The sequence below is a fragment of the Homo sapiens genome, chromosome 5 (genome assembly GCF_000001405.40).
Source record: "Homo sapiens chromosome 5, GRCh38.p14 Primary Assembly".
NCBI lineage: Eukaryota > Metazoa > Chordata > Mammalia > Primates > Hominidae > Homo > Homo sapiens.
Window position 1 is genome coordinate 170203336 of NC_000005.10, and position 141178 is coordinate 170344513.

Genomic DNA, 141178 nt, shown 5'->3' on the forward strand with positions numbered 1-141178 from the left:
ATATCTTCTTTTTTTTGGTCTCCTCTGACAAGGTATCATGTCTCTGAAATATGAACACATAGCCTTAAAAATGAATAACAAATGAATAGCAAATGTTGCTCCAATGGTTACTAAACCCATTATCACCCTGTATTTGTCTTTTGGGTTAATCTTGGCAGTTATGGAAAAAGAAATAAGCATAGATGAGAAATAAATGTATACCTCTATAGTAGCAAAAATTATAAATAAGGATAATATCTAATATTGATAAAGATGATTTTACGTTAAGAATCAGACCGAAAATTTTCTATCGTACTCATTATGGAGGAAATGGAATAAAATGAGTAATGGCTGGGTGTGGTGGCTCACACCTGTAATTTCAGCACTTTGGGAGGCCGAGGTGGGCAGATCACCTGAGGTCAGGAGTTCGAGACCAGCCTGGCCAACATGGTGAAACTCCATCTGTACTAAAAATACAAAAGTTAGCCAGCCGTGATGGCAGGCGCCTGTAATCCCAGCTACTCGGAAGTCTGAGGCAGGAGAATCACTTAAACCTGGGAGGCGGAGGTTGCGTGCCACCACACTCCAGCGTGGGTGACAGAGAGTGACTCCGTCTCAATAAATAAATAAAGTAAGTAAGTAATAATTTTGTGTAGATGAAATAACAAAAATTAAAGGTAATGATAACCCATAGCATTGTGGAGGTGCATTCTTTCAGTGCTCATGGCAAGTGAATAAATAAGAGCTTCTGGGATGGCAACTGGTGATATGTCTTAGGAACTGTAAAAATGTTCACAGTATTCAGCATGCTGGTAATATTTCCTAGAATTAGCCTAAGTAATTCATCCGAAAAAAAGCAAACAGTTAAATACATGAAAATGTGCATGCTAGTATTCTTTACATTCTTTAAAAATCTGGAAAATAGCCTAAATGTCCAAAAATAGGACAAAAGTAAATTATGGCATAGACAGTTGATGAGGTATTAAAATAACAACTACAGTGAATATGCTTGTTATGGACTGAGTTATGTCCCCCTCAAAATTCATATATGGAAGTCCTGATCCTCACTGTGACTGTATCTGGAGTAAGGAAGTAATTAAGTTTACATGAGTCTATGGAGTGGAGCCCTGATTCCATAAGATCCATGACCATATAAGAAGAGACACCGGACAGCTTGTACTCTCTCTTTCTCTCTTCGCCACGTGAGGACACAGCAGGCAGGCGGCCATATGAAAGCCGGGAAGAGCTTTCACATGTCCTGCCTCACAAGAAATTGAATTGATTTAGGTCTTCCCAGCCTCCAGAACTGTGAGAAAATACATTTCTGTTGTTTAAGCCACCCAGCCTGTGATATATTGTTATGGAAGCCCAAGCAGACTAATAGAATGCTCTTATGCTTAAATGTTAGGTGGAAAATAAAGAGTCTTAACACAAAATGGTATTAGTGATATGCTTACAACAATAGTAGGAAATGGAAATTCAGGTTTCCTGACTTGCCGTTTTCACGATATGAATGTCAGGTATAGTGACTGCCTAAAGAGTGATAAAAGTTCTCAGGCTCACCATCATTGGCTGAGTCAAGTGCCAGGCACCGTGGTAAGTACTTTATGCACACTGTCTCAGCTAATGGGCCCGAACATCCTAAGGAGTAGGTATGTCACCATTTTAGACCCTCTGAACCCTGGACACAGAGAGGGTTGTCATTGGCTCCAAGTTCCTCAGCAAACAGTTAACTAAGCCCAGGTTGGAACTGGGACTTGTCTGAGTCCAAAGCCCAAAATCTTCAATTCTATAAAAGTACGATATTTCTAACAAGTAAACAGTTTTTCTTCACAGCAGAAAAATAAACCAGATAGAAATGTCTATTGCAGTTTGCATTTTTCCCAAGATGCCCACCCAATTTTCTAATCTTTACTCAATGTCCCACGCACTGTTCTTATGTATGAGGGCAGTAACCTTATTTTCTGGTGAAGCATCTTTAGAAAGGCATCACTGATGGTTCTCTGCCTTGGGACATCAGCTGGCTTTTCCGCAACCACAGGAAATTTAGAAGTCATTTTCAACAGAGCAAGTGCTGTCACTGCCATCATCAAGCATTCTGACTTTCTCAGGGTGACCTCCTTAACAAATGGCCTGTCCCACCGTCAGACCACAGTGCCTCCTAAGTGGGTTCCAAAAGGCTGACTTCTGTGGCTGACAGCTCCTGATAATTCCAAAAATCACAGAATGATCTTTGGAAGGCTTCCCCCACCCCACCAGAAATCCAGCGTTGTATAAACTCTCCCACAGCGTATAAGGCTCCAGAATAATCTCGTCTTTAACTCTCTAGCTTCAGCTCTGGCTGCTCCCACCCCACCCGCAATTCAGAGTGGACTACATTTCTTATATTTCTCTGAAAGTGTCTCATATTATCTCACTTTTGGGGTAAGTAATTTTTCCTATTCCCAGAATGCCCCTTGCTCTAACTGGGTTTTTCCTGCTAAACTCTGGTGTATCCCTTTTTGTCCCAACCTAGATGCCACTTCCTCCAGGATGCCTTCGCTGAATTTTAAGCCACTTCCTCCAGGAAGCATTCACTGAGTCCTAAGCTAAGTTAGAAAGCCAATGGGCTTTCCAGTCACCGAGGTGTTAGCTTTGTCTGGGATTTTCTTAATCTCCTTATAATGGCACATCGCTCTCCCTTATAAGCTCTTTGTAGTCCACCAAGCAGGAATGATATCTTATTTCCCCACTTTTTTCATGAGTGAATAAAGGAAAGAGCACCAAGGAATAATCTTAAGCTGAATTTCTGTGCTGGCTTCTGCAACACATACACTGAAATTAAACTGAATTTCCCCTTGAAAGCACAACGAATGAGAGTTTTGAGCTGAGCTCATGAGTCTGTAATGTGAGAGGCAGTTTAGAAAACTAATTCAGATCCCAGTCAAACAGACCTAGTTTCAAATCCAAGAACTGCAACTCTCTGTGACTTTAAGCAAGTGACCTAGCCTCTCTATGCTTCAGTTTCCACGTCTGTAAAATACAGCTAAGCTTTATTTATTTCCTAAGCTGTTTCATAGTGTTATTTGGAGGATCAAACAACATTAGACACATGGAGCTCTTAGCACTGTCACTGGCCCTGGTAAACACTGGATAAATGTTTACCATAATGATTAGGATTTGTTATGCTATTGTAATTATTAAAGCCATATTTTAAAAAGCAAAAGAAACGTAGATGTTCAGAGGGCTGCTGCCATAGAAACCTGGCTAAACACACAAAGTGTAATTGGCTCTTCAGCCAGATGTTGCGTGTACCACAGCATCTGGGGGTCCTCAAACAGAATCTACCTCTACAAATAAGATTTTTGTTTCCTTTGTCAAGATCAAACCTGATAAGGGAAAAAAATAAAGCATATCATTTCGAATTCCTGGTTCCCTAGCATTCAGAATATGACAGGTGTGTTTTGCTAAGTCTGGTGGGAAACATTGAGTGAGACAAGGTAATTCTTGGGTCTTGAAATTAACTTTTTGCGGGTCCCAGTTACGTTTGGTACTGTGGGCATCAATGTCGCAGTGGGAGAGGCCCAGGGATGCAGAGGTAATGTGGCGTAGTGGTCAGGTACACAGATTTCAGACCCCAGAGCCACAACTGACTAGTCGTACCACCTTGGCAAATTACTTTACCTCTATATGCCTCCGTTTCGTCACCTGTAAAATGGGACTAAAGGGTAGATACTCTGAGTATCTACCTCAGAGGTTTTACAAGAGAATTAAGTGAGTTAGCGTTTGCAAAATGAGTAGAAGAGAAAACTATGTTAAGTGTTTGTGAAATAAAGTAAATATTGGAACTGTGAGGCCAACTCAAACAAGAGAGAAAAATTATCGATTGTCACTTCGGAGCCTTGGGGATCATCGATGTATGTATTTATTTCTGTATTTTTGTTTCAAAAGTATCTGTTCAGAAGGGCAAGAAGGAGGCAGAAAGAAAATCCTTTTTATTCTGCCTGTGTCGTCGGCAATTCCTGTGGGGAAGAAATCAATGAGAATTTGATAAACAGTTTGCAACCCTCTCTGACAAATCTCAAAAATTGATTCCACTAAGATTCCTTGACTTTCAACTCCTCTATAAAAAAAGACAAAAATAAACCCAGGCTTTTCTCTAAGGTAGAAGGTGAAATTGTATTATTTCCAGCAACAATGATACTTTTTACAAAGGTAGACCGGTTACATTTGGGCCAAAGCTACTTGATTTTATGAGAAGTTGTTCATATGCAGAATATGGTAGCAGCACTCAAAAGTAACAGCAACAAGTACCATGCATTTACATGATGCTTTAAAGATTTCAAAACTTATGTGTATATCTTAGTTGCCTCCCACATATGTGCCATCCCTCTTGTATTGCAGAATAAAAAGCAAGTGGCCTAGAATTAGGTAACTTACATCATTCTGCACAAGCTTCTATTCATAAGCAAGTGATTTCGTGTTCCCGGGCTTCAGTTTCCCTGTCTATAGAACAGACAAGGTAGGGGTAGTATTCCCCCCCATTCTGGTGTATTGTAAGTATTCAGTGAGCTAACTATGTAAAGCCCCTCACATGGCGAGTGGCACATATTTTTAGTATTATTGCCTCACACGATAGATTCTAAAGATTAGGTTATGAGACTAGAGTGTGAAAACTAAGTTATATGAAAGTGCTTTGAAAATATCACATTGAAGGAATTTATTTTAAATGGGATTCACATGTTGAGGAACGATTGTTCAATTTTTACATATGATAATGATAATAAGGTTCTCTTTTTAAAACAGGCCTTTTCAGATTGCAGCCTCTAAATGCCATTAACCACTAAAATGAACCAAGGCTGCCTGGGAAAAATAGCGAATTCCAGGTCTAGAGCAGGAAATGTGCCATCTTGTCACGCCAGACAGCAAAGGAACCATCAAGGCCACCGGGTCTGTGACAAAAGGACTCAGAAGACAGCCTGGAGAGACTCCTACTGACCAAAAATAGGACAATGTGAGCCTTAATAAAGATAATAATTGCAAAGAATTGAAAAATAACAACTATGCTCAAATCCATGAGTATAAATGATAGTAAAATAAAGGGAAAAATCAAGCATTTATTCTGCTCTTTCCATATAAACTGCTCCTCTGCATAATCAAACAGTTAAATAGGAGATGTTGCTTTGTATGAGAGGATTCCAGCTAATAAATGCAGAGGGAATAGTAGAATATCACCATCTTGTACACAGCTAATGAATTAATGGATCGAGTCAATGATCATCTATGTCTGTTCATGTCACCATAGAGAGACAGTTGGTGCCTATGAAGTAGACTTTCTCTTCAAAAGAACAAAATACAGACTCTTGTCAAGCTTCTAGATCTAATTGTCAAATTACAGAAAATGCAAGAAACAAAGGATTATGTCAAACACCACCACACAGATACAGGGAGAAAAATTAGGAATCTGTGGCCAGGCATGGTACACACACCTGTAGACCCAGTTACTCAGGAGACTGAGGTGGGAGGATTGCTTGAGCCCAGGAATTTGAGGTTGCGATGAACCGTGGTACTGCACTCCAGCTTGGGTAGCAGAGTGAGACCCTGTCGCAAAAAAAAAAAAAAAAAAAAAAAAAAAAGAATCTATAAGACATTTGTCTAGTACAAGACATTTGTCTAGTACAAGACATTTGACTCAGTTTCTTCAATTACAAAAAATTGAAAGAGAAAAAGAAAGGAAGAAATTTATAGATTAAAAGAGATAAAAATATATCAAACATTCAAAATATATGTACCTTATTTGGATACCAGTTGAAGCAATCTGGTTTTTGTTTTTTTGAGAAAAAAGACAGGGAAATTTGAATGCTGACTGGATATTTAATATTAAAGAAATTACTCTTTATTTTTTAAAGTGAAAATGGTATTGGTTTTTAAATTTTTAATTCAGGTGAAATTCACAAAACTTAAAATTAACCATTTAAAAATAAACAATTCTGTGGCATTTAGTACATTCAAAATGGCATGCAACCACCACCTCTATCTAGTTTTAAAACATTTTCATCACCTTAAAAGAAAACCTTAAAGTGCAATGTACACTACTTGGGCAACAGGTGCATTAAAAGCTCAGAATTTACCACTATATAATTAATCCATGTCACAAAGAAAATGCTTGTACCCCAAAAGCTATTGAATTTTTTTAAAAAAGAAAACCCCACACCCTTTAAGCAGTTGATCCCTATTCCCCTCCCTACTTCCCCTGGCAAGCGCCAATCTGCATTCCATCTCTATGGATTTACCTATTTTGAATATTTCATCTGTGTGGATCATACAACATATGACCTTTGTGCCTGGTTTCTTTCACTTAGCATGTGTATGAGATTTATCCATGTTGTAGCATGTATCAGTACTTCACTTTTCTTCATGACTGAACATTCCATTGTATGTGTGTGCCACAATTAGTTTATCCGTTCATTTGTTGATGGACATATGGCTTGCTCCAATCTTTTAGCTATTGTGAATAATGCTGTTATGAATATGAGTATGTGTGTATATGTACTTGAGTACCTATTTTCCATTGTTTCGGATATATACCTGGATGTAGAATTGCTCAGTAATTCTACATTTAACTAAGAAACCACCAAACTGCTTTCATCCGCAGCTGTTCCATTTTCCATTCCCATCAGCAGTGTACAAAGATTTTCATTTTTCTTATTGTAACCATCCTGGAGTGTGTGAGGTGGTACCTCATTGTGGTTTTGATTTGCATTTCCCTAATGACTAATGATGTTGAGCATCTTTTCATGTATTTGTTGGCCATTTTTGTATCTTCTTTGGATAAATGTTTATTCAAGTCCTTTGCCCATTCTTAAAATTGGATTGTTTGTCTTTTTATTATTGAATTGCAAGAGTTCTTTATGTATTCTACATGCAAGACTCATTAGATATAGGATTTGCCAATATTGTCTCCCATTCTATAAGTTGTCTTTTCACATTCTTGAAGATATTTGATGCACAAACATTTTTAATTTCTCAATTTATTTATTTTCCTTTTTGCTCATACTTTTGATGTCATATCTATAAGTCATTGCCAAAGCCAAGGTCATGGAGATTTGCCCATATGTTTTCTTCCATTTAATAGTATTAGCTCTTATTTTTGTGTCATTAATCCATTTTGAGTTAATTTTTTTGTATATGGTGTGAGGTTGGGGTCCAATTTTATTATTTTGCAAGTGAATTATTTAATTTTCAGAGTCTTTATATTCTAAGGAAACATAAGGATATTTACAAACTGAAATGTCTAGAATTTGTTTCAAAATAATCTATGAAAGAGAAGAATTGAATATAGATAAAATAGAATTGCCCATAAAGTGATCATTGTTGAAGTCAGATAATGAGTAGATGGAGGATCATTTCAGTAGTCTGTATAGCTCTCTATACATTTAAAATTTTTCCTATTAATGATAATAATAAGAGCTTTATAAATAAGAGCTTTATATTTTAGAGAGATTAATTGAAATATTTACAGATGAAAATATATAATGTCTGAAATTTGTTTCAAAATAATTTTGTTGAGGGAATTGGGGAAGGTATAAATGAAAGAAGATTGGTAATGAGTTGATAGTTATTGAAGCTATACGATGGTATATGTAGGTCATCATACTGATCTTTCTAATTTGAGTATATTTGAAAGTTTTTGATAATAAAGCTTTTTAAATGTAATACATAATTAACTGCTAAGATTTTATTTGGTAAGAATGAGAATCTTTCCAAATGAAAGCAAGAGGAGACAAGCTACAGAACAGTATTGGCAGCTGATGTTTATTGTTCTCAATAGCCAACCAACATCACCACTGAATAAAAGGAATACGGTAGGTGAGCATGTTTGAGGAATTCTTCTGGAAGAGGAAAGCAGGTGACATTTGAATGGGCCTTGAAGGATGAGCATACGTTTTTGTCAAGATAGGAGAGGAAGGGTGGTTTAGTTACAGGTTGTGGAGAGGTGAAAAGGTTACAATATTTGAGAGGAATGAGAAGCTGAGTGTAAGAGGAGTCCAGGCAATTAGGCAATGAAAATTAGAGGTAGTCTTTGATTCTCATGCTAAGGATGGATTTTCAAGTAAGCCAGAATTACAAGAAAATTGATGGTCCATAGGCTGATGTAGTCTTTGGCCTGTTAGTGTGTGTGTTTTAATTGACCCAACACTAAAAGAAAAAAAAATGCAGGAGACTTTACTTTGAAATCTGAATGTCTAAATTTCTTGAAAAATTAGAAAATACAGCAACATAGAGCCTGCATCTCCCATGCAACAGTTGACCCAAGCTGAAAGGTGGTGTCCATCTTTAAATGGGCTGGGTCTCCTTTAGTTCATCCAGCTCTCCCAGCCTCTATCCCATGCCCCACAGCAGGTCCAGTAATGGGGCTATTAATCACCATTGTTTAGCTGGAGGGTTTTTTGTCATAGTAAAGGAATGTTTACCTGCAACTCTATCAACAGTGAGAAAATGAAATGTAGACACAGAAGTCTGAGTGTCTCAATAAAATATTTGAGAGAGCACATTCCTCTGTGGCAGTAAAGACAGCTCTATTTCCATCTGTTTAACATACAGAGTGTATCAGTATGGGACAAATACAACTTAAGATGTCAAGGTAACAACGAAAACAGCAATAATAATAATAACACCAAACTAACTAGTACCTACTGAGCACCTGCATGCATAAAATGCTCTTCTACTGCTTTTCAGGTATTGCATCATTACCTCCTTATGAAGACACTCTATCCCCATTTTACAAAGAAGGGAACTGGCCCAAGGTCATATTGTTATTATACTCCCAGCCAGGAGGCTATGATTCAAGGCAGTCAGACTCCAGAGCTCTAGACCACCATGCCAAACAATGACAAGAACATTATGACTGATAATCCTACAAGGTTTGTTCATAAATAGGAGGTAAAAGGCATTCCACCCATTGAAGGCAGTGGCATTGTGTTACTCCTTTTTATATTGAAGATTCCTCCCCAGTATCTAGCATAGTGCCTTTTATATAGTAGGTATCCAATAAATACACGTTTAATCAATTAGTTGACTAGGTGTTGTTATCTGATCCCCTTAGAGTTTTCTTTCTTCAGGGTAAACAGCTCTTGAACATGTAACATACCTCACTTCTCAGAGCTAACTCCAAGGCACCCAGGGCTAGAACTAGGGGGAGGCAAGAGAGACATCCAGGTTGCAGCATGTGAAAAGGATAGTAGGTCTCAGGTGCCCAACCTGCACTTGCAGGATCCCAAGAGTGAGGTCCTTCTTATATTTTGCACCCTGGGTACCTCTCTTGCTTTACCCTAATCCCTGCCCAGTAAGGCATCTCTCTTTTTCATCTTCCTGTACTCGTACTCCAGATGTGATCAAACCAGAGTGGACTATGGGAAGGGCTGCCATCATCCATGCACTGAACACTATACTCCTGTTAATTCTGCCTAGGGTTTCACTTCTAGCTTACTAGCAACTCCCCTCTCCACCTTAGGCCTGTCTGTCAAGCTGATTCCTTAAGACTGGGAGCAGGACTTCATATTTAATCTTTCTCTTGTTTCTTTCAACAATAACTGAAATTGAGTATCATCTTTTTTAAGGTCCTTATTGATTATTCAGCATAGTAGTTATTTTCCTAATCCTCGTTTTCATTCATTTATTAATTCATCAATGCCCATTCCCTGAGAACCTGTTCTGAGGCTTAGCGTACAGAAATGAATGACTTGGTCTCTGTCCTTGAGGATCTGTGGCATGGTCCAGTGTAAGAGACAGGCCAGTAAACAGTTGACAATTGCACAAGGGACTGAGTGTAGAGAAAAATGTCTGTACTGAGGGCATAGAGGGGCACTTAAACTAGACCAGAGGACCAGGGAGGGCTTCTGGAGGAGGTGTCAAGGATGTTGACATCAGAGAGGGATGACCAGATATTGTGCATCATTAGACTTGATAAATGAGCTCCTATGTCTGTCTCTAAGTTATTAATAATCATAGGGACAGGGCCAAGGCTAAGCCTTGTAGCAACCAGGAAAACATTCCCACCTGAGAAAGAAAGTCACCCTGATGAAGAGCAGATGTGCTCTAGAAAGCTGCTGCTAGCTTATAGGGGGTCTTTGTGAATTTTTTTTTCATTTTTCTTCATTTATTTAGTTGAGCCATTCAATTCATACAGATTGGAAAACAATTTCCACAGGAAGATCAACTGCTATTTTTTTTATTATACTTTAAGTTTTAGGGTATATGTGCACCATGTGCAGGTAAGTTACATGTGTATACATGTGCCATGCTGGTGTGCTGCACCCATTAACTCATCATTTAGCATTAGGTATATCTCCTAATGCTATCCCTCCCCCCTCCCCCCACCCCACAACAGTCCCCAGAGTGTGATGTTCCCCTTCCTGTGTCCATGCGTTCTCATTGTTCAATTCCCACCTATGAGTGAGAACATGCGGTGTTTGGTTTTTTGTCCTTGCGATAGTTTACTGAGAATGATGATTTCCAATTTCATCCATGTCCCTACAAAGGACATGAACTCATCATATTTTATGGCTGCATAGTATTCCATGGTGTATATGTGCCACATTTTTTTAATCCAGTCTATCGTTGTTGGACATTTGGATTGGTTCCAAGTCTTTGCTATTGTGAACAGTGCCGCAACAAACATACATGTGCATGTGTCTTTATAGCAGCATGATTTATAGTCCTTTGGGTATGTGTCCAGTAATGGGATGGCTGTGTCAAATGGTATTTCTAGTTCTAGATCTCTGAGGAATCGCCACACTGACTTCCACAATGGTTGAACTAGTTTACAGTCCCGCCAACAGTGTAAAAGTATTCCTATTTCTCCATATCCTCTCCAGCACCTGTTGTTTCCTGACTTTTTAAGGATTGCCATTCTAACTGCTATGAGATGGTATGTCATTGTGGTTTTGATTTGCATTTCTCTGATGGCCAGTGATGGTGAGCATTTTTTCATGTGTTTTTTGGCTGCATAAATGTCTTCTTTTGAGAAGTGTCTGTTCATATCCTTTGCCCACTTTTGGATGGGGTTGTTTTTTTCTTGTAAATTTGTTTGAGTTCATTGTAGATTCTGGATATTAGCCCTTTGTCAGATGAGTAGGTTGTGAAAATGTTCTCCCATTTTGTAGGTTGCCTGTTCACTCTGATGGTAGTGTCTTTTGCTGTGCAGAAGCTCTTTAGTTTAATTAGATCCCATTTGTCAATTCTGACTTTTGTTGCCATTGCTTTTGGTGTTTTAGACATGAAGTCCTTGCTCATGCCTGTGTCCTGAATGGTGATGCCTAGGTTTTCTTCTAGGGTTTTTATGGTTTTAGGTCTAACATTTAAGTCTTTAATCCATCTTGAATTAATTTTTGTTTAAGGTGTAAGGAAGGTATCCAGTTTCAGCTTTCTACATATGGCTAGCCAGTTTTCCCAGCACCATTTATTAAATAGGGAATCCTTTCCCCATTGCTTGTTTTTCTCAGGTTTGTCAAAGATCAGATAGTTGTAGATATGCGGCGTTATTTCTGAGGGCTCTGTTCTGTTCCATTGATCTATATCTCTGTTTTGGTACCAGTACCATGCTGTTTTGGTTACTGTAGCCTTATAGTATAGTTTGAAGTCAGGTAGCGTGATGCCTCCAGCTTTGTTCTTTTGGCTTAGGATTGACTTGGTGATGTGGGCTCTTTTTTGGTTCCATATGAACTTTAAAGTAGTTTTTTCCAATTCTGTGAAGAAAGTCATTGGTAGCTTGATGGGGATGGCATTGAATCTATAAATTACCTTGGGCAGTATGGCCATTTTCACGATATTGATTCTTCCTACCCATGAGCATGGAATGTTCTTCCATTTCTTTGTATCCTCTTTTATTTCATTGAGCAGTGGTTTGCAGTTCTCCTTGAAGAGGTCCTTCACATCCCTTGTAAGTTGGATTCCTAGGTATTTTATTCTCTTTGAAGCAATTGTGAATGGGAGTTCACTCATGATTTGGCTCTCTGTTTGTCTGTTATTGGTGTATAAGAATGCTTGTGATTTTTGTACATTGATTTTGTATCCTGAGACTTTGCTGAAGTTGCTTATCAGCTTAAGGAGATTTTGGGCTGAGACAATGGGGCTTTCTAGATATACAATCATGTCGTCTGCAAACAGGGACAATTTGACTTCCTCTTTCCCTAATTGAATACCCTTTATTTCCTTCTCCTGCCTAATTGCCCTGGCCAGAACTTCCAACACTATGTTGAATAGGAGTGGTGAGAGAGGGCATCCCTGTCTTGTGCCAGTTTTCAAAGGGAATGCTTCCAGTTTTTGCCCATTCACACAATAATAATGGGAGACTTTAACACCCCGCTGTCAACATTAGACAGATCAACGAGACAGAAAGTTAACAAGGATACCCAGGAATTGAACTCAGCTCTGCACCAAGCGGACCTAATAGACATCTACAGAACTCTCCACCCCAAATCCACAGAATATACATTTTTTTCAGTACCACACCACACCTATTCCAAAATTGACCACATAGTTGGAAGTAAAGCTCTCCTCAGCAAATGTAAAAGAACAGAAATTATAACAAACTGTCTCTCAGACCACAGTGCAATCAAACTAGAACTCAGGATTAAGAAACTCACTCAAAACCGCTCAACTACATGGAAACTGAACAACCTGCTCCTGAATGACTACTGTGCATTTTTTAATGCACCTGTGGGCAGAGGAATTAGAAAAAGACAGCCCGAAGCAGCCTCAGCACTCCTCCTCCTCTCCTTCCTCCCTCCCCCTCAGTACAGCTTGGTGAGAGAAGCCGAATTCAAATGCAGTCAAAGGGTCCCTTGAGATATTAGGGTTCTATTTCTTTGCTTCTCTCCTTTCATCCATAAATATGGACGACTTCCCTTTATGCTGGTAATGCAAGAGAGCGCAAGTGACTAGCCCACAGTCCAAAAACCAGCCAAAGACAAAAAGAATATTCAGGGTTCCAAACTGTGGAGTGTCAGTCAATAGATTTCTGTTCAGTACTTACACAGTTCCTGCCACAAGAAACTTATTGCCCTTTTAGCTTCCAAGTGAACTGAGCTCTCAAATGCTGCATCAGAGCTGCTGGGAGCTGCTGCAAGTTGGCTGCCTCTTTATTAAGGAAACAGCATCCCCTGCTGTCACTCCTGACTACATACAGATTTGCTTTATATATTATCTGAGCTGTGTCAAGATTGGATTGACACCCCTTCACTATACCTCTGGAAAGAAGTCCACCCTGGCCACTGTTCATTGTTTTGTTTGTTCAATTTATTTGAAATGAAATTGGTGTTTAGAATTTGGGGATACCATCTGATACATTATCATTATTACTGATAATAACAATTAGCAATTAGCAAACCAGGTATTGTGCCAAGCACTTATATGCATTATTTTATTCAAATCTCTCAACAATAAAAATTATCATATCCATTTTATGGATTAAGAAACTGGAAACATTGATCCCTTGGCACAATTACTTTTATTGAATAAGGTAATATTTACTCACACAACACACTTGTACTGAGCACCTGCTGCATATCAGGCTCTAGAGGCACAAGGATGAATGAGGCATTGCCTTTGTCTTTGTAAAGTCATAACAGAGAAAGGAGGGAGAACAAGAGGAGAAAAAAACTAATGTTGATTAGACATCTAGTCTGTGGCACTATGCCTGGTGTTTATAATTGGGCAATTTCATCTCATTCTCCAACAATCCTGGGAGGTACGTTTTTATATATCCATCTTACAGGTGAGAAAAACTAAGGCTCAGAGGGTTCAAATGACTTGCCTAAGGTGACACAGCTGGTTGGTAGAGCAACTGGAATTTAAACTCAGCTCTCCTTGATAGCAAAGCCACACTTTTTGAGAAGATATATTGGAAGAAATTATTGAAAAAAAAAGGTTTATTGAGGCCCCAGAGGGGTCAAGAAGATGAAATAAGCAACTCGATATAGAGGCAGTCAGGTAATTCACTAAAACAGTTGCTGATTTTGGGTTTTGTCATTTATTCATTTCCTCAGTCATCAAAGGAGCCTAAAACATGTTTGTTGAGCATGTACTATGAGTTAGATATGGAAACCAGGGAGATGGTAATGCCCAAGATAGTATAATGACACCTGTCTTCATGAAGCCTATAATCAGGAGGATAAGGGGGTCCAGCATTCGACAGTGGGACTCCCAGCAACCTCTCAGATTGGGCCCAAGTGCTGAGAACAAAGGTATAGCAGGGTGCTACAGGAGTGCAAGCAGTGCCTTAAGTCAGATGAGGGTGTGTTTGGAGGACCTGGCCGAGCAAGTTGCATTTGAGCTGCCCTAGAAGGCTGGGGAGCACCAAGGAGCACTTTCTCTCTAAACAGAGAAAGGATGGAAGAGCTGCCCAGTAGAAGAGGTAGCAGGCATGAATGTTCAAGTCAGGGAGCCGTTGGGAGCGGGGACGTTGTGCAAAGGAGACATGGGGAGGAAAGTGAAGCTGGGCAGTAGTTGGGGGCAATCAAGCAAAGCTAAGAATATGGAACTTTAACCTTGGAGCAGCATTTCATAAACGAGCTGTGGGGAGCACAAACTCTGCTTTTCAAAAATGGATGCATAATATTTGTACATATTGACATGGGATATGTGATATTTTGTTACATGCATAGAATGTGCAGTGATCAAACCAGAGTGTCTAGGATATCTGTCACCACAAGCATTTATCATTTCTATGTGTTGGGAACAATCCAAGTCCTCTCTTCCAGCTACTTTCAAGCGTGCAATACATTGCTGTTAACTATAGTCACCCTACTCTACTGTCAAATGTTATAGCTTATTCCTTCTATCTAACTGTATGTTTCTACCCAGTAACCAACCCCCGACTTACACCCAAATCCTTCCCGGGATAGTTCTCTGATAACCGTTTTTCTATTCTGTACCGCCCTGAGATCAGCTTTTTAAGCTCTTACATATGAGTGAGAACATGCGATATTTGTCTTTTTGTGCCTGGCTTATTTCACTTAACGTAATAACCTCCACTTCCATCCATTTTGTTGCAATGATTTCATTCTTTTTTATGGCAAAATAGTATTCCATTGGAAAAATATACTATATTTTCTGTATCCAATTGTCTGTTGATGGACACTTATGTTGATTTCATGTCTTTGCTACTGTGAATAAGTATTGCGATAAACAGGGGGGTGCAGTATCCCTTTGATATACTGATTTTTGTATAACAATAATATACAAAATTTTTATTTTGTTTCTCTGTCCCCAAACATACCAACAGTTTTGTAAAATAAATAAAATGTGAATTAGTATAAAAATAAACAGAACACGAAATAATAGCACAAATTTATGATTACTAGATTCCACTGTCATAAAATCACTCTGTCAAATTGCTGTTACTGTACTTCTTTCATTGTGGAGAGGGTTTGCAAACTGGCACCTGCCAAGGACCACACTTTGAGGAGCAAGTATTTGAGAACCTCAGTGAGACACCGACTGTATCTGTGTCTGGAAGAATAAGAATAAGTGGCATTCAGCCAGGAGACAAGGGGAAAAGAGCAGGCAAGGAAAGCATTGAAGGCAAAAGCAGAGCCACATGAAGCAAGCTGGTGTATTTGGGGACTGGCAGATGGCTGGCTGGGTAGGCTGGAGAGGTGTGAGAGAGAGGCTGGCAAGCAGGCAGTGTCTTGGAGGGCTTTTTCAGCTATGATGAAGAGCTGAGCAGTAAGAACTGTACCAAGCAGGCCCTAAATGTCAAAAGTACCTGCCAGGATCATTGCTCTCTTGTGAGTGTTATGAAAGCAGCCAGGGGCTGTTCTACCTGCAAAAACTGCTCTGTTTTGCCCATCTGATTGCCAACCTCAGCACACCTATTCCAAAAAAGAAAAAAGAGAGAGAAGAAAGAGAAAGAGAGAGAAAGGAAGGGAAGAGAAGAAAGTGGGAGGAGATGGGAGGGGAGGGCACACCAAATAAACAGAGCCCAGAGCTCCTCCTGAATAGCCTTTGACACATTATTTGGATGAACCCATGGGTGGGTTTTTGTTTCTTTTTATCAGGCAAATGGAAGTTTCACTCAGTTCCTCAAAAAGTGCCCAGGCAGGTAGAGAGCATCCATCTGCGATGGGTTCCCCTTCCTGGAAGCCACAGCACCATCCAGCCCCACAGTAGGTGGATGCAAATTCTTGGCTGAAATGAATGTGAGCTCAGCAAGATGATCACCGTGGTCCTGACCATCATCATTGTTGCAGTGGAAATTATCCAGGAAAAATCCAGAAAAAGAAATAGCATCCAGGGCCTAAGGGTGTGGAGTTGAAATATAACCTTTACTCTCACCCTGAAAAGAGCTTTGGAAGGGACTGTTCAGTTGAGGCAGCCACCAACTGAGCCACCAACTCAGTTGCAATGAGTCATTTTACAGGCTTTGCAGTAAATTGTCACAGCTGGGCTGTGAATGTGGTCATCCGGACTTTAGATAATCAACCAGTGAGCTTCTAGATCCTCTTGAAGCTCACATTCTGGAGGACAGAAAGGCAATAAAAAGCAAATATATAATAAATGAAACACTTCCTGATTGTGGTAAGTATCAGGAAGAAAATAAATGGGGTGATGAATCAGGGAATACTGGAGGAGTGACTCAGTCACTGTCCCAGCAGAAAAGAGAGGGCACGCTCAAATTGGGTAATTTATTAAAGAGACAATTTACCATGGTGTGGGCAAGACTGGATAAAGGAGAAAGTTATGAGGAAGCCCCTCCCCCCACCCCAAGGCTAAAAACAGTAGGGCACCATTGCTCTCTCTAGGCCTGAAAGGGGCACAGGGAGAAAGCAGTGCCCAGAAGATGTAACAAGAGGACATTGGAGGGCTGTTCGACAGGAGCCACAGCCATCAGCAGGGATGGAGTAGGAGTAACAAATGGGACCAAACATTAGAGATGTCATTCTTCCCCCGGGGTACCCACCAGATGCTGCACTTCCAGTGTGGATTTCTCTGCATACACAGCTTGACAAAGCCAGGTTAGGGAGACGAGATGGCCCAGCTCACAGTAGAAGTGGTTGAAGATTCCACTATCATCTCACATTAAACAGACACTCTTCAAGTGCAGTTGCTTTTGCAGACACCCCTGGGACTCAGATGAATGCAAAGGGGCCATTTGCATACCAGAACAGCTTAGCACAGATGAATTCTCTTCCATCTTCCTTGTCAGGCTGCAGGGAGGTATGCTCTAGACCTTGAGAAATGACCTTGGGCAAGCCATTTAATATTTTCAGGCCTCAGTTTCCTCATCTGTAAAAAGAGAGCATTAGGCTTAGTGATTTCTAGGTACAAAATTATGCTGTGTAGAGGAAGAAGCACTTTGAAGCAGGGGGAGGTGAGTTCAAATCCTCTATACCTCAGCTGGCTGGCCAACCCTGGGAGCACCACATCTCTGGGTCTTAGCTCCCCTACCTACCAATGTAAGTGATAACGTCTATCCAGACCAATCACAGCATTTAGACAATGCATGTTAAATCCCTTGTATTTTGTGCAACGAGTCAGAGCTCCACACATGTCTATCCATTTGCTGCAAGGCAATGTAACATAAAGGTCAAGAGAACAGGCTCTGAGTGAAGTACACAGCATGGGTTTGAAACCAACTGCCTCTACCACTTTCTAGTCAGGGACCTTGGGCAAGTCACTTAATACCTCTAAGCCCCCACTGTTTCATCTGTAAAACCAAGGAGAAATGCTGGCTGAATCCACAAGGTTGTTGCCAGAATCAAATTAAATAATACATATTGAGCACTTAGAACATCTTCCTTCAGTTACGATATTCTGCAGCTGTAATATAACATTACAAAGAGCTTTCCAGAATGTTCTCTGATTTTTTTAGTTCTTTTAATGCAACAAAGTTACCTGGGATTGGTTAAATATGGTGTTGCCAGAATTTTCACTATAATGGCATTGCACCCAGAAGCACCTAGCCTAACCTTGCTTTGCCCTGGGTGGCCAGCATCCAAGACGGCAGACTGTGAGAGCGGCTGAGGAAGAGCACCAGAAGGAAAGATCTGCGCAATCAAAGGCATACTGACCCCAACTCTCTGCATCCCAATATATTGCCCTAACTGCTTTTTTAGCCCCCTAGTGTGACTTGGTGTGAAGCACAAGCAATTCAAGTGATTAAGAAGGGAGTTACTAATTTAAATGAATAGCTTTGGCAAAATGAGCTCCTCGAAGAGCTCTGAGGGAGATAATGGGGCCTTGTGTTTGGAGGCTAGAGTCAGGATGGTTGTTTATGGCGCTCTAGGGCCAAGTATTGCTATAGCAACAAACGACTTAGCAACTGTATTGAACAGACTGTTTCTTTGAAAGAGTTTACATAATAGGGATTACTCGAGTTCTTTCTGGGAAGGATAACATTAGTACTTTTTTCTCCCCTTTTCTTAAACCTAAGAACATTTGGACGCAAAATCCTTTTTCAAAAGCTGTACAACAAAAGGGGGGAAATGACTGAAGGTTTTGAAATAAAATGTTAGCAGTTACATTCCTTGAGTGGAGAGATTACCAGTAATGTTTTTGTTTTTCTTTTTGAGTGCTTTTCTGAGACTTCCATGATGGTTTTGGTTTTGTAACTAGGATTAATTTCCATTAAAAGAAACAAATTGACCAGCCTGGGCAACATGGGAAGACCTCATCTCTATAAAAATTTTAAAACTAAAAAAATTAGCTGGGCTTGGTGGTGCGCACCTGTGGTCCCAGTTACTCGGGAGGCTGAGGTGGGAGGATCACTTGAACCCAGGAGGCTGAGACTTCAGTGGGCCATGATGACTCCACTGCACTCCAGTCTGGGTGTGAGTGAGACCCCATCGCAAAAATATATAATAATAATAATAATAATAATAATAATAAATTGACTATGATAAAATATAAGCCTGGAAATGTTAAGAGGGTGCTTGTGACCCAACAAGGATGGGGCCTGGCCTTGGTGGAGGAATGGCCCTTGGGGGACTTGCAATACTGTGGCGGGCTCCTGGCATTTGCTGGCTTTGTGCTGGCTTTGACTATGGGAAAGCACCCCAAAGGTTAATGAGTGGCCTGGCCAGTTGGCACCTGGCTGACGTGAGAATTTGAATCCTGCTGCCCTTGGGATGGGGGAAGGGAGGGAGCCCCACCACTGCCCACTCTCCCATTTCACCCCCACTTGACCCTGCAGCACCTATGGAGCCACTAGGGAAATCAACATCCTGTTAGTTTGTGACAAGTGGGCCTAGGATAATGGAAAAGAACAGGCAGCAGTTAATACATGACATGAGGGTTTGCCCAGAGAGCTCATGGCTTTGGAAGAAAATAAGAGTTGAGAGACAGCCAGGATATCTATCTTTACATTGTGAATTTAGTAATTCATGAAGATCTTAAGACGCATTTCTCTAAAATGCTTTTTCCAGTGATCATTATAATTGTTTTGTGGTTGGGAATTGAGGGAGCAAGGGAATTTCAGGGGGAAAATAATCTAAGCAAAACTTTCAGCATGTATTTCTTGAGTTCCTTCCGAATACAATGTATTGATTTGAAGGAATTAATTCACAGTTGTGCAATCATAATATGACAAACTATGTTCATAAACAACATAGTACATATAATGGTTAAAAGCCACAGGTTTGGGATCAGACTTGCATCTGAAGCCAGTACTGCAATAGCCAGCTGTGTGATCTTCAGCCACTTGCTCGAGCTTATAGAAATAGGCAGTGCAGCTGGGATTTGAACCCATGCGTATATTATCCCAGAGGCCTGGATCCCTAAGTCAAACAGTTTTGGAATGGAAAGATTTGTGGCTTTCTGGGGTGTCCACAGTCTCCTCTCCTCCATCTATGTGATCTGTCTTGCACCAACTGCAGTTCTAGCCGGAGAGTGTTCTGCCTGCTGTCTCGTGCACCTGAGAACCTAGGCTTAGGGACACTTTTTGTGTTTAGGCTCTCCCATCTGTCTCCATTTCTAATTTTGTCAGAGCCATGAATTAAGCTGGAAACAGATCCAATTTATTAGTTCCATTCCTGCTCCATGATTGTGCCCAGAGGCTCGTAGACACACACTGTAAATCACAAAGAATAATAATAATAATAATAATAATAAAGAGCTCTCTGTTGAAAGCTGCCTTAGGGGACATCTGTCAGCTTGTTGAGGACCCCCAGAGAGCCAACTTCCTCTTTCCTCCTTCCAGAATAAACCACAAGAAGAGGAGTCAGTAAGTGAGGGAAACTTTAAGGTCAAGTGGAGACAAATTCCCAGCCCCATCCACTTTCTTGGCTAGCCATAAGCATTCTTATCCTTCTTTTCTACAAAAACAGGAAATTTATATATTAATGTGCCAAGCCCTTTGCACAGATCAAATGCAATCCTCCCAACAGCCCTATTAACTAAATACAGCTACTCAAATTATCCTCATTTTATGCATGAGGACACTGAAGAGTTACAGAGGATAAGTAACTCGAGGATGCACACCTCATTAATTGAGGAGCTAGGATTTAGATCCAGAGCCTCATGATTCTAAAGCCTGTTTTTTGTTTGTTTGTTTGTTTGTTTTGTTTTGGCCACACTAGGTTTCTAGAAACTTCCAGTTCCTTCTTAAAAGTCCTTTTTGGGCATTCCGGCCTAAATCCCAAAACTGTGGTCTGGGTACAAGAGAGAATTAGGCCAGTGAGAAAAATTTAAACCACCCTGCCCTCTAAATGTCTGTCTTCTTTCGGAGACTGGTGAAAGTTTCTCAATCACTCAGCAAGTAATCTCATTGTGAGCCAGGCACGGAACTAAGCACTTGCAGAACAGAGGCAAACTAGACACAACTGCAGGCCTCAACAAGCTCGGTCTAGTGGGAGAGGCAGATTGGAAAACAAACATGGCAAACCATTCGAGGTAGTCTCAAGAATGGAGGGGATAGATAACAAGATGTAGGGAGAGGAGTTTCTAAGCAAATGTCCTATGCAACCCTAGAAACAATATGGAGGAATAGAAGGCTGTGAGAGGAAAATAAGATCTCAGGGCCCCAAATTCACTGTGCCAAAGGGAAAGGGCTCATCCTGGAATCTGAGTCATGAACAAAACAAAAACAAAAACAAAAAACAAAAGCAAAAACAAAAAACAAAAAGACCTGCCTTTGCTTTTGTTTCTAAACTGATAGCTACAGATAGAAGGTTGCATGTCTCCACAGAAGGCCTTCCTCACCCTGACAATGTAAATCAACAGCTTATCTTCATGGGTATGGGACAAGAGGAGACTAGAAATTGTCCCCACTCCCCATCCCAAGACAAATGTGCATTTGATTGACTGCTTCCTCTACTCCATGTTTACTTTATCTTATGTAAAGTGCAGATTTACTGAGCATGAGACAAACATATAATTGACTATTTCCTCTACCCCCTCCTTTTCACTACAACGTGTGGAATGTGACCATATCCTCCCTTTATTTTCTCTTTCCCCTTTCTCATCCTACCCATTTTCCCCTTTAAATATCAAAGCCCTCAAAATTCTCTTTGGAAGAAATAGGGCCACAGATCCGACTGTGGCTTGTGTCTCTTTTTCCCCATTGTGTTCTCAACCTTGGCAAAATAAACCTCTGAACTGATTGAGATCTGTCTCAGATACTTTTTGGTTTATAAGGCATAAGGCCCAGCCATTTCCCAGCTGAGTAATCTGGAGTCCAACCCTGAGTCTTTCTGAGTCTCAATTTCCTCAGGCATACAATGGGAATATGAATTGTTTCCAAGGCTCTCACAATTAAATGAGATCATATAGGCCATGCTTAGCATCCCATTCTTCCATCACCAGGTGTCACCTATCACGGAGTCTGTGCTGATTCTACTTCTAAACATTTCTGTAATGTCATTTCCATCTCTTCTGCCAACATGTTAAACAAGGCCCCATCATCTTCCCCATGGATGACTGCAATACACTCCCAACTGGACTTCTCATATCTATTCTTTCCTCCTGTCCAATCTGTTCTCCATTGTGAAGCCAGGATCACCTTTTTAAACTCCAATTATGAGCATACCACCCACTACCTCCCATTCGTCACCTGCTTAACACCCTTCAGTGGCTTCCTACAGGCATCAGGAGAGAGAATGTAACCCTCTGCATAGCATGGTTGGCCCCTGCTCCCTCTCCAGCCTCATCTCACCCTGGGTTCCCCCTCACTCCCTGCATCCCCGCCTTGCTGACATTCTTTCAAGCTCTCCCATCTGCCAGGATGCCTCCTGACATGAGGGCCTGAAATATGCTGTTCCCTCTGCCTATCATGCTCGTTTCTCCTTCTCATCTCAGCCCAAATGTTCCCTTTCCAGGGAAGCCCTCCCTGAAAGCTGCCCCAGCCGTGTCACCGTCCCCACTGGGACATCCTTCCTTCCTTGATAGCTTCTAATTGAATCCTCACTTAATATGCATTTGTGTGATGTGTGGATTCCAGTCTGTCTCCTTCACCAGACCATGAGCTCCATGGCTCACCCCTACATGCCTCAAACTTAGCATGGTGTCTGATACACAACAGATGCTCAAGAAAGGTTTGTTGTATGAATATTAAATGCATGGCACTTGGGAAGTTTATAAAATTGTGACTTCCTTTTCCCTTGTCTAGGGCTTCTTATATATGAAAGTTAAAAAAAAGTGTGTTTTTGTTTGGTGGTTGTTTTAATGAAACATTATTTGTCAAAGTCTCCAACAGTGCAGATCCCTAAGATTTCCCTTTCTGCAAAAGATGGCCAGCAGAGGGCCCCATAGGAGCAATTACTGAAGTCAGGTCAGCGAAAACAGCAGCTGCTGAAAGATAGCCGATCCTGTGCCCAAATCTCTGGCAGTCCTTGAGCAGCTTGGAGAGAACATCACCATCATGGAACCCTGGCCCACTATGTCCAAAAACTGTTTGATCTGGCCTCAAGAAACAGGAGTTCATAAGGCAGGAGATCAGAGCCCTGCGTAGACGGTTTTAATGCAAATCCCTGCTTGTTTCTTGAGTTGCCAGTTTCACGCTTAAGAATTTGTAGTCAAGAGCTCGCACAGTTGGGTAGAATCACGCATGAGTGTTAGGGGAGATTTGCTTTCTTTGGGGGCCACTTTTCGTTTTCCAGTCAGTAGTTTTATTTCCATTTTAATTTTCCGAGCATCTGGCCCCCAGCAACAGCCTGTGGTTTGGAATTCATGGCTCTGTTGTGTGTTTACGCACTACACTTGCTTGTAATTGACAAATTTAAATTCTGGTCATATTTCATTTATTACCCAGACCCAGGGAAAAATCCTAGGCGAAAACCTAATTACAGCAAAAGTGCCACAAGGTAATTGCTGTGAAAGAACTCCTGCAGCAGCAGGGCTGAATATTTCATCCACCCATAAAATGATTATGCTGACAAGATTCTGAAAAATAATAAAATCTGTTTAATAAAAAAGAAGCAAAATATCAGTGTTTTTACACACAAAGTATTAAAACATTCTTCATTTTGGACAGATCCTAAGTCATTTGATTTTTATTCAAATGATGATCCACAGCTGAGATAGTTCTTTTATCAGAAACCGGGGTTGGGTAATCCCTCCCACATGAGGCTGTGTGGAAGCTTCCAGGCCTGCAATGGCCTTCTGGAACAGTACTGAATCGGCTTGCCACTGCTCTATTGGATCTCTGGTCTGTGCCACAGAATCAGAAAGCAGATGGAATGAAAGGAGAATGCCTTTAGTTTAGACTGCTGTCACTCCCCCACATTCTCCCTGGCCACCATGGGGGCTGTCTGTCCTTCTCTCAGAGGACCTAGAAGGCATGCAGGTGTGACTTCTGCCCTCAGAGCTTTGTTGAGTCCATCAGGGCATCTGGGGGTAATTTGCATCTGGGTGTCTCCAACTGTCCAGGATACCACTATAGCAGGGACCACTGCATTCATTCAGCTACTGAACAAGGTTGTATGGAGCATTTACCATGTGCCAGGAATTGTGTTAGACACAGCGTTGATAACAGTGAACTAGACCCTTGGTTCCTGCCCTTGACAGGAACTATATTACAGTGAAAGAGACAGGTCAAAACCAAAACAAAAAGTAAACAGAAACATAAATAAAGCATAACAAATTATATCAAGTACTGCATGGAAACACAGAAGGGGCTGGGAGAGAGGATGGGGCGATATCAGAGTAAGGCCTCTCTGAACCCTAAAGCAAAACAAGGAGCCAACATGGCAAGCTCAGAAGGAAACAGGTTCCAAACAACCGCTGGCCTGTGCCAGGCCTGAGAGGAGAGTGAGGGGAAGGGAGACTGGAGCTGTGGGGCCTTACGGACCAGGGTCAGGAGTGTAGTGTTTATTCCATTAAGGGAAACCCCTGGGAGGCTTTAAAGCAGGGGAAAGACACAATTCCATTTACATTTTAAAAAGCTCATCCCACTAGAGGCTGGAGCATATACAGTGGCTCTTAGGGACAAAGATGGTAGGTGGTGGGAGCAGACAGGAAGGACATTATTGTAACACAGGGCAGGACCAGGGCAGTGGGAGTAGAGGCAGGAGTACAGGGGGTTTTTGAGTATGGAAATTTACATATAAAAACATAAATATTTTACAAATCATCTAACATCTCAGATGTTAGCATTAGACTTTCCATTATGGTTGCAAGTGAAACTAGAGATCAAAAAATAAAATACAGCCAGGTGTGGTGGCTCACGCCTGTAATCCTAGCACTTTGGGAGGCTGAGGCAGGAGAATCACCTGAGGTCAGGAGTTTGAGACCAGCCTGGCCAACATGGTGAAACCCTGTCTCTACTAAAAATACAAAACTTAGGTGGGCGTGGTGGAGCATGCCTGTAATGCCAGCTACTCAGGAGGCTGAGGCAGAATTGCTTGAACACAGGAGGCTGAGGTTGCAGTGAGCCGAGATTGCACCACTGCACGCCAGCCTGGGCAACAGAGCAAGACTCTGTCTCAAATAAATAAATAAATAAATATAAAAATAAAACAAATTACTAGGAAATAGAAGAAACAAAGACCTAAATTAGAAAGAACTTGAAGCTGGGATGCCCATCTCCTTCTTCTCACTTTAGAGAATATAGACATTGAGTCTTCGTATCCTCGTAAGCTGCCAGCCAGTGTTTCTCAAACATGATCCAAAGACTTCCTAGGTTAAAATAGAAGGAGTCGGGAGGGCAGGGGATTACAAATGCAGATTCAGGGAGCCTCACCTTAGATTCACTAAAGCTGAGTCTTTGAGGTGGGCCCCAGAATCTGCATTTTCACAAGCTCCCTAAGTTGTGCACTGCAGAGTCTGAGACGCTGTGCTTTAAAGTGATTGATGTATCATGCTGAGAAATCACCTGACAGGGGTTAAAATTATGACTAGGCTAAATAAATAATCACGAAGAAATAAATCTCATTATCATTAATGTTAATAATCCTTGTAAACATTTTCGTAGATACGCTTCCAAATTTGCTCTTATGCACATATGCATTCTTTTTTTTCATAACAAAACGTGAGTACACCCTTATATTCTATAGGAATTGACTTCATGAACACAATACGTCTTTTGATAAAGACGCTCATTCTTCATTGCCTGGATGCTGATGAGGGCACAGTGTGGGGGTGTGGGGCAATGCCCAGAGGGAAATGACATCCACCAGGATCTATGTCTTTAATAATCAGAGGAGGTATTGTGGGGGAATGGATGCCTGACATGAGAGAATTAGAAACATATTTTATTTTGGAACAGACAGGTATTCTCTGATTGGTGGATCTCTGGAAATTAACACAAATTGTGTCATGAATATGCCTTGCCGGATGAAGGCATCTTCTAAAAAGCCAAGCACAAAGAGTTTTCAGACAAAAAGGCATAGCAAGCAACTGTCAAAACACAGTGCCATGTTGAATATTGTCAGCTTCCTTCCATCTGCTGTCTCAAAAACCTAGCTTCTCTCTTGCATTCCAGGGATGCTGACGGAGGAGGAGAGCCAGATTCTGGCACAGTAAGTTTATCTGTTTTATTATTTTGGACATCACGGTGGAAAACTTCAACATTCTCTTGGCTTTCGTATCTACTGAATCTACAAGGTTTCACACTGTTTGCTTTTCTTTCTTCAGGGTTGAAGTGTTTTGGGTAGAGAGTTGCCAGATTATCAAATAAAAATACAGGATTTCCCATTAAATTTGAATCTCAGATCAACAACGAATACATTTTGAGTATAAGTGGGGGCCATATAACATTCAGGACATACTTATACTAAAAAAAAAATCTGTTGTTTCTCTGGAACTCAAATTTAACTGGGTGTCCTATATTACATCTCATGACCCTGTTCAGAGGGAAATATTGATACAGAACTGTAATTTCTTAATTAGAAGTGAAAATGCTTCAGTTAACGTAGGAGCAATATGGATGTTCATTAATAACATCCTTCTATATTTCAGAAGTGTTTCTCCTAAAGAAAAAAAAATGACTCTGGATAATGTAACATCAGCTACTCGAAGAAGACAGTGGGCAGACACTGAAGCTTTTAGTTCACACCAGGGTAGCAGAAGTCAGCTTGCTTCTTGCTTCCTTTAAGTGATTGGCTTTGGTGAACGCAATAGTTGTTCGGGTACACAGGAATCTGCTTAATCTTTCAAATGCTGGTCATGCTCCCCAGGTAATGATCCAACACATGCTTATGTTGCTGCCTCCCAAATTAGTGCACACAGGGTTGTACAAAGTCAGGTTCAGGAGGGAGTTGATGCTCCAGCAGGGAGCTGGTCCCTAGACACAGAGGCCAGCACTCTTAATTGATAATGAACAGACAGGAGGAAAATGGGAACCCTGAGATCTAGTGGAAGAAGTAAGATAATTTACTCAATTTGTTTTCCTGGAAATGAAGACTTTATGTCAAGAATCTGTAATAAAATTAGCCGAGGTGCACACACTCAACTCCATAAAACGCTTGATCACCTTGCTGGTCTGCAGCACCTTTTTCTATTTATGGGAGCATTTACCAGTTTTTAAATCCCTTTTGTTTGATTAACATTAGAATCAACAACTGCAATCTGTGTTGGGTTCCAGTAAAGTGTTGTATTTTCACACTTATTAAAGAAGATAGATTTTGTTTTAGGGCCTTAGCTGTAAGTCTCTAACCCTGAGTAGCAAACCATGCTTTTAAACTTTCATTTTATTAGGGAAAAAAAAACACAAAGAGACAAAATCTATAGTTATTTAAGTAGAGAAAACAGTGCAATAAGTAGTCATCACTGCTCCAAGACAGTTTTATAGAGAGAAATGCATTACTAAACCTATCTTTTTCTGAGTTTTTAATCTCTTTTATTCCTCTTAGAACACTTATTTAAAAGGAACACAAAGTTGATTTTTCTTTGTGAATAACTAATGGCTTAATGATGATCTATTCCAAATAGCAGTAGTTTTGATATATTCATAAGAAGCAGTCAGCATTTTGGATGGATCCAAGGCCTTTAGATTCTGCCAAAAATCCTGTGGATTGCAATTCACAGGTAGTAGAGCTATGATAGCTCCTGCAAACAATTGAGGAACCCAAAAATGAGTTCAGTGTGCTTGGGACAATAGGACACTCCAGCCTACCAACCCCAGTGCCCATCATCACTTGATTTTCAGGATTCTCAGTCTTAATGCTATCTCCACCCACCTACTTCTCCTAAGCACCTTATTTACTCCTGTAGTTATCCACAGGGAGTTTCTAAAAGTGAAGAAGTTTTTACTTCTTCATCATCAAAATAAGTGAGGAGGAGAAAGGATACATCCTGTAAGCTTTCTGTCAAGATAGTCTTATTCTGAAGTTAAGACCCTCCTCCTTTTATTTTCTTCCTTCTGTTTTGATTTTAAATTATCCTTGCTTTTATAATACAATGAAGCCAGTTCTTTTTGCTTGGTTTTATACATTAATGTCCTAATTTAGAAATAAATGTTGCTTACCCTATGTTGGTCTCCCCGTATTTGTATTCCTCTTTTAACTCTTTCAGTCATTCTAATTATATCAAGAAGAAAGTCTTGGTTTGTGCTAGACTGTCTTTAACACTTCTCTAACACTTAATAAGAACCCATTTTAACAAAAAAGATCAGGCTGCAGAAAACACTGCAACTGGTTGCGAGCGTATATACATGATTAAAATATGCCTTATTTTCACTGTCTTTATTTTTCCAATGACTTTATGAGTTTTGTTTGTTTGTTTTGGGATGGAGTCTCACTCTGTCACCTGGACTAGAGTGCAGTGGTGCGATCTCGGCTCACTGCAACCTCTGCCTCCCGGGTTCAAGCGATTCTCCTGCCTCAGCCTCCTGAGTAGGTGAGGTTACAGGTGGCCACCACTACGTCCAGCTAATTTTTTGTATTTTTAGTAGAGACGAGGTTTCACCATGTTGGCCAGGCTGGTCTCGAACTCCTGACCTCGTGATTCACCCACCTCAGCCTCCCAAAGTGCTGGGATTACAGGCGAGCCACCGTGCCTGGCCTGACTTTACGTTTTATTCTATTTAACACTGGTGATATAAAGATTTTTAAGTAGACTTAAATTTTAAAAATAAGTAGATTTAAAATATGAAGGCAATAATATAGCTTCGTATTTTACAAAGCTGGTTATCATTAAAAACTTCTTCACCTTTAGAAACTCCCTGTAGTTAACCACAGGAGACAATAAGGTGTTTAGGAGAAGATAATAATAATATGAGTGCCATAAGCACAGAATCTTAACAGTGGCCCAGCAATTAGTACAATTTAGGAACTACTGGTTTAGCCCATCCCTCTCAATAGAAAACAGATAAGGAAACAGAGACTCAGAATAAGGAAGATATTCTTTTCTAAGATCATACAGCTGGTTATCATTAAGCTCTGTTCTCCTCTGTCCCTCCTCATCTAGGTAATTGCATTCGACAACAAATTCTGCAGTGTTAAAGTGAAGGAAATTGGATATAAAATACCCAACAATTGTGATGTGGGCTTTCAGGAAGGTGATGGTTCAAGAGGCTGGTGTGTACTATAGGGGAGGCATAGACGCAAAGACTTGTTGTATAGCACCTTGTGCTGAAAGCCTAAACTCCTCAATTTCTCAGGGCACCAAGAAAAATCTTTGGGCCTGCCTCAAAGGTTGCAGTGGCAGAGATTCCTCTGGAGTCAAGCAAAAGACGGCTCGAATCCCAGCTTCTCAGCTTGGCAAAAAACCATTTTCCATGTCTCAACTCATCTCTTTATTCATGCTACTCTTTACTATTATCATTCCTATAAAATGTTATAGGAAAAATAATAGCTAACAGTTATGGAGCACTTGGTATCTGCCAAGCACCTCTGATGAATTATCTCACTTAACCCTCAAACTAACACTGGAAGGCAGTTATTATCGTTCCATACGATAGGTGAGGACATCTGCACTCTGAATAGTTAATCGCTTATCTGCATCTATACAACTAAGCAGGTGATAGAATAGGATTCAAACCCAAGTGGCTTCATTCCAGAGTCTGCACTTAACGCTACCGCTATCCTGTGCGACTCAAATGCAGATAAGGGTTGCAAAAGCCTGGCACACTGGGGGTAAGGAATGTCAGTGCTTTTTCCGCCAACGTGGCCGCGCGAGTCAGTTGTAACCCGGCATCCAGAACCTTCTCCGTAGGGGCCTTGCCTGGGACTACAACTCCCAGGATGCCGCAGGCGGAGAAGCTGGCCAATCAGGGGGCGCGGCTTCGCCTTCACCGTCGGCTCCCTGCTCCTGTCAGAACCTCGGTGACGGTTGGCCAGGTGGGTAGTGACGGCTGCTCGGTCTTGAAGGATCCTAATCTGGTTTGGGAGGGTGAAGACCGCTGAAATTTCCAGGCTGCCCGAGGCTCCACCTTCCACCACCCAACGGGTGGGCGGTGGGCCGGGCTGGCCTCGGAGCCTCTCCCTGGGTGTCGGTTGGGCCGAGAAGGGGACGGTTGGCTGGGTGGGCCTGGCGGCTGGTGGCTGTCCGTAGGCCGGGGTCACTCTGAGGGCATTTTACATTACCCTAATCCTGTCCACTTGGCAAGAAACTTAGTAAGCCCCAAAGGTTCATTCCAAATCCTGTCTGGGAGGGCGAGGACTGTGGAAACTTCCAGATGCCTCAGGCTCCATCTTTAGCTGTTGAGCGGGTGGTTGGGCCGCTCATGGCCCCAAAGATCTGGGGGGTCTTCATGGGCAGTTGGGTCGCTGAGGGCCCTAAAGATCTGGGGCTCCTCCCAGGTGTCAGTTGGGCCAAGGAGGAGGCTGGGCTTTCAGAGTAGAACCTGCGGTGCTAACGATGGCTCTGCAGGGCTGCGGGCTGAGGGCCTGGGCGGCGTCCTGTGGCCCGGAGATGGCGCTCTAGTGGTATCAGGCCTTGAGTCAGCGACATCCTGGCTTCTGACCCCCCATTCCTATGGCCCCTACAGTCTGGTCTCCGCTTCCCCACTCCCGGTGAATTGCTGTTGGAGCAGCCTCTCCTTTCTGGGTAGTGGCCTGGCCGAGCTCCCCGGGGAGGGCTTGACCCAGACCTGTCCTGCCTCCAGTCCAGTCCCAGCTACATTGTTGTGTAGCACCCCACTGTGCCCTCACCCCACCCACGCGCTGGGTGCTCGAGGGCCTAGGAGAACCAGAGTGGAGAGAGGCCACTGTCTTGGGCTCTAAAATCATTTAGTTTCTACTTTACTATTTTTAAAAAACTTTTGCCTTGTTTTTGAAGTTCTTTAATTCCACCACTCCACCCCTTGTTAAAATATCATCTTTCTTTTTCCCTGCAACTTGACTCTTGGTTTGGCATGCCCAAGGAAGGCAGCTGACATCCTGGAGAATGGGGTCTTGGGGGTAGATGCAAAGCGCATTTTATTAATGTCTGGGAAACAAAATTAGTTTTTTTACAGTGGCTCTGAAATGAGAGAAATTGCAGAAATTCTCCCTGCTCAGGAAAAGGTAGAGGCAAGGATTGACTTAAAGGTTAGTTTGTTTTCATTATTTTGGACAAGCAGCTTGACCCATGACTGCCCACCTTTCACACTGCTGGAGTTGTGTATGCTAATTGAGATGGAGTTTTTCAAGTCATTTTGAGAGACTGAACAGCTTAAGACTAGTTTCTAGTGAACCACCTCTCTGTATATTTGTATCTGACACAATTGGTTAAATACAGGTACTGTATAACATAGGAATGCGTTGATTTATACATTTCAGTTAACCAAAATTAAAATGTCTGTTACTCTAACTCCCAAAACCAAACCAGCCATTTGCCATACTCTTAGTGGATTATAATTGAATTATCCTCTTAATGAATTAGAATAAAATTCTTTTTTGAGTTTCACTGTGTACTTAAATCATATGTGGGCCCTGTTATTCAAGAATAAGTTAGAAAAAGACATGGACTTACATAAACAAAATTAGAGAAGATCTTAACACAAACGCTAAATTGTAAGGTAGTTTATAAGGGCTGAGGCTTTCTGAAAAGGGGACATCTTCATTTCCATTGTAAGCCCTATCTTGTGGATATGGTTTGATTGAGGAAGGAACCTCATCCTACAAATTCCAGTTGGAGTTTTTAGTTGGAAAAATATTACATAACACATTAATGCCTTTTGATGTTAGAATTCTAACCATTTATAAAGATTTGTTTCATAATTATTTCTGAAATAACAGATTTATAGAAATACTGAAAATGTAAGTATTTTAAAAGTACACATAAATACTGATTTATACATTGTTTCTGTTTTTCTTTTAAAATCAGATGGGTAAGAAGCGTGTTACTGATCATAAGCTAAATGTGGACAAAGTAATTAAAAATATTAACACAATTTCTTCGGAGTTGAAGAAGATAAAAGGTAAGTATTGAATCACTAAAATGTTTGCATGTCATTGTTATAAAATAAATGATAGAGCCAGTTTGTGTTTCTGCTGGGGTATAAGTAAATTTTGCCCACTAATTAGGATTTCTCTATTTCTTAACAAATGTTTTCAGTGTAAGTGAACTAGATCTCTAAAGATGAATTATGTTCGACTTTGGAGTTAGCAGACCTGAATTCCCATCCCTGACATTAATAAGCTTATCAGGTTGTCTAACCTCTGTAAATTTTACTTCCCTTCCTTCCCTTCAACACACCATTCAAGACTATGTCACATTCAGCAAAATTCATTGTCTTTATAAATTCTTACTAAGCCCCTAAGGTCCATTCCAAATTAAAAAGTATAAATTAGATTCTGTGACTTAAAGCTTCTTCATTTTAAACAGATTCATATAGTAGGATTAGACCTTATAGGTCATGATGTTTAGTCGCTCACCTCACAGACATATTCAGTTATTTTATCCCAAGAAAATTTCTGTGATTGAATATTTCTAGGGATAATCTATCCCTGACCAAACATTTCTTATGCTGGGGAACTTCCTGTCTCACTAGTCAATCCATTCTATTTTAAACAATTCCTTCTCACCAGCTAGCTGAAATCTGTTCCCCTATTGCTTTCACCTAAGAGTCCTATTTCTAACCATGAAAACTACACTGAATATGTAGTTATTCTTTTTAAAACAACTCTTGGGTATTTAAAGATAACCTGTGTCAGTTATGAGGCCTACATCTATAAGTAACAAAAAAACCAACTTAACTTATACAATAAGGAAAAACAAGAAGATCCAAGGTAGCAGAGCCCTAAAGTTAATTCAGAGGTTTAAAGATTTTGTCAGGGACCAGGCTCTTTCCATCTTTCTGCTCTGTCATGTTCACTCTCTTTATTACCCCTCATGATCATTACCTTCAGAGGTGCTCATATATAGACAGTCTCTTTTTATAAGTCTCCTCCCAGATCCCTCCAGCACAGTTCCCTTTCATTGGCCAGATTTGCATCACATGCTGATGCTTACAGCAGCCACAGCTAAGGGGACTGGGACTGCCAAGACCAGTTTGGACCACTCAGAACTTACTACAGGAGCTGGGGAAAGGAACACCTCAAACAAAATCAAGCTGTGACTCCAAGAAGAAGAGGGCATGGCCGTTCGTTAGGCACCAAATAATGAGTGCCTAATATGCTTTTTCCATGTGTTCTCCCTAGGACAGCATTTCCTGGACTTTGATCTGTGAACCCTGCTGTTTCAAGCAATGTTAATAGATGGTGTACAGTAGAACAGAGTCAATGTTCTTATGGCCAAATAAGTTTGGAAAGTGCTTTATGCTACATATTTCACAAATTTACAGTACATATTAAGAAATCTGACTACCTTTAATTCATCATTTCTCAAAACCAGCTTCAACACCACAGTGAAGATTCTCCTTCTAAAATGCGAATCTGCAGAAAACCCTCATTGGCTCACCATTGTCCTCAGGATAAAGTCTAAACATCTTAGAATGGACTATATGACCTGCTCAGATCATTCCCCTCCTTTCCCCTCTAGTCTCTTACTCTGTTCTTACTGCATGTTCTATGCTCCAGCTGTACTGAACTATTTGCATATCTCCACAAGTGCTTTTCTGTATCTGTTTCAACACATACTTGTCTGTCTGAAATCCCATTGCTATACCCTACCTCCAACACACCAGGTTAACTGCTAGTAGTCAAGGTCTCTTACAATGGAAAACTTTTTTTGAGCCAGCATGTTATCCTTTCTGCCTTTTGCTATCACCTGTTATACTATTTTATAATTGCATATTTCCTTACTTTTCTTATCCCTGCTCAACTGTAAGCTCCTTATGGGTATTTCTAGTACTTAACACGGTGCCTTGATTGATTCGATTCTTAAAAAATTTTTATTAAATGAATAAATGGTTCTGGATGCTTGAACTCATTTAAAACAGTTAAGAAGCTTTAGATTCCCCCCAAACTTGATTATCTAATTGTTCTAGTTTGGAGAATATTCTTTCATAAAATAAAATGTAATAACTATGTGATAGATGTTTTCTTGAGACATTGTATGGGTAGGTCAGGCAGTTAGACTCTGAGGGACCTGTAGAGCTACGCTAGGAAGGTAGACTTCTGGTAAATGTAGAGGATTAAATGAACACTCTGTGCACCCTCACTTCCTCCCCTAAATAGTAATGTCAGCAGCCAACCTTTACAGAATTTACCATAATCCAGGACTCTTCTAAGAGCTCTGCATAAATGAACTCTCTTCATCATAATCCTATGAGGTAGGAACTATTGCCATTGGCATTTACAGATGTGTAAATAGAGAGATTTAACTTTTTCAAGGTCAAGCAACTAGTCAGTGGTACACCTGAGATTTAAATTTAAGTGATTTTTAAAGAGACAAAAATCCACAAGTAAAGAGATTCCAAGAAGAGATAACAAAACAAAAGGCAAATGGAGAAGCAAATAGACAAGTCTGAACCCCAAAGCCCAAAAATCTGAACCCTAAGCTGGCTGGGTAAAGCCAAAAATAGCCCCTACGACTCAATTCATGGTGGCACCAGGATCTTCTGGAAGTAGGGGTGAAATTTGGATAATAGGAAGACTAGTTAAATATATAAGAATTGTAGATCCCTGAGGTCTCTTCTGCCCTCTGCATAGCTGGGCAGCTATCCCTTCACTGTGACAAAAGACTTGAGGTTAAAACAAGGATATTTGCCCTGGAACCACTAGTCATAGGTTGAGGGAAAGTAGTATACTGTAAAGAAGGACACTGAAACAAAGTTTACTTACAAAATTACAAGACCCCCAGTTTTTTTTCCTTCACTGGGCTACCAAAATACTGGCAGCCAGATTTATACCCACCAAGTAGATTTTTCTCTCAGGAATCTGACCAGCCTAAGATAAAAGATCTAAAGATACTAATAGCAGAGGTTCTCCCAACAAAATAACCCAGCCAGAACACCCCACATTATTGAGTACCACAGGTGCAGAACTTCCAATTGTCTTTTTAGTGTCACAGTCTTAAATATGGGCAACTAAGGCACAACAGATACTTGAGGGACAAATCTAATATTAAAAAGCAGAGAAAAAATCAACAGATTCAATGAGGAAGAAACAAATAATGAGGGGAGATGAAAATTTCAAGAAATTATTAATATTCAGAGAGAAGAGAAGATACTGTATCCATGAAAAAGGAACTACATACTATAAAAAATATTCAGAGAACAAGAAGGAGCTCTTGGAAATTAAAAATGTGACCATAGACATGAAAAACTCGATAGAAGGGTTGAAAGGTAAAATGAAGAAATTCCTCTAGAGTGTAAACAAAACAAAAGAGATGGAAAGTGTTGGTGATGGGGAGGAAAAGGATTAGGTAAGTGAAGGAAGTCCAACATCCAACAAATAAGAGTGTTAGAAAGAGAGAACATACACAAGGAATGAAGGGCAATTCATTAAAGAAATAAAGAAAACTTCCTAGAGTTGAAGGGCATTTGTTTCTACAATGAAAGAGTCCACCACAGTGCATGAAAATAGGCTCATACCAAGGCAGAATGTTGTGAAATTTCAGTCTACTGAGAGAACAAAAAGATCTGTAAAGCTTCTGAAAACAAAACAATCATATGAAAGTTCTCATATGACTCCAGCTTCACTGGAACCTAGAAGACAATGCAGCAGTGCCTTTGGAAATCTGAAAAAAATATGATTTCCAACCTAGATTTCTATAGCTAGTCAACCTAATTAAGGATTAGTGTAGATAAATTTTCAGACATATAATTTTATTCCCTCTGGAAGTTACTGAGCCTATATGTCACCAAACAAGGGAACAGATCAAAAAGAGAGACACAGGAATCTGGGGAAAAGGGCACTCCACAGAATGGAGGGATAAAAGGAGTCTCTAGGATATTAGTGAAGGGAGTTCCCAAGATACCAGCTGTACAGCAGTGCTAGTAAGCAATCAGTTCAGATTGGAGCAAATCAGAAGGCTCCAGGAGAGGAGAGACGTTTAACAATAGAATAGCTAAGGTGTTGAATAACCCAAGAGCAAATTTACTCAATTGGGGGACATTTAGGATATATTTCTGATAATGCAGCAATGCAAAAACCCAATTATTACCTCTGGTGGGTTGCGTGCAGGAAGGAAAATGTCATATGACAAGACTCAGCTATGAAGAATATTTGTATAATTAACATTTAAACATTAGATAATTGAGCTAAGCAAAAATTTTTCCTGAAGTATATTGGGAGAGAAGAGGGTGTGTGAAAGAGCTGTATCTTAATCTTCTGTGTCAGAGGCAGGTAACACTGAAAATTGAAAAAAAAAAAATCAAATCTCAAAAAATTTAAAGTTACAGAGGTAAACACCACCCCACCACTCCCCACAATAAAAATACTCAAAACAGACACACTGAAATGACCAAAGCAACAAAAACAAAGTGAGCTATAAAAAAAAAAAATTAAAATGGTTGCCTCTGGGAGATTGGAACTGCAGTTTTTTTGTAACATGCCTTAGACTTATCTGATTCTTGGTACTATATGCATGTATAACATAGATAAAAATAAGTTAAAACCATATAAATCAAATTTGTATAAATCAAGTTGCAGTTTAGTGATATAGCCGAGAAGTTGGGCTAAAGAGCACCCTTTTAGTAAGTTTTTATGTCATGCTTATTTTGTAATAACATAAATCTTATTTTTTTTTTAATTATACTTTAAGTTTTAGGGTACATGTGCACATTGTGCAGGTTAGTTACATATGTATACATGTGCCATGCTGGTGCGCTGCACCCACTAACTCGTCATCTAGCATTATGTGTATCTCCCAATGCTATCCCTCCCCCGTCCCCCCACCCCACCACAGTTCCCAGAGTGTGATATTCCCCTTCCTGTGTCCATGTGATCTCATTGTTCAATTCCCACCTATAAGTGAGAATATGCGGTGTTTGGTTTTTTGTTCTTGCGATAGTTTACTGAGAATGATGATTTCCAATTTCATCCATGTCCCTACAAAGGACATGAACTCATCATTTTTTATGGCTGCATAGTATTCCATGGTGTATATGTGCCACATTTTCTTAATCCAGTCTATCACTGTTGGACATTTGGGTTGGTTCCAAGTCTTTGCTATTGTGAATAATGCCGCAGTAAACATACGTGTGCATGTGTCTTTATAGCAGCATGATTTATAGTCCTTTGGGTATATACCCAGTAATGGGATGGCTGGGTCAAATGGTATTTCTAGTTCTAGATCCCTGAGGAATCGCCACACTGACTTCCACAATGGTTGAACTAGTTTACAGTCCCACCAACAGTGTAAAAGTGTTCCTATTTCTCCACATCCTCTCCAGCACCTGTTGTTTCCTGACTTTTTAATGATTGCCTTTCTAACTGGTGTGAGATGGTATCTCATTGTGGTTTTGATTTGCATTTCTCTGATGGCCAGTGATGATGAGCATTTTTTCATGTGTTTTTGGCTGCATAAATGTCTTCTTTTGAGAAGTGTCTGTTCATGTCCTTCGCCCACTTTTTGATGGGGTTGTTTGTTTTTTTCTTGTAAATTTGTTTGAGTTCACTGTAGATTCTGGATATTAGCCCTTTGTCAGATGAGTAGGTTGTGAAAATTTTCTCCCATTTTGTAGGTTGCCTGTTCACTCTGATGGTAGTTTCTTTTGCTGTGCAGAAGCTCTTTAGTTTAATTAGATCCCATTTGTCAATTTTGTCTTTTGTTGCCATTGCTTTTGGTGTTTTGGACGTGAAGTCCTTGCCCATGCCTATGTCCTGAATGGTAATGCCTAGGTTTTCTTCTAGGGTTTTTATGGTTTTAGGTCTAACGCTTAAGTCTTTAATCCATCTTGAATTGATTTTTGTATAAGGTGTAAGGAAGGGATCCAGTTTCAGCTTTCTACATATGGCTAGCCAGTTTTCCCAGCACCATTTATTAAATAGGGAATCCTTTCCCCATTGCTTGTTTTTCTCAGGTTTGTCAAAGATCAGATAGTTGTAGATATGCGGCGTTATTTCTGAGGGCTCTGTTCTGTTCCATTGATCTATATCTCTGTTTTGGTACCAGTACCATGCTGTTTTGGTTAGTGTAGCCTTGTAGTATAGTTTGAAGTCAGGTAGTGTGATGCCTCCAGCTTTGTTCTTTTGGCTTAGGATTGCCTTGGTGATGCGGGCTCTTTTTTTGGTTCCATATGAACTTTAAAGTAGTTTTTTCCAATTCTGTGAAGAAAGTCATTGGTAGCTTGATGGGGATGGCATTGAATCTATAAATTACCTTGGGCAGTATGGCCATTTTCACGATATTGATTCTTCCTACCCATGAGCATGAAATGTTCTTCCATTTCTTTGTATCCTCTTTTATTTCCTTGAGCAGTGGTTTGTAGTTCTCCTTGAAGAGGTCCTTCACATCCCTTGTAAGTTGGATCCCTAGGTATTTTATTCTCTTTGAAGCAATTGTGAATGGGAGTTCACTCATGATTTGGCTCTCTGTTTGTCTGTTATTGGTGTATAAGAATGCTTGTGATTTTCGTACATTGATTTTGTATCCTGAGACTTTGCTGAAGTTGCTTATCAGCTTAAGGAGATTTTGGGCTGAGACGATGGGGTTTTCTAGATATACAATCATGTCATCTGCAAACAGGGACAATTTGACTTCCTCTTTTCCTAATTGAATACCCTTTATTTCCTTCTCCTGCCTAATTGCCCTGGCCAGAACTTCCAACACTATGTTGAATAGGACTGGTGAGAGAGGGCATCCCTGTCTTGTGCCAGTTTTCAATGGGAATGCTTCCAGTTTTTGCCCATTCAGTATGATATTGGCTGTGGGTTTGTCATAGATAGCTCTTATTATTTTGAATTACATCCCATCAATACCTAATTTATTGAGAGTTTTTAGCATGAAGGGTTGTTGAATTTTGTCAAAGGCTTTTTCTGCATCTATTGAGATAATCATGTGGTTTTTGTCTTTGGCTCTGTTTATATGCTGGATTACATTTATTGATTTGCATATATTGAACCAGCCTTGCATCCCAGGGATGAAGCCCACTTGATCATGGTGGATAAGCTTTTTGATATGCTGCTGGATTCGTTTTGCCAGTATTTTATTGAGGATTTTTGCATCAATGTTCATCAAGGATATTGGTCTAAAATTCTCTTTTTTGGTTGTGTCTCTGCCAGGCTTTGGTATCAGAATGATGCTGGCCTCATAAAATGAGTTAGGGAGGATTCCCTCTTTTTCTATTGATTGGAATAGTTTCAGAAGGAATGGTACCAGTTCCTCCTTGTACCTCTGGTAGAATTCGGCTGTGAATCCATCTGGTCCTGGACTCTTTTTGGTTGGTAAACTATTGATTATTGCCCCAATTTCAGCTCCTGTTATTGGTCTATTCAGAGATTCAACTTCTTCCTGGTTTAGTCTTGGGAGAGTGTATGTGTCGAGGAATTTATCCATTTCTTCTAGATTTTCTAGTTTATTTGCGTAGAGGTGTTTGTAGTATTCTCTGATGGTAGTTTGTATTTCTGTGGGATCGGTGGTGATATCCCCTTTATCATTTTTTATTGTGTCTATTGGATTCTTCTCTCTTTTTTTCTTTATTAGTCTTGCTAGCGGTCTATCAATTTTGTTGATCCTTTCAAAAAACCAGCTCCTGGATTCATTAATTTTTGAAGGGTTTTTTGTGTCTCTATTTCCTTCAGTTCTGCTCTGATTTTAGTTATTTCTTGCCTTCTGCTAGCTTTTGAACATGTTTGCTCTTGCTTTTCTAGTTCTTTTAATTGTGATGTTAGGGTGTCAATTTTGGATCTTTCCTGCTTTCTCTTGTGGGCATTTAGTGCTATAAATTTCCCTCTACACACTGCTTTGAATGCGTCCCAGAGATTCTGGTATGTTGTGTCTTTGTTCTCGTTGGTTTCAAAGAACATCTTTATTTCTGCCTTCATTTCGTTATGTATCCAGTAGTCATTCAGGAGCAGGTTGTTCAGTTTCCATGTAGTTGAGTGGTTTTGAGTGAGATTCTTAATCCTGAGTTCTAGTTTGATTGCACTGTGGTCTGAGAGATAGTTTGTTATAATCTCTGTTCTTTTACATTTGCTGAGGAGAGCTTTACTTCCAAGTATATGGTCAATTTTGGAATAGGTGTGGTGTGGTGCTGAAAAAAATGTATATTCTGTTGATTTGGGGTGGAGAGTTCTGTAGATGTCTATTAGGTCCGCTTGGTGCAGAGCTGAGTTCAATTCCTGGGTATCCTTGTTGACTTTCTGTCTCATTGATCTGTCTAATATTGACAGTGGGGTGTTAAAGTCTCCCATTATTAATGTGTGGGAGTCTAAGTCTCTTTGTAGGTCACTCAGGACTTGCTTTATGAATCTGGGTGCTCCTGTATTGGGTGCATATATATTTAGGATAGTTAGCTCTTCTTGTTGAATACATCCCTTTACCATTATGTAATGGCCTTCTTTGTCTCTTTTGATCTTTGTTGGTTTAAAGTCTGTTTTATCAGAGACTAGGATCGCAACCCCTGCCTTTTTTTGTTTTCCATTTGCTTGGTAGATCTTCCTCCATCCTTTTATTTTGAGCCTATGTGTGTCTCTGCACGTGAGATGGGTTTCCTGAATACAGCACACTGATGGGTCTTGACTCTTTATCCAATTTGCCAGACTGTGTCTTTTAATTGGAGCATTTAGTCCATTTACATTTAAAGTTAATATTGTTATGTGTGAATTTGATCCTGTCATTATGATGTTAGCTGGTGATTTTGCTCATTAGTTGATGCAGTTTCTTCCTAGTCTCGATGGTCTTTACATTTTGGCATGATTTTGCAGCGGCTGGTACCAGTTGTTCCTTTCCATGTTTAGCACTTCCTTCAGGAGCTCTTTTAGGGCAGGCCTGGTGGTGACAAAATCTCTCAGCATTTGCTTGTCTGTAAAGTATTTTATTTCTCCTTCACTTATGAAGCTTAGTTTGGCTGGATATGAAATTCTGGGTTGAAGATCCTTTTCTTTAAGAATGTTGAATATTGGCCCCCACTCTCTTCTGGCTTGTAGGGTTTCTGCCAAGAGATCCGCTGTTAGTCTGATGGGCTTCCCTTTGAGGGTAACCCGACCTTTCTCTCTGGCTGCCCTTAACATTTTTTCCTTCATTTCAACTTTGGTGAATCTGACAATTATGTGTCTTGGAGTTGCTCTTCTCGAGGAGTATCTTTGTGGCGTTCTCTGTATTTCCTGAATCTGAACATTGGCCTGCCTTGCTAGATTGGGGAAGTTCTCCTGGATAGTATCCTGCAGAGTGTTTTCCAACTTGGTTCCATTCTCCCCATCACTTTCAGGTACACCAATCAGACGTAGATTTGGTCTTTTCACATAGTCCCATATTTCTTGGAGGCTTTGCTCATTTCTTTTTATTCTTTTTTCTCTAAACTTCCCTTCTCGCTTCATTTCATTCATTTCATCTGCCATTGCTGATACCCTTTCTTCCAGTTGATCTCATCGGCTCCTGAGACTTCTGCATTCTTCACGTAGTTCTCGAGCCTTGGTTTTCAGCTCCATCAGCTCCTTTAAGCACTTCTCTGTATTGGTTATTCTAGTTATACATTCTTCTAAATTTTTTTCAAAGTTTTCAACTTCTTTGCCTTTGGTTTGAATGTCCTCCCGTTAGCTCAGAGTAATTTGATCGTCTGAAGCCTTCTTCTCTCAGCTCGTCAAAGTCATTCTCCATCCAGCTTTGTTCTGTTGCTGGTGAGGAACTGTGTTCCTTTGGAGGAGGAGAGGCGCTCTGCGTTTTAGAGTTTCCAGTTTTTCTGTTCTGTTTTTTCCCCATCTTTGTGGTTTTATCTACTTTTGGTCTTTGATGATGGTGATGTACAGATGGGTTTTTGGTGTGGATGTCCTTTCTGTTTGTTAGTTTTCCTTCTGACACACAGGACCCTCAGCTGCAGGTCTGTTAGAATACCCTGCCGTGTGAGGTGTCAGTGTGCCCCTGCTGGGGGGTGCCTCCCAGTTAGCCGGGTCAGGGGTCAGGGACCCACTTGAGGAGGCAGTCTGCCCGTTCTCAGATCTCCAGCTGCGTGCTGGGAGAACCACTGCTCTCTTCAAAGCTGTCAGACAGGGACATTTAAGTCTGCAGAGGTTACTGCTGTCTTTTTGTTTGTCTGTGCCCTGCCCCCAGAGGTGGAGCCTACAGAGGCAGGCAGGCCTCTTTGAGCTGTGGTGGGCTCCACCCAGTTCGAGCTTCCCAGCTGCTTTGTTTACCTAATCAAGCCTGGGCAATGGTGGGCGCCCCTCCCCCAGCCTCGCTGCTGCCTTGCAGTTTGATCTCAGACTGCTGTGCTAGCAATCAGCGAGACTCCGTGGGCGTAGGACCTTCCAAGCCAGGTGCGGGATATAATCTCGTGGTGCGCCGTTTTTTAAGCCGGTCTGAAAAGCGCAATATTCAGGTGGGAGTGACCCGATTTTCCAGGTGCGTCCGTCACCCCTTTCTTTGACTCGGAAAGGGAACTCCCTGACCCCTTGCACTTCCCAAGTGAGGCAATGCCTCGCCCTGCTTCGGCTCGCACACCGTGCGCGCACCCACTGACCTGCGCCCACTGTCTGGCACTCCCTAGTGAGATGAACCCGGTACCTCAGATGGAAATGCAGAAATCACCTGTCTTCTGCGTCGCTCACGCTGGGAGCTGTAGACCGGAGCTGTTCCTATTCAGCCATCTTGGCTCCTCGAGAGCATAAATCTTATTTTAAGTCAGAATGGGACACACTTAAGTTGTGGTTTGATCACTAATCACTTGGAAATTAGGAATTAGGAAGAAATAGCTACTTAAAGCAATAATAGTTTTTTATGACATATGTGCTACAATATAATATCTCCTGTTTTGTTTTGCACAGAGCTCTCCCAGTTATTGCTTTGTGACCTTATCCTACATTTTAATCATCCCATCAAGACTGAGAACTTAGCAGAAGCAGAAAGAAACAACCCCCTCTTTGAAGAGTCTAAAATATCAGATGTATCCCTTGTTTCTAACAGTTTTTCTATCTGATTTCTTATTTGTTATGAGTTTCTGTTTTATTGTTGAACTAACAAATATTTGGGAGAGTTGAGTTTACTAATTTGTATATATATAATTTAAAACAAAATAAAAATAATGTAAACAAGCAGTTCATGTTCTTGAAGGCTGTTTAATGTTTTGAAGAATGGCTTAACTTACGTCACTAATGGCAAGTGTATGACATAGGAAATTGGCCATGGGTCACTGCTTATCCTTTAGCTTATGCTTGAATTTGGCTCAGGTTGAAAGAGAGCTACTAAATTATTAATTGATGGAATGAGTTTTTATTAATCAGAACTCTCCTGGTAGTGAACGCCAAGCACAACTCAACCAGCTGAAGCATTTATTGAGTCATGTGACTTGGAAGCACATAGTTGGAATAGATTTCAGGGATCCCACTAATTTGTCCATACTTTTACTGTGTTTTTGTGTGTTGGCCTCGTTGTCTTCTATTGTAGACTGGTTCTTCCAGATAATTGGTAAATGGGAGTAGTTGCAGGGCAGCAGGCAGCTCCAAGTGTACAGCATTGCCTTTGGGGACCCCAGATAAAAGAGAGATCTTGTCTCAGGCTTCATGTTTAACATTCCAGAGAGTGACCCTGATTGACCCAGCTTTAGTAAGATGTTTATCACTGAGCAGGGTTCTGAGCAACTGTGACTGATGCACCTGGGGTCATATAGAAGGTCTGTGGCCAAAAGAGGCAAGGCCCAGCCAAAAGGAGTTGTCGGTGCTTGAACAGAGAGAGAATGCTAGTCATGAAAACATTAGCTTCCCAACATTGATTTCAGTCATAGCCATGGAACAGAACATCTTAATCCTGATGGCACTTTCCACTAATAGACTTAAAATGAGCTTTGGTTTGTTTTATAAACATGATTCGCTACCAAATAGTTGCTTTGAAATCTATCAGGTCCTTCATTTTAGATATTTTTGAATTGTAAAGATAGAATACGGCAAAGCAAGACAAGTGGAGCTTACTCGATACTAGAACCTATGGTGTATGCTATCCTTACTACCTTGTACCTAGCTCACTTGTTTAACACAGAAGAGCCACTAAGTAAATACTTGCTGAATAGCCCGTTGTGTAGACGTGTAAATGAATGCAGGGTTTTCAGCCTTAAACTCCCAAGTTTTGGACCCTAAACTGAGAACTTCTGGTTGTTAAGGATGAGATTTTGTGAAACACCATTTTTATCATCAGTTAAAAGTCTCTACCTTCTGCATACTCCTTATTTTAACATATCATCAGTTTTAAAATGGTGACTTCTTAGATTCCTTCCAATACCCCTTTTATTAGCTCATGAAAATGAAGCTGCAAGATACTCTTTTCCATTTCGAAAACTTGTAGATTAAGCAGAGACGCCAAAAATTGTTGCTAATAAAAGTTGTGCAATAACAACCAAGGTCCCAAAGGGAAAAACTTGAAGAACAACTGATTGTCACTATTTGGCTGAATACCAGTTTTTTAATCTGGCTGAATGCCTATATTTTTTGTTAAGTGATATTTGTAAACTGGAGGAAAGAGTTTAATTACCTCAAAGCACTTATACAGCCTGTTTGGGAAGGATGAGGAGAAGGGACTTTATGGCAGAGCTGTCAGGGGGATAACAAGAGACAGAAGAGCCATATCTAATAGGAAAGTCTGATCACATTTAATCTAAAGTGTTGCTCCCTCGTCTTCCCAGGAAGCCTTTGGTAAAATCTATATCCCTGGACAATGCTTTTGGGGTTGGGAGAAGGTTGGTGGGGGGCTGTGATGGTTGGTGTGGGTGTGGAGATGTGAAGAAATGCCAACTTAACCCCAGATGTGTTCATTAAACCTAGACCCACGATACACCAAAGTCTCATCCCTAAATTTAAAATGTTTTCTTTTGGTATTTGTAGTTTAAATTTTCTTTAAGACAAAAATATAACAGTATGGACTAAAAGTCAATAAAGTTGTTTTAGGAAACCAAAAAAGTAAAGCAAAAGACTATTTTAATCCCAGAAGTTATCTCAACATGCATTTGTCTTTTCATAAAAAAATTACGTAAAAATGCCCCCAGGAAAAAATACTAAATAAGAGTGAAATTATATTTTTGAAGCCTCTTAAATTATTGCTGCTGAGAAAACGAGGTTTAGTGATTTTCAAATTACATGTATAAAACTAATGAATGCCTCTGACTGACAGAGGTTTGGCTGTAAAAAACAAATCAGTTTTATGTGACACCAATAACTATTACTGTTTCAGTGTTTTAAAACTTGCCCCAAATTGTTTCTGTAGCTGTGTAAACTACTGTATTTTGAAATGGGCATTAAATAATCTTTTAAAAAATGAATTATTACAGTGCACTACTAGACTTCAAGTGTGAACATGACTCATGCACTTTACAAACATTGAAGAAGAATAAATAAATTATGGGATAGTTGACAGTCTTCATTTCAAACACTGTTTTTAAAGGAAAGGATAAAACCCTTGTGTTCATGGGGAGGGGTTCAGTTCAGTCCTAAGTGTTTGTCCATTGACCAAGGCTGATTGATCTCGTGTTGGCAACAGAGGCAGGAGGACGGTTCATTTGCTCGGCTATAACTTGCTATGGGTACCCTGCAGCATGCGTTAATGTGCACTGGTATCTGGAACCTCGGTTTTTCCCATCAATGAGCAGAAGTGGCATTTTCCTGAAGTAGTCAATAATATCTGACACAGACAGAAAGTCCTGAAAGAGTCAAGATAGGGAGATGAGTCAACATTGGAATGAAAAGCAGGAACTTCACTTTCAGTTTTTTTATCTGCATAATATATGCTGCCTCTTCAAGTGATGAGGATTGTGGGGGGAAAAAATGTAAATGTGGCAATTAGTTTAATGATTTCTGCTATAGAACTTTGAAAAAATTCCTCATAAACATCCAACAAACCATAGATAAAGATAAAATATGGGCCGGGTGCAGTAATTCACCCCTGTAATCCCAGCACTTTGGGAGGCTAAGGCCGGTGGATCACCTGAGGTCAGGAGTTTGAGACCAGCTTGACCAACATGGTGAAACCCTGTCTCTACTAGAAAATAGAAAAATATTAGCTGGGCGTGCTGGTGTGCGCCTGTAATCCCAGCTGCTTGGGAGGCTGAGGCAGGAGAATTGCTTGAACCTGGGAGGCAGAGGTTGCAGTGAGCCGAGATTGCGCCATTGCCGCACTCCAGCCTGGGTAACAAGAAGGAAACTCCATCTCAAAAAAAAATAGATAAAATATGTGCATGCGTGTGTATATATATATATATATATCTACATATCTATATATATATATATGTAATTTGAAATGCATATATTTTTAACTTCATATGAAGGGGTCATTTAAATAGTCACTATTACAATATTCTTGCCTCGGGTTGCTCTGTTTTTGGTTTTGGTTTTGGTTTCTGCATCTCTATTTCACCCCCAGTCATTAATAGTGTTAGGAAACATAAGGACTCAGGAGGTCAGACACGGTTCATGGTGTCTAGAGGTGGGATCTGCAGCATGGCACAGGAGTTCCTTCATGATCTCTCTGCTGTGTCCTCACTGCCACCTTCACACTCATAAAGGCTCAGCAACCAATATTTGCAGCCATAGCCTGGATCGCCCCAGCCTTGATTGCTTGCTAGAGAGGGAAAAGCCTAACTCATTTTTCTAGATGTGGGTCACAACTCACCTAGGAACCCTAACAGGATAATGCACTTCCTTTAAGACTAATCTGCTAGGTGCCTCCCTCCATGGGAGCTGCAATGAGTGGTTGGTCTGCACTTGTGTGTTTCCACACTGGACCAAGATAAATCTTGAAGGGCAAATACCTCTGCTCCTATAGGGTCTGTGCAGCTCTATCCACTGCCAACCAGCGATTCAAACATTTGATCACAAGCATGCATTTTTTTTCTATTCATTAACATTATCATAACAGAAGTATGTGAAGCAGAAGTTATGGGTAAGCTGTTTCTCATTCTGGACATGTTTGATTCAGCTGGTCCTCCTCTTGGAACTTTGAACTTAGAGTATGTTTGGGGCGTTACCTTCAGTTGTTAGTTTCCTTTGCGAAAAACTAGCCCTGAGGGTTTCTTTCCATCCGTTCTGATTAGCACTCAAAAAGTGACTGGCATGAGAATCTAAACCTTGGCCTAACAGAGAATTTCTTTGGCGATCTGGCCATCCTCACAGAGCCAAACCTCCATTTTGTTAAGAAATGAGCCAAGTATTTGAATAATCACCCCAGCAAATATTCTAATTTTTCCCCTTTTCCAGGTGGTGTCAACTTAAAATGCAGCCTACGTTAAAATTATGCCACAGAGGTGAATAATAGTGGGAACTTTCCTTTGACACCATCTAAATAGATTTTTTTAAGTTAACATAGTTTTTCTTGATTTTGAAAATTATACATGTGATTATTTGAAAGAAAAGATATACAAGAAAGAATCCTATGGCAGAAGTAACCATTGTAAAGATTTTGCTTTATTTCTCTTCCAATAAATGAAGGGCTTCACTCATGTGATTTAATCCTAAATTTGCCATACAGCACGGACTCTCAAAGATCGCTCCATGAAGGCATGCAGAGTGGCATAAATAAAGACTTTGGGAAAATGTCGAAATTTGAAATCCTTACCTCTTTCCCTCGGAGTCCAGTTCCCAACAAGTAAACTTGACTTTCCTTCTGATAACGGATCTGGATGTTGTAAACTTTATCTTTGTACAACACCATGAGGACATATGGATTGGTTGTTGTTTTTTTAGAGCTGTCTCTGACCAGAAATGTGCCATCCTAAAAAGACAAATTCCTGTTATTATGGGAGCAGTAAAAGTCAATATTTTTGTTGCTTGTAAGAGTAGTAGACAAGCCTCTAGGGATCTGACAAACATGTCAGTTGCACTTTGCAGCTTCTTGAGTGCAAAACCTGTCATTCAACGAACATTCAGTTCTCCAAACAGCTACATATCCCATGTGTCATGAGTTATTTTGTTATTAAGAAAGGCAACAGAGATTGTATCAAAGAAATTTCCAAGTCAATCTCGTTAAAGCCTCCTGATAAAAACGGAATCTTTTGTTCAGTAATAAATAATGGGTGGTTGAGTGGATAAAAGGCCAGGAGAAATAAAATACTTTATTGGTTAACTCAAGATATATCTTCCTAGTATTCCTGTGAGTTAATTCCCTAAACTTTCTTTTCCACATCCAAAGTCAGAAAACATCCACATGCCATGAAATTCACCCTTCTTAAAACCCTGTGATCTCTAGATAGTCTTTCCTTCATCAGACCCTTGAGCAAAATTGAATGCAGATGTTCTCTTTTCTTTTCTTTTTTCTGATATTTGCTAAACTACTGTTTTGATTGTCCTGTACTTTAAATTTCCATTCAATAAATTATTGCTACATAATATTAATACTGTAAAGATCTAATATTAAAATAGAATTAATTGGTAAGGACTCCTTTAAACTACTCCCTTCTCCTCATACCAAATCAGGATAGCTTTAAATAGCCATGAGTTGGCAATAATGACTTTCCTTTGTTCCTTTTATTGCAAGTTAATTGAGCCTGTCAGAACATCTCTGCTAAACAAACATACTTCTGGACCAGTGATTCACAGTCTTGGCTTCAAATTAGAATTACCTGGGAAGTTTGAAGACTCCCAGAGCTGACACAGCACCCCCAGAATAATTAGAATCTCAAGGTGAGACCCAGGAATCGGGATTTTTCAAAAGTTCTCCGGGTGATCTAAATGTGCAACTACTACTGAGAACTACTGGTGTGGAGTTTAAGTGTGAAAGATGAAAGATTTTTGCTTTCCCATTTCTGATAAATAAATCTAAGGTAAAGTTTCGGCACTGGCTACGGGAAATATGTTTAAGACTTTATGATATTAAAGGACTAGCTAGAAACGTCTAGGGCAAAAAGCAAAAAGTTGCTGCCATCTCTTTAATATTGGTCCTTTCACATCAACATGGATGGCACGTCTGTGTTAAGAGGAAGATAGAACTGGTACGATGTTGGAACTTTGAAAGAGAGTCTCCTTCTGACACCATGTGATTCCTATGACAAGACAGACTCTTTCATTAATAAAATCTCCTAAGATGCTGCCAACCAAATGACTGCCTTGAGATTCTTCTGCCAGCCTAATGATTCCCGAGCCTAGGAATCCCTGCTATGGGTGCTGGTAGTTGTGAAGCTGGCACTAATGGGTCTCCTAGGTATTACAGAAAGCAACAGCACCTAGCAGAATTCCTAGCCTGTAATTGGTACTCAGGACAGGTCAGTTCCCTTCTCTGCCATTAATATTTACAACTATGTTAAAATAAACTATAGCACAATACCTGGTTTATCTTTCTAAGAGCAGCTTCTGCCTCTGGTCGGGTAATATAAGAAACGTACCACTCTTCATTTAATGAATTCTGAAAATGTAAATTTTTAGAAACTGAATAAATTTTACAGTTACAGATGTAAGTGAAAAGAAAAGCCTCTGAGTAATCATTTCCATAAATCAACACCTCAATTCCAGGAGGTCTGAAACATTTGTTTTCTTAATTTGCATTCAGAGTCATTTAGCTGGGGCTAAATAGAAGATATTTTGTGCGAACTGCTTTTTATCATGACACTGGTTGCAAAAATGCCTGTGAATAAGAGTTCCTTACAGTATGGAACCTCTTCAGGAAAGATACAGATACAATAATTTCTTCAGTTTAGCATAATAACCTGCTTGATTAAAAAAATGGGTTATTGAGCAGTTAAGTGACGAATCAAGGTCATAAACATAAAAAACAGGATTATTTTTCTTGCTGTTTAATGCAAAACACATGTTTGCCATTGAAAGCGTCTGAAAGAACGCCAAGGGAAAAGAACATATTGTTCATCTGGATCTTCTCCTTTAACTTTTTTTTCAAATAAATAAAATAAAACAAAGGGAAGATAAAAGTACAGAAGAACATTCAATGGGAGTTTCTGGTGATTCTTTTACCAGGGAAAAGGCAAACAAACAAAAATAAAAACATGCTCTCTTACCTCTTCCTCCGCGGGGGATGGGGGCCGAGGTTTGTTTGGAAGTGGCAAGGGGAAGTTTCTGCCTTCGGCTCTGATAGGTGGTCTGTTGCTAGGGCCTTCAAAAGTATAGAATTCTGACAGTTAATTTACTGTAAGCTATTGTTTGCTGCTATCAAAACACAAAACACATTCCCCCCACTCCCCCAAAAAAATACCCTTGCGATTGGTCCTATAGTTCGCATTTTAAGAAACAAGGGCTTCAAAAATAATTTTCATCTGTTTGAAACCATGGGGGCTGCTCAGGCATTATTCTGTAATCATGCCAGTAAAACTTTGAGAAGAGAACCTCAACTTTGAGTGATTTTTCTAAATGTGCATGTTACATAATATAAAGTGACTAGATCCCTTTATAAAAAAATTCGCAATTGTTTTAATGAATGTGAACGTCAAAATGAATGCTCAAGAGACAAATTTTTCATAGATTCTTATAATATCATCATAGGCAGAATGGATTCCCAACAGCTGATGTAGGGACAATGCAATGATGAAGATAATTATGTTCTTAATGTTTCCACAAAAAGAAATGTAAGTGACCCAAGAGAAGACAAAATTACCTTGAGAATATTGCTAGCTTTTAGAATCAAAGTTGGCTACCCGCTGTTCTAACTAAACAGGTAGACTGTTCAACTCACATAGAAGGCACTACAGATCAGGAAGTTTTTACTGGGCAACTATTAATTACCCAGTGCTTGTGCCTCATCTTCTCTAAAACTCTTTTTTCTCATTTACAGTTCCTTGAAACTTTAGGAGAATGTTTCCTAATCTCAGGAAAGGTTTAGTTGTGTTTATTGCAGTTGCCCAGGGTATTTTCTATGTGCCAGGCTGTGGTTAAAAACAGAAAAATTCTGTGAGTCAAATGTTCTCTTAATTATTTAACCATCATTCATTCATACCTTCAACAAATATTTATTCAGCACAACTCTGTCCAGATCTTGAGTAAGGTATCGTGTGTACATTTTTTTTAATCCTCACAGCAACATTACAAGGTAGGTATTGTCTTCATTTTGCATATGGGGAAATACAGGCTCAGAGGCTAAGCAAATCATGCGCTATCAGTGGCAAAGCCAAAACTTAAACCTGTGGTTACCAAATGCTACTGTGCATGAGTCAGAATCCCTGGGCGACTTGCGAGCACCTGGGGCTCAGAAATCTGCATGTTAGCAAGTACTTCCGGTGGTTCTACACCACGGATTGTCACTACGTCTACCTTGTTACACCACTGAGGAGAGGAGAGTCACCTGTAAGGGCTAAAGCCTCCTGAGCCGCATCATCAAGATTATTTATGATGGTCCTTCCCTGTTTTTAAACAAGTCTCCTGAGCCACATCAACAGGATTGTTTAAGATGCTCCTTCCCTGTTTCTAAACAAGCTGGCCCTGAGCTGCCAGTGCCTTCCTTCTCCAAGTTCCCAGTGCCTAGACAGATCTTCCCCATCCCCATTTTTTTTGCAGTCCAACACTTGCACTTTTATAATGCTTGTTGAATGAATGAAACCTAACAATACAGGAGAGTAACAGAACCAAGGCCCGCATTGCATGGCCATTCTACAGTTAAGAAATGATTCTCTTTCTGCCTCTGCACCTGCAGGCCAGCATCATAGAGTTCTAAGTTACAACAGAGAAGCACATACACTTTTTTATTGCAGTCACCTACCACCCTTAATATCTAGACTCTCAAGGGAGTCATGACAGGTTTTTGGGCAATGCACAGCACAAACTTTATCCTTCTGATGTTGGAACAACCAGTAGAACCAGTAGAGAAGACCGAGGACCAGGTGTCCTGGCAGTCTTAGGGGAAAAGAGATCAATTTGGATCAAGCTAATGTTCCAAAAATAATTAACTATTTGCATTAATAAGCCCCATCACAGACTCATAAAACTGGAGATCTGTGGAACTTGCTTTGGAAAATAATGCTGTGATGTGTCTGGGACTCAGATGGCTACAGAGGCAAGGAGGTAACACAAATGTGTGTTTGCAAAACACAGAGAATTTTGGGGATTGTGGAAAATTAGGGGTTGGGCGAGAAACTGTGAAAACCATGTGGTGAACGTGGACACCACCATAACCTCAAATGCTTAGAAAACATTGAAAACTTAGTGGGTGCCACTGGCGTCAGCAGTGGGATCTCGCCCCTCTATGGAATGATGCATCCAACTGAATACCCTAGATGTGTTCTTGGAAAAAATGTTGATTCTCAGGCTATCAACTCACATTTACTAACATAGTTTTCTACTGAACACACACTGGCCCGTGCACACACTGCATGTGGAACATGACTGCAAAAAAAGTGGCTTTTCTGTTGTCATTCTTCACAGCATTTTTTAAAAATTTAAGTCAACATTTAAAAATTAAATAATTTCACTTTTCTTGAGAAAAAAATTGGAAAATCTGGCAATGCTAAGCCAGTTTCCTGGAATGCTACTTACTAGAGTTGGGTAACTTTCCCTAGTCATTTGATGCTCATTCGACAAGCATTTTTAAAGTGCCTACCAAGTGCCTGTCACTTGCAAGTCTTTAAGGATAAAAAGCACAAATTAGTCCTGCCCCAGTGCCTTTCAAAGTGGTTCATGAACCAGCAGTCACAGCATCGCATGGAATATGTTAGAAATTCAGAAACTCAGGCCTCACCCCAGACCTCCTGAATTAGAATCTGCATGTTAACACAATTCCCAGGTGATCTATATGCACTTTCAAGTTGCAGAACACTCTAAGCGAATACTAATCATGGACGTCCAGAGGTGGTATTATTAAAAACACAGGTCCCTGACTTCACTCCGGACTTACTGAATCAGAATCTGTGACGTTAAGTTCTCTTAGTTTGTATTTTGAACATGCTCCCCAACTCACAACCATGGACAGATTGATCATGGAAATCTAAAACTGCAGAGAAAGGCAAACAGGATTCTGAGGATTCCGTAGGGAAACCGGAGCTGGAGGAATAGTTCTGCACAGGAAGATTGGGGATGAGGGCTGGCTTCCTGGTGAAGTGTGTGTAGGTGTGTCCATGTATGTATGTGTGTATGCATGTGCATGTGTGTGCATGTATTGTGTATGTGTATATATGTGTATACCTGTGTGCACATGTATATATGTGTACATGTGTATGCATGTGTGTGTGTGCATGTATATGTGCATGTGTGTATGGGCATGTATATGTATACGTGTGTGTGTATGTGTTGTGTTTTAGGTACTATCCTATCATTCCGACAGCCCTTGGCACACTGCAGACACGGAATTAAATGTTGAATGAGGAAATCAGATGCTTTTAGGAAACAATAAAACCTTTGTCGAAAGCTTTTGGGACAGGTTAGGGATCCAGTCATAAAGGCTTGATGGCTGAAGCACGTCACAAAAGCCCAGAGTACAAACCTTGAGAGAAGTATGGTGGCAGGGAGGCACTCTGTGGAAAACTGCTGTTACTGAGGAGACAGAAAAAGAACAAAATTTATTTGGATTGGGGTGATGGGGCCAGACAGGGGAGCTGGGTTAGGGAAGCCAGGCTGCAAATGCTTCTTGATTTGGTATCACTTTCCCTGCTGCCCCCAAAACCATGGGGGCTGGGCACAGGGACAGAACACAGCACACAGGGAATGGAACTACATTCCGCTGTGGACCATGCCAAAGTCTAACAAGCTTTATAAAGCAGAACAGCAACAACATTCAACTGTGTAAAGGGCACTTAACAGTTACTTTAAAAATTGGCTGCAACTTGAGCTCTTTGAGTTGGGAGAATACAGAAGTCCTCTTCTCAGAAGACTTCCCTTTTGCTAGGAAATTATATTAATGGGCTTGTCTTTGGTGAGCAGTGAATCCCCAGGGCTTAGGGTCTGCAAGGAGAGAGTAAGCCAGGTGAGAAGGGAAGTGCATGTTAGGTGGGCTCTGCAGCAGACGGTGATAGCATTTGCAGGGCTGGGGTGGGGAGGCGGGCCCAGAGGGCCCTGAAATGCAGTCTGTTCCCTCCACACTGAGCAGCAACTCCTGCACCCATCAGTCTAAACCTTTGGGAAAAGTCTGCTCTGCACAGCAACCTTGTGTGAGTGGGATTTTGTGCAAATGAAGGATGGGGTTGGGGCTAGCATGGAGGAAAGCAGCAGGAGGGTCAGCAGACAAGGGCAGCAGATGCCAGCGGGAAGAGGGAGAAGAGCAGCAGAAACTCAGGGCCAGAGGGTCCCAGGGCAGAGGAAACATTGTGAGAATCCTGCTAGGAGTTGGTGGGGGTAGATGAGTCTTGTGGGTGGTTGAGTTTTCTACAATATTAGGGAAGGATCTTGGCTTCTCTCCTTGAATATTAAGGGAGAAGGTAAGCCTACAGGGCTGGAGGACTTGGGGGACACCACAGGCTGCCCGTGGGCTTGTTTGGGGACAATGACTGGGCCTTTCTCCTGTTCATGCATCTGCCCCTGGGCGGCCTCATACCAGCCCTGAGAAACACAGCTGCTACTGAGAAAACAGGGGGACAGAGACTGCAATGAATTCCTAGCATCAGCCAAGCACGAGGCGCATTTTCTCAGTCTCCCCAACTAAGATGCAGATGAACTTCAAGTACTTAGACTAACTGGGTTTCTTAATTATTGTTGTTTGTTTGAACTCATAAAGTGAAAATATTCTTTGTTTTCTACCAAAAGGCCCATTCTATCTGGAGGGATCAAGGAGGAAGTCAATTCCTCACCCCTCTCACCTCAAGCAGAGACTCAGAGGACACTGGTGGATTAACATATCGTTCTTAATGCTCAGTTTGGTTTTATGTCTTAAGACCCAAAATGTTCAGACCCTACTATCTACCCGTCATTTCCTTCTTTCTCAATCTGCCTGGCATTACTTCAGTACTGGATGGACCTAAACATTATATTAAGCTAGAATTTCATGACAGAGCTACAAACCTTTCTGAGAATGCTCCAGGCATGTGAGAGGATGGGAGAGGGTTCATGGGACTTGGCTTAGTAGATCTTGAAGGGAAAGTGTTGGAGCTCATAGGAAGTAGTGCTGGCTGGGGCAAAGGTCTCTGATGCACTGTGCAGAAGTAGAAAACAATGAATGAGATTGGCAGGCCCCAGCTGTCACTAAGAAACATTCCATAACCGCCCCCCAGTTAGAAACAGCTAGTATAAAGAGGACACAAAAATAAAGCAGATCAGATGTAATTAGGAAGTAGTAGGATGGAACCTTGCTCCCAGGGTGTTTCTAGATGACTTAACCACCATAGAATCCATTTACAAAGGGGCGCAGATCTAGATGATACTCTAAAATACACATTGATTTTGTTTTTCATTTTTGAAATGTTAACTTGGCAGAAAATTGTCAGCTGGAAACCTTATAAATTTCAGAAATGATTTACAAGTTTTGTTTTATGAAAGTCAAAATTTTATGCTATCTCATTCATTGGCAGTTACTGATTCTTTACCCACGTGTGTTAGAAGACATAAATGTGAGAAATGTTTCCATCAAACCATGCATGCAATTTTACATTTTGTGATACAATTAAATAATCTGCACTGTTACACATGAATTTAGTCTTCTTCGGTAATCTAACCAAGTAATCCATTTTACGATAGTTATGCAGTATGCCAATTGACATAAGTCTACTTAATACTAATTTAAGACTTATAATTGATTCTATGGGGTTCCTGTACTAAACAATTCCACTTGAATGCCTGAGCAGGAAAATGAAAGAATGAGTTATAGGCTGTAAGAATGTGTTTCCGAACATACCATCATCTTCATCCTGGGAAGGGGAAGAAAAAAAAAGATATTAAGCTATCATCAAAATACAATTCTTAAAATAAAAACTGCATTTCTCAATCAAATAAATCAAATAGGTATCTGTTTCTTTCTCTGGCAGTTATACATCTTCATAATAAATATACTGTGGAGAATAATAGAAGTTGCTAAGTGTTTTACAATTTCTTAATACAAACAGTCATCTAAGGGCATTCCAGTATGAGACTCTCCTCATATACTCAGCATGAAATAGATTCTGAGGTGCCTAAAAGGGCCCAAAGATGTAATAATATTGACAATATCTACAATGTGTCCAAAAGATTCATACACAAGATTTCATTCAGTTCCCCTAGTGACCCCCCAAAAATTTAACATCCTCATTTTACAAAAGCATGATGCTGAGGAAGCTTCCTTAGCTTGCCAGGAGTTGCAGAGATGGATTCAACCCCAAATATGTCTGACCAAAGCTCAGTCTTCTTTTTGGCTCTCTTTTGCAATGGCCACTCTTCTTAAGATCAATAAGACCATATTTATACGGTGGCTTACAAGGTTCATCTACAACCCTCACCATTTTTATCTTCAGAGCAACCTTGGGAAATTAGACAAGGGAGGGGCTATTTTCTCTTCCACTCAGATAAGAAATGAGGTTCAAAGAGAAAAAATGATGTTGCCACCAACTAGTAGACCAAAAGGGCCAGCTTGAACTTGTTTGGTTAGGCCAGATCTGTAATGATGAAACAGCATCTTTCTCAAAGTGTTGTTAGAAGGATTAAATTAGCTACTACTTGTGTCTGGCTTATGTTAAGTGCTCTTTAATAAAAGTTTGCCATCATCAATCCTATCACACACTGAGAGAAGGCGAAAAAGGCCACAGTCAAAATCATTCATCCCAGTTGGCCAACTGGGAGTCCCAGCAAAGAGCTGCATAAATAAACACACATGGGCTCATAAACCCCACACAACAAAATCACTTTTCAATACTTTTGCAAGTATATTCCCTCTGGTTCCAGAAAACACAACTCCCAGATTCTCATGAGCACAAGTGTCAATCCTTCCAGAGACAGGGAACCTGGAATGTGATGTTATCCTCACTGTCCAGCCTTACCTCTGCCTTGTTCCTATCTCTGCAGCCAAGCCACTGTTCTCACTGTCCCTGCAGCCTCCGTGGGCACTGGTATCCACCTGCTCAGGACACTCCTGAGGGGAATCCCCATGGGCTTTCTTTAAGAATGACTCTATTCTGTGTCCTCCCTATCATTGAATGACCAGCATAAATCTCACCTCCTCTAGGAAGTCACTGCTGGCTCCTTGAGCCACATGGCACACTTTCTTCCCTCAGCCCCACAGAGCATCCCGTGATTGCATGCTGTCTGGCATGAGGGGTTGTGAGTGTGCCTGCCTCCATAAGATCTCAGCACTTCATCGGAACAAGCACAGCATCTAGCACAGAGCTGCAAAAATAGCAGGCGCTTTTGGGCTGAGCCCTTGAATGACAGCAGGGGTCTGATGGCCTTCAGAGGGCTTATGGTGTAGAGAAACTCAGCAGATCTGGGTTCAGATCCTGGCTCTTTATAAGCATGCAATTTGCAAAGAGTATCTTATTCCTTCTGAGCCTCAATTTCCTCTCCGTAAAAGAGAAAAGATGTTTCCTTATGGGTTCATTATACTCATATGTAAAGCGAGAAATACTCAACTATCCTGGTTTTCCTAGGATGGAGATAGTTCTTGGGACAGGGGACTTTTCAGTGCTAAAACTGACAGCATCCCTCGCAAACAGGGACAACTGGTCATATTTAACTGGCATGGCAATGTGCATATGGTAAGCATTCAAGAAATGCTATTTCCCCTCTTTTTCAGGTTGTGGAAGTATTGAAAAGGAAAACAGTAGCCTTGGAAATTTAGGCATGGTCCAAACTTCTGGCCTTCCCTTACTTTATCCTCTTTTTCTCCTTGTGCCCTGTAATTACCGGCCCCTGGTAATGGAGCTGCAATTAAGCCAGCCACTCTGGGAGCTCTTAGAGGGACATGAGCTAAACAACACAGCATGATGGGCTCCAGACAATGACCAAGGCCCAAAGACAGAGGCACCAGCCCTTAAGAGACGAGACCCCTGGGTGCAGGACCTGCTCCAGGTTCTGGGCCAAGGCCAAGGTGGATGGAGTCCCAACCTCCTAAGAGCCTATGCTTCTTTTCCCTGTATCAAGCACTTACAAACTGACATTTTGTACTTACATTCTCTCTTCTGTCTGGTCCCCATCCATGCCTGAAATGAATTAGGGCAAATAAAAAGAACTGAGCATGAAGAGTTTCAAAGAGCCAGCCTTAGAATACAGTTTTGCTTCATTGAATAATGAGAAATCGAACCCACTGAGCCTAGGGAAGATGGGAAGCAACAGACCCCCACAGAGCAGGGGAGAGGGGGTGGAAGGGAGATCTGGTTACTCCATGTTCTGCCATCATTGCAAGCTGAGCTAGGCAAACCTTTGTTCTGCATAACTAATGCAGCAAATAATTATGTGTGTGTGTGTGTGTGTATATATATATATATACACACTCTATATGTATATGTACACACACACTATATGTATATACACACACACACACACACACATGTGGTTTAGTCAGCAAACTAACTCTTTAGTAGCTATTAAATTTTACTGAGCTGTTGTTTTTCCCAAGAAATGAAAACATTTTAGGTAATATTCTCCCTTGCTCTTGCTTTAAAACAGCCCTCTCAGGGCCCACCTTGGTGTAAAGAGAAGACAATTAGAAAATGTTGCTGCTTTGGGACTATTCCAAAGGGGGCTTGGTACACTTTGCCCAGATGAATGAGCTAGTCAAACAGACTTGGGGACAGCTGCCTTAGGGCTGCGACAGGCATCTGCACTGCCTGGGCCGTATAATGTCCTCTCTGGGGAGAAGGGGAAGAGCTGGACAATTTGTTGAACACCTCCTGTGTGTCAGACGCTTCACACATCATCATCTCATTCTGTGTTTATTTAAAATTTTGGAATTTTGTTCCTTATGAGTTTGCTGCATTTATTTTGATTTTTTAAAAACATTACTCTAAAATGTTATCAAACTCCATTACTGAGGAGGTTTTTTGGCACACTTTAGCCCTGGTCCTAATTTAATCCTCACAACAGCCAAGCAAGGGTGATAGTTATGACCCCTGATTCACAAATGAGATGGAAGCTTTGGTTGTATTCTTTGCAAGTAGCAAGGTTGGCCTTAACCCCAGGTACATGCGCGCCATTTGGTAAATAGGCTGAAAACTACTTCACAGCAAAGTTAAAAATACTAAGGCAGAGCTCAGTATTCTGCAATTATCAAATGTGGTTGAGCAGTAAGGAAGACACTTGCGGTGACCTGAAAAACCTCCCCCAACCATTTCCTGTCTGCTACCTGTATTGAAAAATAAAATGGTGAGTACAGTTCCTATGCACTGTGAAGGCTTTGCTATAACGAGGTTGGAAAACTCAATGAAATATTTGACTGGAATCTCTAAAAACAGCAGTCACCCCTTACTCTTGATTAGATGTCACTCTACTCATTTCTCAGTAGAGTCCATTTCCTTCAAAGAGACCCTGATCCTTCATAGCCAACCTGTGAAGCCTGAACATCCCTCAAGCCACAGCAAGAAAAGGCCCACCCTGCCCGGGAGCACCGAGGAGCCTCGGTTCCCACTGCAGAGTCAGCACAGGGCAGCCTGTCTGCCGGCCACTGTGAGTGACAAGCTCAAGCAACACCAGACAATTACTTTGGCACAGGTGGCTTCTTCCCTGGCAGGGGGCTGCTCCTTTCATGTCTTTCCGTGGTCGGTGGTAAAGGAGGCTTTTGAATCTTGGGTAAATGCTCCCCGAGTGACCTGTGGAGTTCAGGAAAAGGATGTGTAAGAAACAAACTTTGCCGAGGCAGAGTTCTACAGAACGTCCCATGTACCCTCATGTAGATGCAACAGTCTTACCTTCCCGCTGGAATCGAGGGCTGCAAGACAGGAGGAAAAATGTATGAGTGTCCAAGCACTTTTCAAAGAATAAGGACAAGATGTGAAACAAACAAACACAACCAAAAAACAAGTTCACAGCTTACCTTGTCAGAAAATGGTGGTTTCTTTCCTGTAAATGACAGAGAGCAGATGGGCCATGAGTTCAGAACTTCATAAGCATGAGGTTTAAAAACACAGTTTGATGAAACTATGAGTCTGAACCCTCTTGGGGGTTGATGGGGTTTAAGCATTAAAGAATCAGAAACTTCAGACTAGGAAGGGTCCGTTAGAGACCACCAAATTTTATAAGCTCAGAGAAATTAAATGGCTTGACCATTTAATTTGAAGGTCACACAGCTTTGTGTACATACAAGTAGTGTTGTGGATTCTGTGCTTTTTTTAAATAAAATCACATTTTCTTTTATATAACTGATGATCAAAAGGATTAATGTTTCCTTGGGATTTTATGCCTCTTTAATTGGCCAAAGTATTTCTTCTGCAGCCTAAGTTTTATTTTTATATCTGAAATAAATCCACTTGCCACGGAGAGGGTAACTTTTATCCAATTCTGTGAAACACTTGATATTAAATGAAGCACTCCACTTAGTTTCTGAAGAAACTTTTCACTTGGGGAGAGCATTTCAGGAGACTCTCCTGGTATGCTGCAAATCTTTTTTGTCTGCTTGTTTTTAGTTAGTATTGTTTGTTTTGCTTTTCTTCTAGAACGGATGATATTCAGGCTCCCTGAAGAAATGCCAGGTGTACTTGATAATTGTGCATCACAAAGTTATTCAAAGTAATTTAATTTGTATTCTATCTAAAGTCCCCTAGAATAAATATGCCCTTTGTCTTCAATGTGATGAAAATATTACTAACAAAATTCAACCAGGTCTAGAAGCAAATCCCACATGACCAAGAACAAGTTATTTAAGGTTTTTGAATCCCAATGTTATCATCTCAAAATGAAGATTATAGACTAAAACTCTATAGGTTTGCCATAAGAATTGGGTGACAATTTGCATGCAGGATCAGGCACTTGATTGTGAAAGTTGGTCATACAAATTGGGAATTTTATCACCTCCAAGGAAAACAGAGTCGAGAAGCCAGAGGGAAAAGCACTCAGGACACATAACATTGCTCCAGAAATGTGATTCTATGTGAGGTTGGCTGTTGTAACCTGAAACCAGTTTCATCTAGTAGTTGCTGAAATAATCTGCTGCAACTCGAAGATTAATTTTGCCCTCTGCCATTGCTCACCAATCAAAACTTGCCAGCCCCCAGAACCGATGAACTTTCTCAAGGAGCGATATTGTAACACTTCTCCTTTTTATAAAACCTCCAATCTTCTTTTTGTTCTTCAGACATACTGAAGACCCTGAAGACCAATTGCCCCAAATTGCAATTCTTTCTTCCTAAATAAAACAAATTTAGAGATTTTCTTCTACGTTTTTATTTTGACTTTGATATGGTCCATGTGGGCTGACAATTGTTAGTTAACTCGCCTTTCTTTCCCTTCCTTCCACACCCAGGCACAGTTAGTGCCCTATGGCGAATGGTGATATTATCTCCCTGGAGTTGTATTTTCACAACGTGATTTATTCTTTAAGGACCAAGTACATGCCAGGCCCATGATAAGAATATTGCCTCACTGTGAAGAGCTTACTGACACTGAGTGTGGTGGCTCATGCCTGCTGGGAGGCCAAGACAGGAGAATCACTTGAGGCCAGGAGTTCAAGATCAGCCTGGTGAACACAGGGAAATCCCAGTCTCTACAGTATATTTAAAAATTAGCCAGGCATGGGGACATGCACCTGTAACCTCAGCCCCTTGGGAGGCTGGAGAAGAAGGATTGCTTGACCCGAGGAGTTTGAGGCCGTAACGAGCTATGATGCTGTCACTGCACTCCAGCCTAGGTGACAGAGTGAGACCCTGACTCAAAAAAAACTAAAAATAAAAAAATAAAAATAAAAAGGAGCTTGCTGGTAATGGGGAGAGTTTTGACGGTATAAAAGATGCTTATAAAAGTTTGGTTTGGGGTGGAACCTCTACTTTAGAGGGGCACCCAGGAAACTTAAATTTATATTCTTTGGCCTGAATAAGTATTTCAAAATTTGCCTTTTTTTTTTTTTTTTTTTTTTTTTTTGAGACAGAGTCTCGCTCTGTCGCCCAGGCTGGAGTGCAGTGGCATGATCTCAGCTCACTGCAAGCTCTGCCTCCCAGGTTCACGCCATTCTCCTGCCTCAGCCTCTTGAGTAGCTGGGACTGCAGGTGCCCACCACCATGCCTGGTTAATTTTTTGTATTTTTAATAGAGACGGGGTTTCACCGTGTTAGCCAGGATGGTCTCCATCTCCTGACGTTGTGATCTGCCCGCCTCAGCCTCCCAAAGTGCTGGGATTACAGGCATGAGCCACCATGCCCAGCAAAATTTGCCAATTTTTGCATATTCTCTGAGCATGTTAAAAGTCTCAGGTGGGGTGTAAACATTTTAAGAAGACAGTAATCCTTCCAAAACATCACAGAAAACGGACTAATTCAAGGGTAAAACAGAAATTGTCAGAAAAGTGTGTCATTTAAAAATGCTTTTAAATATAGAAAAAAAGAATATTTTAAAAGAATAACTTTTGTGTCAGGAGGTGATTGCGAAGGATTTGATGTCAGTGTTCCACTTTTCTGATGTCTCGGCTCGTGGTAGTGAGCAGGGTTGGAATCTGAAGTCAAATCTATCTTCATTTCCATGTAATTATACAGCTCTCTACAGCAGACAATTCCAAGCCAAACCAGCCAGCACAGCTTTGCATGACACAGCAGAGCTGTGATGTAGTTCGGGGAAAGAGCAGCGAGCAGCAGCCTCATATCCAAGAACTGAAAGTCATTTTGTTGACAGACAAAAAGGGATTGAGGCCACAGAAAGCTAAATGCCTTGCTCAGAGCATAGCCAAGAAAGGGGTGGGGGCAGCTGGGATTCTGGGCTCCTTTCCGTTCAGTTGCAGAGTTCCTTCCTCAGACTCATGTAGTTCACAGCAAGTTAAAACCCAGGGTCCTCAACTGCAGCCTGATATGGTGGAAAAGAGCCCCCACTTAGAAGTCAGAAAGACAAGTGTTCGAATTTAGGCAAATTTAGGCAAATTATTCAACTTCTTTGACCCTTAATTTTATCATCTGAGAAGTGAGGTTAAAAATGCACCTCCTTTGTTGAGTTGCTGTGAGGATTAGAGATACTGTAGGTGTATTTGTGGTAGGTAGAGCACTTGCCCCATAGCAGTTGCTCAATAAATGGTAGCTAAGAATTGAATTGAAAATAGCTGCACGTGAAGGTAACTGCAATCCAAGAATATTCTGCGTAAATTGTGAAGAAAAAGCACTGTGGTATACCCAATGTTTGGTCAATTGCATACCTAAAACAAAAACATCCCTGACATTTGAATAGCACCTTAGGGATTTATAAAGCATTTTCTATGTACAGAACATCCACCTTACAGATTAGGAGACTGAGCTCTGAAAAACTAACATCCCTGTGGTCTGTGAGCTATTAAGTAGCAGGCAAGGCAGCAGACAACAGCTCCCCCAACCCTTTTGTCTCAATTCAGGTCCTCTCTCTGTACCCTAAAGCCTCTTGGCTGAAGGACAATGGGATTTGTATACACAGATCATCCACATCACATAGAGAAGCAGCACAGCCCCCAGAAGCTGCAAGCAGGAGCTTTCTAATGAGGCTGATATGGGCTTTGGTCGCTACTCCCAACACTTGGTAGCTGTGTGATCTTGGGAAGGTACCTCTTTGTGTCTCCGTTTCCTTATCTGTAAAATGAGGATGATTCTACTAGTCTCCACTTCCTAGTATTGTGGCCATAGTTAAATGAGATGGTACATGTGAAACGTATGCAGGAAGCACTTTATAACAGCTTATCATTATTACTATGCATTAAATGTGAATCATACCCACCTAGTGTGAAGGGTTCTCTATCAAACGGAGCTAATGAACGATCTAGGGGAGGTTTCGTGCTTCTGTCTATTGAAGGAGCAGGGACTGGAAGGGGAAAAGGCTGACATCAATTAAAAGAAGAAAGCAGTCGGCTGGGGGTTGGGCGGGGCTAGGGGAGTGCCTGGTGGGAACAGGGCAAGAGAGAGCAGCCCTTGTACTCACGCTTTGCCGTTTTGTGGTTTCTGCTTCTGCTGGGTTCTTCGTGGTTGGTCTGGGGTGGGGGCAGTGGCTGCATAAAGATCCAAACGTTAGGAAGCACTTCCAATACATCAGCAAGAGCCGGCACTCCCAAAACCTGTCTGGATCTGCTCACTTTTCCTCATCTTCATGTTCTGCCTACAAACATCCATGTCCATTTCTTCACTGAACTACCGCAGTAGCCTCCTATCTGAGCTCCCTGTTCTAGACTCTGCCACGCAAGCTCTTTTCTGCAGGCAGCAGAGTGAGCATGTCACTTTCCTGCTAAGCCTCCTATCACATTAGAAACAAAATTGAAACTCGTTAATGTCCTGCGAGGCCCTGCCTGAGCTGGCCCATGTCTGCCCTCTCAACTCTTTCCTGTGATCCCTTCTCAGTACTCATGGGGTCCCTACCATAGAATCTTCTTGCAGTTCCTGGAAAATCTCAAGGTTATGCCCTCTTTGGCATCCCTACACTTGTTTCCTTCTGCCTAGAACGTTCTTCTCCCGGCTCTTCCCACAACTGGCTCATTCTGTCCCAGGTCCTTGTCACCTCCCCCCCCCATACCGTCATGTTACCTGGTCTTCCGTCCCCCGAACCACACATAACTACTCAAATGATCTCTTTCAGACATCTGTCTACCGTCTGATAACTAGCCCTAGTTGAGTTTTATGAAAGCAGGGACCTTATTTATCTTGTTCACACTTTATCCCCAACGCCTAGAACTCTGCTTGGCACATAGTAGCTGCTCAGACAATATTTGCTGATTAAATAAGTGAATCCTGCATCTCAAAAGAAGGTCTTCAAATCTCAAAAGCAATATACATCTGTAGATAAACTTGTGAAGGGAACACATTCCTAACTATCAAGTCCTTAGTCTGAGCTTCTCAGGGTCACTCTGGGAACTTATCAGATTCACAAGGACCGGGCTGTATGCTCGAAGAAGGAGAAAACGGGGTTTGCTACCTCTGTCTCCTCCGGTCTGAAGGCTCCTGTCCTTGGAATTTCAGGTGTCGGCCAGAAGGTGGCGCAAGTCTTTTTGCAGGAGAGAGGAAGGCTCGGTACCCAGGCAACACCAGTAGGTGCCACGGACTTAATTCGGTTCTCTTTGGGTTTATTTTACAGTTTTCACTTCTCTCAAATAGTGGGAAGTAAATAAAAACCACCAGTATTTTACCCCAAAAAAGAAACACGTGTGAATGCTTGGGTTTGCCTTTCCCCAGCCGAGGGAAAAGATTATAATCTTTTCTTACAAAATTAGAATGAGATAAAGATGTTTATAGTTTTATTTTTCTCTCTGGCGGAGGAAATAACTGCAGTGGACACCAAGTACTGTAAAAGAACGGGAGGAGGCCTACCGAGTGATTCCGGCCGGCTGGTGGGGGCGGGAGGGCGGCCATCGGTCTCTGGGGGGGCACAGGAGGCTGCTGGGGGGTTTTCCCAGAGGGGGGCCGGTCTGTGGAAACACAAGGTTATTAAAGTGAAAGGGGAGTATCGGCCAAGCTCAGGGGTCTCCAGGAACAGATATGCAGCTCGGGGCACCGGGGGTGCATGATCCTTGACCCCCAGGCCCACATGAGCCCCAGCCACGGGGAGACCCAGCCTGGATCTCACCCACCCCTCCCTGCCCATTTTTTCTGTCCTAGTTTGTGTCACTCTCCTTATACACAGGCTCAGCTTTCTTTGCATTTCACAGGAATAGGTATTTATCAGAGATTTTGCCAATCAAGAAAGGCCTCTTTGTAACCAGCTCAGCCAGAACTGGAAGGGAGGATTTTCAGACAATTTTGTAAGAAGTAAACATACGCATACCTCTGTATGCAGACACACAGATATACACATGTGCACACATGCATGCACACACATGCATATATATGCACACACCTGCATACACAGAGACACGAGTGCACACAGACACACACACATGCCAAAAATCTCACAGGCACACCCAGCTGCCTGTGCAGGGTGAAGTCAGCTCTCACTGCCATAGGGATCTTGTTCTGTCTGCCCTTCCTTCCCCTCTCCAGTGTCCTGGGCTATCTCCTCCCTGACACTTCCTCATTTTGCTCATCTCTTCCCATAAAGGGAGGAGCTGATCACCAACTTCTGTTACCAGACCACAGACTCTTAAGTGGAAGCTAGATTTGCCTCGAGCAGAAACTCACATTATCTGGGCAGAAACTCACATTATCCACATCTCCACGGAAGTGTCCCTAGGCCAGGTTGACAGGCTGGCAATTTCCTACCCCTTTGACAGGGAAAGGCCAGGACAAGACCATCAAGCAAGAGGGGTGAGTGGGTAGGGCCTCCTTACGCTTTGTGCCCTGGGTGCCTCTCTTGCCCGACTCTAGTCCCAGCCTTGGGGAGGTGCAGCTCTTCCACAGGGAAAAGGGTAGGAGCAAGGCCCAGCCTGATCTAATTCCACCCTGCTCCACCCGCACTGGCCATCTCTCAGCTTCTCTAATAGGCCATGCTCCTTTGAGCCTCAGGGCCTTTGCACAGCCATTTCTACTGCTCCAAATGTTCTTCCCTTACCACATCCATTTCCACTTGGCCAACTTGTATTTATCCTTTAACCTTGGTTTAATATCACAGCTTAAAGATACACCCTCAGGCAAACGCTCCAGCCTCATCTGTGCTTGTCTTCGTGCCTCTGTATCACGGTTTCACCAAGTAACCTCATGGCTCATTTGTTGGAGGGTGCGTCACCTGCCAGACTGTCAGTCCCTTGGCGAGGGCTGTCTTATTCACTCTGTATCTTAATGACTGGCACACACAAGGCACTCAACAACTGACTCATCCATTGCTTTTCCGGACCTCCACTTCCCTGTATATGAAACAGACTTGATCATGGTTGTCCTTATTACACAGATGTTTAAAAACCACCATGAGATATTGAGACAGCATTTTGTGAAAGGGCTTTAAAATGGAAATGGGTTATACCGCATAAAGGATTAAATGGTATTCGTTTTTTGTGGTACTGACCTTCAATTTTCAGCGTACTCTCTGAAAGTATATTATTTAAGAATATATTTGTTTATTTTCTGTCAACACCACTACTAGAATGTAAGCCCCAGGAGGCAGGGGCTATTTCTTCTTTCCTGATCATTTCTAAGCACTGAGAATGGGGCCTGGGCTCCCAGCAGATCAACAATGTTTGTTGAATGAATGGAGAGAGAAGTGGGCTAAAAGGACAGATAGACAATAAAAATCGTAAACACCATCTAATATTTTTTAAAGTTATAGTCAAACCCTACTCAATATCTTCATGTTTATTCTAGCATAATAATGCCATGTAACTATAATTTGGTCAAAAGATGGGGAGGAACAGGAAAGTACTCTTGGAGTACCTGAGTAAACTGCAGAATGAGTTGAAACTGCCAAATAGCCTTAGGTGGTAGTTCAATGCTGATATCAGCCACCATAGGCAAGAATTGGTTGCAGTCTTAGTAGTCCTCACAGGAAACCTATGTGGTCTGTACATTTATTATCCTATTTCACAGATGAGGAAATTGAGGCCCAGAGAGACAGAGTTACTTGTACAAAGCCACATAGCTGTTAAGAAGCCGAGCAGATATCGAGACCCAGAGCTTTCTGCTACATGGGCAAGCTGGGGCATCAGCCTTCCATGCAGCAGTGGCGAGCTTGCCTTTGGGCTGCTCGGGCCAGAAAATCCGGAAACGGGCCCTTACCGATGTACATGGAGTTGGAGTTGGGGAAAGGCTTGGCAGGCAGGATGGAGTTCTGCAGAGCTTCCTCGTCATTGGAGGGTGGCGGCTCATAATCCGCGTCATCTTCCACGGGTGCCTCTTCCTCCTCATTGGGGGACTCATAGTCTCCATCATCCTCCCCATCCTGGTCATCATTGGGACTTTCATAATCGTCTTCTTCCTGCCCACACAGTGATAGGGACAGTGCAGTTTGTAGAGGCTCTGTGGCCCTCGATGTGCCTGTGCCTACTCTCTCCCTGCCAAGCCTCACAACAGTATAACCCGGGACCAGGCAGCCTGAAGATGGTTACTCCCATTTTACAGATGAGGAATCTGAGGTCAGGGAGCACTGTACCACAGGGGCAGCAAGTCATGGACTTGAGACCTTGGTGAAGGTCTTCGGACCACCTTTTTACACAACACCTTTCTGCACAACAGAGAGAGAAGAAAGGGGAAGGATGCTGGAATAGAAGGTACCGGAATAGGCTCTGTCTTGAGTAAACACATTTTTTGCTCCAGGCATCACCATGAGAAAGACTAAAGGCCTGGAGCATTTGTGATGATACTAGTTAATTGCCATTTCTGTTCAAGGGTGCCTGTGCTCAAAAAATGTCCTCTCATTATAACCTGGTGCAGCGTTGAAGGCCCGGCTAAGGGGAAAAACAGATAAACAAAGCCTGTTAAGTGGAAGGCAGATTAAGTTGTGTCGAGGAGGGGACCGTCAGAGGCTGTGCTGTTCTTTTTGCTGAAAGTTGAGTGTATCAACACATCCATTATTCATGAAATCTGACACTGAGTTTGAAGCTGTTCTCTTGGAAAGAATCTCTAAATTTTAGATTTTTTATTGTATTTTATTTTTGCTTCTTCTTGGATCTCAGGGAAAGTAAGCCCGAGGTGCTGGATGCTTGCCTTTGAAGCAGTCCATGAAGGTGAATGAGCATCAGAATGACCTCCCAAGCAAAGGCGGCACCATCAGCAGCAGTGATGAGCGCTCATCATGGTCATGCCAAAGTCCAGGGGGTGAGTCAATGAGCCCAGACCTCAACACTCAAGGGCAGTGTGGGAAAAAGCAATGGGAAGTGGCCACTTTTTGAGGAAAGAAATGTTCCAGTGTCCTAGAAATCCTGACAGCTTTGGGTGGCCTCAGGCAGACTGTCTTTACGTTGTTCTGTTGAGAGAGTCCTGTGTTTGTTTTTGACTTGAGGAATATTAAAAACATCAACAACAGAGGGGCAAAGTGAGCATTGGGTGCCTTCCCAACTCCAAAAAAAGACTTTGTCCTGCCCTGTCAGGGTTCTTATAACTTTAGGAGCAGGTGGGCAGAGCCCCAGAGGAATGCTGCTTCAGATCAAGAGCCTCAGCATGGAGGTCCGCAGGCACGTGGCCTCCCTCCAGGCTGCTGACCCTTTCCTCACCCTGTCTACCCTAGGCCCATCATTCCTGACTTTACACCAGCTCTTTACCCCATCAACCTTTCTCAAATGACAGAATTTTCCTCTCTGCTTCTAGAACAATTATTTTCTCCCAATCATTTGGCTCCTAAATTTGTATGCATGATGTTGTTGCTAATTATATTCTGCCATATGTGTGTTAAAGTAAATTAAAATGGAGACCAGGCCTGAAGAATCCCTGAGCAGACAAAACCAGTTGGGCCTCATCAGTGACCTAAACCTTACTTGATTTGCAGCATAAGCAAAAGTTAACTTGGGCTATTTCTTGTAAATGCCTGTATTAAAGAAAAACAGAACTTAAGCCCAACCAATCAGAAGTAGCCAGCCAACTCATAATTATATAACTAGGAGCTTTCCAGCAAGATAGACTAAATGAGATCGGTTATAACTGTAACCCATCAAATATTTTCTTTTTTTTTTTTTTTTTTTTTTTTTTTTTTTGAGATGGAGTCTCTCTCTGTCACCAGGCTGGAGTAGTGCAATGGTGCAATCTCGGCTTACTGCAACCTCCACCTCCCGGGTTCAAGCAATTCTCCTGCCTCAGCCGCCCAAGTAGCTGGGACTACAGGCACGCACCACCACGCCCAGCTAATTTTTGTATTTTTTAGTAGAGATGGGGTTTCACCATGTTGACCAGGATGGTCTCGATCTCTTGATCTTGTGATCTGCCCGCCTTGGCCTCCCAAAGTGTTGGGATTACAAGTGTAAGCCACCGCACCCGGTTCAAATATTTTCTTTGTATTACATCTACATTCACTTTATAAATGCTTGTCCCTCATCCTTCTTCAGCAAAGCCTCCTTCTGGTTTGGTGCTGCCTGATTCATGAATCACTGTTTGCTCAAATAAACTCCTTAAAAAAAAAAAAAAATTGCATTGTGCCTCAGTTTACCTTTTTAAAATGGGGTATCCATACTGTAAAATGCTTATGATTGGGTCCTTTATCTCCACTCATTTCCCAGTATGCCCTTGCAAAGAGCTGGGCACATAACGGAGCTGCCAAGCTCTATAGCCACTAGTGAATGGAAGCCCTCAGTTTACAGAGAGGATCGAAGACTAGCCTCAGGCACAGCACAAGAGAGGCTGCATGGCAAGGATTCTGCCTCTGTGAGTAAACAGAAACATTCCAGCGGAAACTCTGGGCTATTTTCCCTTTGTACCAGAGAAATCTGTCAAATTCCTTCATTTTCAGGTAGAAAGCATAAACTTAGCTAAATCTTTTTTTTGTTTTTTTTCCAATTAAATACTTTCTTTTACCAGAATCCCAATAGGTCAAGGGACAGTTTGTTTCTGCCTTCTGAAGGCACTAGAGGTGGCCTCTTACCAGAAGGCCCACGTGACTGAGGGTCTGGTTACCTGGGTCCTAGGTCTGCCTCTAACTAACTTTGTGTTCTACGCACGTCACGTTCTGCTCTCCTGTGGACTCAGTTGCCTCATCTGTAAAATGAACAGATTGGGCTACGGTCCATAATAGAGTTCTTAGCCTGAGACTGCTTCATGGGTGGTGACTGTGTATACAGGTTCCTGGGGAGGGGTTGTACAATCCGTCAGACTCTCAGAGGGGGAACTGTGACCTTTCAATGTAAAAATCAACTGGATTGCACCCTCTTTGAGGTCTTTTCAGGGCCAACAGTTGGTTCTGAAGTTCTTTTCCCTCCGTGTCACCGATGGGGACTTAAGTCCATGAGAAAAGCTACTTGAGAGTAGATTTCTAGGAGTGTCCATTTTTGGAGACGGGGGGGTAGTGGGTGGGGGTTGGTAACAGTGGGTGAAGTGCAGTCAGCAAAGTACAGCCTAGGGCCACGTGCAGCCTACCCTCTGTGTTTGCAAATGAAGGTTTATGGGCGCAAAGCCAAGCCTGTTTGTTTGCTCATTGTCTGTGGCTGCTTTTGTGCTCCAGTAGCAGAGTTGAGTAGCTGAGACAGAGAGTGCATGGCTCCCAAAGCCAAAACTATTTCCTGTCTGGCCCTGTGCAGAGCACCTTTTCTGGGCCCTGGGTGGGTGTGCTGGCATCATGTTAGAGCCCCGCTTCACTTGGCTCCATCCTGGCTCCTTATCACAAAGCTGCCCTGGACACTGCTGTAAAGGTGCAAGAACAGCCCACACCATACTCACAAAGGACGACCAGCCCCCATTGTCCTCTTCGTGGCTTTCTGTGGAAGGAGATGACACCACCATCAGCACTGAAGAAAAGCCACCACTTGAGGGAAAGTCAAAGCAGCTTCCCCATCTGATGCCTTCCCTCACCAATGCCCCTTCCCTGGCCTCCACCTACCTCCCACACCCCTGCAGGTTTAGCCACTTACTGTCAGCTCCAGCGACCCTGCCCAAGGTGCTCATTCTACCAGAGAACCAGGGGGTGGCGATGGTTCTCAACCTTTCTCGTGTGTAACAGTGACTTAGGAAGTGCTTTAAGACCTGTAGATACCTGGGGGCCTATGCCTACAGCTTCTGACTCAGTGGGACAGGCTGGGCCCCAGGAATCTGCATTGCAACACTATGTGCAACTGAACAGTTGAAAAGCTGCTTTACTGTAATCCTAGCACTTTGGGAGGCCAAGGCGGGCAGATCATGAGGTCAGGAGATCGAGACCATCCTGGCTGACATGGTGAAACCCCGTCTCTACTAAAAATACAAAAAAAGTAGCTGGGCATGGTGGCGGGTGCCTGTAGTCCCAGCTACTCGGGAGGCTGAGGCAGGAGAATGGCGTGAACCCGGGAGGCAGAGCTTGCAGTGAGCCGAGATCGTGCCACTGCACTCCAGCCTGGGCGACAGAGCGAGACTCTGTCTCAAAAAAAAAAAAAAAAAAACTCAGATGCAGGGGGACTAGCTAAGCTCAGGTGCTCACTCAGAGGTGGGGTCCCTCTGTTTTCCTCTACAGAGCTCCCAGAGCTCCTCAGTGTGTCTCTGAAGATGGTCCCAGCAGAACAGGGGCCATAAGCCAGGTGGCCTGCAGAGCAAGATCTCCTCCCCTCCATCTAGACCCAAACCCTTTTCTGGGTAAGAACTGGCTGACAGACAAGTCAGTAAGGTCACCTGAATGAACTCAAGGAGCCCCAGGAACCAGAAAGGCAAGAAAACTGAAATACCTATCACCTCCTAAAGCAATCACCTCTGAGCCCTGAGAGCTTTACCTGTCTCTTCAGGAAACCGCGGGACTTGGGGTCTGCAAAGGTAAATAGCACTGCATTAATGGTCTTCTCGATTTAAGGGGATCTCCCTCTTTCCTCAACCTGGTCCAGCGAGAGGGAGTCCCCAGTGGAGGGCATGTCTCACTGCTCAAGAGAGGTTTGTATCCTTGCTGCTCAGCAACTGGGGCTAGGATACCCTGAAAATTCTGGAAATCACCAAGCCACATCAGTGGCATGACTGGAAGCTCATGACTGTCTGATGCTGTAGAGGAAGTTCCCCTGATGTCCCAGACCCAGGGACAGGATGCAGAGCAGGGGAGGGAACCCCTTCCCCTCGTTGGACACCATCTTCCAGACCCCTGGGATTCAGGGGACAAATGCAGATCAAAAAGTAGGGCAAAAACAGTTCTGTGCCTCCCTTTTAAGGTTCAACTCGGGACTGAAAAATCTTGCGTTTCCTTACACCAGCCGCACTCACTTGCGTGTGAAGATGCTCCTCCTCTCTTCGTTCTTGTTGATTTCCTGACTTAACTTACTGAGAATCCTGCAAGATAAAGAGACAGATGAAGAGATAAAACCATCACTCAGTCTCAACCTTCCCCCTGACCCTTGATATCCCCTGGTCTATAGAAACTTGGGGCACCAGGGCCAACTTTGGCCAGGCTCCTCTTTGTCACCTCTGCAGGGACCCTCTGCTCTTCACTTCCTCCCAGAACTTGCCATCTTATTCCCCGGGCCAGACCTTCCTCCTGCCCAGGAAGCCCTCTCTCCTCCTTGCTGATCTGTGTCTGGCTGAGCCTTCCAAGTCCAGCTCAGAGCTCCCCCTTAAAGACTTGTCAGCTCACACCTGGCTTTCCCTCCAAAAATCAGGAGCCTTAGGATCTGGATACGATAGCTGTGTATTTTCTTGTCTTACTATTCCTGGGGCTGAGGTCCCCTGGCTTTTGCATGACCTGGCAGTGCTGTCTTGTTCCTAAGAATCTTCAGACCATCATCTAGACCCACAGGAATCAGCTGCTCCTTGGAGATTTCTTATCACAACCTCTAGTGGGCTGTTCTGTGGCCTGCCTTCTCCTTCCATCTTCCCCTCCCAGACTCCCACTTGGTGATGCGGATTCTTATAAAAGTTTGGGGAGGTATTCTCTATAAAGGCAGGGGTTGCAGAATGAGAGACTCCCTGAATCACTCATGCCCTTGAGGCCAGCTTTGACCAAGACACTTGAAGATACTCTTAGTCCCTGGGTTCCTTCATGTCAGAACTAGCAAATCCCCAAATCCCAGGATGGAGCTGGGGGAGCTGGGGCAGGAGGGCTTTGCCGACAGAACCATATCTCCAGCATGCCCTAGCAACAAGCATCCATTCCAATCTCTCAGATATCCAGAACTCGAGACTGCAGCCCCACTTAGTACCCACTGATGAGACCAGCGAGACCCTTAGTAGTCAATAGGCTTAGTGTTTCCTCGAGATTTGGGGCAACTGGAAGGAACCTCAGATTATCAGTCCAATTTCATTTTACAGAGGAGATGGCAGATGGCGGATCATGAAGTCAAGAGATCGAGACCATCCTGGCCAACATGGTGAAACCCCGTCTCTACTAAAAATACAAAAAAAAGCTGGGCATGGTGGCACGTGCCTGTGGTCCCAGCTACTTGGGAGACTGAGGCAGAAGAATCACTTGAACCTGGGAGGTGGAGGTTGCAGTGAGCCGAGATCACACCACTGCACTCCAGCCTGGTGACAGAGGGAGACTCCATCTTAAAAAAAAAAAAAAAAAAAAAAAGGGAGTAGCTTGAAGCCACATAGTAGTTAGTGGTAAAGGCCACCCCTTTTCCCACAACTCACACCAGCACCACAAGCTAGCCTTTCTAATTTCCAAGCCAGTGCCCTTTCAACGCACACACCCCTGTGTCAGTTCCCTTTCTGCTGCAAGCTCTCTGGAGGCAGATACTGTTGAGTCCCTGGCCTGCCTATGAGAACGGCTCATGATCTCTATTTCTTCTGCTTAATGACCATCTCGAAGTAACAAGTTTAGCCTAAAATAAACTTGCTAAGTTAGCAAAGGAAGTCCTTAGCAGCCACCATTTCTCGATTCCTCCATCACCTCCCCTGCCCCTCAACTCCCTCATTTCTCCCAAGATATGGGCTCCAGGCTGGGCGCGGTGGCTCACGCCTATAATCCTAGCACTTTGGGAGGCTGAGGTGAGCAGATCACTGAGGTCAGGAGTTCGAGACCAGCCTGGCCAACATGGTGAAACCCCGTCTCTACTAAAACTACAAAAATTAGTCAGGCATGGTGCACGCCTGTAATCCCAGCTACTCAGGAGGCTGAGGCAGGAGAACCACTTGAACCTGGGAGTCAGAGGTTGCAGTGAGCTGAGATCACGCCACTGCACTCCAGCCTGGGGACAGGAGCAAAACTTCGTCTCAAAAAAAAAAAAAAAAAAAAGAAAGAAATGGTATCCAAACCTCCTACCTCATTAGAGCAATGGGATAAACAAATTTTGATAAACACACTGGTACTTAAGAGGAAAGAGAAGGAGGAAGGGGAGGGAAAGGTTTACTCTCTGTAATAATATTGTTGACAACTCCAGGCTTTTGTGACTGGGCAGAGAGAGCGAGGCTTTAAGAGCAGCAGCGGGGGCTTCCTAGTTGCCTCCTGACCATGCCGTCAGAATGCTTGTGACATGGTTCTTTTTGGTTCCCTTAAGTGGTTGTTTCAAGAAGACGATGGGCATGTGGGATAAAAGGACTCCTACAGAGCTGGCAAGGGAGCCCCGTTAGTGTCCTGTGTCCTGGCCGTGTCAGGTGGTGCTGGCTGCAGCAGCCACTCCCATTCTGTCACCTGTTTATTCAACAATGTGCACTGAGGGCCTTCTAAGTGCTGGGAACTTAGAAGTGCTCAAGGTGCATCAATGAGCAAAACAAAGATCCCTGCTAGTGGAGAGGAAACTTTAAGGAGGTGAAATGTGCTGCATATGCACCATGCACATGCAGAGTGGGGGGCTGGGGAGGGGGATGGGAGTGCAGGGGGGGGCTGGGGGGGATGGGAGTGCAGGGGTGGGGGCTGGCGAGGGGGATGGGAGTGCAGGGGTTGGGGGCGGGGGGGATGGGAGTGCAGGGGTGGGGGGCTGGGGGGATGGGAGTGCAGGGGTGGGGGGCTGGTGAGGGGGATGGGAGTGCAGGGGTGGGGGGCTGGGGGGGATGGGAGTGCAGGGGTGGGATGCGGTTGCCATTTAAAATGATCAGGCCTCACTGAAGAGGTGACATTTCAGTAATGACTTGAGCGAGGTGGGACTGAGGCTCACCTCAACGCCCTCCTCCTACAGAGTTTGACAGGGCTCTGACCAGCTCACAAGGCTGCTTTGGATCTTGAAAGAACCTCCTGCTCTCTGCGGTGTTGCCTCTCACCAGTATCTCTAGCAGCCAGGCTGGAGGCTGCCGGGGCTCGAATTGGGTGAGGAAGGAAATGTCAAACCGCAGGCCTCAGCAGAGGAGCAGCAAAGAGCTGAGTGGGGGCAGAACAGGTCCTGGCAGTTGGCTTGCAGCAAAGTGTGGGCTCCCAGGGTCCTCCTGCTTTAAGGGGCTACAGAAAGCACCTTCCAAGCCTGTGGGACCACTGCCAGGGTCTGGTGGACGGTGCAACAGTGATGGTGGGCATAGCAGGGAGGTGGTTGCTATGGCTATTGCTAGGTGCAAACCTTCAAATTACACCCTACCCCCAGAGGACCAAGTGACAGTGAGTGGAGGGAGGTGACTCATTCTCCCTTCACCCCATAAACCCCTGGCCTCGCTCAGGACCAGAGCAAGAAGTGATGGGGGCTGGGCAGCCATAGACAGCAGTCCTCTCTGCTTGCCTTTGTTTAAGGGACTAGCTGGCCCTGGAAATGGGCTGAACCTCCCCACAGGAAGCCAGGCCCGTGTAGGAAGGCAGCATTCTACAATGACCTAGGTTCCAGCCCAGCTGCATCCCTAACTTACAGCATGGTGGGGGCCAGTCTTCATCTTCTCAGTCTAAGGTCTCTCCTGGTAATGTACAAGGTACAGGGCCTGCAGGCACAGACAGTCTAACTACAATGTCTGGCCCCAAGGGTGGCGCCCACTGTGTGATCTCAGACAAGGCAGCTGCCCTCACTTGGCCCCAGATTCCTTATCAGCACAATACAGGGGTTAAACCTGATTAGGGAATCCCTGATGGGCCTGATCATCATGATTACTTAGCTGTACCTGTTGCAAACACTGATCACCAGGCCCAGCCTAGACCTACCTGAACGGACTCTCTGAGGAGAAGCCTGAGGCTCAGTGACATCAACCGGCCCCCACGTGATTTTTATTATCATCCAAAAAGCTTGTGAAATAAATCCTGCTATTCTTGACACTGATGAAATTGTTTGTTTGTTTGCTTGTTTTAAAAAAGGAGGAGAAGGAAAGGCAGGAGAAGGAACTTTGTGATTATGAAGGGAGTGAAACAGGAGAGTGGGGGTATGCGGGGCCTTAGCTGGCCTCTGATGTAGCCCTTTAATTCTCCCCACACTTGAACAACAGTGAAGGAAGCCCTACTAGTGGGTCTAGAAATCAACTTTGCTGATGACACAAGAGGAAAGAAACTATACAAGAAAAGAAGGCTGCCAGGCAGGTGGAAAAGGAGGGAGAGAGAGAGGGGGGAAGGGAAGGGAAGGGGAAGGGGTATAGAATAGAAAATATCAGTGCACAAAGCATGCAGTAGGAATAGGCATTGTCCTGTGAAAATTCCATCTTTGTTTCCTCTACTGTGGCACGTGTAGCTGTGTACTGGCTTATGATGTAGAGCGCATTCTTGCCACAGCTCACATAGTAAGAGCTTTGGCCAACTTCTGACCAAAGCCCTCCCACAGTGGGAGCCTTATTCCCTGGGCTCAGATTTCAGACTGCCTGCTGATCCCTCCTGGGACAAGGCTCCCGGCTCCTGGGTAGGGCAGATGCCTCTCCCCCTGTGCTGTTCTCTCAGTGGGACCCTGGAACTCTCCTTCTCCTCCCCACCCCTCCTCCCTGCACACATTCCCACTCTCAGCCCTGCTCTCGCTCTGCATTCCAATCCTCCTTCCAAGGAACAAAGTGTTCTTTCCGTCTTTAAAGACCAGCCCCCTTGAACCAAGAGCCAAACCTTCTAAATTCTATCCTTGTCACCTGAGAAGCCGGGGGCAGCCAGATGTTTTAAGACTCAGGAAGGAGCCTTTCACCATCACCTGAGGCCTCGGTCGAGAGTGTAAGAGTAGGACATAATAATTTGAGGACACAGTGTTCTCCTTACTTGTCACCCATGTCCCCTACCCCTGTAGTTTTACATGGAGTGTTTTCCTGGTGCCTCACGATCATTTTCCTGGTAGACAAGTATAATTATTCTCATTTTTACAAATAAAAAAGGCAGGGCTGGCCAGGTGTGGTGGCTCATGCCTGTAATCCCAGCACTTTGGGAGGCTGAGGCAGGTGGTTCACTTGAGGTCAGGAGTTCGAGACCAGCCTGGCCAACATGGCAAAACCCCATCTCTGCTAACAATACAAAAATTAGCCAGGCATGGTGATGCCTGTAATCCCAGCTACTCGGGAGGCCGAGGCAGGAGAATCGCTTGAACCCAGGAGGCGGAGGTTGCAGTGAGCCAAGATTGCGCCACTGCACTCCAGTCTGGGCAACAAGAGTGAAACTCCAACTCAAAAATAAAAATAATAATAATAATAGGCAAGGCTCTGAGGGAGGCATCTGTCTAAAGGCACGTGACCAGCATTTATGGGGAGAGGAGGCTTCACGTCGAGTGCTGTGGGCTTGCACTGGAAGAGAAGAAGGGACAGCCAAGGGAGGCACCTTTCCTGTGGCAGGGCCCTTGAGGACTGACAAGAGCTGGGTCCCTGGACGGCAATTAGCCACTGAATGGGACAGGGGAGGACCATGTTGGAGAGAGGCCCTGTTTTGGTTTTGCTGGGGTCTGGCCATATTTCTTTTTTTTTTGAGACGGAGTCTTGCTCTGTCCCCCAGGCTGGAGTGCAGTGCCACGATCTTGGCTCACTGCAAGTTCTGCCTCCCGGGTTCACGCCATTCTCCTGCCTCAGCCTCCCGAGTAGCTGGGACTACAGGTGCCTGCCACCACACTCGGCTAATTGTTTTGTATTTTTAGTAGAAACAGCGTTTCACTGTGTTAGCCAGGATGGTCTCGATCTCCTGACCTTGTGATCCGCCCGCCTTGGCCTCCCAAAGTGCTGGGATTACAGGCATTTGAGTGGCCACATTCTTTAACAGGCATGAGAATGTTCCTTTCGCCTCTGCGTCCCTTCCTCCACACCTTTCCTGTCTTCTCTGTCTCAGGTAGAGAAATAGGTACAAAGGAGATGCCTCAGTACGTTGTTTCTGCCATTAGACTCACAGCCTTACAGGAAGACAGACAAATATTTCTGCATTACTTCTCAGCTTGAGTCTTAGGTTTTCCCAGCCTAATTGCACCATTGGTAATGGCTACAGGGATAACCAGCAGAAAGAGCATCATCCAATACCTAATTGCTGCCTGCACCACCCACCCCGTCACTCTCTTCTCCGTAAAGTTACACTGTGCATTTAAATATAAAACTTATAACATCCCATCCTTTAATGAACTTCAAATAGGCACCAGCAGATTTGAACGTGTATTCGTGTATTCTATCGATTTAACCAGACCGTTGTCAGCTGTACCATGAGGGCCAACCTAGGCCCTATAAAGGGAGCCTTCATTTTTTTTCTTTAAAAATCCTCCACCTTTACAATGTTGCAGGTGTCTTGGGATCAACCATGTCCTGAGAGAGTGACTGCATTTTCAGGCTGAGAGAGCCTTCCTTACCACAACTTACCTTCTTAAAAATCTATTTAATACTTATATTGTAAACGTCAGGGAAGGAAATAGAGACATTCAGAAGAGTGTAATATTGTTTTGGTTTTCTGTACATGAACACAATTTCTTTTCCAAAGGCCTTTGGGGTAATGAACAAGACAAATAAACTTATGTACAAGAGATGGAATGAATAAAGTATTGAACGCCTGTAAGTATCCAGGACAGCACCAGGCAATTTCTGTGTGCTGCCTCCTTTAATATTCCCCACTCCTGAAAAGTTAGCTCTTTTCCCTTCTACAGACAAGGAAGCTGAGGCTCTGATTGCCTAAATGACTTCCCCAAGGTCCTACAGCTGGTGGGAGGCAAAGTCAGCTTTAGAGCCTGGATCTCCCTCACTCCAAAACCCTATGTCCTCTCTATTCTTTAATTCCTCCTCTCCAGAAAGATAGAATAGTTAAAAAGCTAAAATTGTTCTAATTGGGATTTTACATAAAGCAAGAATAGCCAACACTTATTCAGTGCATATTGTTATTTTCCCATTATTTCCCCTAATTTTCCCATTAACCCTCTGAGGTAGGTTCTATCATTATTAGCATTATACAGATAAGGAAGCTGAGGCTCGGAGAGCTGAGCTAGCTTGCCCTCAAGTCTCACAGCCTGTGAATGGAAGGATTGGGTCTCAAGCATCTGACCTCAGAGCCTGCGCTTTTTCTCACTAAGCTCTCCTGTCTGCCTATTTATACCCCAAATAGTAGCACTTAAAATTGGTGAGCTTGTAGAGTCTCTCTAACCCATTCCTTCCTTTTATAGTTTAGGAAGCTGAGGGTGGTCTAGGGATGTGTCCCAGGTCACACAACTCATTGGAAGTAGAGCTGGAATTGGTCCTTGTTATACATTTCTGCCAAGAGGGACAGTGAGTCTCTAAGTCACCTCATCAGGGCAGCCTGGACCTTCCCTTGATATTTTCTCCATCATTCTCCATATTAACCCTTCATGTTCTATGGGCAGGCTTCACAGTCTTTCTAGGGTGCACATTCAAACACATTGGAGGAGGGGATTACATCGCAGGCCAAGCTTTTGTTTTAGTTTCCAGAGAGCTAAAGAAAGATCCCACCCCAGCCCATTCGCAATGTGTTGATAATTCTCCCGTTCACACTAACCAGAAACCATTTCCCACCCCTACCACTTTCTCCAGGCTCTCAAAAAAGCCAGAAGACATCAGTTGAGCTTAGCCTTAAGATGAAAAAGGATCTTCCAAGCTGAAAGTGCCTTCTTTATCTCTGTCCTTCCACTGTTCTGATTAAATCTCTTCCATCCCCCCATCTTCATAGCTACAGCCCTAGGGGAGGCTCCTAGCTCACTGGCAGGATCTTGGTCACCACCAACTAACTCAGTCCCATGTCCCCAGCTGGGCTGTCCTCCAAATCATCACTTACATGCCCTGGACAGAGATAAGACACAAATTTACCTTGATGCTCACTTCACTAACACTCTCTGGCTCCTGAGAATGGCTCACGGGACCTTTATAAATTGAGGGACACACCCCACAACAACCACTCACTTCAGCCTCTTTGCTTTCCACTCCCCCAGGTATATGCCCCAGCTGCTCTGCCCCACTGCCGCTCCACCAGGCACACTGGGTGGTGCCTCTGTAATATGTTCCCATTTCTAGAATGTCCTACAATCCATCCCTCCTATTTCAAGATTTAACTTAGGGTCCCTTCCTCCCTTGTCTGCCCTGAATACTGTGGGGAAAATTACTCCTGCCTTCCTACGAGCGCTTGAACTTGTGCATGCATGTACCATTGCACTGTTGTAATTGTAGTGTAATTGCTTTGCTTGTCTGTCTGACCTCCCTTTAGAATGTGAGTGTCCTGAGGATGAGGATTCTGTCCCATGTCTTTGCAGCCTGAATAATTTTAACAAAGGCCTGACACATTGTAGTTATCTAACAGCAGTTCATTAAATGAATAAAGTATTATTGAAATATTAATCTTGTATAGGGACCACAAGATGCAAACTCAAATGCCCTCAAGGGCCACGTACATACACAGACCTAAGTAGTTACCATTTCTGGCACCCTTCATTCCTATGTACACATCCCTTTCCACTTGAAGGACTTTTAAAAAGCACCTGTGGCAGTACAGTTCAGATTTTGTGTGTCTGAAAAAGTCTTTATTTCGTCTTCATTTTTGAAAGATATTTTTGCCTAGTATTGAACTCTAGGTTGACAATATTTTTCTTTTGCTATTTTACTTTCGAGAAAGCTGTTGTGATCCTTGCATTTGTTCCTCTGTATGTAATATGTCTTTTTTTTTTTTTCTGACTGCTTTTAAGATTTTCTTTTTATCATTGGTTTTGAGCAATTTGATTGTGATGTGCCTCAGAGCTAGTTTTCTTCCTGTTTCTTAGATTTGGGGTTTGTTGAGCCTCTTGGATCTGTGGGTTTATAATTTTCATCCAGTTTGAAAAATTTTTAGCCATTATGTCTTCAAGTGTTTTATTTCTGTCTCTCCTTCCCCGCTCACATACACATTCTTTCCTCTCCTTTAGGGACTTTAGATATATATTTGGTTCTTTGAAATTGTCCCAAAGTTCCTTGATGCTTTTTTTTTTTTTTTGAGATGGAGTCTTGCTCTGTCACCCAGGCTGGAGTACAGTGGTGCCATCTCAGCTCACTGCAGCCTCCACCTCCCAGGTTCAAGTGATTCTCCTGCCTCAGCCTCTTCAGTAGCTGGAACTACAGTCGCCTGCCACCAAGCCTGGTGAATTTTTGTATTTTTAGTAGAGATGGGGTTTTGTCATGTTGGCCAGGCTGGTCTCAAAATCCTGAACTCAGGTGATCCACCCACCTCAGCCTCCCAAAGTGCTGGGATTACAGGCGTGAGCCACTGTGCCCGGCCCCTTGATGCTCTTTTCAGTGTTTTGTTTTAGTTTTTTTTCTCTGTGAGTTTCAATTTGGACAATTTCTATTACTGTATCTTCATGTCTACTACTATTTTCTTTTGCAATATCTAATCTGCTGTTAATCCCAAGCAGTGTATTTCTAATCTCAGATTTTATAGTTTACATTTCTAGAAGTTCTGTTTGGGTCTTTTTTTGAATTTCTTATGCCCAAATTTAACTTCTAGAACACATGAAATACACTCAACATTCTCCTTGTCTGCTAATTCTAATCTCTGTGTCAGTTATGGGTCAGTTTTGATGTTTTAGTTTTTCTCTTTGTTGTGGGTTATATTTTCCTGCTCATTTGTGTGCCTGTTAGTCTCTGATTAGATGCCTAATATCATAAATTTTATTTTGTTGGGTAGTGAATATTTTTGCATTCCTATAAATAGGTTTAAGTTTTGTTCTGAGATGCAGTTAAGTTACTTAGAAGCAGTTTGTTTCTTTTGGGTCTTGCTTTTAAGGTTTTCTAGCCAGGACCTGAACAATTTTTAGATTAGGGCTAATTATTCCCCACCACTAAGGCAAGATCCTTCTAGGCACTCTACCGAATGACTATGTTTTCCAGCCAGGCTGGTAGAAATAAGCACCATTTCCAGCCCTGTGAGTGGCTACTCTTTCCTCCAATACTGTTGGGTAGTTCTTTTGCCACCTACAGGTAGTCTCTCCTTTCATGCATGGACTGATCTGTGCTTTGCTAAAGAGGGGCCCCTCTGAAGCTCTCCAGAATGCTCTCTCTATGCAGCTCTCTCCTCTCTGACACCCGTTGAATGAACTCTAGGCTCCTGGACTCTCCGCTGCCTCCTCAACTCAAGTCGTCCACCAGACCCAGCACTGTGCTCCCTGCTCCCTGTGCCAAGGCCTGGAGATTCTCAAAGCAGCAAGCAACCATAGGCTTCACCGCCTTTGTTTTCCATCCCTCGGTGTCTGATGCTCAATGTCTTGAAAATTGCTCTTTCATATATTTTGCCTGGTTATTTGGTTATTTCAGTTGGGAAAGTAAATCTGATCCCTATTACTTAATCTTGTTCGAAAGCCAAAGTTCCCATGATATAATATAAATGGTTGACGTACCTTAGGACGATCCCTCAGGGAATGGTGGGACCCTGGTGAACTGGGGAGCACAAATCCCAACTAAACAGGGCAGCAGACATCAGATCCGGCTGACTATTGCCACAGTAGAATATAAGCCCTCAATTGCCACATCTTTCACTTGTTTCTAAAGAGGCTGGATTTTGTGAAAGTTTTCCTGATTTCAAAGCACAGTGGTCACCAAATTTAACATACCTGCAGTCTGGGACTAGCCCACCAGCCACCAATTCTGACACCTGTGTGGAAAGTTCCCTCTTTTGCAAAGAACTATGGTTTATCTCTACAACATCACATTTCTGCAATCATAGAAATGTTCTATATCTGCACTCTCCAGCATAGTAGTCACCAGCTATACGTAGCTATTAAAATGTGGCTAGTGCCTCAGGGGAATGAATTTTAAATTTAATTCAAATTGAAGTAGCCACATGTGGTTAGAGGATATCCTTAGAAAGATCAAGCCATCTTCAACAATACGTGTCCCTGGAGATAGACAGCACCAAAGGCAAATCCTTATTCCTCTCTTTTCCCTCCCCCTTCCGGACAAGGGAAACCCTATAGTCATGCTAAAAATATTCTCCTTAATTGAGCTGCCAGCATTCCTACCTATTCATGAGATCTCCCCACCTCCTACTCCTTTGGCCTACTTCCCTTTTATTATGATGAGCTCTGAGACCCTTAGAGTAAGAGAAGGGTCCTTATAGAATGTCCAGAGAAGAGAACTCAAACTGGTAACACACAGACTATATGTAGCCCTTAGGTGTGTTTACTGTGGCATTCACAATACTTGAAACATTTGAGCCAATGTTTAAAAATGGAGATATAGCACATGAAACCCATATTTCTAGTTATTCTTGATAAATTTGAAGATAGGACATTGTTGGGTCCACATTAGCTGGAGCTGAGGAGCTGCTGCACTCTTTGAATGGAACATATGATATCTGATTTGCCACAATCCCCACCATTCTCTATTGCTTCACCAACAATGAGGCTTTGCGATGGCTACTTTTTTCATCATATGATAACCGTGCTATTATTTTTCTTATAATGGAGAACTATTTCTTCATACAGAATATTTACCACTGTTTTGTCCAATGATGATAAAACAAAACAAAACAAAACAACGGGGCTTTGTGTTTTCAACCTGACCAATTTTACCATTTATAGCACCTGCCTGGCTCCTGTAGGTATTTGAGTGTGTGAGACCTTTACTAGAGGGATGAAAAATACATGGCATGACATGCATACTGCAACTTCCCCTTTCAGCACCTATGGCAGACATGAATGATCAATCACAGCTCCCTTTCCTCGGGATTCTTCTCAACATAACACCCCTGTCAGATATTTCCAAGCACTCAGTATCAACACATAATTATATCCATTGCTGTCATCTGCTTTGGCTCTCATTTTACTGTGTGAGAAATGGAGGTCAAGAAAACTTAAGCCATCACTGAGTCAGTGGTGATGCCATGATGAAACCTTGACACTGATGCTATTTTCACAGGCCCAAGCACCCCATGAGAAGAGAGGAAATGAAAACATTGGCCAGAGTTGGGCTTGTTTTTGGCAAGAGCATCCAGGTCACCAGCTGGGCTGGATCTGTGACTTCTGTTTTCCAGCTCTTCATGTAACTTCTGTTCCCCACATCCTGCCCTTGCCCTCATCCTTCCTACTTGCTTTCTTATTTCAAGCCGACAATGACATAGAACTGACCCAGCCCCCACTCACACTACTCCCCATTCCCACCTCTGCTCCCAGATCACCCATAGAGTTGGAGGAGTACTTACGGCACCCGGAGCTTGGGGAACTTCTGGATGTCATTTTCTGTCAGGTTCTGAAATGAAGACACATATGGCAGGCAGGTTACAACCCACAGAAAGGGCTCTGAGCAGGAGGGGAAGAGTGATACGTGAAACAATATAGGGAGTGGTGGGGACTGTGGCAAACAGAGGAGAAACCGCCCTGCCCACCCACCCTCCCCAAGTAGGCAGCCTCTAGATGTTTTGCCTAAAAGCCTGTGGGCCTGCTGTTGCTGGATCTGCTTTTACAAAGGGAATCCTTAAGTCTGGGTTTTATGTGAAATGCTCTGAGTTCCAAATGTTGGCAAATAATTTTGACTTAAACACTGTGAGAGCTAAATCTGTGAAACCAAACGACTCGTTGTGTGGGCTGCATTTGGCCATGTTAGGACCTCTTCCCTACACCCCAGACCTCAGGCCCTCTCAGTCTCCACAAGGTCAGCTGCAGAGAAGCCAGCCTGGAGGAGTCTGTGCCTCTTTTACCAACATCACATCCCAGAGAACCTCTTTCACCAGGGTTGTTGGTAGAATTCTCAAGATATGGGGATGCCATGAAAAGGCTTTCTTGAGGGAACTGAGAAGGGAGGGGAGAAAGAAACTCATATTTGTCAAGAACTAACTCTGGGCCTCCACCTCTTAATGCTTTAGTGAATCCTCACATCAACTCTGTGATGCAGGAGTTACCAGCATTCCCATTTTGAAAGAGAGAAAGCCGAGGCTCAGGGATATCAAGGGGATTTCCACTTGTGGGGGATGAGCTGGGGCTGGAATTCCACTCTGTGACATCCACAGTCTATTTTCTTCCTGCAAACCTCCATCCTACCACGTCTGATCCTTTTGACGGCCCCTGTGGCCTATGTTGGAGAGGATTATGGGGGGAAAGGTGAAAGGAGGCATCTGGAAGGGAGGAGGAGAGGAGAGCATGTCAGAATTGGGAGCAGAAAAGAGACTGGGCATGCTTTCCATAGAACCAATGATGAGCCAACAAAGGGCTCCACCACCATTCTAGTTAAGGCCAGAGGGCTGGGTAGTTAGGGTGGGAGCTCTGGAATCAGATGGGCTGGGTTTGAATTTTGGTTCATTCACTTAGCAGCTGTGTCATTTAGGGCATGCACTTTGCCTCTCTGAGCCTCAGTTTCCTTATCTGTAAAATGGGGACCATAATAATAATAATGATACCCACCTATCAGGATTGTGAGGACTGAGTGAGATGATGTATGTAATGTGTTTTGGCACAGTGCCTGGCACAGTGTGTGACTGAGAAATGGAGGAGTAAGATGAGGAATTACTACCCCTGGTGGGGAAGCAGCAGGGGTCTGGGTGAGTCTTAGAGTTTAGTGTTTTTGCTTCTTTTCCGTTCTGGGAGCTGCCTGTCAGGTTTTCTGACCACTGGAAAGATCTGGGCACTCTTCTTTGAGATCAGCTGGCACAGAGGCTGGGGCTAGGGCATCTTAGCAATGTGTTCACTGGATCCATCTGATCCAGCTCACAGGCATGGTTTCTGATCTGGACGCTGATCAGACCACCTGCGGCAGGGTGGGGCTGGTGAAGGGAGTCAGCCAGAAGTCCTGAGGGCATCGGGCTTTTGGTTAAGCTTCTTAACTACTCCTTTTCTTTCTTTCTTTCTTTCTTTCTTTTTCTTTCTTTCTTTCTTTCTTTCTTTCTTTCTTTCTTTCTTTCTTTCTTTCTTTCTCTCTCTCTCTCTTTCTTTCTTTCTTTCCTTCTTTCTTTCTTTCCTTTCCTTTCCTTTCCTGTCTTTTCTTTTCTTTTCTTTCTCTTTTTTTTTTTCATCACTGAGCAGCATCTCCCTGCTTCTGAACTACTCCCACTCAGGGAGGTACCAAGACTCATGTTTTGAGTGTGGTGTGAGGAGTTGAAGCCTTCCTAAGGGCTGCCAGAGGGGTGGCGGCTGAGCACTGAGCAGCTGGCCACCAGCTTCTGCTCTGCTGAGACGAGGGCGTAAGCTGAGGGAATTTCAGGAAGATTGTGGAGGAGGAGGTGGACATGAGCCTGGCTGGAGACACAGAGGAGCAGGGTGTCAGGAAAGAGGAAGACATTCAGAACGGGGACAAGAACTGTGAGGAAAGATGAGAGATGTTGAAACAGAATTTTTGGAGAGTTTTGCTATGTGATGTAACCCCCTCCTCCACCTTTTCCAAAAGCCTCCAGTAAACTCTGGGTTATTTGCATGATGATTTTGGAGTTAAGATTTATGGCTTTGTGGGAGTATGATTATATGCTGTGGGTGTTGAGAAGAGGGGTACAGAAAGAGGAAAGCCACAAACTGGGCCCTGGTGGGAGAGGCAATGTGGCAGACATGGCTGCTTGCCTACCCAATACCCACTCTCCCTTTGTTTTCCTACTGACAGGTCCTGGGTTTCATTCAGGGCAGTAAATGTGCTTGTTCAAAATATTTAACTCTCCAGGCTCCCTTGCAGATGGTGGAGGTCACATGACTCTGTTGTGGACAGTAAGATATAACCAAAGTCTGCTGGATGGAGCTTCTGGAAAAGTTACTACTTCCCTGGAAAAAAGGGAGCATGCATTTACCATTCACCATACACCTTCTCCTCTTTGCCTTTCTCCCCGTCTCCCTGCCTGCCATGGAGATATGATGCCTAAAGGTGGAGTAGCCAACTGACAACTGTTAGGACAGAAGCCACAGGCTTTTTCCATCGGTTAGATGAAGCCTGGGTTCTTGATGTCTTCTTTCACCATCCCCTGGCACCCGCCTATACATTTATTACTTGAAACAGACTGACCTTTATTTGGTTAGGCCACTGTGGTCAGGTTTCTGCAACATGGGGTCACATGCCTTCCCAACTGACACAAGTCTCAAGCTCCTTTTCTCTTCTTTTTATAACTTCTAGAAGCATAGCTTCTACCAGATAAGGATCTAACCTTTTCAGTGGAAAACAAAAATGGCAAAGAAGTAAAGAAAGAAGAGAGAGAAAGAAGAAAGAAAGAAAGAAAAGAAAGAAAGAAAGAAAGAAAGAAAGAAAGAAAGAAAGAAAGAAAGAGAGAAAGAAAGAGAGAAAGAAAGAGAGAAAGAAAGAGAGATGGAGAGAGGGAAGGAAGGAAGAAAAGAAAGAGAGGGAGAAGAAAGAAGACAGGGAAGGAAAGGGAAGGGAAAAGAGGGAAGGGGAGAGGGGAGGACAAGGGAAGGGGAGAGGGGAGGACAAGGGAAGGGAGGAAGGAAGAAAGGAAGGAAAGAAGGCAGGAAGGAAGGAAGGAAGGAAGGAAGAAAGGAAGGAAGGAAGGAAGGAAAAATAACTAGGGCCTTTCACTTTTGCCTTCAATAGCAGAGTGGCCCTGGATATTACAGAGCTGGAAAGGGTGATAGATTAGTAATTAGAGCTTAGATCAAGCGTCCCAAATTGTACCCAGTGCACTAGGGGTGGAGGGTGGGTTTCAGCAGAAGCTGCCTTTACATCCCCCAGTTGCAGGGACAGGCACTGGATTCTTCTTCTTTTCTTCTGGTTCCTATCACCCTACTTTGCACTTCCTCCTCTTCATACAATGAACAGAATGTGCCACATTGTCTGAAGGACTGATAGAGGACTGATTGGAGCAGAGGAAACATAGCTGCCTAGATACCATCTCTCAAACAACCCTGTTCTACCAGGCCTGACACTCGCACCAGGACTGTTGTGGGGAATTACAGAGCCGGGAGGGGCCATCACCCACTATGACCCAGTCCAATGTGCTCAGTCAACAGGGTAGGAAGCAAGGCAGGCTCAGAGAGGGCAAGTACTTGCTCAGGGTGACCCAGGCAACAGGGCGTCGTAGGCACCATCCTCAAAGATGTCTTCCTCCCTTTCCATTCAACTGTGATAAGTCTCTGTTCTCAGTGCTAATAGCACCAGAATGAAATATTTGGGTTTAGCAGTAATTTGCAAGAATGGCACTAAAGCTCCAGGAATTCTACTGACTCAAATCTCAATACAAATAAATAATACTGTTAAAAAGTCAAATGGTATCAGACTAAATTAAGTGTATGCCTTAGTTCAATTAGTAGGTATGTGACATAGAACAAATCACATCACAGCTCTGCATGTGTTTCCTCATCTGCAAATGAGGTAGTTGGAAGCCTTTCTGAACATACCTTTCTGCTATAAAACAAGTTTCTAGAAGGCAGAAATCACATCTTAGCCATTTCTCTATCCCCACCACCTATAATGCTCTCCAGTATGTAAAAGCAGTTCGGGAAACTGCTTGTCAAGTGAACGAATAGGCGAATGAATGAATGATTTAGGTGGACAGTGAATAAACATGTCTTACATGGCACCTGGAAGCAAAACTCAGACCAATAGGAGCACAGGTTAGTTTCAGCACAAGACTTGAGAGCTGCCTAGAAAGGGGCAGATGACTGTGGGTGGTGGTGAGCTCACCATCACTGAAGGAATTCAAGAAGATGTTGGTAGCAGAGATGTAATATAAGAAATGGATTGGTGTTCTCTGGGGGCAAGCTGGAGCTTGTGATCTCTCTGGTCTCATCCAACTGGCCTGAAGTCTCATGGTCAAGTTCCCTTACTGACAGTGTCTTACAGGGAGACACAACTTAGCTTACTCTATTCACTCTGAATTTAAATTAGGAACATCTACCCCCATGAGACCCTTGAAGTCTTATTTTCAAAGAGTAAAGCAAAGTTCCCAGAAAGGATGGATTGGTGCAGTCAGGGTCTTTCTTAACCCATGGGCAAAGGTGTCATTTCAGGGAAAATGCTCAAACCACCTCCCCGACCACAACCTAGCACCTCTGTCTCCACCATTAGAGCTGCATCCTTTTCCCTTTAATGGCTTAGTCTTTAATACATACCTGCACCTTGGTCTTAGACTTCAAGCTTTTTGAAGTATAATACAGTGGAGACAGCCATATCACATGTGTGCTTGATGCAAAATCAGCTTTATGAATTTGGTAGTGAGAAAGAAGGAAGTAATTGAAACAATGAGGGTGATGCCATCCTTTATTCCACTCATGAGTATGTGCTCCAGAGTGAGAGATTGGAGGTGAGAAGCTTCTGTTCACCCATATGGTCCTTCTTCCCCTTGGGCTTCTCAAAGGATGGATGGCATTTAAATAGATTTTCCAGATTATTTGTTTACTATACTTGGATTCCTCCTTAAGGTGTAAGTGGAAGATCAGAGAGGGGTTCTGGATGATAGGATCCTGAAAGGTAGTGAGAGAGGGGGCCCTACCAAATTTCTGGAAAAAGCAAAGGGATCCTCGGGTGTCCCCAGGGAAAGGGTAGGCCAGTTGGCCCTGCAGCCATGGGGAAAAGTGCCGAACAGTCTTGGTTTCAGTGTGTTGGACTAGCCAGAGCTTACCAAGAAGCGAGCCCCATCGATGTGGTACTTCTTCACTGCCTTCTCACAGTCCTTATAGTTGAGCTGCAAAGAGAAGGGGAAGGTGTTGTTAGTGACGGGCAGTCTCTTACCATTGGTTCCTCTCCCTTGCCTGCCCCAGAAACTTAGCACTTTGCGGTACTTGTGGCTAGCCAGGCTCCCCACTGCCCTCCCTTGGCTAACAGAGGGCCCAGTCCCCACCTCAGCCTCGCTTTCACTACCCCCTTGGGACTGCCTGAAATGGAGAAATTGCCTTGCTCTAAGGCTTCGGGGCCAACCCTTACAGAAAGACTGCCTTCAAGGCATGCAGAGCTCTGCCCTATGCTCCTCAGGAAGGAGAGCTAAAAGAAGAAAAGAAATACCATCCATTGTCTCGATGCCCAGAGACGACCTCGGTGTTTCTTTCCATGCTTTCTTCCTAGCATGTTTCTAAACATAATTGAGGTTATGATTTATATTCAATCTCATTATTCTGACTTTTTTCTCTTAAATTACCTAAAGGGATAATATAAACACTGCCTAGTGTTATGCAAACTCAATTTAAAATAATTTTAATGACCACAACATTATTTAATCATGCCCTTATTGCTGAACATTTAGATTATTTACCAAGCTGCTGTTTCAATAATGATAATAAAAACGGCGAACAATTATCGAAAGCTTTCTGTGTGGCAGGCAGTGTACCAAGTAGTTAAACTAGTCTTCAATCATTTAACCCTCACATTTTGCAGATGGGGAATGAGAGGCACAGACAGCAAGTAACTTGCATGAGGTTCCATGGGTTTTAGGTGACAAGTTTCAGAACAGGCTTTAATGTCTCTTTCAGAAATATTCCCCTTTTAATTACAGCATAACTTATATACAGTAAGTAAAATGAGCAAATGAAAATGCAGCTTCATTTGTTTGCAGTACCTCATCCCAATCAAAATAGAGACAATCATGGATACTATTTTGCGAACTTTTTTCTCCCTCTTTGAGATAAATTGTTTAAGTCAGAACCTCAGAACCGAGTTATATAGGATCCATAGGAACGAGCATTTTTAAGATCTTGGTTATTTTCCTAGACCAATCAGCAATCATATGAGGTGCTAGTTTCAACTTGTCCTCAACAGCATAAATGTTCACATTTGAAGTATCTCTCAACTTGCTGCTTTGGGGTGGAGCATTTGAGGTTAAATGTTTCTCCTTGAGGATCCTAGGTTCTTCTCACAAGGGTGGGCCTCATGGTTTGTGGCAGCCTTCTTTTGGAGCACATTTTAAGCCATATTTTTATCTTATAGCTAGCAAATCCAAAGAATAAATACAATTGTTATGAAATCTTAGCTTGGAAGGGTGGGATGATTATCACACTCAGAAAGCTGACTTAGAAGTTGATATTGAAAGCACATCCCATCTATGGAGCCCTGGTATCCCCTTTATCTACAGGCAGTGGGGGGTAAGTGGTTCTTGGAAGAGTCAACTGCCTTTAATTCATCATTCTCACTGTTATCATTATGAGATAAACCAGATGATTTTGAAGAGTGCTAACTTTGTGTCTAGATCAGCAGAGAGTCCTGCAGACTGGGACCCAGGCATTTGATTCTGCTCCAGCAAGATCTAGGCTTGTGGACCTCAAATCTGTATTTTTAAGGAGCACCCTAGACGATTCCTATGGCATCCAGCATTGGTAGGCACTGGTCCAGAAAAGTTACCTGGATTTGTAGTAAGGAAGACTGAGGCCTCTAGAGGGAAAGAGGCTGGTCTAAGGTCACACAGTGAGCTGGGATACCAGCTGGGACCCCACCTGGGATTAGGACACACAGCTCTGAGCCAGTGCCTCTCCACTGCACGACCCAAGGATGTTCTCCTGCAAGTCAAAAGGAATTGGAGAGATTGAACAAATATGTAACATGGTCTCTGTCCTCAGGAGCTTATATTCCAGACACAGGACGAGGTACCCATGTCAGAGACAAGAAGACGCAAAGTCCCACCAGTCTGCATGGGTGTCCCCAGCTAGGAGCCAGTTAATAGAGAAGGTAAAAGGGCAGAAGGAACACGCATTAGGATCCATTTGTCTGCTGAGTGCCTTGCACACATCATTTGCTTTAATCCTCACAACCAACCCATTGGGTTAGTTACTGTTCATATCTCTATTTCACTGATGAGGAAGTTGAGGCACAGAGAGGCAAAGCAACTACAGGAAAGTCGCCAAGCTAGCAGGTGGCAGAGCCAGGGTAAAGTGTGTCCGACCTCAGAGCTGAGTCGAGAGCTGTCTCCAAGGGAGGCCTGACCCCACTACTTGGGTAGAGTTTGCATCTGCAGATCAATTCTTTACATGTCATGTTTGACAGCTAAGATCCATTCCCAAATGACTCTGCGGTCCATTCGTTTGGTAGTTTCTTTCAGGGGGCTGAGGTACTCAGAATCTGAAGGGTTTCTATCCAAGTCTGTGGAGGGACTAGAACTTCCAGGATCACAGATTTGCCTCAGTCTCCTAGTTTCTTCCCTCAGTCCATTTATGGCAGAAGAAGGAACCTGCCTGGGTGCTGTAGATTTGTCCTGGGGTCTGAGATCTCCAGGAAGAAAACTCTCCCTTCCCCCAGCTCAGGCAGTGAGGTCTTCCTGTACCATCCCTGACCCGTGGTCCATCTCCCTGTACTGATGGGAGTTTTAGGGATCAATTCTCTGTTGCTCAATTGGATTGTATAATTCTCCTGGTCACACCTGAATGTTAGGCCTATCTGTGCCTCTCAGCCCGTCCCAAGTCTTTCTCTTCATAATTCTCAATTCCTTTCTTTTTCCCTTATCAAGGTAACATGCCACTTTATTCCCTCTTGGCAAATTTTACCTTGTTGCCCTATCTTATTTGGTCTATATTTGAGCAAGATATTTAGAAACATCCTTCAAAAAACCAGTTGCGCAACAATATTTGCTGAAATCTAAGTTTATTATGACCTTGCAGAAGGAAAATAACAGAAATGAAAGCACAAAATATGGCAAAAAACAGGATCTGTGAACTGTACCCCTACCATACCACACCTAGTTCAACATGTTCTCATTTTCTTCTTCAGGTTGGGGGAGAACAGCTGTGACTATAAATGCCTCGGAAATGCATAGACCCCAGGTTTGGCTATACGTCCTAGGGAACCTCGTCTACCCTCTTGAATCTCAATTTCCCCAGGAAAAACACGAAGCTGAATTAGATGACTTCTACCATCTTAGCTTTACAATCTCATCTTTATGACAGTCTGGAATATCAACAGAATCCGATGCCAGCCTGCAGGGATGAGGGTGTTAGAAGCTTAACCGTCTCGCACAAGTCATCTTACCACATGGTCAGGGTAGAGGGACTATAACTAAGTCATGTGGCTTGAGATCTGCCCAAGCAGATGCGTTGTCCCCTTCTGCCAATGACCAAGCACAGGGATCCTTCAACCTTTCCTCTAAGTCCAGAAGATAAGACAGCAACGCTCTGGTCCCAGCACCGCCACAAGCCTCTTTTCCTCTAGGGGCCTCAGTTTTCATAGCTATAAATTGGGGCTCACATCAGTTTTCTGTCCTGCTTCACAAGACTCTCATAAGGCTCCAAGGAGACTGCCCCAGGCGGGAGCTTGAGGACCCCCCTTAGGGTCGTGAGCAGTGAAAGCCCAAATGCTGTGTCTGGCACTGCTCATCATAGTCCTCTATCCAGCCCTCCCACCCTGCCTATTCTTTCTCCTGCCTCCAGGACACCACGTCTCCCCTTTCTAGTAAGTAGCGTTGATCTCATTAGCAGTTACAACAGTTCTCTGCATCTCAGAGCATGGACTTTAAAACCAGATAGGTGTGGCTTGAGTCTTGCCTCTATCACATGTAGTCCCTAGGGCTTCGGACCATTTCACTTCCCTGAGCTGATTTTGCAGCTGAGTCAAGGGGATAACAATGCTGACCTCACAACATAGTAGGGAGCGCTAAATGGGACAGTGCCTGTGAGACACCGAATTCAAACCCTAGCACATAATAGGCACATACTCATTTGAGGGCTTCTGCTCCCATCCTTCTCTCCGGAACTCATGGTCAGGAAAACTCAGCGGTCTATATGGCGCTCACTCAACCAGTAAAGTTGCCATAGGGTTCCATTGCTATCTTATACACCTCCCACATTCTGCCCCAATTCCATCGTCAAGCCTCAGCTCAGCCCACCAAGGGCACTAGCATCATGACCATTCACACAAGAGCAAGGCTTACCTTCTTGAAATAGTCAGCAAGGCTGTCGGGGTCCCAGCCCAGGACCTCTGAGCGAAAGGGCACATTCCTCAGTGCCATGGCTGCTCTCCCGGGAAGAAGCTCACAAGCTGAGCATGGGCGCTTCACCCATGGGCAGAGAAGCTCAAATCCAGAGCTCGGAGGCGTTCTTGGCTCTTCCAACTCCCAGCTACCCTGTGGAACACCCCTGTTGGAGCCGATGTCTTTTCTGGCGTAGCCAGATCCCAGAAAGCAACGGCTTCCTCTGCGAACAAATATGGTCTCTTCTCAGAAAACGACTCAGCTAGTTTCCTTTACCACTTCCTCTGCTGGGCTCTAAATAAGTAAACAAGGAAGCCCAGCTCTGGAGGCTTGAGATGCAGAGAGAGCCACAGGGTTGGTAATTCCCCACTGGCTCCAGTCACCCCAACCCAGTAGGAGAGGCAATGAAGGGGTCTTAAACTCCAATGTGAGTCTGAGTAATTTTCCTTTAAACTCTGGGCACCCATATGTCTACACTGCATTCTTGCTCAGCTGGGGCTTTGCAGACCAAAATCTATCCTGACGGTTGACCTGAAATACAGACAATTTCCCACATCAGTGAACTGCTGGAGCATGTTTTTTTAATGCTTTCCAACCACTTTCCCCTCCCACCATCAAAGACTGGGATTCTTTCAGCTGCCTCTTTACAGTTGTCATGAGAGGGTCCTCAAGGAGTGAGTGAGTCAGGCACCCAGGGCTGAACAAGGTGCTACACTGTGCAGACAGGGCTCAGTTTCTGATATGACTATTTCTGTGCTATGCAACCTTAGGCAAGGAGTTAAAAGCTGGGAATCTCAGTTTCCAAATCTGTATAATAGGAAAACAGTGATTCTTCATATGCACATAAAACTTAGATGCATTCAACTAGACAAACCTAAAAAGAAAAATTAAAAAGAAAAAAAACTTAACAATTGCTATTGGTAGTGTCATATATTCCATTCACTATTGTTTCCACAATATATTTTATTCACTATTGATTCTGCCATATATTCTAGCCAAAGAGCACATTCCCTGGAGATAGGAGGTGAGAATTTGCTGTTTTCTTAGTTTCAGACATTGTTCATTTCTCATAACTGAACAACTTATTGGCAGAGGGTGAGTCCAGTGTATAAAAGCAACTATATTTGTGCAATAAGGCAACCTCTAAACACAAGTTACTACTTCATCTAATGCCACACACACACACACACACACACACACACACACACGAGTCATCTGTTCCAAGGCTGTTGCCTTTACTAAGTGATGCTATGTTGGTCCTTGAGGTGGTGCCTTCCTGAGGGTTTTCAAGCATAGCTTTGGCCATGCACAGTTTTCTTCTTATACACACTCTGAGGAGCCCCGCCGTCACGGTAATGCACCTGCCTCACAAGCTGGTGGGCAGCTTAAATGAAATACACATTTTGCTCCAGGCCCAGCACTAGCTCATCAATGTGAGCTGGTGTTAGCCTCACCTTAGAAGGTGCTGAGGGCATCAGTGAAGGTAGCCCAGGCCATTTGCTCCTTGCAGGGCCTCACACCTAAGAACTCTTTTCTTTTCTCTCTTTCTTTCTTTCTTTCTTTTTTTTTTTTTTTTTTTATTGAGACGGAGTTTCGCTCTTGTTGCCCGGGCTGGAGTGCAATGGTGCCATCTCGGCTCACTGCAACCTCCGCTGCCTCCCAGGTTCAAGCGATTCTCTTTCCTCAGCCTCCCGAGTAGCTGGGATTACAGGCATGCACCACCACGCCCAGCTAATTTTGTATTTTTAGTAAAGACGGGGTTTATCCCTGTTGGCCAGGCTGGCCTGGAACTCCCAACCTCAGGTGATCTGCCCGCCTAGGCCTTCCAAAGTGTTGGGATTACAGGCGTGAGCCATTGTGCCTGGGCCGCACCTAAGAGCTCTTTGTAGCTGATCATTCTGTATAAAGCACAGCTCTGCTGTACAAAAGCTCCATCACGGGTGAGAGGTCACCTGGTCTTTCAAATCACTAGCATAGCAGTGAACAATAAAAAGCCATTTGAAGAGAAAGAGAGAGAGAAATCACTTTGAAGTAGAGTAAGCACAGAAGATGTCATGGAATTAACTGGGATTTAAGCAGGGCCGTGGAGGATGGAGTAAAAGGGAGGGCATTCCTGACGTGGATCAATCAATCTCTCTCTCGCTATCTCTCAAAACACATGCCACCTATGAAAAGGAACATTCCAGATCATCCTTAAAAGTAGAAGCAATTTTACTTTATTTTATTTTAATTTCTCCTTTTTATTTGCTTTTGTTTTATGTTTAGAGATGGGGCCTCCCTCTATTGCCCAGCCTGGAACGCAGTGGCACAATTATAGCTTACTATAGCCTCGAACTCCTGGGATCAAGTGATCCTCTCACCTCAGCCTCCCAAGTGGCTGGGAGTACAGGCATGCACCACCATGCTCGGCTAATTTTTTTATTTTTACTCTTTTGTGGAGATGGAGTCTTGCTTTGTTTTCCAGGCTGTTCTTGAACTCTTGGTCTCAAGCGACCCTCCCATCTTGGCATTACAAAGCGCTGGGATTATAGGTGTAAGCCACCAAGACTGGCCTAATTTTCTTAATGATGTTCACCCCACTCAGGATAAGAAAAATCTACAAAAAAGCAGTTGTAATGAAGGTATCACTAAATATTAGGCTCCTTTAGAAAGAATTATCCAATTAATGTGGCCAAGATGGAGGATCCATGGAGCTCATTTAGAAGACAGACAAAGCAGCTAAGAAACCTGGATGACAATAATGGTGACTTTGAGAAACATAAAGAGACACGATGCCTTGAGCTCTTCCTATGGTCCAGAGAGCACAAGCTAAGAACTTCTTACTGACTGTCTTAATTGTTGGCACTATTGTTGCTCCTACTCTACAGAAGAGAAAATTGAGGCTCCAAGAGGTGAACTACTTGCCCCCTGAACCCAGCAAGTAGGGAGTGAATCCAGGACTCTTCCAAAGTTGATCTGAGTCCAGAGCCCCTGTCCTTGGCCATTTGCCACCTTGAGGCTCTGAGATGTTACAGAAACTGCCTAAGGTAGACTTGGGATTCAAACCCAGTCTGTCTCCAGAGCCTGCGCAGTTTCTTCTCTGTGGCCTCTGGTGAGGAGAAAGAGAGGTTGTCAATCTGAACAAGCTCAGTAAAGGATGCAGCACTCTGCATGAGGCGGGCACTTGGTGCCCCCTCCCCACAGAACCACAGGCCCATTCCTCAGAAAGGGCAGCTGGTGCAAGGGGAAGCATGTTGCTTCAGGCCTGGAGGCTTTCCTCTTCCCCAGGCCTTGCTGATTTCCCAACACTCACGAGTTTCACATCTCCTGTCTCTGGCTGGCGGGTTCCTGAAGCTCCAGAGACCGGGCTAGTTAGCCCCCAAGAGAGACTCAGGAGACCAGAAGGACCACTGTGACCCTGTGCAGGCTCAGCCGCAGGCCCCTCACCTCCAAAATGGGGCGGCCATGAAAGCAGCCTCTGGGTACAGCCCCCGACAGCGTGGCTGCCATGACCATGGAGGCCAGGGGCAGCAGCTGGGTGTACAGCATCTGTCTGTTGGCTTCAAGCATGAAGCAGAGCAGAGGGTGGGGATCCAGTAGGGCATAGTGATTTGAAGCAGTGGTGGGGATACCCTCGCCCATGTCTGTCTCCCTCCCCCAACCAGGTGGAGAACTCCGCAGGTACGAACGAGGAACGAGGTTACAGAGGCCTTCTTAGGCTTTGTGATGCATAGCTCAAGATTTGGGAAAAGGTAAACAACCTCTGAGCAGAATAAAAACAACATTCTAGGGGCTGGGCACAGTGGGTCATGCCTGTGAGTCACGTTGTGGGTCAATCCCAACACTTTGGGAGGCCAAGGTGAGTGGATAATCTGAGGTCAGGAGTTCGAGACTGGTCTGACCCATATGGTGAAACCTTGCCTTTACGAGAAATACAAAAATTAGCCAGGCGTGGTGGCATGAGTGCCTATAGTCCCAGCTACTGGGAAGGCTGAGACAGAATTGCTTGAACCTGGGAGGCGGAGGTTGCAGCGAGCCGAGATGGCACCACTGCACTCCAGCCTGGGTGACACAGCAAGACTCCCTCTCAAAAAAAAGAAAAAAAAAGACAACATTCTGCTCCTACACAGAAACAGGGCTCATGGAATAGGAATGATTTTTCTTTGTTTTTGTTTTTGGAGATGGAGTCTCACTCTGTCACCCAGGCTGGAGTGCAGTGGTGCCCTCTCTACTCAGTGCAACCTCCCCCTCCCAGGTCCAAGCAATTCTCCTGCCTCAGCCTCCCGAGTAGCTGGGACTACAGGCACATGCCGCCACGCCCAGCTAATTTTTTGTATTTTTAGTAGAGATGGAGTTTCACCTTGTTGCCCAGGCTGGTCTCAAACTCCTGAGCTCAGGCAATCCGCCTGCCTCGACCTCCCAAAGTGCTAGGATTACAGGTGTGAGCAACCACGTCCGGCCAAGGGATAGGAACCTTTACTGCACAACCAGTGGAGCCTGTGGACAAGAAAGCAGTACCTGCAGGGAGGCTGTGTCAGATTGTGAGAGTGGATGTGGGAGCAGCAAACTGCAGCCCAGGGCATCGCCTGAATCTCCTCCCCACCCCACCCATCACGTCCAGACTCCCAGCTCCCTCCCTTTCCATCTGACCCACAGCAGAATCATGTGGGCAGATAACTGCCTTCCTTCACCGCTAATTCTAGAGGCGAGAGAAATGCACAATTCCTTAGAAGAGACTTGGGAGTTGCAACTTCTGTGTGTGGGGCTGGGGGAAGGGTCTGGGGAGTTGATGCTTAGGGACGGGGAGAATGGAAAGCAGGGACTTTACAGACGAGAATGTGTTGACCTTCTTAGGAGAGGAACACAAGAAGTTAGAAGGTGGGTGGGAGGAAGTGCTTATTTGAATTTGACTTGGACAGAGGGTCCTGACCATGGGAGAGAGAATAAGGTGGTGGCACGTGGCCCAGAGAGGATGCTGACGTGACACAGACACCACAGGCAATCTGAGGATGCCCTTGCCCGTGTCCACCCAGCCTCACTCCCACCAACTTTTTAACATCTCAGATTTATCACCAGAGGCTGAAGTCCCTTGCTGTTGGAACTTCCTAGAGGGCCTGCATGGGAGCAAAGGCTGCAGCTGTCATCCTCACAGAGAGAGGGGGCAATTTTCCCCTCCATCCTTAAGGCAGGCAGTGGGAGCACCCTCCATGCCTGGGATCCTTGTGGATGGCAAAGGGCTCCACCACATGAGAGAGTCCAGTGGAGCGAGCGGAACCAGGAAGGGGTCCTGACTGCTCTGCTGGACAGAGGGGCCCACCCACTCCAGCAGCCACACTAGAAGGCACAGAACTCGGCAAGCCGGCCTCAGAAAGAGTGTGCAGGCAGGGGGAGACCTGCCTCCCGTGCAACGCATCCTCCATGCAGAGCGCCAGTGCTCACAGCACTCCTGCCGGCCGTGGGTGGGAGGCGGTGGGGAGGGGGCTGGAGCAGCAACCCCATAGGAGCCCTCCTGCAGGCCACACTCCGCTCTACCTCGACAGTCACTGAACTCCCTGCCCCCAGGCCTGGACACAGCTCTGACCTCCCCCGTCCTGGGAGCCGGCCAGCCTGTGCAAGGCAACGAGAAGCAATATTTTCCACTTCCTCCCAGTTGACAATTTCATTCTTTTAAAAAAAACTCTTTCATCCCCTTTCTCTGTGTGCCTTGCTCTGCTGTTTTAGCTAAGTTGCCTCAGAAGTTCAAAGGTGGGTAGGAGGAAGTACTTATTTGGACTTCCTGTCAAACCTTCCCTCCCTGGCTGCCCTATTTTTGACTTTGGCAGCCTGAACCCAGATAGCTCTGCTGTGAAGGGAAACTCCCCAAATGCCAGCAAGCGGGGTGGAGTGGGGGCTGGGGGCCAGAGAGGGGGTAACCGTCTTCTCAACTTAATAGAAAAATCCTTGTCTTCTTCCTTGGCAAGCTGGAGAAGGCAAGATTTCTGGGTGGTGGGAAGGGGTGCCAGAAAATAAAGCAAATGAAATTTATCTCCAGTCAGCAAAGGCACCTGCGACCAACTTCAGCTGCTTCTCCACAAGGAAGAGCTGTGGACCCAGAAAGTGCAAGCACATCCCTAAGATGAAGTGGCTTGCAGTAAACGAGAACAGCATAGATGAGAGGTTCGAGGTACGTTTGAGAAGTGGGCGCATCCTGATTGCATGTAATTTGTCTACCAACCCTTCCACGAGTCTTCAAGAGCTTGGCGAAAAGAAAGGCTAGGTCCTCTTGTGTATGATGTCACATAGCCCTCGTAACTGCTCTTTGTGAAAGGGGGATAGAGTCATACATACTCACTTTATAGATTGAAAACAAAGGCTTGGGGAGACCAAATGCTTTTCCAAGGCCTCACAGTTTATCAGAGGTAAAATGTGGGATTTGAAACCAGATCTGTCTGACACTAAGACTTTCCACCAAAAGATGGCACTTTCCAAGAATAGAAATGTTACGAAATGAATTATCAATACTCACCTAGAGCAGGTCTTTTCAACCATATTTATTAGGAAAGACAGGATATTTTGTTTTTGAGTTCTTGTAAAATGATGATCCTTGGTTTGCATACATTTTTCTCTAATTAAAAATAATTAAGCCTAGCAATCTAATGCTACGTGAGTTTCGCAGGCTCACTGAGTCCCTCAGTTGTACCCTGCAAGTAGAGAAACACCTGTTGAGGGATGCAGAGGTTGGCTGGGTCAGGCTGAGTTGCAGATGGGAGGTGGGGGTGGTGGAGGAAAAGAGTAAAATAAGGGAGGAAAATGACCACAAGCTTTCATTCATTCCAGCTTGAGGCCTCAAGGAAGCCTGAATTGCTCCTGCTATGGAGACCCTGGAGTTGCCTGGCTCCTGCATGTTCCAAGCCTGCTCTTAAAACTGTCCTTTGGGAGGCTGAGGCAGGAGAATGGCCTGACCCCGGGAGGCAGAGCTTGCAGTGAGGCGAGATCGCACCACTGCACTCAGGCCTGGGCGACAAAGCGAGACTCCGTCTCAAAAAAACAAACAAACAACAAAACTGTCCTTTTGAGTAGGCGAACGCCTCCATATCCTTCCAATAAGTAACTTTGTTGCTCAGGTTGCACAGAGTTAGATTCTGTTGCTTGCAACCAAAACCCCAGCTCTTCCACATACATAGACCATTCTCCTTTAATTTGTCCAAACAGTCTCAAGGGGGAAGAGGAGGTAGGCTGGAGTAAGGAAGAGTCATGGACTGGGAGATGGGGAGGTCCCGGGCTTGGATTCTACTCAAGCAATGCCATCAGCTGGGTGTCCAACCTTGAGCCCCTTTTAAAGTTTCCTCATCTTTAAAAGGGACTGATAAAACTTAACATCCCACTTCACGTGCTTTTGCTGACACACGAAGTTGCTTGTGTTACATGTCTGTCCTGTGTCTGACATATCTGACATGGAGATGCTACAAGTTCATTTCCATCCCCCAGACAATTTCTAGATCTTCCTTTTAGTCTATGCTCGTCTCAGTGGCAGGTTAATTTTCAGTTCACTTCTCTTTGAAGCCTCAAGCAAAAGAAACAAATAATCTTTTTTTGTATTTTTAGTAGAGACGGGGCATACAAAAATTAGCCGGGTGTGGTGGCGTGTGCCGATAGTCCCAGTTACTCGGCGGCCTGAGGCAGGAGAATCGCTTGAACCTGGGAGGCAGAGGTTGTGGTGAGCTGGGATTGCGCCACTGCACTCCAGCCTGGGCAACAGAGCAAGACTTCGTCTCAAAAAAATAAAATAAATAAAATAAAAATAATTGGATATCAAGAATTTATTCTGAAAAGCTTTCACGGAATATCATCAGAGGGTGACGGTACATGTGATCTGCCAAACTAGGATATTTTTGGAAGTGGAAGGGATGCTGCTTGTGATATGTTGGGATGGCCGGCAGACTTTGGGGTTGCCCCTGGCAATGGAAACATATGGGATCCCCAGTCACAGAGTTCTCACCCCATTATACTGATGCCTTGGTCTGTTTTCCTCCTGCAGAGTTTCATCTGATCCACCAAAGCAGAATTTCCTACTCCTTGCTTGTGACAAATGGTGACTCTATTTGCATTTAGCAAAAAATTGGAATACTTTTCGTCACAGGCAGAAACTCCAAATGTAACTCAGGTGGGGATAGTTTGAGCACATGCCAATAGCTTATGTTCCCTGAGCCCAGCAACTTTTCATTCCCAGCTGTTTCATGAGGCCTCTTCAGAGCATTGCCTTATCCTGCCCTTACTGGAACTGGAGGGTCCACTTTATCTTTAAACCAAGGTGACTGCATAGGCTCATAGCTCTAAATTAAATGTGTGACTAGCCAGCAGAAGTGCCAGATTCTTACAAACAGACTTGCCCTGTTTCATCCCCCTCAGCCCTGCCATTGTTCTTTGCTATCTACTATAGCGTTTCAGGCCATCTCTTGTGCTCCCTGACGGCCAGGCTTGTGATTTAGGTAGTCTGTCCTAAACAACTGAAGGCCAGAATTTCACAAAACTGCAGTGTCCCCTTAAGGAGGGCCTTTGTTCCTGTTCTGGGGGCTTCCTGTGTGAACCTGGATTCTCCGAGGGACTCAAGTCCATTCTGGAGATTTGGCAGAATGATCCTCCCTGGTCTAGCTTTTCTTCCCAAGTCCAACCCCTCAAAAGTTTCAAACTGCAGATATTTTTTTCTTTCTAGAGACAGAACCTACAGGAATCAAGACGCAGACTCTGGAGTCAGAATAACATGTTTGAATCCCAACTCTGTTACACTCCTGCTGTGAGACCTTGTGCAACTTACTTCTCTGTCCCACAGTTGCCATGGGGGTATGGGAAAAGCTAAACAATAGCATGGATCTCATTGAGTGGTTGTGAGGATTCAGTGAAAGAGAATTAGAAGCATGGATCACAGCCCCTGGCACACTATAGATGGTGTCGTTGCTGGCAGTTTTCACTACTATGAACACGTCTGACTCATTCATCCCTCCCCAGGGACCAGCCCTGAGTAACAGTTGGTTCTCCACTGCTGTGCGTCCCTGGGTTGGAGATAACCTTGAGCTCCCCTCTCCTGTATCACATGTGGGTGTGCACCAGTGGCATGCAGTACTCTGTGATATTTCTGATGTAAACAGATAGCAAAAGTGTAGAGTTGGCTTTTCCTAATAGTTACAAGGAGGTGCTGCAAGCTCAAAGGCTGATAAGGCCAGGGGGAAATGCAAATGAATGAAGCACGTCTGATGGGATAACTGACCGCCTAATGCAACCTACTCTGGGCATTGTATGAGGGTGCAGTAAGGCAGGTGGGGCCTGGGGCAAACAGGGAGCAGCTCAATCCAAGATCATTGCTGCCATACTGTAATGGGGCACATTAGGCAAGAATTTGGGTCCTGTGTTGCCAGATCTTTGTTTAAGAAAAGGTAGAAAGCTAGATATTATGTTTTAAAAAAAATCAAAAAGAAAAATGTGGCAACTGTGGTAGGCAGAATATTGACCCCCCAGAGATGTCCACATCTTCATTTTCGAATCTGAATACGTTAAGTTACATGGAAAAGGGGAATTAAGGTTGCGGATGGATTCGAGGTTGCTAATCAGCTGGCCTTAAAATAGGGAGACAAGCCTAGAATATCTGGGTGGGTGCAGTGTAATCACAAGGGCCCTTAAAAGTGGAAGAGGGGAGGTGGGAGAAGGAAGCACCAGAGGAAGATATGACTATGGAAGCCAGGCACAGAGATGCAACATTGCTGATGTTAAAGATGAAGGCATGGAGCCACAAGCCAAGGTACGTGAGCGGCCTCTAGAACCGGGGAAAGCGAGGAAAGGGATTCTTTCCTGGAAACTTCAGAAAGCAACACGGCTTTTGACTTTAGCCCAGTGAGAATTGTTGCAGATTTTCGACCTCTGGAACTATAAGGTAATAAATTAGTGTTGTTTTAAAGTCACTAAATGTGTGGTAATTTGTTACAGCAGCAATAGAAAATGAATACATCACCTAACAACAAAAAAAAAAAGGACAAACCAACCACGTTTGTTGGCTGTAGAGCTGCTGAGAGCCTCTTGTGACTGAGAATCACTGAATGACAGGTACTATTTTTAAGGTGGAAGGACTTGAAAATCAGCACCCTGGACTCTATGACCTAGTCAGTGTCAGGGAGGGCCAAGATCACACAGCTGTGACTCATACTGGACAGGCCGAGTCCTAGAACAGCACACACACGGCTCTCCAGCCATTGAGGGAAGGCAAATGGAGGTGAAGTAATAGTGGTAAGTTCCTGCCAACGCAGAGTTCACGTCATAAGCACGTGAAACTTACGTAAACACAACTGCACGTGGCTGGAGGGAGAACGAAACAGGAGCTTAAGTAGTGTGGGCTGTTTTGCCTGCTGTTCTATTCAAGAAACAAAGGAATGCCCCAGGGTAAGCTCAAGAAGGCCAGCTGTAGGTGCTGCCTGTTGAGCTAAACCCTGTCCAAGCATAACTTCCTTCCAGACATGGGCGTACATGGTCCCGGGCCCTTTACCTGCCATTGCTGTCAACTCCATGGCCTGCTTCCCAGACGGATGCTCCTGTTTCACAAGCCAGCTGCATTTCTTTTTCTTTTCTCTTCCTTTTTCCTTATTATTATTATTATTATTTTTTTCTTTTTGGCACATGTAATTTTGGAAGCATCGTTCAGTTTCCCCAGGAAGCTCTGCACTGAGTGACGACAGGAACAAGTATGCCTTCATTGAGCACTGCCTATGTCACCGGTGTTCTGGGCCTTGGCGCCTGGATTGCTTTACACACACAGGGTGCTAATTAAGACTGTGGCATGCCTAGAGTTGAATCTCTGGTGAATGGAACCAGATACTTGTCATTGTGGAGGGACAAAGGCCTTTAAAGGGACTTAGTTCCAAAGTGGCAGCCCCTGGGTGTCTTCTAGCTAGGGGCTTTCCATTTGGTCCGCAGTGCTCCTCGCTGTTCCCACTCCCCCAAAATCACTTTGAAAGCATTTAGCTGGGACATCTTCTCTTCTGTTCAGCTTACCCTCAGTCCTCCCCATGATCTTGTATCACCCCGCTTCACTTAGCTACAGTTCCCGCCTAGCCCTTGAGAGAGAGTTTGAGTTTGTGAGAGTTTATCCTTATCCAAGTGCCACATTTAACTCAATTTACTTATTCATTCATTCATAATATATTTATTGAACACCTGCTATGTGCTAAAGAATGTAATGGGATTCAGGAGTGAACAAACATAAAGTCATCGATCTCATGGAGACTAATAATGATAATGTTATAATAATGGTGATGATGATGGTGATTAATGAGCATTGAGTATTTACTTTGTACCAGGGGTGTTTCCCTTACTGTAAAATGAGGAAACTAATGCATAGGCAAGTTTCATCCTTATGTGGCAGACAGAAATTAACAAAGGAGCAAATAAGAGGTGCGAGGGCTCTATGTACAATTTGGTAGCCACTAGCCTGGCTATTTAAATCTAAAGTCATGGAAATGCAATAAAATTCAAAATTCAGTTCCTTGGTCACACATATTTCAAATGCTCAACACTTACACATATCCAGTGGCAGTCACTTCGGGCAGTGCAGACACAGAACATTTTCATCATTGCAAAGTTCTACTGGGCAGCCCTGGTCTAGAGTGTTGTGGCTCATAATGGAAGCTCCAGGGTTTGAATCCTGATCTGACACTCACCAGATGGGAGACCTTGAGCAAATTTCTTAACCTCTCTCTATCTTGGGTTATTGATATATAAAATGTGGTCAATGGCAATACCAATCTCAAGGAGTTTGGGAGAAGATGAATTAATTCTAGGATGTTTAGAACAGTGTCCATCACATAATAAACATCTGATCCATTGATCATATCTACTATTATAAATATATAAAATGATGGGAGGTCATGATAAATGCTGTAAGGGAAAATAAAGCGAGGCGAGTGGTTGGATGTGACAGGGTCTTGCTTAGACGAAACAGTCAAGGGTGTCTTCTTGAGAGGGTGGCCTCTGAATAAAGTCAGGAAGCCAGACCTGTGGATAACTGGGGGAAGAACATCCAGGCAGAGGCCGTGAGCAAAGACCCCAAGGCTGGGTCTTGCTTGGCATGTCCCAGGTACAGCAGAGGCCAGTGTAGCTGGAAAGGAGCAAGTGAGGGAGAGAGGAGGCAGATGGGCTTGGAGAGATGCTAGAGGACCATGGTGAGGACTTGCACTGCATTGAATGTGGTGGGAGCACCTGGTGGGTTTTGAGCAGGGACGTGTTGGGGTCTGACTTATATTTTAGAGTCACCCTGGCTGGCCATGTGGGGCTAGAAGACCCCAGGGGAGGAGATGGAGGCTGGGAGGTCTGATAGAAGGCTGCTGCAGCCAGCAGGCCAGTGGAGACACCAAAAGAAGGGGCAGTGGGTAGGCTTTGCATTCAGGGCAGCTCTCACACTGGCTGTCCCCTCTGCCTGGAGCAGGCTTTGCCCAGATGTCCTCCTGGCTCACTCCCTCACCTCCTTATGTCTTGACTCAGAGGTCACCCTTCCAGATTAGACTGCCTGACCCCTTCTGTGCTTTCTGTTTTCTCCTTATTACAAATGAATCTGCACCATATTTCACTGATTGTGTTTGCTGCATGCATGAGGGCTCACATAAGGATGTGCTTTTTGTCCACTTTGTTCATTGCTGAATCACTAGCACTGACAGCTGTACCTGGCACAAACTGGGTGCTTAAGAAATATTCTTGAATCAAGGAATCAATAAATGAATGTTATAGAGAAAGCAGGAGAATAGATGATAATTGAGAAAACTGAAGCCCAGAGATGGGAAGTCACTGGCCCCATGTCACACAGCAGCAAATGCAGAACCGGTCCTGGAACTTCAGCCTCTCAGCCCCGGCCCTGTCCTCTCCTGTGCTTCTCACCACTTTATGTAAGTTTTTTCTTTATTTGTGGAGCTCTCAGCAGGCATTTTTCTCTCTGTGCTCAGTTGGCATTTTTCCCTTGAACCAGCTGTGTCTTCACTCTCTTCCCCATTTTCTCCAGAATATGTTCTTCTGTTTAACTGAATGTTCTCTTTTTCTGCAGGTCTGGCCCAACTGCAATATCCAGAGACTTTTCGGTGTCATATGAAAGAAAAGGAGCAGGAAGCCAAGATGCCCCACCTGGCTTCTACATCAGGGTGATCTGCATAGTAAGATGCAAAGACACTGACATATGCCTGGGGGTAACGAGGGCAGTGGGGGGAGGGAGCTAAGCCAAGATAAGCCTCCTCCCCACCAAACATAGGTGCTACTGAGCAATGATAGGGGGCATGCTGTCTGCTCTGGTACTTGCGTAGGGAATGCTCTGAGAAACCTCACTAAATCTGCCCTCTAGAGTAGAGCAACCTGGGAGCTCAGGCTTCCCTTTCCTCTGTGTGATGGGTTGGCGGTCCTTAGAGCCAGCCATTTCGTCCTGCTCCTTCTCTCCTCCCCTTCCTGACCAATAAAGATTGTGTGCTTCTGCCCAGTCAGCAGGGTGGGCTCTCACTCCATCCTGCCTCTGGTATGACAGCACAATTCCCCTCATTCTTTATAATCATTATAAAATAAAATAACTACCTTTTAGAATACTTATTTGATATGAGGCACTTTGCAAACCCACAGTCCTGCATATCCCATTTGACATATCAGGATGCTGGGCTTACAGGTTACCCCAGGGGTGGAGTTGGGCTCAATCCTAGGATTGTCTGCATCTGATTCTGAAGCTTGTTTTCTTTTCCCCTATACACAATCATTCATTCATTCATTCAGTAATTTTTAAATTGAGACATACTATGTACCAGCACCTGTTCTAAGCATTGGATTATGGTGATGAATGAGGCAGACAGGGTCCTTCCCACAAATAACTAACTCTATTCAAGCAGTGGGAGAAAAAGCAATGAATGGGAAATAAATGCACAAATCAAGTAATGTTGGATGGGACAACTGCTGTGGTCCCATTGAAACAAGCCCAGAGTGAGCCCAGTGTAGGGACTTCTTCATTGACTGGTTGGGAATTGAGTGACAATCGGTTGCTGCATGCTGATGGGTGCCAAATACAACCGTAAGGAAACACTCCCCTGGGAGGGAGGCGGGATCCAGGTTAGGAAAGAGCCTTGGATTGAGGCAGAGTGTCAGGAAGTGGGGAGGTACGCAGCTGACCTTGGAGAAAATCCCTGAGTGGTGCAGATCTCTTGAATCTCTGAGTGGCTCAGAGTCTTCCTGGAAATGCAGAAATCCCCATGCCACTTAGGGGCATCTTCATTCATCTCCAGCCCTCCTTTATTAAGTCATGTATACCATCTCCTCTCTTATGCTTAATGTCATGCCACTCTTCAATCCTTGTCCCTTCTTTCCCTCTGTGCCTGCTTGTGGTTTACTCCTGCTGACACCAAAGGCTGAGGAGGATGAAAGAACAATTCCAGCCCTGACAGACAGCAGTAGCAGCAACTACCTCTGGCTTCTCCTGGGGACTTTGCCAAGCCACACCTCTGTCTCTCCCTCCGCTGTCCCTCTGCAGCTGGTTCTTCCTCCCGCTGCACCCTCTCCACCCCTACCCACAGTCTCACACCCAGATTCTCCCTCTCTGCCCAGCCACCTTCAGATTGGAGGCTTGGTCAGACCTGACGCCTGGCTTTGAGTTTGCTTACCCTCCCTCCCCTGGGCTCCTGGATTCCAGATAGAATCTGGCTCTTCTCAGATTCTATCTGGTCAACTGACCAGGGTTCTGGGGCCCCACAATAGGACTCAGGGCCCTCAGACCCTATTGATCTGGTAAGTGACTGCAGAATCACCCTTATTCGTGAGCCACGAATGGAAGATTGCGAAAAGGCATCTTCCAGCATTATCCTGTTCCTTCTATGAGATTGTGCCAACGACCACTCCCTACTTCTCTTTTCTATCAATGCTGAGCATTATGTCCTTTGGAAAACTTCTCAGAACCTCCAAATATGGGTGAAGTGTCCCTCCTAAGTGCTTCCAGGGTGTGCTGTGCTTACCTTTCATATAGCACCATCTACACATGGCCATCTCGCTGCTCAGCTCTCCTACTAGAATATGGTCTCCTTGAAGGCAGGTCAGCGTGGTATCTCCATGATTAACAGGGTGCCTGGCACAAATGAATAAATGAGGCCGCTGCAGCCCTCCTGCCATGGACCCTGGGAAAGCAGAACACATGTTCATTTCCTTTTCTGACTCTCTAGGGCGTGAGAATCCTTCCAGATTGGGTGACTCTTCAACTTCCTCTTGGGGATCTGTAGGTGCAGCAAGGGTTGGAGAATCAGAAGCGCATGTGTTGAGAGCACCCTAGGATTGCTCAGTGACAAGCAGGGAAACCAGACTCCCTGTGACATCATCACTTTGGGGCATGCATGGCCTGGGGATTTCTGCATTTCCAGGAAGACTCTAAGACAGCCCTGTTTAGGATGTAGTGAATCACTAGCACTGTCTGGAGCTCTGAACTGCAGCAGAAGGCTGAGGTCTGTGAGACAGCCAGAAGAAGTGGGTGGGGGGAAGATGGTTTCATATAGATGCACCATCCAAATCCCTTCAAGTTGTCTGTGACCAACATTTCTTACTTTGAACAAAGTTATGGATTTTTTTCTACCTGTAAAAGTAAAACAGAGTCATCATGGAAACATAAATAAAATACAGGCAAGAAAAGGAATAATGAACATTAGACACTTAAAATGTTGGTATTTCCTTTCTTCAAGTAAAAAAATCTTTCTCACTGTCAAAATGAGAGTACCATCTTCATAGAATTCTTTATAACCTCTGTTAAAGGAAAACTTTAAATTTCCAAATTAAATTTAACAGAGTTTATTTGAGCAAAGAATGATTCACGAATCCACAGCACTCAGAACCAGAAGAGGTTCCGGGAGCCCAGGAGCATGAGCACTGAGCTTTTATAGGCTGAACATGGAAACAAAGCAGATAAATCACCTGATTGGCTACAGCTAGACATCTGTCTTATTTGGGCCTGGTGCGATGAATTGGTTGTCCGTGATTGGCTGAAACTCAGCTGTTTGTGATTGGCTGAAACCAGCTATTTGTTACCAAAAGTATTCTCCTAAGTTTCAGTTTGTTTATATACTAAGTTAGGGTGTAATTTGTTATGGAGGAATTCAAAGTGCGGAGGCTTCCTGCTTGTTTCATTTAATACCTCTTTGTGGTTTTTTAAATCCGTTTTCATATATGCAACATATTATGAATAGCTTTCCATGTGGCTGAATGTCATCTCAAAGCAGCTTTGAAACGGCTGCAGAGTGCTCCATGGTATGCAGGTACTAGAATTTATTTCAGTAATTCCCTATGGTTTAGATTGGTTCGAAATTTCATTATTATAACCCAGAAATGAGCATTCTTTTAGCTGACCCACTGCACACAGCCATGATTACTTCTTTAGGATAAATTGCCAGATGTCAGTTTGCTAGCTCAAGGATAGGAACTTCTGTAATTTTGCTACATCCCACTCCACTGTTCTCCACACAGTTTTCATTTTGGCTTCTGCCAGTTGGCCATGAGGGTATGTGTTGTCATTTTGTGACATTTCCTCGTGTCACAGCTGCCTTAGTGTCCTCTTAACCTGTTTTCCATGAAATGATGGATGGCAGGCCATGCAATTGGCTCCATTACCCACCTGAGAGAAGCCCCAGAGAAACCTCAATAAATCTGGCTCATACCAGGGGTGGCCAGTGTGAATATCAGTAGGACAGAACAATAAATGAAGAAATCCCATGCTGATCCTATTATACACAGCACAGAGATTAATAGACTCTGGGATCACACAGACCTTGATTTGAATACTGACCTTGACTTGGGCAAGATCTTGCTGAACCTCAGTTTTCTCAGCTGTGAAATGGAATCATACTGTCCCATCCTGATGAGGTTTAAATTGAATCGGGTGTCAAAAACTTATAGCATAGAGCAGGTACCCAGTGGGCCCTTGGGACACATTAGCCAGAATTGTTACTAAATAGGCACAATAATTTGAGCCAATGTAACAAACCTTTTGTTTAGTTGGGGTCCTTAAGAGACCTGTTAAACTGCTAAGAATGATTTCTAGCCAGTGTAACAATTGTGCCCAGGGGAAGAGATCCCCATATGAGTTAATTTCCTTAAATGTTTGCTATATTCTATGTTTCATAATTCAGTGTTTCTTAACATTCCCTGTGAAATTTTATTTGGTGTAACAGGGCTTATTTTCACAGAGCTTGTCCTACCAAGCCTTCTCTACGGCAAGGGAAAGGCAAACCCAGGCTTAGCCACCAGGGCAGAGGTTCCCTGGCTGGTGAGCTTAGGGAAAACACAAATCCTGGGGCTTCACTGAGTCCCCCTGGCTCAGATCTCCAGGCCACCCTGGGGATCCCAGGTGTCCGCACCATTAACAGACTCCTCAGGTAATTCTTAAGCTGGCTGGGCCTAAAACTGCAAACTGGTATTGGGCATGCCAGAAGGTAACCATAAATGGGCTATTTGGAGATTTCTAGGAAGAAGAATGACATTTTGTTTCATTCCATTCCATTTCATTTCATTCCATTAATACTAAAAATATTAACTAAAGCATCATTTCTACTATATATCCAGAAGAGAACATGGTCTTAGGTCTTTTAATAAATGAACTTCAGTTGCAAACTTTCTGCTGTGACGTTATATTTCTCTTTCCACCCTAGACCAGCCCCTAATGGGGCCATGAAGTCAGATTTTTGGTTCATGGTGTTGTCGGGGCAGCATAGCCCAGAATTCCACTTCCTTCCCTGAGGACACATTTATTCTGGTAGATGTGCTGTTTTCCATTTAAATGTCCTTTGGCAATAAAAGAGCTGGCTCCAACAGCAGACCACGGGGCTGGCTTTGTCGGCAGACACCACGTGTTCATGACTGGCAGCTTTGTCTGGAAGAGGGAGCTTTTAAAATGCAGTTCTATGCTGACTCTTTGGAGTCTTCCCAGGAAGATAACTGCTATTGCATTGCATGCTTAATTTAGAGCACCTATTTTTCCCTCTCCTTCAAGGTTTCTGTATATCTTCTCAGTTCATGAAATTAATTATTTGGGTACAATAATTGTACAAAGGCACTTTATCAGACACTTCGTATAAATTATTTCTCATTCTCAAGGCAACTTGGAAAGGTCAGTCTAGGGGTCAGCTGCTACTTTTGGTGATCAGGCATCACCCCCTCCTTCCTCTTAGTACGTTATGACAGTGGCAAGTGAGCATTACCTGTGGACCCCAAAGGAGTTCATTTCCTTAGAGCCAGCCATTCCTCAGTTAATCTGGTCTGTCAGACACTCTGTCCCAGGACACTGAGCCTTGAGCATGTGAAGGTGTGGGCTCTGCTGGGGGCTTGGCAGCCAGCACCTGTCTGTGTATCACCTGGCTCCTGCAGCGAGAACCTGCGGTGTGATTTCTGCAGCCTGGCCCTCTGAGATTCCATGGCTGCTGACCATTTTCCACTTTCCAAGACTGTTCACATTCCCAGCAATTCTGTGAGGCCCTGGCCTTCAAAGGTGTTCAATACATTCCTTTTTTTTTTTTTTTTTTTTTTTTGAGACAGAGTCTCACTCTGTCACCCAGCCTGGAGTGCAGTGGTGCCATTTCAGCTCACCGCAACCTCCACCTCTCGGGTTCAAGCAATTCTTCTGCCTCTGTCTCGCAAGTAGTTGGGATTACAGGCACACATTGCCACTTACGGCTTTTTTATCATTATTATTATTATTTATTTTTAGTAGAGATGCAGTTTTGCCATGTTGGCCAGGCTGGCCTTGAACTCCTGGTCTCAAGTGATTCACCCACCTCAGCCTCCCAAAGTGCTGGGTTTACAGGCGTGAGCCACTGTGCTGGGCCCCATTTGTTATTTAAGGGAGAGTCCGTTTCTGCTGTTTGTAACTAAGGACCTGTCTGATCTCTAGGAATTATTGACCCCAGTTTTCAGATAAAGAAGTTAAGCTTGAGGTTAGAGCTTTTGAGCAAAAACTCCTCTCCTAGAGAACTCAAGTATCCAGGAATACTCGGTCAAGGCTGGGCTGGACCAGGTCTGTAATCCTGATATTCAGAAAAGGGATGATTTCTCCTCTTTGGTTTGGTTTTCTCACTGAGGCCTGCACACCAGTTTATTTCCTGACTTGTGCATTCAACATGGGCAAATCCAGGTCAACAAAGACTGGCAGCTTATTCCTGAGTACAGTTCCACCAGGTATGGCACACAAAGTGATATGAGTTAGAACACAGATGGATATAGATGTTTTACAAATGTAAGTTTGCATAACACACACACACACATTGCTATGTGTTAGAAAAATACAATAAGCTCATCTAATTTATTATTTCATGTGTCTTATTGCTCAGAAAGAGGAAAAGATTTTATTGAAGTTGAGAAAAGAAATTGAATTAAAATAATATACTAAATAAACAAAAGTAACTGTGGCTCATCTTAGTTGGGCCAAAACCAGGATGGTGATGAATGGAGGTCTGAAATGGGAGAGTCCCCGCAGAGTAGGAAGAACCCTGAGGATAGTCTCAGCAGATTATGGCTCCAGATGTGTCAATGTAAAGGACGCATCTTCTTGGTACCATCTCTTTGGTTGAGATGAATCATCTTTAGGCTTTCACTTGCTATTGGTTGTCCATCCTTTATCTGCAAATATGAGTGAAACCAAGCCTGGGCGAGGGAGATAGGCTCTTTGCCCAGTGTCTAACGGGCAAGTGATGGGGGCAAGCTGAGTTTTTTCTGATTATTGAGAGGGAAGTCCTGGGAAGCCCACAATATATAAAATCAAGAGTTATGGTGAATGTTAACCCAAAGGCATAGGCAAGAGTGTGTTTCCAGGTGAAGCATTCCCTCCAGGAGTTGGAGAGGTTCAGATCAGAGTCACCTTTCTGTCTGTTCACTGTTTGCTTCCAGCGTTCAATAAGGTGGGAAAACTCCTTATTGCCCACCTACCGGGTGCCAGACACTGCTCCGAACTGGCACTGCAGGGTGGACAAGTGCCTAGTGTCTGTCCTCCAAAGCAAGAGAGATGGGTAATCTGTCCCATTTAGTTCTCTGGTGTGGATGCAATGGTACTGGTTAGCATATGAGCCAAAAGAGCAGGGGATGATCCTGACCTTACTGTGTGTGCAGAGTAAATGGGTTTGCAGAAGTAATGGTGGGGCGTGCGGGGGTTAGGGAGGCCTTACTTAAGCCAAGCAGGGATTTGCAAGCCTTCCCCATTTACTAGCTATTTGTTCTTTGGAGAAATTACATAATTTAACCATGCTTTTGTCTCCTTATCTGTAAATGGGAATAATAAGATCTTCATAGACTAAATTAGATAACCTATTACAAAGGAAAGGGCTCAATAATATCCCATTGAATGTATATACCATGCTTTCTTTATTCATCCATCAGTGGACATTTAGGTTGCTTCCACCTCTTGGCTGTTGTGAATAATGACACGGGAGTGCAGGTTATTCAGCCTTAAAAAAGAAAGAAATCCAGTCGTGGGCGACAACATGGATGAACCTTGAGGATATTATGCTAAGGAAATAAGCCAGTCACAGGACAAATACTGCATGATTCCATATATAGGAGGTACTTGCAGTAGTCAAGCTCATACAAGCAGAAAGCAGAATGGTGGTTGCCAGGAGCTGGGGAGGGAGAAAGGGGAGTTACTGTTCAATGGGTTCAGAGTTTCAGTTACACAGGATGAAAAAGTTCCACAGATCTGCTAGACAACGAAGTCCCTACAGCCAACAACACTGTCCCGTACGGTCAAAAATTTGTTAAGAAGTAGATCGTATGCTATGACCTTTTCACAATAAAGAAGAGAAAGAGCTTGAGCAGGCATGAATAGGTATACTTGTAGTAAATGTATAAAAACATAGGAGGAGGGCTGCCTTCCAATTTTTGGCAAGCATTCTTCTTCCAGAAGGGGAAGGAGAGTAATGGAATTGGGAAGGGAAAGACTCTGATGCATCTATAAATTTTATTTCTTAAAACAAAAGGGATCTGAAGCAAATGGCAAAATGTTGCCTTTGTTGAATCAGAATAAGGTATACATTGGGATTTACCACCTTTATTATGTTTGAAATATTTAATAATAACAATCAAGAATAAGACAGTGCTCAGCAAAGCAGCTTGGCATAGAGAAGGGTTCAAAATGTGGCGACTGAATAATGCAAACTAAAACACAGAGCCTGTGAAGAAGTCCAGAGCTAGAGAGAAAGTGCAGGCTTCTAGGAAAGCTCAGGCATCCGTGAGGCTGGAGTGGGTATGTGGGATCACAAACTGAGGTTGCGGAAGAAAGCCAGGGCCAGATCACAAATAGCTCCCATAAGCTGAGGCGCACCCTGCTAAGGCTAGCTTTAAGCCTGAAGCCTCACACCGTTGGTCTAGCATGGAATAAAATGAAGTCTCAGCTCCAAAGCCCATGTTACCATCAGGGGAGTCAAACGTGGCTCCAAGTCCACACAGCCCTATCACCTGGGAGGCTCCCTACAAGAAAGGCTCTGCCAGATGCCAGTGAGTCTGTGTTCCCTCTCTCTCTCTGTCTTCCTGCACATCACCTAGGAATGGCCAAGACTGGCCCTCCTTGGATAAGGAAGTAGAAAGCAATTGCTTTGATTAAATGAGCGAGGACACATAACAAGATTTTGTTACGTGTGTAATTTGAAGGCTTGAAGAAAAAAGCTGCCTTGCTTTGCATAGGGATTACTGGGGAAGCAAGAAGGTCTGTGGTTCTGCATGTGAGGTGGTAGATTCCAGAACCAGTGCCATCCCAAAGCCTCTGGGTCAGCTGTGAAGCAGCTGGGTCTGCGAACTCAAACAACGGTCACTCAGGACTCTAACAGTTTCCCAAAACACAACCGAGAAGGGTCACAATCCTGTCAGTTGAAGCAGAGGTTGGCGCCCAGCACTGCCTCTCAGGTTGGAGCCTCAGGGACAGCTTTGAAGCACTGTCAGCACTCCACCCACTTGAACCTGCCCTTCTCTGAGAGGTGGCAACCTCCGTGCTCCTGCCACAACCTTCTGTTTCCTGCTCCTGCTGTGCTCCACAATCACAACTGAGATGGGGGCTTGGGGCCCTGTGGCTGTGGTCCACTAGACTTCCAGTTCTCTGCAGCCTTACCCTCAAGAGGGGACAGGAAAATGCCTTGTCCCTAAGGTCTGTGGTCATTTTGATTGGAAGTTTCCTCCACCAAGAGAGAAGACTTTGAAAGAGCTTTTTGGGAAAAGGCCTGAGTTAGTAGATCTGTTAACAATTTCCCCCTGAATAACACAGGGAGTGGGTGTCTCTTCTCCTGAAGATAACTCCAGATCCTGACACCTGTGACTGTTACATATGTTGGGGATTGTATTCACATTGTAAGCTGCCATAATAAATTGTCACAAATTTAAGTTGTAGCTTAGAACAACTGCTCCACTCTCACATTTTTGGAGACTAGAAGCCTGAAATCAAGGTGTTGATCATGGCGGATCACACTTTCTCTGCAGGCTCTAGGGAAGAACCCTCCCTTGCCTGCTCCTAGCTTCTAGGGATTACCTTCAATCTCAGGCATTCCTTGGCTGGCAGGTGCACGACTCCAGTCTCTTCCTCTGTCTTCAAATGACCTCCTTCCCTGCATGTCTCTGTGACTCTGTATCTTAAAATCACCTTCTCCATATAGGCACACCAGCCATTGGAGTAAGGGCCCAGCCTAATCCAATATAACTTCAACTTAACTTGATTATATCTACAAAGACTCCATTTCCCAATAAGGATACATTCACAGGTGCTGGCGGGGGCATGAATTTTTGGAGGACACCATTTAACCCACTATAGGGACTTCTGGCTATTGGACACGGCAAGCCAAGGACAGCTTTCATGCAGCTGCTCACATCCCCTAGCTTTATTGAAAAAGGACCAACTCTACTGGTCTTCCCTTCAAGACACTTATAAACTTTATGGGGCCCCTGAGCATATCATGGATAGGGGAACTCTGAAAACTGTTGCAGAGAACAGACTTAAACTCTACTCTGTCCTGTGGGATTAGAAGATGTTGAGGAGCAGGGTATGACTAGTGCATTTGTGTCCTGGAGACAGATTGGAGCACATTACTATACCTAAAACTGAGCAGCGGAACTCGCTTTAATTATAAAAATTGATTCATCCTCCACTTCTTCCTGAGTATGTGACTACACAGCAAGTGATGACATGTCCAGTCTTATATGAGGGTAGGAAGAGCTTTGTGATGATGATCCAAAGTTGAACAGGACGCAGTTTCTGACCTCAAGGATTTAAAGTATAGTGAAGTGAAGGAAAGTAGTCAGTCCAAGTGTTCACCAGTGGAATCTGAGCAGGATGTGAAGTTTCAATGTCACTTGGTTAAAGGGAATTCCTTGCCTTAGACTTAGCCAACTTAGGAATACAGGGTAACTTTCTTACCCTGATTAAGAGTAACCAGACAAAAAATGCATACCTGACCCTTCACACTTAATGGTGAAAGAGTAAATGCCTTCCACCAGAGATTGGGACTAAGGGAAAGATGCCTGGTTTTACCATTCCTATTCAGCATCATACTGGGAAGTCCTCACCAGTGCAATAAGGTAAGAAAAAGAAGAGACATCCAGATTTAAAAGGAAGAATAAAAGAGTTCTTGTTCATTGACAATGTAATGGTCTACATAGAGAATCCCAAGGAATTCATTTTTTGGAAAGTCCTAGAAATAATAAATGAATATAGCAACATCAATGCATATAAGGTCAACATACAAAAATAAATTGTGTTTCAACTTAGGCATGAACAGTTGTAAACTGGTATTAAAAATAAAAATACCATTTCAAAAAGCTTCCAAGAAATGAAATGCTTAGGGAAAAATCTAACAAAACGTGTAGGATCTATATGCTGAAAACTACAAAACATTGATGAAAGATCCCCCAGAAGACCTAAGTAAATTGAGAGACATACTGTATAGACAAGCTGATTCTAAAGGTTTGCTTTTGCAAAGGACTTAGAGTAGCCAAAACAATTTTGGGGGAAACAAAGGGTAAACTTGAAAAAAAAATCATACTGCCTGATTTTAATATTTTTTACAAAGCTATAGTAATCAAGAGAATGTGATGTTGGTGACAAATCAGACACATAGATTAGGTTAACAAAGTAAAGAGTCTAGAAATAGATCCACATAAATATGGTCCATTGATATTTAATGAATGTGTAAAGGCAAATCATTGAAGAAGGGTAGTTGGTCAAAAATGTGGTCGAACAATTGGTTCAAATGTTTGGTTCATTGAACTAAGTATAAAAGTAGAACTATAAAACTTTTAGAAGAAAACATAAGAAAACTATTTTAGGCAAGAAGTTCTTAGACATGATACTAAACACACTATCCATAAAAGAAAAAAATGATAAACTAGACTTCACCAACATTTTTTTTTAAAATCTGCTGTATGAATACACTTGTAAGAGAACAAAGATACAAGCTACAAATTGAGAGAAAATATCTGCAAATCACATATCTGACAATATACCCAGGCAATACTGATTATGATCCTAAAAGATACTATTCTGAATGCCATAATCACAAATGTTGAAATTCCAAAAGTTCAAAATCCCTAAATTCAAAACTCCTTAATGTCTAAAAAAATCCCCATAATCAAAATCCCAAAGGATTAAAATTCCAAATGTTGAAAGCCTGAAATCCAAATTCTGGGGACGAAGTTGGTGCATTTTCAGTTGTATGCCACCTAATGTTAGTTGTGTCATGTTAGGCAGAACTATTACCTTATTATTATCTTTATTTGGAAATTAAGTATGGTTTAAGGAGATGCATATGGGTGCCAAGTTGATAAGGGATGGACTTGCAGACTTAATTTTAAGCGTCAGTTTGACTGGATTAAGGAATACCTGGAAACCAGGTAAAGCATTATTTTAAGTGTGTCTGTCAGGGTGTTTCCAGAGGAGACCAATAGTATGTGAGTTTCAGTGAACTAGGTGGGAAGGATCTGCTCTCAGTGTTGGTGGGCACCATCCCATAGGCCAGGGACCTGAAGAGAACACATACAGAAGGCGAATTGGTCTCTCCCTGAGAGCTGGGACAGATTTTTCTTCTACTGCCTTGGACATCAGAACTCCAGGATCACTGGCCTTTGGACTCCAGGACTTACCTCAGCAGCTACCTGGGTCCTGAAGCTTTGGGCTTCTGACTATGAGTTACATCATCAGCCTCCCTGGTGTTGAGGCCTTCAGACTTGGAGTGAGCCATGCTACAGGTATCCCAGAGTTCAGCTTGCAGACAGCCTGCATTGGGACTTCTCAGCCACCATAATCATGTGAGCCAGTTCCCCTAATAAATCTCCTCTTATATACCTATATACATGTCCTTTTGGTTCCATCTTTCCAAAAAAACCCTTACTAATGTGGATTTAGTATTGGGGAACCCAAATATCATTCCTTCTTACTGTATTCGTTAAAACACAACAGAAGAGTTCTGTGAAATTATTTCTCACAAAAAGGTTGTGATAAGTTAAGTATACGAGGCTGTTTAATGGTGAAAGATAAAAGTTTAAAAGCTAATTATTATTAGTGCTGCAAAAGCAGAAAATTCCTTAATTGCAACAACCAAGCAATAACCAGACTTTTAAATGGATGTCGTGGACTTAGAAAATTTGTAGACCATAGCCACTCTCCAAATACAAGTGCAGCAAGTGTTTCGAAGATTATACAACTGAAAATGCAGGCCAAGAATACAAGAAAACTCCCCTGTCAAATTATTCAGTCATATATGGTTTCTGCTCCTTCACACAGAGCACCAGTCCCCTATGCTATGTATTTTATCATTGCATTATTTTCAACACTGGAGGTATAAATTACGTATAGACTTTTAGAAAATTCTAATTCACTGTATGCATTTTTTTGAAAATTTGACTTCCTGAAAGTGCCTTATTGCAATTTTGACTTTGTGCGTAACCAGAGAGTGTGCATGTAAAAAATCAAAACTCCCTCAACCAAGGAAGAGCTATCCTTTTGTACATTTGCATTTGTGAGAGATAAAATGTCTCCAGATCTCAGCTCTTTGGGCAGCTACATGCCATGGTAATCCATTGCAGTTTTTGATCCATCTTATTAAGACTTAGGTATTTCAGATGACTGCAGTTATGAAGTGAGGTGCGCACAACACCAAGATTAGTGATATGTGTATATACATTTCACTTTTTGACCTATTTATTTATGAATATGGTTCATCTGCTCAGAGCTCTTATACCCATGTGACTGCCATTAGTATACCTGAGTGTTTATGTTTACAAAAATATGAATGTTATTATTGCCTATTTTGTTGTGTAAAGTGGCCTGTGAGGTGCTCTGTCATGTTTTATATGTTTTTAATAAAGAAACATATTTTCAAATGTAAATAATCTCTAAACTTTTCAAAATTATTTTTCCCAGAATTATATTTTCAGGATTTACATTTTTAGGATTGTTAATTTCAGGATTTTAGACTTTAGGGATTCTTATCTTTGGAGATTTCAACATTTGAGATTATGGCATTCGGGATTGTGTCTTTCAAGATAATGGCCCAGATTCATAACCAGGATATATAAATAAGCTCAAAATGCCACAGTAAGAAAACAAAGACCCAAGTTAAAAATGGATAAAAAGACTTGACCAAACACTTCATCAAAGAGAACCTACAGACATCACATAAGCATATGAAGAGATGTTTGATATTATTAGCCTTTAGGGAAGTGGAAATTAAAACCATGATGAAATGCTGCTACATACCCTAAGTACATTAAAAATACTGACAAAACCATGTGCTAGTGAGGATTGGAAGCAACTGGAACTCTTACATATTGCTGGTGAAAATGCACATGGTACACCACTCTGGAAAACAGCTTTGTAGTTTCTCATAAAGTTAAGCATTCACTTATCATGTGAACCAGCATTCTCATTTTTAGGTAGCTATCCTTGAGAAATGAAAACGTATGTCCACACAAAAACCAGTGTGTGAATGTTTATAGCAGTTCTACTCACAATCACCAAAAACTGTAAATAATCCAAATGTCTTTCTGTTGGTAAATGGATAAATGGTAGCACATCTTTACCATGGAATGCTACTCTGCAATAAAAGAGTGAACAATTGATACACTCAACACCTGGGGTGAATCTCGAAGGTATTATACTGGGTGAACAGAGCCAGTTTTAAAGGGGTACATTTATAAGACATTCTTAAAAAAGACAAAACTAGAGTGATGGAGAGCAGAACAGTGATCGCCAAGGGCTAGGGGTTGGGGAGAGCACAGCTGCCAAGGATTAGCACAAGGGAGATTTTTGGGGTGACAGAACCTGTTCTGTATCCCAATTGTGGTGGTAGTTACACAAATCTAGACATTAAAATTCATAGACCTGTACACACAAAAAAGTCAACGTTACTATATGTTAGTTTAGTAAACAACATTTTTTAAGTCCTGAAGTAATACTACAGTGATGGTGGTCAGCCATCACTACCAGTACCTCTGAATTGAGGACAGATGACTACATGGTACAAGCAAGAGGTTAGATGATTCTTTAAAAACATCTGGAACTTACATTTATCCATCCATCAAGGCATCCACCCAACCAGCCAGTCATTATGGGTTGTTCTAACCAGCACACAACCAATTCTTGTGGAGAAGGCAATATGATGGAGGAGGAAGGTATAAGGAAAGACAAAATACATGAAAAAAGTTAAGTGTGATGAGCATCAACAAAGAAATACATTGTTGACTGGAAAACAGAAAAGTTTCTAAAGTGGTTTCCACTTAGGCAAGAATTTACCAGACTCATATCACGTTTAACAGCCTTCAGTTATTTTACTTACTGGGCTATTCCCATGCAGCTATTTGCACTCTGGCACAAAATATCTAATTTGGCATATTTGCAAAATGTATAACACTATAGCTATTTTATATATATATATATATATATATATATAGTATAAAATGCAGCAATGTTGTATCTACAACCCTGAATTTACTTTATATGAAGTACTAGAAAGTCTAATATATTCCAATGTATTGGGAAGTGAAGAATTTCAGTTTCAGGGTGTGAATGAAGTGTCCCTCTGGATGGGGATAATTAGCAAAAAAGGAAACTAGGAACCGAGAATGGAAATGGAAGGTCAGCAGAAGAAAAGGAGGAATGGAGGTTTATTACTTTTTAATTATTGCATTAAAGCCCTGGAAGACATGGAAGAACAGGAGAGAGAGGATGGCCTTCAGGCAGCGAGTGTGTGGGGCACCACCCAGAGTGTTGAACAAGATGTCAACATGGCAAAGCTGAGACCACTAACCTTGGGGACTGGAAAGGGGCCTTGAGAAATGTCTACCAGTTTCCAAATAATAGAACAAATACCCCAGGTTTGGTATCTTTTTCACAATCTAGGACTTTTTGTGGGTGATTCTGACTCCAGTGGAGGCCCAGGAGGCAGAACCCAGAAACTGTGTACAACCTAAAAAGAATTGACATTTGGTTTGAGGACCAGATGAGGCGCAGAAACAAAGTGCCTTAGCATATGTGTTGCCTGCAACAAAATAATATAAATCTGCAAACTTATTTTTAAACGTCTAAAAAAGTAAGATGAATTGATGGATGGGTAAAGGAATAGCTAATTGATGGATAGATACGTGATTAAAAAAAATACAAATTTACACCCTCAAGGAGGTGACGCGTAATTCCTCATTAAGTTTTTTGAACTGTGGGATGCACCTAGTAACTTCCTTTCAAAAAGTACACATGGAAAGGAAGGAAAAAGTGTAACTTCACAGTGGAGAACCTGACCAGCACTACCTCAGCCAGGTGATCAAGGTCAACAAGAGCGATGACATGTGGACAGTGTGTATCCTTGATATGAGATGAGAAAAGCACTTTACCTCTGCGGTCTTTCTTCTAAAAATCCACATCCACAGTGTAATTGCCAGAAAATCATCAGACAAATCCCAACTGAGGGACATTCTATGAAATACCTTGTAAGTACACCTCCAAGGTCAGGAGTTGAAGACCACCCTGGCCAACATGGTGAAATCCTGTCTCTACTAAAAATACAAAAAATTAGCCAGGCCTGGTGGCATGTGCCTGTAATCCCAGCTACTCAGGAGGCAGAGGCAGAAGAATTGCTTTAACCTGGGAGGCGGAGGTTGCAGTGAGCTGAGATCGCACCACTTAAAGTATGGATTTTAGTTAATAACACACCAATATTAGTTAATTAGTTATTACAAATGTATCATACTAATATAAGATTTTAATAATAAGGGAAACAGGCTAGGAAGTATATGGGAACTCTGTACTTTTGTAATTTTCCTTTTTGTAGTTAAAAGGTTTATTTAAATAAACAAGCTTAGTAAAACATTAATGGTTGAACCAAGGTTGTGTGTATATTGGTGTTAATCGTAAGATTCTTTCAACTTCATTGTAAGTTTGAAATGATTCATAACTTTATTTATTAGCTAGCATTTATTTGTAAGTTGAAACTTCAGGGTAGGAAGATCCTGAAATGCTTCAAGCACCTACAAGCAAACAAAGGTTTGCAAATTAAAATTAACGGTAGAGCACTAACAAAGATGTGCAAATTGCCTCTGAGGTTGTTTTTACTCGGTATGCTTTGTTCACTGCTTTATATTAATCGAAGTAAAACAATTTGTAGGGATATTAATAACTTTACCATCAACTCGGGTTCCTCTAACCCTAATATTCCCTTGAGATTTTAAGTTTCGTAATCATAATTTGTCCTAAGTGCCCACGGTGTGGGAGAAGCTGTGTATTTATGTTTCTGCAGATGATCTATCCTCCTACTTCACAGCAACAAACCTGAGGCTATCAGGCATAACTGCCCCATTTCCTGTCCTCCTACCTAGAAGCTTATTTATAACCTTCCCACCCTTGCCCCCTTCCTTCGAGACTCAGAGAGCAGTTCAGGGTTGGCCACTTATTGTGTCACTTGTTCCTCCCCTTCCTAATTCTTTCAAGGCATTCACTTTTTTTTTAATCAATTATTTTATTTCTTCCTCAAATTGTTAAACTTTACACACCAACTCTTCATCACAGCCCCCAAAGCCTGTGAATCTCATCTTTAAACAGTGAATCATGTCCTCCCAAAGCAAAACAAATCAACCACCCTAACACCTTCTCTCTGCCTCTGTTCTCCTCTGCCTCTTGCCTCCTGTCTTTTCCCAAAGCCAAGGTTCTGCAGAAGACCATCTACACCTGTCGTCTGCATGGGACTTTCATTCCTCAGTACCCAACTCTCCACCGAGAGCCCTCTGACAAGGTCACTGAGATGTCCCCAAAACCCATGCCAGCAGCCTCTTGTGGTCACCTTCTTGCTAGACTTTTAGCAGCAGGTGACACCCATGACTGAGTGTCTGCTTGGTATTCTCCCCTCCCCTGGCTTCCAGGACCCCTTTGGCTAGTCCTCGTCAGCCTCCTTTGCTGGTTCCTCTTCCTCTGCTCACCCTGATAAATATCAGAGCTCTGTCCTTGGTCTTCCTCATATCAAGCCCTAATACACTCTTGCTACACAATCCAACTCCCCCCAAGGCCACCCTCAACTCCAGTGACTCTCAGATATACACTGCCCCACAGAATACCAAAAGCCAACACGCAACTTGTTTTCAACACTCACTATGTGCTAGGCACTGTTCTAAGCATTTGACCTATGTTGTCTCATCTAATCTTTACAACCCTATCAGGGTGTACTATCATTAACATCCCATTTTACTGAGCACAGAGCTCAAACAACTTGCCCATGTCCACACAGCATGAAGCCAGGATTCAAGCCCTGTCCCACACTGTGCTCCTTGCAGAACATCTCCACCTCAAGGTTTTTCATCCACCTCTAACCTACCATGCCCCAAATGGAATTCACAATCCAAATGGAATCCTTTCCCCCAAACTGTTCTCCTTGTATTTCCAGGGGAAGATCCAGGCTTGGTGGAGCCTGAGGATTCTATAATTGGCCAGGAAGGGGCTCTTTAGGAAAAAATAAATAAAAAGAAAACAATGAATACAAGAGTAGGTTTAGGACCTTGATAGTGGATGTGAAAGGGAGGGATTCTCGCACATAACCTTCATTAGCTTCATGGTGAACCCCACCCCATACATTTTGTATTCCAGTGGCTAGCATCTAGTCATTCCAGCAGGGGCATGGAAAATTCTTCTCTTTATATTCCCTCCCTCTTCCCTTCTTCATCCATATGGAACCATGGATAGCACTCTAGTTCTACCTTCCTCAAGTCTCTAGAATCCCTCTTTACCTTTTCACGTACACTATCCTGATTAGCTCAGGTCCTCAACATCCCACACTCGGACCATAGCCATAGTCCACTCTGTCTATTCCTGCCACTTCCTGGACTTTCCCCAACACAGTTCCTGTGCTTAGCAGGGTGACCATCAGAAACATGCATCTCATCAACCCTTCTGTGATGGTCCATTTTCCTCTGACTAGCATCTACATTCCTTAGCCCAGCAGTACCCAGCACAGGTCAATCTTGCCAGCTTTACTTTTCCCTGTGCTCTCCTTTTGTTCCTTTCTTCAACAAATAATTATTGAGGACCTATTCTTGAGTACTATTATGAAGTGCCAATAGTAGGGTAATTGAATGCTAAACACTGAATATGCAGTAGCAATCAAGACCAGATCTTTCACACCTCTTGTCCCATCACACCAAATAGCTTGCAGTTTTTAGACTCTAAGACTGTGTTCAGCTTCTTTCCCTTTTCCTAGGCTGCAGGGAAGCTTTTAAATTCATTGATTACCTGAATAATAACCACTTATCCTTCGTGGATCAGATACAGTGTTATCTCCCATATAGAGCATTTTCTGATCACCCTCCAGCAGCAAAAATGGATCCCTTCCTCATTTCTATCCCAAATGTGCTTTTGAGATCTGATATTCCCTCAGAACACCTAATATACTTTGATGCAACTACTTGACTATTGAGAAGGTCTCCCTCATTTCAAAGCAAACATTTGGATCAAAGAGACATCATTTTATTCATCTCTACATCCTCACTGGAACCTGCCATATAGTAGACACCATACATTCATACATACGTACATTCACCAACTCATTCATCTTCATCCATCCATCCATCTACCCATCCATCCATTCATCTATCTACTCACTAATCCATCTACCTACTCACCCATCCAACCATCCATCTACTCTTTCATCCATCTACCTACCCACTTGTCCATTTAACCATCTACTCATCCATCTACCCACCCACCTGTCCATCCATCTACCATTTTATTCATTTACCTACCCATCCGTCCATCCATCCATCTACTCATCCATCTACCCATCCACCTGTCCATCTACCCACTCACTCATCCGTCTACTCACCCACCTGTTTATCCATCCATCTACCCACCCACCTATCCATCCAACAAATATTTCTGAATGTCCTCAATGTCCCAGCCATTTCTCCAGACTCTTTGGATATAGAGAAGAACAAGAAAGAAGAGGCCTCTGCTCTCACTAGCCCTACATTCTAGTGTCTGTTGCAGGGTCAGTGAGGGGTGGGTAGGGGGTCACAGACTACGGAAATAAACAAAGTAGGTGAGTGAGAAGTACTGTAAAGTAAATTAACAGAGCAATATCCCAGAGGGTACTACTTTAAAAGGAATGGTCAGGTCACCTTACAAGAAGGTGGCCTTTGTGATGAGTCCCAAATGATAAGAAAGGAAGCAGCCAAACAAAGAGAGACAGAAAGTCCTGATGTGGGAATGAGCTTTGTGTGTTTGAGGAACAGAAAAGAACAGAGTAAGCAGAGGAGAGGACAGAGATGAAGGCAGGGAAGTTAGGGAAAGTGTAAGAACTTGGAAAATACAGGAAACTCAGCAACAGCCAGACCTGATTTTGAATCCTTTCTCTAGCATTCATCTCTACACGTATGACCTTAACCAAGTCACCGCACCTTTCTTAGCCCCCATTTCCCCATCATGGAATGGGGACACAAGTACCTATGTCATTGGGCTTAGGGGAGAAAGTTCGGTAAAATGTCTGACACATGATAGATTTTGACAAACATTATTTCCTCTTCTTTTCTTGCTTTAAACATATAATGATGCTGTTACCTTAAAAGTTAGGTTATGCCATTAGAAGGCGCCTTTGTTCTTTGCTCTTGTTCTACCAAAATGAGAAAATGGCAAAAATCGCAGGGTGGGTCTCAGTTCTCCATTTTGTTAATATCCAAGTTGATATTTCCCTTTTGCGACAGTAACAACAACATGCAAACCAAAAACTGAAACAGCTTCAGTTCTGTGCCCTCAGGATCCAGCGTGGGACTCGTGAGAACCCTCCAGAGACAGCCACATTTCGAAGCAAGTGGCACAGGCTTTGCAGAAGGCACACTGGGCCCCTCTCAAAACTCAAGCAGCAAAGATGATGAGAGAGCTGCAGACTTCGGGGCGTGGAGGATGGGACTAAGCCGCAGAGTGCCTTGTCTAACATGTTTTAGGAAGCACCCTTCTCTTTCCCGACTCACATGGGGCAGCTATAATAATTCAGCTTCACGTGGCTGAATTATTTTCTGTTTTCACTTGGTTCTTTTTTTCTTCTCCTTTAAGAAAAAAAAAGTCCAAATAGGCTTTGGGCCACACTGGACTACCTAGTAAGGGGGATAGATGATCTAGATGATTTGAGAGCTGGTTTTCTGAAAAGCCAGGGAGCTCTGGTCTTGAGAAGACTCAGTAGCCAGGAAGCTGAGGAACACACACACACACACACACACACACACACACACACACAAACACACCCCTTCCTGGCTCCAGTTCCGCACCACCCCACACCCCCAACACCGGAAGTAGATTTCTCAATAGGCAGGGCTGGGTATGAGTCACAGGCAATTCCGTTTTGTTTGGGACCATGAGACCTCCCACTCCTGGGGCCAGAAGGAGTTGCTGAGAAGGAGCTGTGGTTCTGACCTTCAGGGGAATTCCCACGTCTGTATGGTGGCTCGTGAAGAGCATGGTTCCTTTTCTCAGCCCTCTTGAGGGGCGAGGATGCTGAGGACTGAAGTCGGTGGGGCTTGATGCATGTGGTGTGTGGATGGTGTGGGGAGGTGGGGAAGGAGGACTAACATGAATGGTGTGAGGTCTTTCAGAGGGGTCTTCCCAAGGTCACATAGTTGACGGGGGGTGAGTACTCACACTCGTGCAAAGGTGGGGGATAGGAAGGGAAACTGAGGCCATTAGTATTTGGCACCATAGCTGGTCTCTGAGGCTTTCAAATGTTCCCCCAGGAGGTTCAGCCTCTGTGGGGAGAAGCCAGGGGAACCCCATGGCACATCCCCAGCCCTGCCTGCTACCCGCCTCTGCCATCTCCCCTTCCCCTGGGCTATGAGGGGAGGTAATGAGACCTGTGACTCATACAGTGCTCTCCTTTTCCCTCCTATCAGCTCAGACTAAGCAGAGAAGTGGGCAGAGCTCTTTCACCAGAGGTGGAGGGGCCTGTTGGGGAGGGGACCCACCAAATCCTTGGGGGTGGTTCTCAGCTCCCCGGAGATAGGGGAGATGAGACCTCAGGAAGGCTCTGATCAGGCGTCTTCTGTTCTCTTTCCTTTCTTGGGTGGGAATGATGCTTCCCACTTTTGTGGTCCACCTGCAGGCCGCCTTTCATCCTTCTTCAAGTCACAGAGAGACAGAGAGGAGGGGACGAAGGACGAGCCATGGGGTTTTGAAAGCAGGCACAGCAGCAGGGGTGCTGCCTCCAGGGGTCTGCTCTGCCAAGAGTTCCTGTCCCAGGTGTCTACAAAAACAGTCAAACTCTATAAAATACTTGGAGATTTATTCTGAGCCAAATATGAGTGACCAATAGCCCGTGACACAGACCTCAGGAGATCCTGCCCAAGGTGGTCAGGTTACAGTTTGGTTTTATATATATTAGGGAGATACAAGAAATAAATCAATACATAGAAAATGTACGTTGGTTTGGTCCGGGAAGGCAGGACAACTCAAAGCAGAGGCTTCAAGTCATAGATACATTCAAAGATTTTCTGATTGACAATTGGTTGAAAAAGTTGTATTATCATCTAAAGACCTAGAATCAACAGAAGAGAATGTCTGGGTTAAGATGAGAGGTTGTGGAGACCAGGGTTCCCATTATGCAGAGGAAGCCCCAGGTAGCAGGCTTCAGAGAGAATAGGTTGTAAATGTTTCTTATCAGAATTAATTCTCTCCTGGAGCACGAAAAGGAAGGGGATTCTCTTCGAAATATAGATTTTCCCCACAAGAGACAGCTTTGCAGGACTATTTTGAGATACAGCAAATAAACATAACTTGGGGCAAAATACTTTGATTTTTTTTTTTCAGGGCCTGCTCTCTGTCATGTGATGCTATACTACAGCCAGGCTGGAATTTGGTGTCTTATTGCTACAAAGAATCAGCTTTGTCAATCCTAAGGTCTGTTTTAATGTTAATGCTGGTCAGTTGTGCCTGAGTTCCAAAAGGGAGCAGGAAATAATGAGGCACGTTCGACCCTCCCTTCCCACCACGGTTTGCACTAGTTTTTCAGGTTAACTTTGGAAGGCTATTGGCCGAGGCGAGGGGTCCATTCAGATGGTTGGGGGACTTAGAATTTTATTTTTGGTTTACACAGGTCACTGAGAGGCTGCCAGAGGGCCATTTTCATGACCAGAGGGATCTGTTCAACACCCTGTGGGTCCCAGCACCTATCTCAGGAAGCAGGGTGCATCTGTCCACCACCAAGTCTCAGGGTGGCTGGGTGAGCGCTCATCAGTCCCAGACAGCAGGTTGGCACAAAACGACACTGCCCACAAAACCACAGGAAGAAGAGAAACTCCGACTGTCTTTCAGCACACAGAAGACACTGTACTGGACCCGGACATTAGGCAGACACCCACGCCTGACTTTCAGGAGAAAAGAGAACATGACTAACGGATATTCTTAGTAGATGGTTTATTAGAAAAGAGAACATCTTCCAGCATGTGTCCTGGGGTGATGGGTGTGGGAAGCACTCAGTCCATAGTCCTGGTCCCTGGCTTCCCCAAGCCCAGCACCATGAATGTACAGTGGAAAGCAGAGGGTGCAGCGTCTCAGAAAGATGCTTCCACTCACAAGGATTGGAGCTCACAAGTGAGCTCCATAACCTGCAAACCAGAGAAACCTGAGACACTGCCCCTTGGCCATTTTATCAACGGAGACTTTATTGTGATTATCCCGGCAGGGGGCCGAGCTCTCCTCTCTGCAACAGGAAATGCTCTTTAGTGAAAATGCAGCATTTCTCCAAGGGTAACAAAGCTGAACGCCTGCTTAGCTTATGAACCCTCAGTTGGCCTAGGTGGTGCAAAGACCCTGCTGTTACTGCTTTGATCATCAGTACTGTGGACTGTACCAGGAGATCCCTGGGAATGTGCTCTGGGCGGAAGCAGCTTTTATCTTTGGCCCTCACCCATGCTTTATATGGTGAGGTTGGGAAAATGGCACAAGGCTTCTCCTGAACCTCAAATCAACACCCTTGCCCCATTTAGATCCTATCTGGCTGTTTCTTGCTAATATTACTGCATCACTGCACCATCTTTCCTATTTCAGCAAAGTGGAGTCATGTGTGGTTTATGGGGTAGATGGACCCCAAAACTGATAATATGAATCAAGCTATGGTGTTTACTCCCTAGGAAATGCACAATTTTTCTGGAAACCTACAGAAGCTTCAAATGCATTCGCCATGCAAAGCTAAGTCAGCAGAACAACCCGTTTGGCTTTGGAGGCTAGTTCAGTTCCGCGGACAGGGAGAAAGATGAGGCAGACTGTGGTTTTTCAGTTCCTGGAGCTTACGGAGCTCCAAAGCTCCCTCTCTTCCCACCCTGGCTGCACTGTTCTTAATTTTAGATAATACCCTGCCTTCTCGTATTGCTGCTGAGCTCCTAGCATCCTCAGTTTATCTGTCTGTGAAATGAAAAATCTAATGTTAAATTTTTTACCTATGGCATGAGAGAGATGGCTATGGCTCTTGTGAGCCTCTCTGCAGCCCCTCTTTTCCTTCAATCACCCTCTGTCTCTCCTGCCTTCTGCTTATTCTCTCTCTCCCCTCATCCCCACTTTCCCAGTGGGTCCTCTGTTCTCTTTTTTTTTTTCTTTTTAAATCTCTCTATGCCTCCAGCCGAGAAGATAAAGAGTGTACATCTTTCTGGTTAAAAAGTTTTGCTTTGCAGAAACACAGCCAATTTATGATTCTGGCCTTCCCAGCTAGGGACAGTGTTCATTTACATTTAGGACCATGAGGAGAGAGGCTTAGCTGTGTGTTTCTGAGGCCGGAGAAAATTACAGTGATATATAACAGTGCTGCACTCATAGAGGTGCTGAGCCGGGGTTGGGCTCAGGCGGCCGCTAAGCTCAGAGTGGAAAGTTTCAGAGGGGAGGCAGAAAGGAGAGGTCTATAGCTCCTCCAGATTCTAGGTATTAATTTACTAAGATATTCCTAAGCCAGAAAACAGAGACAGAAGACAAAGAGAAAGAGGGAAGAAGAGCAAGACAGAGAGTTAGAGAGAGACAAAGAGAGAGAGTTAGAGACAAAGAGAGAGTGGAGAGGAGAGAGAGCAAATATTGAAAGGAAAAGGAAAAAGAAAGAAACCTGACAGCTCATGAACTTTTTAAAAAGTTACAAATTAGATTTGAAGAGATGGGCAGAGGTTTAAGATTTCTTCATTAGGCTGGGTGTGGTGGCTCATGCCTGTAATTGCAGCACTCTGGGAGGCTGAGGGTGGCAGATCATCTGAGGTCAGGAGTTCGACACCAGACAGGCCAACATGGTGAAACCCTGTCTCTACTAAAAATACAAAAATTAGCCAGGCATGGTGGCACGCGTCTGTAATCCCAGCTACTCTAGAGGCTGAAGCAGGAGAATCGCTTGAACCCAGGAGGCGGAGGTTGCAGTGAGCCAAGACTGTGCCATTGCACTCCAGCCTGGGTGACAGAGTGAGACTCTGTCTCCAAAAATAAAAAATAAAAAAAAAAGGTTTTTTTAAATTATACTTTATTTTTAGGGATTTTTCTTTATCTACCACTTGCTAAAAGGGCCCCAGCAGCAGGTGACTGGCAACAGAAGAAGGTTCCAGAAAAATGAGAGTCACTTCACTGGGCCTTTGTCCTTGACCTGAAGGATTTCTTGTACCTTGTGCACTTTTCTGGGGTGCAGGATGGTTGAGAGGTGCAGTGGTCAAGGCACTTGATGCTTGTCCTGGAGACTGAGGTTATGGGTTGATCTGTCTGGGTGCCACTCAGAATCCTGAAACCTGGATCTGCCACTTACAAGATGTGTGTCTAAATCAGGTTTCTTCTCTCTGAGCCTTGGTTTTCCCATCTGGAACATGGACATACCAATATCTCACAATGTTATTATAAGACTCACTCATATCAATATGCTATTAAGTAACACAACTAGCAATGGCAACTGCTCATAACTCACATGTATTGAACAGTGCACTGGGTCCTCATTTTACATTTGTGATCCCGGTGGGTCCTCACGTCTTCCCCACCAGGTGAGGACCACAAACAGCCTCACGTTTTAAATGATGCTTAGAAAAGCCAAGACAAAACTTAATACTGCCAGAGTGACTCCAAAGCCTTTTCGCTTTAGCAACCATATAGGTGCCCAAAACAGTTTTGCTTCATCTCCTTCTCCCACCTGTTGATGTTTTTGTTTTCCATTTCCATAGACCTGTTCCCTGCAGAGGGAGCCCAGCCCTACATGTGGGGATGAGGGTGTCAAGAGTTCCCGCACCCAAGTCCTGACTCTCTCGGCCAATAGTTGGCCGAGGAACCTTGGGTGAAGTCACTTCATCTCTTTGAGGCCTCTGTTTCCTCTTCTCTAAAATACAGAGGATGTTGTGGGTCCTACCTGCTCAGAGAGCATGTTTTGAGGACCCAGCGTAGGAGGGCAATCTTATTAGTCCAGGGAGAAGCCACAGCGAAGAGGAAGGGCAGGATTCTCTTCCTCTCTCCCGGCCCTACCAGACTTGCCTTGACCTGTGCATCCCGGGCACATGAGGGAGAATACAGGCCCAAGCCAGGTGTGACTACATCCAGATGTTAGTGGGGAAGGAAAAGAGACAAAAACCTGGAATTTATTCAGGTCTGGGACCTAGACCTCTGCTCCATTGGGAAAGCAGTCAGATTTTAGGATAAAAGAGAGAGGCTTAGAGCTCAGTCACATGGGGCTTCAAGTCCCCATAGTGTGGCCTGGGGCAAGTCACTGTCATTCTGGGCCTTAGTGTCCTCTTCTATAAAATGGGAATAAAACTAGCGCTTACCTCCAAGTGTAGATGTGGTAAAATCAGGTTTAGAGAGTACCTGGCCCAGGCTCTGGCACAGAGTAAATGCTCATCCATGTTGCTGGTGCTCCTGTACCCTTGCCAAGAGTCAAGGGGCTGTGCTCTCTGACTTAACCACCCCTCCTCACTAGGGGACCTCACCTCATAACCGCTGCCCACAGCTGACTCTGAGCACCATTTGCAGGGTGCAAGAAACAGCATTTGACAAACGAAGGCTCTGTGCTGCTCACGGATTTCCCATTTAAATGTACTGATCCCTAATTATAATCTCAGCAAGAAAGAAATGACTGAGGACCAGCAGGGGTTGTTGAGGAGCAATTACTTGGCAATTTTCTTTTTTTCCAGTGGAAGGGAAGGGAGGTAGAGAAGGGAGGACGCAGGGAGGAGCTCAGAGTCTCCACTCCTTCCCTTTTTCCAGGCTTCGTGTTCTCTGCAGGGTTGGCTGCTGCCTCAGAGCCAACTCAGCACTCTCCTTAGAGGGCAGACCACGGGGGTGGTCCCCTAATGCCGGAAGGCAGGAGGAATGGGGAATCAGCCATGGATGGGAGACTGACGTTTCTTTGGCATTTTCCTATTTCTTGAAAAGCCAAAACAGGGCTGGCTGTCCCCTCTCTTCCCAGTAAACAGATCACCCTAGGGTAAGTGCCTATGTGGTAGATCTTTAGTTTTTGCTTTTGTTTTTTAATTTCCAAAGATAGGAGGGGTACTTGCGTCAGAATGGCCCAGGGTGCTCGTTAAAGATGCAAGTCACTGTCTCTCTGAGCCTTAGTTTCCTCTTCTGTAAAATGGAAAAGGAGGGGCACCGGTATTTGTACTTGACCAGAGAACTGGATGCTACTGAGGGCTCTGCAGGCTGAGAGCCCCCAATGTGGACTGCACAACCTTTGACCCCATTCTGCTTCTACACCACAGCGTATCAGACAGCTGACCATTGATCATTGGATCCTTGGGCAACTCACCTCTTGGGTGCTTGGGATCAAAGATGCCAAAAGCAATTGTCAGATACAGAAAGGGTATTTGGAGGTTTGCCTTGTTCTCTGCATGAGACAACCAAAACAGTGCATTGTCATTTGCAGAGTATCAGATCCAAGAGGACTCTACTAAGCAAGCAGTTTCTGAGCGTAAAAGCAAAGCTGCAGAGTCAGATGGCCTGGGCTTAAGAATCGGGTTCCACGGCCACTTACCAGCAAAAGGACTTGGAACTCGTCACTGAACTTCGCTGTGCCTCAGTGTCCTCAACTGTAAAAATAAGATGATAATAGAACCGCACTCCTGGAAGGATTATATGAGATTATATGCACAGGTTCTCTCACTCTCACCCTGACGCAGATGAATTCCTAATGAGATTTTAGTTGTTATTATTGAGGCTTACTTCTAACTAAATGCCGTGCTGGATGCCTTAGCTGATTCTGTCATGTAATCCTCATCACCACCATGTCTAGTAAGTATATTTTTGTCCCATTTTACAGAGGAAAGAATTGAGACTCAAAGAGATGAGGTAACTGGTCCAAGGTTAAAGAAGCAGTAAGGATCGGAGCCATTAGTTTACTCATAAAATATTTAATGCTCTCGGTGTGCCAGGTGCTATTCTAGGCATTGAGGGTTTTGTGGTACACAAGATAGACAATGTTTCTGGTCTTATGACAATCACATCCAGTTGGGGGAGATTAGGTCTCAGCACCACTCATACTGCCTCCTTGAGGGGTGATCGTTCTTATCATTGTTCTTGAGCACATGGCTGGGCAGAAGGAATCCAGCAGAGGGTTGGAGGCCGGAATAGTATGAAGTGTCCAGAAATAAATCCTGGTTATCCAGAGAGGGGGATATTTCTTATGGTGACCTTGGCCCAGTTGAATGCCCTCTGCCTCTCCCCACTCCCATCCCTGTGTCTGGGTCTCTGGTCTCTGTACTTAGCAGAACTTGCTGAGAAGAACTCTGAACCTGGGGATGGGGGAGCAGGTTGAGGGTGGGATATAGACCATCAGGTTCCGAGTGAGGCTTGCAGAGCTTGCAAACTATGAGTAGAAACAACACTCATTTTATAGTCAAATCTAGCCTTTGCTGCCTGTGACTCCTGAAAACATTTCCCAAAATTCACTGAGACCTCCCATCACTGGGAGGGAGAGCTGCCTCTGCCAAGCCCCCTGACCCACATCCTCTCTGGGGCAGAAGGGAAACCTCACCTGGCCAGGTGGGCTGATGGTAGAAGTGGGAGCTTGAGCTCCCTCTAGTGAGGCAGTGGGGGCAGCACAGAAAACACCTCCAACCTAGGCACAGGGTGACCTCTGCAGGACTTTCTCCCCATCAAGAAAGAGGAAGTGGCATTGAGTGAGTCCTGGTCAAAAATAGTCCATTTCTGTGGGTCCCAAGGGCAGTCCCGGCTCCCCAGCAGAGATCTTTTGAAATGCTCACTCTTCTGAGGTCCTTGGCTCTGAACCCAAAATTCCCCCATCTGTACACATGCAGATCTCTGGGGTCTGGGCGCATGTGATCCCCCGCAGACCTCCCTGCTGGAGGTAGCCTCCTTCCCATCCTTTCTCTGCCAGACCAAGCACACACTCTGCTCCCCTTGCTGGGCCTTGGGTTGGGTTTGTCCCAGCTCCTGCCCTGGTTGGGGGTGAGGGGTAGGTCATGACAGAGATGGAGCCCCATTTTCAGACTTAGCTTAGCCTCCTGGAAATCACCCTAAAGTATTTTTGGAGCTATTTAGCATCCTAAAGATCAGAAAACTATTGCAACCAGATGCTTGAGCTCTGCTGAGTCAGCAAAGATGCCCACAGCAGTGGGGAGCAGACCCTGGCCTGTGTCACTGTGAGTGAGCAGTGTGACTTCTCAGGGCTGCAGTCTCCTTGTCGGAAAATGGAAACTAAAATTGCTGGGATTAAAAGGGAGGAAAATATGGGAAAGCACTTTGGACAGTATAGTGTGCAAGTTGATGTTAGTATCTATTATTTTTAAAATCCGGAAGTCAGCTAAGATGCCTTATCCTATAAAACTCAAGTGGATTTTGCCAGAATGTCCTCACACCAAATAGTGGACCCCTTCTTTTGCTGATTTATCTGCTATTGTATAGGTGTATGTGTGTGTGGGTGTGTGTGTGTGTGTGTGTGTTAAGGCAGGTGGTAGTATGTGTAGGGTAGGGTTTCCCCAGTCACCTGGAGCCCTGAGTGCCTGCTTCCCTAAACTAGGCCAGTTTAGCTGACTGGCTTCCTTTGTGTATTGGTCCATTCTGCATCAAAAGCATCTGAATTTTCATTCAATCTCTCTTCTGAATTTTCACTTTTAAAAACCTGACCAGTCCCTTGTGTGTAACTGACTTCACAGGAGGTCTGAGGAGACAAAGGGGGTTGCTTCGTAGCCACACAAACAACTTCAAGTCAAATAATAGACCTGCAAATTGCTAAAAAGCCCTTTGGCTCTTTTCAATAACTGGAGGCCAGCCTCCCTCTCCTCTTTCTAAGCCCTCTTCATCTTTCTGTGTCCTCCGACAGCTGTTGTTTATCAAGGTGACCAGCATGATCCATCCCTCAACAAACAAAATTCCTTCCAGAAGAGGAAGGCAGGTGCCAGCTGTTGAGATAGTAATTTCTTTGTCCTGACAACATTTTTGTTTATCTCCGGACCTTCCATCCATATGGGTAAGAGACAGGAAAGAGCGAGAACTGGAAGGGACAGACACCACTGCAGAGGGTCCCGTGGGGGGCTTTAGAGAGGGGCTCCAATGCCTCTCATTGTTCTACCTCCCAGCCATTTTGTTGTTGTTGTTTTGAGACAGAGTTTTTGCTCTGTTGCTTAGGCTGGAGTACAGTAGCACGATCGCGGCTCACTGCCACCTCTGCCTCCTGGGTTCAAGTGATTCTCCTGCCTCAGCTTCCCAAGTAACTGGGATTACAGGCACCCACCACCATGCCCGGCTAATTTTTGTATTTTTAGTAGAGACAGGGTTTCACCATGTTGGCCAGGCTAGTCTCAAACTCTTGACCTCAGGTGATCCATCCGCCTCTGCCTCCCAAAGTGCTAGGATTACAGGCGTGAGCCACCACACCCGGCCCCTCGCAGCCATTTTGAAGGCCTGAGCTCCCTGATGGAAGGCATGGAGCCAAGCTCAAGCATTTTTCCACTGACATGGCAGGATCTTAATAGAGGTTTGTCCTGTGATTAAGTCCTTTATTGACGCTTTGGAGACACACAACCCATACCCTTCCCAACCTGAGCTGAAGCCACAGATGCAAAGGAGCCTGGGAACTCCTCAAGTCCACTTGTGTCCAGTCCTCTGCCCTCCTGCAGGGAAGCTCTGTAGTCCAAGGACATCCAACTCCCAGACTCACTTCCAGGGACAGAGATACGAGGATCTTGGGAGTAGAGCTGTGGGCAAGAATGCCAGACTCCTGGTGATTCTGGGATATAACCCCTTGGAGGGGATTGTCACGGGTCTGTGTTCCTTCATGCCTCTAGTAGGATTCATGATCATCTTTATGACAATAGTGACAATAATGACAGCTACCATGGTCCAAGCCCTTATTACATGGTGGGTCCTTACACACATTTCTCATTAACTACATCATATGATGTAGGTAACTTTAGTATTCCCATTTTACAGATGGGGAAACTGAGGCTTATGAGGTTCAGTTTGTGTAAAATCACATAGCTGGAAGGTATGGAAACTGGGCTCTTCACCACCACAAGGCACCGCCTCTCACTCAGTATGCCACTGCATGCCCATGCAACAATTTACGATTAGGAATGAAATTCTCATACAGTCATGCATCACTTAACAGCAGGGATGCGTTCTCAGAAATGTGTCCTTAGGTGAATCCACTGTTGTGTGAACATCACAGAGTGCACGTATGCACACCTAGATGGCATATTCGACAACACACCTGGGCTCTCTGGTACAGCCTGTTGCTCCTGCGCTACAAACCTGCACAGCATGGGACTGTCCTGAATACTGCAGATGGCTGTAACACAACGGTGAGTATTCGTCTATCTAAACACAGCCAAACATAGAGAAGGTAGAGTGAAAATACAGTAGTATAGTCTTATTGCACCACCTTCGGATATGAGGTCAAGTGTTGACTGAAATGTCATTATATGGTGGGAGACCGTACATTACTTCATTTACACTTCACCTGGATATATACAACCTGGAAGCTCTTTTTCCAACCATATCACAGACAAAGAAATTGAGGCTTGTACAGGTGAAGGGGCCTGCCTTTCCTTTGCTCACAGGAATGTGAGGATGATACAAAAGTGAAGGATATTGGCATTCTTCAGGCAGGGAGATAACCTGGACAGGGGTGGTGCAGCAGGCATGTGCATAAAAGGAGCAAGAGAAGCCTTCTCTGTCGTGAGCAAGCTTGCAGGCCAGATGGAGAAAAATGAAGTAAAGTCACCCCAAAGCCTGGATTCTCATCTGGAGTGCCTCTTGCCTCTTGCCCTTCCCAGAACGCTCCAGCTTGGCACTGGGCTGGAATTCCACTAAGAATTGAGTTGATTTCGTCATCTGAGGCCCTGGGCACAATGACAAGGGTGGTTTTCTCGGATCTGCAGTGAGCATTACACCAGAGTGTGGGAAACAGTGCCTACTCAGGGACCCCACTCTGGGACCCAGGGCAAACTTGCCATCGTCTCCAGTCAGCTCATTAGCCGCCCAGGACTCTGCCAGCCCATCCAGGCAGTGATGTAATTACCAAAATGGAGATGAATATTTAAAGGGACTCTTACTTAACCGATATACTTCCTCTCCAAGTTCCCTCCTTCACCGGCTCTGGATGAATTTCTGGAGGGATTGCTCTGACATAGGCCCAGAGCTACCTGTGGTTTGACCTCATCATGAGGCCTTTCTTCACCCTTTCTTGGTGGCTTGCCTTGAGGGTGTTAGGAGATGGTCCATTGTCTGACTGTGAACAGCAGGGCAGCTCTTATATTCTCCATCAATGGATCTCTGGGGACAAGACCCAGATGGGTGGGGGGACAGGGGAAGGAAACATAAAAGCCAAAGGGACTGGATACCTGTAACTAATTACCCCTTTACTGTTTCTGTCACCAGACCTTAGTGCCACAAAGGATTGGGGGTCATTTGTGACAATGTATGTTGTAAAATGTAAAATGCAAGTGACCACAAATCTGAAAGCAGTATAGAGCTTTGGTTAAAATAATGCAGGCTCTCCACTGGCATTATTATTGTTGTTAGGAGAGTCTGGTGCTCTGTTCAAGGGCTTTTCTGTGCTATGGATTATCTCTGTTTAGCACAAAATATCTTGTGTCCCTGGAAACCCCTTAGTCCTGAGAAAACCAGGGCAGTTGGTCACCCCCCTGTTCAATGCAGGCATCAGTTCCACTAGGTAGGGGGTCTTAGCTGCATTTTAAAGATAAGGAAATAAAGACTTAATGGGTTGGAATAACTGGGTTATGTGCACATAGCTAAAGAATGGTTACACAAACAACTTCAAGTCAAATATTAGACCTGCGTATTCCTAAAATCCCTATGGCTGTTTGCAATAACTTGAGGCCAGCCTCCCTCTCCTCTTTTCTAAGCCCTCTTTACCTTTCTGTGTCCTCTGATGGCTGTTGTTTATCAAGGCAACCATCGTGATTCATACCTCAAAGCACGCTTTGAATTCTACTCCTATAGGCTCCAAAACCCTTATTATCCAGGTTCAGTATTGCTCTAAACTAGGTGAGGTCCTGAACAGACCCAGATTTCAAGCATATTCAGGTGGATTTGTTTAACAGAGTGTGGCTACTGGAACATCTGGAGCCCAAAGTACACAGGAGGCAGGAGAGAGCCTACTTTCCTGAAGAGAGGGACGGGCCAACTGTCCGACAATGAGGAGGTGGGCATTCTTTCCTTTGTAAAACAAAAAGTATCTGAGACAGGGGTCAGTCAATTCAGAAGCTTATTTTGCCAAACTTATGGACCATAACCCATGACACAGCCTCAAGAGGTCCTGAGAACATGTGCCCGAGGTGGCTGGGTTACATCTTGGTTTTACATGTTTGAGGGAGACTGAAGACATCAGTCAATACATGTGAGGCATACATTGGTTGGGTCCAGAAAGGCGGGACAACTTCAGAGGTGGGGAGTGGCTTTTAGGTCATGGGTGGATTCAAAGATTTTCTGGTTGGCAATTGGTTGAGAGTTAAGTTGTTATCCAAAGACTTGGAATCGATAGAAATGAGTGTCTGGGTTAAGATAAGGGGTTATAGAGACCAAGGTTCTTATTATGTAGATGAAGTCTCATTGGCGGCTGCCCCAAACGCAATAGATGACAAACGTTTCTTATTCAGACCATGAAAAGGTACTTCTCAGCCAATCTCTTCTGGACCAGAAAAAGACCTGGAAGGGAAGAGGATTCTCTACAGAATGTAAATTTTCCCCACAAAAGAGAGTTTTGCAGGATCATTTCAAAAGATGTCAAAGAAATATATTTTAGGGTAAAATACTTCGGTTTATTTCAGGGCCTGCTATCTGTCATGTGATGCTAGAGTCAGGTTGGAATTTGGTATCTTATTGTTGCGAAGAGTCTCTTCTGTCTGTCTTAGGGTCTCTGTTTTGATGTTTAATGGGTCAGTTGTGTGCCTGAACTCTAAACGGAGAAGGGTATATATAATAAGGCATGTCCAACAGCTCCCCCGACTGCTTGTCATGGTCCGAACTAGTTTTTCAGGTTTAGTTGGATCCCCTTG

At 43.6% G+C, this 141178-nt stretch overlaps 2 protein-coding genes and 2 long non-coding RNA genes across 18 annotated transcripts, besides 15 other annotated features; 2 read left to right on the plus strand and 2 right to left on the minus strand.

The window, feature by feature from the left end:
• Nucleotides 12910-13204: a silencer, noted in NCBI's record as "tiled region #15284; HepG2 Repressive non-DNase unmatched - State 13:Ctcf". NCBI's record gives its function as "represses a minimal TATA promoter and a strong SV40 promoter by Sharpr-MPRA in HepG2 cells {active_cell/tissue: HepG2}" and the evidence as "EXISTENCE:reporter gene assay evidence [ECO:0000049][PMID:27701403]".
• Nucleotides 16039-17238: an enhancer, noted in NCBI's record as "P300/CBP strongly-dependent group 1 enhancer chr5:169646378-169647577 (GRCh37/hg19 assembly coordinates)". NCBI's record gives its function as "activates an origin of replication core promoter dependent on BRD2, BRD4, P300/CBP, MED14 and CDK7 cofactors, with strong dependence on P300/CBP, by STARR-seq in HCT116 cells {active_cell/tissue: HCT116}" and the evidence as "EXISTENCE:reporter gene assay evidence [ECO:0000049][PMID:35650434]".
• Nucleotides 29650-49235, plus strand: C5orf58 (chromosome 5 open reading frame 58). Of its 12 annotated transcripts, none has more exons than NR_161261.1 (5): nt 29650-29672; nt 30780-30863; nt 31642-31735; nt 32745-32918; nt 42627-42896. NR_161261.1 is itself a non-coding variant. In XM_047416711.1 (4 exons), the coding sequence occupies exons 2-4, from the start codon at nt 30801-30803 to the stop codon at nt 42776-42778; spliced, it is 309 nt and encodes a 102-aa protein (XP_047272667.1). In that variant the 5' UTR covers nt 29650-29948; nt 30780-30800; the 3' UTR covers nt 42779-42896. The 12 variants fall into 12 exon arrangements, 7 of the variants coding, with proteins under 7 accessions (XP_047272667.1, NP_001096079.2, XP_016864521.1 ...); NR_161262.1 differs by having other exon boundaries at nt 32772-32918; NR_161263.1 differs by having other exon boundaries at nt 30791-30863.
• On the minus strand, nt 42898-94442 carry LCP2 (lymphocyte cytosolic protein 2). Of its 2 annotated transcripts, NM_005565.5 has the most exons (21): nt 94199-94442; nt 89975-90037; nt 84635-84681; nt 72460-72525; nt 71985-72016; nt 70966-71003; nt 67384-67582; nt 65050-65147; nt 63674-63740; nt 63473-63556; nt 59632-59657; nt 59507-59526; nt 59300-59407; nt 57772-57802; nt 55531-55543; nt 54702-54831; nt 53191-53240; nt 49784-49878; nt 49099-49176; nt 47395-47550; nt 42898-45484 (listed from the first exon to the last, which is right to left on the minus strand). In NM_005565.5, the coding sequence occupies exons 1-21, from the start codon at nt 94274-94276 to the stop codon at nt 45362-45364; spliced, it is 1602 nt and encodes a 533-aa protein (NP_005556.1). In that variant the 5' UTR covers nt 94277-94442; the 3' UTR covers nt 42898-45361. The 2 variants fall into 2 exon arrangements, with proteins under 2 accessions (NP_005556.1, XP_047273127.1); XM_047417171.1 differs by lacking the exons at nt 67384-67582; nt 71985-72016.
• Nucleotides 71109-71158: a silencer, noted in NCBI's record as "silent region_16604". NCBI's record gives its function as "represses an Ori minimal core promoter by ATAC-STARR-seq in GM12878 lymphoblastoid cells {active_cell/tissue: GM12878}" and the evidence as "EXISTENCE:reporter gene assay evidence [ECO:0000049][PMID:35858748]".
• Nucleotides 71259-71318: an enhancer, noted in NCBI's record as "active region_23604". NCBI's record gives its function as "activates an Ori minimal core promoter by ATAC-STARR-seq in GM12878 lymphoblastoid cells {active_cell/tissue: GM12878}" and the evidence as "EXISTENCE:reporter gene assay evidence [ECO:0000049][PMID:35858748]".
• Nucleotides 73736-73785: a silencer, noted in NCBI's record as "silent region_16605". NCBI's record gives its function as "represses an Ori minimal core promoter by ATAC-STARR-seq in GM12878 lymphoblastoid cells {active_cell/tissue: GM12878}" and the evidence as "EXISTENCE:reporter gene assay evidence [ECO:0000049][PMID:35858748]".
• Nucleotides 93545-93624: an enhancer, noted in NCBI's record as "active region_23605". NCBI's record gives its function as "activates an Ori minimal core promoter by ATAC-STARR-seq in GM12878 lymphoblastoid cells {active_cell/tissue: GM12878}" and the evidence as "EXISTENCE:reporter gene assay evidence [ECO:0000049][PMID:35858748]".
• Nucleotides 99711-100910: an enhancer, noted in NCBI's record as "BRD4-independent group 4 enhancer chr5:169730050-169731249 (GRCh37/hg19 assembly coordinates)". NCBI's record gives its function as "activates an origin of replication core promoter dependent on BRD2, P300/CBP, MED14 and CDK7 cofactors, and independent of BRD4, by STARR-seq in HCT116 cells {active_cell/tissue: HCT116}" and the evidence as "EXISTENCE:reporter gene assay evidence [ECO:0000049][PMID:35650434]".
• On the minus strand, nt 105366-109381 carry LOC100128059 (uncharacterized). Its single transcript, NR_147701.1, has 2 exons — nt 109204-109381; nt 105366-107369 (listed from the first exon to the last, which is right to left on the minus strand). It is a non-coding gene; the product is annotated as an uncharacterized LOC100128059 (long non-coding RNA).
• Nucleotides 109301-109350: an enhancer, noted in NCBI's record as "active region_23606". NCBI's record gives its function as "activates an Ori minimal core promoter by ATAC-STARR-seq in GM12878 lymphoblastoid cells {active_cell/tissue: GM12878}" and the evidence as "EXISTENCE:reporter gene assay evidence [ECO:0000049][PMID:35858748]".
• Nucleotides 124495-124594: an enhancer, noted in NCBI's record as "active region_23607". NCBI's record gives its function as "activates an Ori minimal core promoter by ATAC-STARR-seq in GM12878 lymphoblastoid cells {active_cell/tissue: GM12878}" and the evidence as "EXISTENCE:reporter gene assay evidence [ECO:0000049][PMID:35858748]".
• Nucleotides 127361-128560: an enhancer, noted in NCBI's record as "P300/CBP strongly-dependent group 1 enhancer chr5:169757700-169758899 (GRCh37/hg19 assembly coordinates)". NCBI's record gives its function as "activates an origin of replication core promoter dependent on BRD2, BRD4, P300/CBP, MED14 and CDK7 cofactors, with strong dependence on P300/CBP, by STARR-seq in HCT116 cells {active_cell/tissue: HCT116}" and the evidence as "EXISTENCE:reporter gene assay evidence [ECO:0000049][PMID:35650434]".
• LINC01366 (long intergenic non-protein coding RNA 1366) lies at nt 128058-131765 on the plus strand. 3 transcript variants are annotated; one of them, NR_026945.2, is made up of 3 exons: nt 128058-128242; nt 129513-129602; nt 129799-131765. It is a non-coding gene; the product is annotated as a long intergenic non-protein coding RNA 1366 (long non-coding RNA). The 3 variants fall into 3 exon arrangements; NR_108024.1 differs by having other exon boundaries at nt 128058-128223; NR_108025.1 differs by lacking the exon at nt 129513-129602.
• Nucleotides 128125-128294: an enhancer, noted in NCBI's record as "active region_23608". NCBI's record gives its function as "activates an Ori minimal core promoter by ATAC-STARR-seq in GM12878 lymphoblastoid cells {active_cell/tissue: GM12878}" and the evidence as "EXISTENCE:reporter gene assay evidence [ECO:0000049][PMID:35858748]".
• Nucleotides 129360-130209: an enhancer, noted in NCBI's record as "NANOG-H3K27ac-H3K4me1 hESC enhancer chr5:169759699-169760548 (GRCh37/hg19 assembly coordinates)". NCBI's record gives its function as "activates a minimal SCP1, AML or CMV promoter by ChIP-STARR-seq in naive H9 embryonic stem cells {active_cell/tissue: H9 hESC(naive)}" and the evidence as "EXISTENCE:reporter gene assay evidence [ECO:0000049][PMID:30033119]".
• Nucleotides 130126-130175: an enhancer, noted in NCBI's record as "active region_23609". NCBI's record gives its function as "activates an Ori minimal core promoter by ATAC-STARR-seq in GM12878 lymphoblastoid cells {active_cell/tissue: GM12878}" and the evidence as "EXISTENCE:reporter gene assay evidence [ECO:0000049][PMID:35858748]".
• Nucleotides 130210-131057: an enhancer, noted in NCBI's record as "OCT4-NANOG-H3K27ac-H3K4me1 hESC enhancer chr5:169760549-169761396 (GRCh37/hg19 assembly coordinates)". NCBI's record gives its function as "activates a minimal SCP1, AML or CMV promoter by ChIP-STARR-seq in primed H9 embryonic stem cells {active_cell/tissue: H9 hESC(primed)}" and the evidence as "EXISTENCE:reporter gene assay evidence [ECO:0000049][PMID:30033119]".
• Nucleotides 135884-136093: an enhancer, noted in NCBI's record as "active region_23610". NCBI's record gives its function as "activates an Ori minimal core promoter by ATAC-STARR-seq in GM12878 lymphoblastoid cells {active_cell/tissue: GM12878}" and the evidence as "EXISTENCE:reporter gene assay evidence [ECO:0000049][PMID:35858748]".

Excerpts from the sequence above, each read along its gene's own strand:
- C5orf58 (XM_047416711.1), top strand. The coding sequence starts at position 30,801 with ATGAGAGAAATTGCAGAAATTCTCCCTGCTCAGGAAAAGGTAGAGGCA. Across the intron at positions 30,864-31,641 it reads AGGCAAGGATTGACTTAAAG|ATGGGTAAGAAGCGTGTTAC; the intron begins GTTAGTTTGTTT and ends TTTTAAAATCAG. Across the intron at positions 31,736-42,626 it reads GGAGTTGAAGAAGATAAAAG|AGCTCTCCCAGTTATTGCTT; the intron begins GTAAGTATTGAA and ends TGTTTTGCACAG.
- LCP2 (NM_005565.5), bottom strand. The coding sequence starts at position 94,276 with ATGGCACTGAGGAATGTGCCCTTTCGCTCAGAGGTCCTGGGCTGGGAC. Across the intron at positions 63,741-65,049 it reads CAGCCGGCCGGAATCACTCG|CCACTGCCCCCACCCCAGAC; the intron begins GTAGGCCTCCTC and ends ATCTTTATGCAG. Across the intron at positions 45,485-47,394 it reads CTGGACTCCGAGGGAAAGAG|GACTTTCTGTCTGTGTCAGA; the intron begins GTAAGGATTTCA and ends TGACTCTTTCAG.